The sequence below is a fragment of the Tachypleus tridentatus genome, chromosome 13 (assembly GCF_004210375.1).
Source record: "Tachypleus tridentatus isolate NWPU-2018 chromosome 13, ASM421037v1, whole genome shotgun sequence".
NCBI classification, from domain to species: Eukaryota; Metazoa; Arthropoda; class Merostomata; order Xiphosura; family Limulidae; genus Tachypleus; species Tachypleus tridentatus.
The window spans coordinates 115,112,881-115,257,059 of NC_134837.1; the positions used below are offsets into that span (position 1 = coordinate 115,112,881).

General features: G+C 33.0%; 1 protein-coding gene and 2 long non-coding RNA genes across 3 annotated transcripts; 1 reads left to right on the forward strand and 2 right to left on the reverse strand.

Moving 5' to 3' along the window:
• The first annotated feature begins 5,614 nt into the window (after positions 1–5,614).
• LOC143240616 (matrix metalloproteinase-2-like) lies at positions 5,615–102,844 on the forward strand. Its single transcript, XM_076483348.1, has 8 exons — positions 5,615–6,243; positions 27,355–27,614; positions 48,972–49,261; positions 87,937–88,098; positions 90,307–90,566; positions 92,660–92,804; positions 101,263–101,526; positions 102,059–102,844. Exons 1-8 carry the CDS (start codon positions 5,962–5,964, stop codon positions 102,286–102,288), a joined length of 1,893 nt encoding a protein of 630 aa, XP_076339463.1. The 5' UTR covers positions 5,615–5,961; the 3' UTR covers positions 102,289–102,844.
• On the reverse strand, positions 33,243–37,512 carry LOC143240618 (uncharacterized). Its single transcript, XR_013021862.1, has 2 exons — positions 36,886–37,512; positions 33,243–36,512 (listed from the first exon to the last, which is right to left on the reverse strand). It is a non-coding gene; the product is annotated as an uncharacterized LOC143240618 (long non-coding RNA).
• On the reverse strand, positions 102,083–119,871 carry LOC143240617 (uncharacterized). The gene is made up of 3 exons (XR_013021861.1): positions 119,747–119,871; positions 118,122–118,219; positions 102,083–102,211 (listed from the first exon to the last, which is right to left on the reverse strand). It is a non-coding gene; the product is annotated as an uncharacterized LOC143240617 (long non-coding RNA).
• Between the last annotated feature and the right edge of the window lie 24,308 nt (positions 119,872–144,179).

The window sequence follows — 144,179 nt, forward strand, 5'->3', positions numbered from 1 at the left end:
TGAAAAGAGGGTCATTCCTACCGGAATATATCAACCTAACTTGGTAAGCCTAGTAAATTCTTCCAAGTCAGGATTTTTTGTAAATGAGGCCAGAAAAGTCAGATTTTTTTATTTTGTTGTTTGATACCCTATACTTATATATTAACGGTAGGCAGACCACAGATAACCCATTGTGCAGCTTAGTGCTTTAGTACTAAAATCAAACTCACTATGATCTGTAAATATATTACTGCACAAAATATACTCCATGAATAAATGTTACAAATTTCGTTTTATATGTGATATATATTATTTCAGTATTACTACAGCAAAGAAATAGAAACGTTTTCCCTAGTGTATATGATAAATATTTCACAATAAATTTAATAGAAATCACCACAAACGGTATTTCAAATGCCACCTAACGAACACTAGCTTAAAGGTGAATTTTCAACAGATTTAATAATTTCCTTATAAACTGTACTTTTGTTAGGTATAATTCCTGTGTGGTTGCCATATTTTTAAACACTTTAGTTTTTGAGTAAAAAAGTGAAACAAAATATCCGGGTTCTCGAACTCAAGTTCCTCTCGGTTGTTCGGCTGTTTCCGTGACGTTTTACAACTATGACGTAATAGTTGCCAAACACGCTTCGTTGCGCGCCGACCATTTTGTTCCTTTCAGTGCTGGTGTTTTATGTAAACCTACTAATGCATTTTTCAGGTTACATACATTGTGAGACTATTTTTGTCTTGATATTGCTACTTTATGTTTGTTTTATGATAACATGGTTTATTGCGTTGCTTATGGTTGTAAAAACGGTTTGGCATCGGGCAAAAATTTCTTTTCGTTTCCGTGCAAGGGGAAGGAACCGGCAAGATGGCGACAGTGGGCGCGGATGATTAATAGGAAGAACTGGACTCCTTCACACCATGCAAAGCTTTGTCAAGATCACTTTGAACGCTTATGTTTTGTGTCGGATTCCACTGTTTTGGATTCCGTGGGTTTCAAGCCAGGCAGGTTGAGACTGAAAAAATCATCGGCGGTAGACAGGGTCGTCCCCACCATTTTGTTACGAGTCATAAATACCCGGTACAATGATTGTGGAAGGACTGAGTATTAGTTACCATAGTCGGCAAAGTATAAACAAATAAAATCCAGTCTGTGATAAATAATTTATAAACACCAGACAGGTTTCGAGATGCTTAAATTTGCACGTGAAATAATAGGGACCATATTTGTTGTCATGGCTCAGGCTTACCATTCTTCGACTCGCAACCAGCCTGGGCGCTATCAGTATCACTCACAGTTCCGCTCCTCTCGCTCGTGGAATTGCCCTCATCACTAGAACTTGTCAGATCTTTGTCAAAAGTAACTGTTCTAGGTTCGTTCAGAGTAGGTTCGAATTGATATGGTGCTACTGAACACTGTTCAGAACACAAAGTCAAAACAGAATCCGCCTCTGTTTCTCCATATGCACTGGCCATGTTTATTTACACTCAACGCGCTGGCGTTGGCGGTTTGTTTGGCAACTATTACGTCACAGTACGTTTCCTAGCGGCAAACATAAAACCTAAAACGTTCGGATTGCCGCTCGGAAAGGGCTCTTTCTGCACCAAGTTCTATGTTTCATTTATTAGCACATATTTTTTATAAAAAAATGTGAACCTACAAAATTAATCAGTATTAGTAGTTCTTTTGACTGCAAAGTTTTCTTTTTTTCTGTAAAATTCACCTTTAATACATGATAACATCGGAATAAGTTCAGGCAAATAATAAAAATACGGTGAGAAACAGTTTGCTCGAATTAACTCGGGCAATTGTTTTTGGAACATTGAGGGCACTCGAGTTTATTAAAAATGTTCATCAGTATTAAAGTGTAGTAATTTATGACAACGTATGACTAGCGCAAAATCCAATTCGACATATGCACAGCCACTTTCTCAGTTTATAAATCCTACACGAACGTTCAAACGCGTGTATGAGTTGGTTGGTTGGTTTAGTGTTTTATGGCACAAAGCAGCTAGGCTATCTGCACCAAACATCCAGTAAAAGGTTAAAGTAAATTTAGCAAAATTCATAAAAGGAAATTAAGGTAAAACGAGACAAAGTTTAAAAAAACATAAACGGCATAAAACCAATGTTCACGTCTAGTCTACAGCTGTAAGAGAAAAACTAAAGTAATACAAGTTGTAAAAGACTTTCTGTAGCATAACTGTGATAATCATAACTCGCCAGGAAGACTAACAGTTAAGTACAAAAACCACCGTCAGTCACCTGAAGTTGGACTTTCCAGTCCTGGTTTGAGAGAAATCATTCGAGACTATAGCGTAAAGTAAGATGCTTGCCTTTCTAAACTATAGGAACACACAATATTTTTTGCCATATTGCAAGTGATATATTAGTTAAATCCATTGTTTTTAACTGATTCTATAGGTTGGGGATACGCGGAAAGTTTATTTCAATGAAACTTCAAAGAATAACACATTTATGCTAATAATGTGCTAGTATTTTAAAATCCAACACACTTCAGTGTTGTGTTTGATAAACCTACATTTTGTCAGTAACATGTTCTTTATGTCAATTGTTTTTTGTTTGTTTTTGTTCTTAGTTTCATGTTATTGTTATCAGTACAGAACATGTTACATTTTTTAATCTTCAGAATTAGAACTCAGAATGAATAACAAATTAGCACTAACATGTAAATGTGTTTAAACATTCACCGGCTATAGGTTAACGATAGACAGATTTTCAAATAGTTGGACATTTTTGTTTTTTTCTACGATGATAATTTTGGAATAAAACCCATCGAAGCTTAATAAATGACTTGGCTAAACATTAATCAAGAAAAAGGTAAATTATGCTTCTCCAGCTTAAAGGATGTTTACTGTTTTATCATCTAGTCACATATAGATGATATCAAAGTACTGAAATATCTGATAAAAAATATAACCACTTAGCGAATATTAACAAAAATATTGGCTTTTTGTGACCAAACCGGGAATTCAAAATATTCTATCACACACAAACTTTATATAATAAAAAGATGGCAACATGTTTAACTGAAAAAGACTGTTTTATGGATCAACAATGAAGTTTCGGTTTTCAGAAGAAGAGTAGATATATGTTTTATAAAACTACGTTTCGGATGCACAGTAACTTAGATTTTTAATTTGTAAAGAGTTAAACCTGGAAATTAATTAAATTAATTTAGATTACGTTTCGAATGCGAATAAAGTAATTATTTAGAATAGAATGTTTTATTACGCCATGTAGTCGATGATTCAAATTAGTATTATAGTTTTTGAAATGTATTTGATTTCTGACATAAATATACTATATAATCTGACCCATAGCATAAACTTTAAACCTCGACGTATAAAATAGTGGTTTCAATTGGAAACCATTCTGTGACAATTTTCTTACTGATTTGTCACCCAGTTACTGTTCTGAACCATCGAGTTTGTCGAAAACTGAGGCCTACCGTTTGCTTTAAGCCCGTATTACCAAACAACTGTTCAGTACTTTAGCAAAGTTACAGTTTTACGTTATACTTATGTTTGACCATATTTTAACCAACTTAACGCCCTTAACATCAAGGAAACACTCAACTGTCTTTGTTGGAGTCCTGACATGGTTCTCCATTAACCAGGATAAACGAATCGGGGTTCAACTGATATTATTTGATAATACTAATAGTGTCTTATCACAAGTAGAACACAGAAAACTCTGATGATCCTCAGTTATTTCAGGTAATATGTTTATAAAATAACGTCACTTTATTATTATAGCACTGCTTTCAACATTGCTAATTATAAAAATAAATTGTGATTGTTTTCCAGGTTATTCATTGGTGATTATGAAAGGATTTTCGATATTTGTATAACTGATTATTATTATTATTATTTGTATCTGAGATATTTTATATAAAGCATAGTTTTCTTATCCGATCGGTGGTACAAGTTATTGCGAGAACTGGTTGAACCAATTTCAATGAATTTTGGTTGAGAACCCCAGGTGATCCCCCCCCCCTTCAGCATAAAATTTAAACTTAAGCAACTGAATAGACAAAAGGTTCGAGTTTGAAACCACTACAATTTTTACTGTATGATTAAAGCCGATCCCAGTCTCGTGTGACGTTTGTGCTGGTGTTGCCTTTGTTTAACTCCCTGTGTGGCGTATATAACAGCCGCACAATATATTACTATCCCTGTGAAGTTAAAATAAATTCGGTGAGACGATCAACTACATTTTCTAGTTTATATATAAGAAAATTACGTAAAGGAGCATGTTGGTTTCGATATAACCATTAATTAACGTAAATTAAATTACTTAGACTACATTTTAACAAAAATTAATATTAACATAATTATTATTATTTGCTTATTAGCGGGAGGCCCCCAGAGAATGGTTACTGTAGTTACTGTTAGGCAGTGTAATATTAGTATGTTACTTCCTCCCTCATGAGAAGACTAAAGACAAAAACGTAAAAAAATTAGAGCAACATGATCTTTGAGTTATTCACGCTGTCTTTGTTTGTGGTTAAGCACAATGGGTTATTTGTGCTCTACACAGCACGGGTATCATTACCCGGGTTTTCGCGTTGCAAGTTTACAAACATACGACTGTGTCACCACTCGTGGACTTCACGCTGTCAGTTTATTTGTATAAAACTGGGAATCTCGAACGCAATTTTCAACCCTTTGGAAGACTGTGTTTGATTATCTTCATTAAGTCACGCAAAAATGATAAATACTGATAAAACAAAGAATATTGTGTGTAATAACTACATGTGTGTAAATAATTATTATTTATAAAGTATTACATTTCTACTTTATTTGAAAGCCCAGCATGGCCAGGTGGGTTAAGGCGTGTAGCTTTACGTGATATTCAAAAAACAAACAAAAACATCCACTTTATTTGAGCCTTCCTTACTCTACACGTTTTTTATCTCTCTCACTAATTATTAAATCTATTCTGAAATAAATAAATATTTTATGTTTCACAGCATATAGCATATTTCCCTGTTCACAAATATGACTCACTCTTTTTTTTTCTTATTCTCTTACCCGTTTCTTCTATTTTAGTTGATGGCATAACTTATATATACACATATTTTATATATTAATTAAACAAAACAAATAATGGAAGTTCATAATATCACTGTAGCTAACTAAGATTGAAAATTGTCTAACAATTCTGACACGCTCTAAACATCGGTAACGTCGCTTTCATATTTTCTTCACACCATTTTAATTTAAGCACAAACCTATACAATAGATTATCTGTGCTCTGCCCAGCACAAGTATCGAAACCCGAGTTTTAGCGTTGTAAGGCATGACGCTGTGCCACTGGGGGCCCACACCATATTAAGACCTGTAAACAAGAAGAAAAACGATATATAGTATATACATATATAGTGTATATTTATATAGTATATACATATATAGTGTATATTTATATAGTATATACATATATAGTGTATATTTCATTTGCAGTATATGATGCTATTTCATCTTTAAAATGTTTAACTGCGCTTTTTTGTCCAGCTTGTTTTTTAAAGCAACTGATTAAAACAATTTTAAACTTAAAACAGTCCTAAACTGTTACAACTTTAGAAGTAATAAAGGCGGGACCAGAGCAAACGGACTGGTTATTGCTCGTGGCTTCCATGCGCACGGGATTTCTTGCAAACTGAGCTACTTAACAGCCTTTGTTGTGTGAATAGGAGCATATGAGCACAGTGCTCGCAGTTCATGCGTCTACTTCCTCGCCCAGCCATGACGTACGAATAGTCTCTCATAAACATCACATGCTCAGCCAGTGAGGCGCAACTACATCGCATGAAAGGGTCTAGTTTTCTACACTCTACTGTCGTTGCAGGCTCTCCTGCATAGCACCATCCCATGTGCTGCTGAGAGCATAACAGGACTGCCCACGAAAAAGTATAATTGAAGAAACTTGGGAATCATTCCGGTAATAATATGCAACTGAACATCGCCATGGTAGCACACTTCTTCAGTAGAGAAGATTTTGTCAAGCGGCAAATTTTGGATTTACACTGTGTAGAAAATCCTAGAGTTGGTAATTGCCGAATGCACCAGGGGTCGCTGTTTAGAATAAAAAATATTCACAGCGATAAAGTGATACGATTATGTATTTTTGAATGGCTAGTAACTCTATTTGTTTGTTTTACCTTGGTGTTCTCAGCCTGTGATGCTTGGCCCACCAAACAGCAGACATCTGTGTCAGAAGTTCAAGTTATAGTAAGTCACGAAGACCGAATTGCAGATAATTATTTTTATTCTAACTTGTAAAGTGTCTTTAATATAAGATTTTCATTCCCGTTTTTTGCCTCGTTCCTTTGTTTGTAATATTCTTTTTACTTGGAACTTAAAGTTACAAAGTTTTATGTATTTTATCAAATTAAGTAACGCATTTTAAATAAGACTTTATCTATTGTACCATGTTACTGGTGTTGTGTGGCAAAACTCATGGAAGTACGTTACTGTTGAATGTATAGTCACTACTAGGTATAAGTTTCAAATATTTTGTATTATAAACTGCACAAAATAATTCACACATGTAACAAAGTACCAAAATGTTCGAACTTAAAACACATATAAAGATTCAATGAAGCCTCAGTCAGTCTGGGCTCTAAGCCTATCGATTGTGGCGTTGCTAAGCGACGAGTAGGCATTAATTAACAAGACAGTCTTAGTCGCTTGCTTCGATATAGTTGGCCATTTTTACAATTTGTATTGATTAAAGGTCACAGATAATTTAAAAATATTTCGTTTTCATTAATTATGCCCCAATAATATTCTTATCGGCTACGACATATTTTAATTTAATTAATTTCATGCTTTTCTTTTAAATATTGAGATAATAATGGCGAAACAATACGTTATATTTACTATGCTCATGTGGAAGTTTGACGGTTTGATCTTTCGTGTATATCGTGACTCGTAACAACCAATCAAATAAAAAGGAGACGTTAAGGATTAAAATCTGATGAATTTTACAATTTGTTTTTAACATCCATGTGTAAATACGTTATAATTAGTACCAATTCTTTATACAATGCCTTTGTCCACTAAATGTCAGTTGTTAAAAGTTGTTGCAACTTTTTAGCTATTCAGCTTTTAAACTGACAGACCATGAAATTAAAAGATAAGATGACTTAAAGATCACACTTTTTGGACAAAATAATAGTAGTGTGTTACATCTAATCATAGGTTGTAATAAAATATATTACTTCTTGGCTAGTGGCTCAGTGGTATGTCTGCGGACTTATAACGCTAAAAACCAGGTTTCGATACCCGTGGTGGGCAGAGCACAGCTAGCCCATTGAGTAGCTTTGTGCTTAATTCAAAATAACAACAACTTCGTGGCTTGAAACGTTTATGTCAAATAATGAGGACAATGCTTACGGGGGAAAAAAATACATTATCATCCGTGAAGTCTGAAATGGGAACTTAACTTAGTTCGTATGAAACCACGTCAAATAATATTTAAAAAGTCAATCAAAATTTTGTATTGTAGATTCTAACAAGAAAATGTAAATTACTTATTATTTTTACTATATAACAAATACTAAATATTAGATTACTGAACGAGTAACTGGTTCAGTTATCCTTTCTTTTCTGTGTGAGGGTGAATGTATGTCACACTACAGACAGCATCAAGTTATTGTTAATTATTACTTACTATTAGATAGTTACAGTGTAATGCAACTTGATGTAGGCTTTTGCAACTTTTCATTTCCATTATTTAAGTGACTTTACATGGTTGGTAAGTCTTTTCAGTTCACACACCCCAAGCTGGAAGGACGCCATTGTTGTCAGCTGACTTATCTACCACTATAATGACCTAGGACAGCTAATTCAGGCAGTGGGTTGTTGTGATACTGATGTCTTGTTCAAGATGTGGGTTGAAGATTGTTATTGTGTTATCTAGTTCAAGACATGGGTTGAAGGCTGTAAAAATGATATCTAGTTCAGGTCGTAGATTGCAAGTTGTTATAGTGATACCTTGTGTATGCGGTAAACTGAAGGTTTTAACACTAGTATATAGTTCAAGACGTACGTTGCACATTGATATAGTAGTATCTTGTTCAAGGCATAGTTGGGGACTGTTATAGTGATGTCTTACTTAAGGCTTGGGTTGCAGGATGTTATAGCAATATCTAGTACGCGCCGTGTACTGCAGGTTTTAGTGACATTATGCTTTGAGCGTGGGTTGAAAAACGTCCCTGAAACACAATTTCGTCTTTGCGAACATACATATAACTGGGGAGAAACTTTTAAATAATTGTTATTCCTGGAGAAATAACAAAAGAATTGCATACACTGTAAATATCCGGTAGGGAAATTTAATTTTAGTGATTTTCGTTTTTAATGAATAATTACAGATTAGTTTTCCTTGGATAATTCGCTAATTCATTTGAAGCTGATGCTCGAAGTTCGTTCGTATAAAAGAAACGAAAAAAATCTTCAAAGAAGAGATAGAAGATTTATTTTAAAGGTATCAAAATTTATTCGAAACTTTATAATCAGTGGGCTCGAACGAAATTTACGCCATATTTAACAAGGCATGTACGTTTTGTTGTTGGTTTTCAGTTCATTTGTGGAATCGATACTAATGAATCTATTCCAATAACTATATGTATACGTATATTACTAGTCTTCAGGAATGTTTAGTGCTACTTATTGATAGTAGTGATCGTTTAATAATCGTAAAAACAGTGGTCATAATGAGGGACAACCGGAGGTTCCTACATGCTGAGGTCCGGGTTCCATGCTGGAGTTATGTGTAAGGAACTACATCCCCGTAGCTGTATTACTCTCCTAGTTACAATGTTATTTATGGTCTTCTACCACCTCGTTTCAAGGCCGAAATGGGACTACCCTTTTGAACTCTCTACACAGGCACCTAACGAATCAAGGCAACTGTACCCGTCATAGAGTCCCAGTTCGCCGCTCCCCGTACATCTTTCCAGACGGAAAACAAAAAAAATAGGCCTAAGTGTGACCGTTGTCATATTTAGTTTATCCTACACTCGTTGGCCAGTTCTCACTTCCCGACAGACATTCAGACCGGAAATAGTGGAGGTCACTTCAATGATAGGCCGACGACTTCAAACACAACACTAGCGCCATCTACACGGCGCCATTATGTCAACGCAAAAGTAATAGCAGAGTAAATAACCAAAGTTACACACATATCACTTATGGGAAAGTGTGTAATCCACATTCAAATATTCAACCCACCATAACGAGTTATACAAGTCGATAGTACAGATGTAGTACAAGATATTTATCATTCTATCAATCTCAGTTTTTTTTTATATTTTAAATCAGTATTGATTATTTGGCTAGCTTATATAAATAAACGGTTCAAAAATAGAAAATTAAAGTGTAAGAAACTATACACTTTAAATGTCAGTTTCTTTAATTTAAAAATGCCTAAAAATTGAAACCCCTTCTCTATCATGTATAACTCGAAGTCTCACATCAAACCAGTGTTACGCTATATTTTTACATAAAATAATTGCAGAAAGTTTTAATCCTACAGTTTCTTTTGAACTACTGAATGCGTTCAAAAATTTGGTACCATGTTTTAGTTTGTTTGTTAGTTTTTGAATTTCGCACAAAGCTACTCGAGGGCTATCTGCGCTAGCCGTTCCTAATATAGCAGTGTAAGACTAGAGGGAAGGGAGCTAGTCATCACCACCCACCGCCAACTCTTGGGTTACTCTTTTACCAACAAATAATGGGAATGACCATCACATTATAACATCTCCACGGCTGAAAGGGTGAGCATGTTTGATGCGAGTAGGATTCGACCCCACGACCCTCACATGAGGAGTCGCACGCCTTAACCCACCAGGCCATGCCGTGCCTCTGGTATTTTAGTAGTTTAAGAGATGTATTCTTCGAGAAAGGTAGGAAAGATAAATAAATCATACAAATGCTACAGCTTTTATTATGTAAAGTATCTGGAGTTCGCAAAACCGAATCCTACAAAATTATGCACTGAGATGACATTTACTAGTGCAGGTAATCTACAACAATAGGTTTTCGTCGCGTATTGCCTTATGTAACCTGGTGGTTAGGACGCTCGACTAGCGAATTACGAGTCGCGATCTCGAATTCGGTGGTGACGAGAATTCACGTTACCGAGCATGTGTGTCCGTTCAGTCGTGGGTTCGTTATAATTAACTGTCAATACCACGATTCGTTAGTAAAAAGAGAAGACTAGGAGTCGGCGCTGAGTGGTGTTGAGTAGCTACCTTTTCTCTAGTTTATCACTGGTAAATTAGGAACGGCTAGCGCAGATAGCCCTCATAATATACTTTAATATACTTGATAATTATACGGAATTACCAACTTTTTGGCTTAAGATATTTTCTGATAAATTCTGAATTTTGGTTATTCATAACTCATTTTCCAAAATTGTTTTAGTAAAAGTAATTGAAGTTCTGTTTCTTTTTAGTTTGTAAAATGAGCTGCGAAGTGTGACGAAATGACACATTCATTAATTTAACGATGCTTCGATTAAATGTTATAGCGGTTTCTGTTATTTGATGAGTTATTTTTTATTATACTGTAAAAATATTTACTGGTTAATATTTCTTTCATTTAGAAAGTGGACAAGTATGCTTCAGATGCGCTCACCAATACACCTTAACATATTTGTAACTTATTTCAGTCTGAATAATCATTATAGTTTCGCTGATAATAATTACACCTGCTTTTGTAACATTTGTCTTGTTACATTTTCCATACATATATTTATTTTACCCCAAAGATAATCTCAGTAACCGTTAGATGTTTACTGGTGTTCCAAGCAGAGCTATTTTTGTGCACGTTCCACATGAAGATGTATTTATAATGATCTTTAAGATGAACGAACTGCCAACCAAAATAAAAAACACTTTGTGTAATAAAGCGCAAGTTTAACATTCATACAAGAACTTTGTGTTTCTTTAATTAGCTAAATTCACAGTGTCTTAGACTTAACGGATTTCTCTTGTAAACTTTTAAACAGGCAATTCCGCTTCTTACCGTTAACCATGATAGTAGGATTAGTTGCGTCATCTTCATTCATTTCGACCATTCGTAAAAATAATCGTGAAACTTCTGGTGATACTTAGTTTTTCACCAGAACAACTATTACAGTGTTTCTGGTTACTTTTCACCAAACTTAAAACACGCATTTTAATGAATTTCTTAACTTAATAAAATATAAATTCTATTGTAAAATAGCATGACCAATTGAAAAATTTAAATTGAACTTTTTAACAAATAAAAAGCCAAAAATAGTGCAAATCTACTCATACAAAACACATATTTTAAACAACGACAACAAGATATCTATATACAATTAAACTTCCGTTAAAACAGTATTGGAATTTTCAACATAATCATTTTATGAACATGTTATGAAACTCTTAGCATTCAGATATCACTATCCCTAATTTTGAAGGGAGGAAAGACGGTTTGTTTGTTTCTTTTCTGAATTTCGGGCAAAGCTACACAAGGGCTATCTGCGCTAGCCATCCCTAATTTAGCAGTGTAAGACTAGAAGGAAAGCAACTAGTCGTCACTTGCTACCGCCAACTCTTGGGCTACTCTTTCACCAACGAATATTGGGATTGGCCATCACATTACAACGCCTCTACGGCTGAAAGGGCAAGCATGTTTGGTGTGACGGGGATTCGAACCCGTGACCCTTATATTACGAGTCAATTACCCTAAACAGTTGGCCATGCTGGGCCAAAAGGAATCAAATGGTTTTTTTGGGATCTTTGAGCTGAATAGCAGGATTGACTTTAATATTTATAAAGAACTCACAGCAATAAGTGTAATATATCTTGAATGGCATTACTTGTTGAACCTTCCGGTCATCAGTGCAATATGCTAACAGGAAGGCTATGTTCGGTCCAAGACTTTAATAACAGTTAAACAGTTTTCCAAACTCTGTATATGTAGATATGGTATTACTTAATTAATCATAAACATTAAACTTGGATAAAGTTATTATATGAAAACAAAAAATATCGAACAAAATCCAAACTTTCTGGCAGTATATATACATTTTGTGTCATATTTATAATAATAATAATACAATGTTAGTAATATATAACGGTGAAAACACATTTTCATGCTAACACAGCCAGAATGCTTATTTGCCGGTTCGCTGTCACATTTCGTCACCTCCCTCCTTATAAGACATTATAATATTATTAATAAAGGGCATGGCGTCGCCGCCAATATGTAATAAGTTAAAACACCCACTGCTTGTGTTTTGTTTACCAGAATAGCGTTCCACACGACAAATTTATTTTAACAACGCATTAAGAGGGAAGAGAGTTATTCAGCCAGCGTGTTATAAACTTCCCATCCTTTGTAAAAGTATTATTGTGTTTTTTTATTATTTTAATAAAGGCTTCTATACATAGTAACCATTATATCATATAGATAAAACACCTTCATTTTACAACCAACTTGAGCTAAGTTAATAGGAATTTTAAAAATTAGGGGGACGACTTATAGTAACTAGTTTTCTTCTTTCGTGCAAAATTAGATTTTTGGTTTTATTTTTGTCGTAATTTTTGAAAAGGTTAGACTGTACGCCAGTTTATTCTATGAGTCACTACATACCAAGATGATTAACTTATCTGTACTCGTTTTATTATAATTATATATTAAACATCGACGTTCGTGACCTTAGTTCTTAAAATTTCTAATGCCACCTGCTCCCCGCTGTACTAAGCGGAAAATCTAGGGATTTACAACACTAAAATCAGGGTTTCGATTCCCCTCGGTGGGCTTAGCAGATAGCCCGATGTGGCTTTGCTATAAGAACAACACACACTCTAATGCCATCAGTATACATTAAAGTAATTTCTAAAAAAGCCATACGCGCGCTATTAGTTGTCATTTATCCAGTAGTCTTGAAGCCAACAATAAATAAATACTGATAGCTATACGTTTACGTATGTGTGAAAATATAATAAACGGTCTACTTTCGTAGCATGGATTAAAATACGGGTAAATTTCAGCCAGCCTCTCGGTCAATTCGTCAGTTCATCCATCCCTTTGACTACCTATGTTACATACATCTGGAATATGTACTGAATTGAAGACAGAATTGAACCACAGAATTGAAGACTTCCCCTCACTATATACTTCCTTCTTTTTTTTATCAGTACGCGTGGGTGACAGAAGATATGGTGAAACTGCCGGCGCCTGTCGACCTGGAAGCAATTATACGTCTTTACAGTCATTAGATTTATATCAATAATATAAGACAAGAAAACGTTTCTAGAATTGAATCTTTTTTTTTTGTTAGAAACCATTATAGAGCACTAACCACATCTTACAGGGTGCATTTGAAAAAAACATGTTTCGACTAATTCTATATTTAATAAACAGTTTTTTGTTTACAAAAGACTCAAATTAAAGGAGGGGACATGTTTGTAGGAAGCTAGATTTCTGTTTGTTTTTGTTATTACTATGTGCGATTGTGGAGTATTATCCTTACACACAAATGTCCAATTGAGCTACATTTACATGTCCAAAGTGCACAATTGGGCACTATCTCAATGATTAAAAGGCTTTTAGTCATTATGTAGTTTTGATATTTGTACAAATTTAAGAAACTGCAATTATTATATCTAAAATGCATTTTTGTTGAATAATGCACTATCTAACACAAATTTTATTCCTCAACAGTTTGTGTTTTTTTTAATTCCTCGTGTCGTAAAAGTACAGAAAATGACCATTATTTCCTTCAAACCTTGCTTTTGTGACCTGGATAATGAAATTTAGAAATTAACCTATTTTCTATGTAGAAATGGGCAAATTTGCAACATTTTCATTTACATAAGGTCTGAATAAAACAACATATGAATCAAGATTTACATGTATTTATACTAAAGTTATACAAAAATCTTTAGAAGTGAGTAGTTTTTCGTGATTTGCAATTGTAATGTCAATCACGTTCACGTATCAAACCCCAAATATAGTCTCCCATCACAAAAGCAGAGTTTGAAGAGAAAAATAGATCTTTTCCATTTACTTTAGACATAAGAAAATGGGAAATAACACTTTCTGCCCAGGAACAAGAAAAACTATAAATTTTGTTACATAGTGGAATTGATTTTTTTCTGTCACAATAAATTACTTGACTAGTATGTCTTTGTATGAAAAAGCATAAATATTTGTTTCATTTTCCAACTGCTCCAAGTGTTCTACAGTTGAATTGATATGTCGTAGGAGCAAGTTGTATGCACGTGACTTATGTCACTTTTCTATGCGGAAATCCTTCTTTATTATGTTGCATACTGCTGCATGGGTCACGTGAATGGTTTTTTGCTACTAACATTTTTGTTTGTGTAATCTCACCTGTTACAAAACTCCTCATTTTAATTTCCCCGCCTCGGGTACGACTTGCCTCTTTCTGCGTGGTTCTGGACCACATTCTTTTCTTTTCTAATGCATTCAAGTGCCATAGATATCCCTATTTTAGACATTATAAATCCTCAGTCTAAATGCATCTTTATAATGTGAGTATATGAATATTTTGCGTTGGAAAGTGCTGTTACATACCTTTCCCAAAATTTTCAATAGCATCACACTACTTACATATATTATCCTATAGGGCTTTGGTCCGTCATTCTAATATTTGTAACTTGTTTTGCACGTTAAGCAAGTTACGAAATAACCTCGTGACAGAAACAACTAATACTGTGAGGCGAGGGCTGTTTTTGAAGTCACAACAAGAGGCTTTCACGCCAAAGTCATTGTTGATCATGCAAGTTTATAACATAAATAGCTTCTCAATTACTACAGATTTGTATTCTAGCTTGCTCGATGAGCTCTGGTACTGAACAAAAGGCTTCGTCGGCACTAAATATAGCACATATAGTTTGGTTGATATATCGTTCTGCATTCTTAATTACTTTCAATCACAAGTTCTGACGACTGAATCGAGTCAACAGAATCTTCATTATATGTTTTTAAACCATGACATAATTAACTTATAGTATCAGCAACAAGTTCCAAAATACCGCTTTTTTATTTATCAATGCATTTAATGCATTTGGTAACAATGGAACCTTACGACAGGTCACGTTCAACACAGACTTATAAAATGTAATGAAATTTATCCTATTTTAGTTGCTAATGGATAAAGAAATAAAGTTATTTTATTATGCGAATCAAATATACTAATAAAAGTCTCACGTAATAAATTGTTTAAGGAAATATTTGTATTAACAACCTGTAGTTCAAAGAGTAAATATATTTACTCTTATATTTTAATGAAATTCAGACTAACAGTCATCAGGTCTAACAATAAGCAGCAGCATACATGATAATAATTAGCTTCCAGTAAGTCTTCTTGTTACCCCTCTACTAAGGCCCCTCTGTATTTGTTGGTCTGTACCGTGAAAGATGCTAACTCGTTGGCTTTGTGTTTCCTAGAAGAAAATCTGAAGACCTCCGTCTTACCTTCAAACTCCATTAGTCCATCATATTTAGCTTAACCCTGTGACATTCACTTTAGAATAAAAGTATGATAGAGAATAAACATTTAAAGTATGTTCTCTTCTTGCCTTGAGATATACGTAGAGTATTTCATAAATGTGCAAGAAAGTGCGCTGTCCTCAAGTTGCTAAATAACTGACTCATTTCTCATACTCCTGTAGAATGTTCTGGATGGACTTTACATCTGAAAATCATCCACGACTCTTTAATAAACCGTTCGTTTTAGCACCAGCCCGTCCATCGTACTTTATAAATTATTTTCTTTTAATCTTTCTCAAAAATATAAAAACAGACAAAACATTATACACGAGTACGTTTGTTTCAATGTTGAGTATTCAAACCTTAGAAACTGGCAACGATATTTAATCACGAATACATGTATATAATTATTAAATGCTTTACGTTTCTACAAAGACAAATCTACAAATCTAAAAAGATGTACAATAATCCATGAATTATGATAAAGATTAAGTTTCTGGTCAGAAGAAAATTGATAAAAACTGAATCTTCATCACAGACAGTTTTGTAGCCTAGGATGCAAGGCTAATGCCCTACTCATGATTAACACGTGTTTTGTATCTACAGCAATTATGATTATTAGTCCTAGGCCTCATTTACTGTTTTTGTTTCTTTTTAATATGTAAGGAAGTTACTCAGATGTGAATGGATCTTTCGTTATTAAAATTTCATCTTTCAAACACACACTACAGGAGAAAGGGTGCCCAGCACTGTCATGTGGTTAGGGCGCTCAACTTGTAACCTGAGGGTTTCGAGTCCAAAATCTCGTCACATCAATTATTCTCGCCTTGCAGTTGTGAAGGCGTTATAATGTGACGGTCAATACCGCTATTCGTTGATAAAAGAGTAGTCCAAGAGTTGACGGTGGGTGCTGATGAATAGCTGCCTTCCCTCTAGTCTTTCTTTGCTAAATTAGGGACAGCTAGCGCATTTAGCCCTCGTGTATCATTGCGCGAAATTCACAAAACAAACAAATGGGAAAAAGAATTTCCCTTAAATAGATTTTGTGTTAACAGTTTAAGAAACATTAACTTTAATAGTATATATAATTTCGATGATTAAATATTTACTTGATGAAACGAAAATGTGTCTGGTGATGGTTTTTATTATTGATTTAAATTTTAAAGCGTAACTATAACGAAGGAAATATGATAACTCGTATTATAGATATTTATATAATATTGAAATCTGAATCATCTAACGGCATGATTCTTCAGATCACTCTCCTGTTCAATTACAAAATAACATGGTTAAGAAAGCAACATAAAAACATGATAATTTATGTTGTGAATTACTGTGGAAAAATAAATGTTAACTGCACAGTTTCTAGTTTGATTTTATAAAGTTGTTTCTAATTGAAACAGAAAAAATAACACATTGCTGATGTTTATTAGGAGAACTGTTTTAAATAGAAGAATAGTCAACTGTTTGAAAGCGCTCGACTATTGGATCTCGTTTGAAAAAATAGTAAAACTTTAATTGGGTCAAAAGGCAAATGTCCGTAATTATTAACAGCATGACGGATTTACTAATGTTAAGGTGTATTTTAAGGTCTGCTGAGACCTAGTTACAGTTCAAATATAACTTCATTTGTTAGAGGCCAAAGTGGATGAAGTTCGTGTCTTTTTAAGCTGCAAAGTGCGTGTGTGTTGAAGTATCATAATATATTGTAAATAATCCTAACACTTTGGTGTTTAACTTCAGATCAATGTTTGTACAATAACAGTTTTGTTTTTTTGCGTCAGTTTGAATAAAAAATAATTATATTTTCTGTATATTCACTTATTCATGTGTTTTCTGTACTAATATTATTAGTAAATAATAAATTAAATATTTAAAAAGGCCAGAAAAAAAAATAAGTTAGTATAGTTCATTTTGACGCTGATGTAATGTTCAATATGATGTTTGTTTCATTTTACATTTGGTTTGGCTTATAATAATTCATGTATTTCCAAACTATCGAGATGAATTTCTGGTTGAGTATATTTGAGTATTCATGGTTCTTCAAGTATAGACTGCTTTTAAGTCTTAATAGCATAACACAGTCACATTAACATTTTTATCTTATCAACCAATTAAATGAATATAAGTGGTCTTCGGATAAGATACCCAGTGGTTGATCTTTTAGATTTCCACCCTTTGCTAGAGAAAAGACGAGAAATAATAACGCTTATACAAAGAGTAAGATAGTAGCGTCACTGCTTTCTATCTTTCTATCCAAAGCACCTTTTTTATGGTGTCTCGTGTAACAACAGTTGAGAGAGAACAGTTACTAATTACTTGGCGTAAGAAGCATTTTGCGTCAGTGAATGGCGTACTATCATTACAGTTAAAGGTTTTGTTGGTGCTTGCATATATATATGTACACACACACACTTACCACTTATCAAAGTTTTTCTGGATCTTAATATAAACTAGATGGGAAAAGACACAAAGATAATATTTGAAGATGCAATTTCAGATGTTTTATTTTACGTAAAAACAGGTTCATGATTCAATTTATATATGAAGTTAACATTAAAATACAGTTGGTAGTTTGAGGTGAAAGAATCTTCTGGTTAATGGATATCAAGTTTATACTAGTACGTATTTTTATATTTTCATGTATAATTTTTATTTCCATTTTTATTTTACTGTTAATGCTAAATAACAAATAAATAAACCTTCACAATATTGTACTTGCACGTTTATGATTTGTTTTTCAACGGGTGTGATGAATAGTCACCCAATTAACAGTCAGATGAGTACTGTTTCTAGTTCATAGTGAATTGATTTTGAAGACGTTGGAGAAAAAAATTTTAAATTATTTAAATGTAGGCTTCATTTTTCTAAGTGGCAATTTAAAAGGAAATATTTGTGTTTATTAAAAAGAGAGCCTGTATGTACACAAAGGTAAGTTTGGTCAAAACATGACAAACATTACGTAAACACTAAATTTCTTATTGATAAATAGAGAAAACTAAAGTTATTTGAATACAGCAAGCCGTTGCTATACAAAGAACAACATAAAAACCTCTGCGTACAGGTTTACCGTAATACATGAGATGTAATCAAGTTAATATGTGACGTGTACAGATATTTAAGTGACGAGATTATAGCAAATTGGTCTATTAAAAGCAAGAGACTTGTCAAACATTATAACTGTCTTCACCAGCCTGTACCCTCTAGTTAAAAATATCTATTCGGGCCAATGACGTGTGATGAGTAATATGGTGAACATTTGTGAAAGAGAGTATTGTTGAATTAGTATATATTAGGAAATACAGATTATCACCTTACCAGTTAATGAACCATCTGGTCATAGCGGGAATGTTTGTTTTATACTTTTTAATATAAAAATGTATTTTTGTATCTGTTGTTTATGTTTTTTACTGCAGCATTTTTGTAAATATGTTATTAAGATTGAGCATTATTTAGTGCAAAGGTTCTCAATTTGTTGCGGGTGGAATGCAAATGTGTTTCAAAAAATCCCATCATAAGCTAAAATACGGGACGCTAAAAGCTAAGCTATACAGAGTTTGAGTACATTGCATTAAAACAATTTTAAAGTCATTCTTACAATCCATACTGCCCCGTCCAGTCGTATTTCATCTGAAGATTGTGCATCTCGACAATGATATCGCAGCGTAGTTTCCGTTGTTAAAAGGTTCTTTAAGAAATTAACTACAGACCAACAGTTCAGTGGATTGAAAAGACATTAACCAAAAGTAAATGACATTATTTGCTATCTAAGTTATTAAATGGTGGTTCAAAGTAAGATGTCTGAGAATGTTTAGTTGTAATTTCTTAGTTATTGCTAAGTTAGATTATTTGGTTGGCTCACAAATGAAGAGCTGAATATTATTGTGATATTTACATCCCGAGCTATTCGACAATATTTGCTACTGGAATCTTGATTTAATATGTTGAAATAATCGCTCAATCTAGTTAGTGAGTTGCAGTGGTATTTTCATAAACAGATTACGCTATTCTCACTAAGTATACATCTAGAAGAGATATGCTTGTCAGATAAGATAATGTTATTGATTATTACACTATAAAATGAATATATACTAGTTTTTATCTGTATTTTAACTTTCATGATATTCTAGTTATAATGATCCAACTCTTTAGATTGAACCCGAAGGTCATATGCACATTTTATCATGTGCAGAAACTGTACTACTGTTGATATTGAATGGTAAAGTTATATATTATAAGTGTGCATCAGTTAATAAATGTGTGTATTAATTATGTTCATACATACAACAGCCCCATTTTAAAGACTAATAAAAAATTTGCCTTGGAATAATGAGATATACAATTATTAATTTAGGTCACATGAATAAAAAACGTGATGTGTTCTGTGTTTTTCTTTTAATATTAGTAACTAATGATTCAGTTTGATAATGAATTCAAATATTTTTAAGATTGTGGTTTTACATTGAGGGAGAGCGAGATAATATAGTATAGGATAATCTATACGATACTAAACAAATAACAGCAGATTCATCGTTTTAATTGGTGTTACTTGACTATTGTCTTGTAGGTGAAGGAAATGGAACACTGGTATGCAAGAAAACATATTGCACCCATAGTTGTGAAACAGATCTGATTTTAAAGTATGTTTGATTTACACAAACAAACTATTCACAAACGTTGCTGATAATACTGAATATTTTTCTTGACATTATTTCTAAACAAACTTGTTGTTATAGATGAATTTTGTACTAACTGCATTTGTTTGTTATATAACGTTATGTTTTAGTGTATGATATATAAATATAACTTAGGTAATTTGTAAAATAAAGCATTATTTTACTTATCTCTTTGGACGTTTAACGTGTGTTAAAAGACTAGTCATTAAACTACTTACTTATTAAGTTATTCAGTTACTTATTAAAGTGTTGGTTTGCAATTTACTTCCCCTTCAACAAAGTAGCTAGTGCTCTGCTTCATGAATCACACAGTAATGAAATAACTCATGTGTATTTGAGTTTGGGGTACTCAGCGTTCCAGAGAAGCTAAGTGGATTGGATATTCATTAATGTATAGGACAAGTGCATTTTTGTAGTACACGGGGTAACTGCATTGATATTGTGTGATGAGGCACCTATGTTTCATCCCATCTTGATAACTATGCTAGATAATCGCTTAGGCTATCATAAAAGTAGAGGATATCGTGTTCCTGGTTATGGAACTTGGTAATCTGTCTGACCAATTATTTATTCTTTGATAAAGATATATAAGCTCGTGCATTATCATTTAGTCAAACTATCAAACTCAGGAGGGTATTGTGAAATTTAATTTTAACCATGACCAACAATCAAGAAAACTTGGTAAAATAACTGGCTATTTAAGTTGGTTCCTTGGTCGATATGGATCATTCAAGGTGCTCCAAGTTATGTTATTCATTGTTTAGCAAACGCATTTGCAATAGACTGCGTTAACGTGATGACCAATAAAAAACGCTTTGGTCCCTTTCGTGAAGTAACTGATAATACCAGCACATATATACTTATCACTTCTTTCAGTTTTGGGCAGATAAACAGATATATTTACAATAAATATTTGAAGAAATGAACCTAAACTCCTCTACCAGAGTTATTTCTGCTGTGACTATTTTTTTTCTAGGCAGTGCATGACACAGTGCTATACCACTACTCAAAATATTTACATAAACACTCCCAAAAAATTGCTTCTGCACTTCTACAGTATTGTGGGACGTTACATTCTCTTATACCTTCCAATACGTGTATAAAACAAAACTGTATTAAAACCTGCTTTAGAGCTATAGAACCAGCCACTAGCTGCATCACACAGTGGCTACCATATCTCACTGGCTCAGAAAGATAACATAAAAAATCAATATAAAATTTGGAACTGCCTATATAAATTCTATATATTACATATACCAATATTACATTTATGAGGTTGTGGTGATAATGCTTTACACTGCTGCAAATTATATCTGGTTTCTTCAGTTACTTCTCCCAAAGTTTCTAATTGGTCATTTGCAATGTCAGTATAAAATTAGATTTCTTAGTGCTCATGTTGTTTGTTTTTACTTCTGCTACTATTGATTTGACTGCTGCGTGATGTTGAATATCTCTTCCCTGCACAATAATCCATTGGTATTTCTGTACTGCTGATCTGACAATTTTATAACAAACGTATACTTTTGCAGCATAGTTATCAAATGCACAGTCAGACTTTCCAGACTTGTATAGTTCAGTAGTTATTTCAGTGATCATGTTCTGTTCCATTTGAATAATGAACTGCCTAACCTACAGGTAATAGTGTAAATGTTTAAAAATACTACAGTTACAGTGACTTTATTATAAGTGGCAGGTGCATTAAACAGACTAATTAGCAAGACACAGATTTTACATAGTGTTTATTAAGTACTAAAAATGGTTTTTGTTTACTTTTAATGTTTAATTCCATTTGTCAGCAACTGTAAACCATATCTTATGTACCGAACCAACATGCACCTTCTGACACATCTAGACATTTATTGGTTAATTTATTCAGAAAGGCATCAATGCATGTTTCTACGTATATCAACAAGACGCCCATAAGAAACAACAAAAACCTTGGAGTTCCTTTGTGACAATCACCACTAAAAGATACAGAACATTCTCCTAAAGTTGAATCGTATCCCCATTCTTTAATACATGTCCGATTTCAACAACATCAATATTAAGGTGTCTCAGAGAAGTTTGTCTGGAAGGTATTTTATACGATAGGCATCATTTGTATCTATATGATATGCGATTGTTATCTAAACACGGTGAATTATTTAAATATCAAATATATCAACAAACACTTTAAGCAATTATCTGAATTCATGTCTCGGAGTCCATTTATGTTAGCGCCTCCTTCTGGTAGAGTCCTTAAGTAATTAGAATTATGCTAGTTCCTTTGGTTGTTTGCTTTACTTCAGCCTCATTTACTGTCTAAATAACCATTACACCTCATAGATGAATAGGTAATGTCTATAATTAGAAACAAGCACAGGTACAACACCAGCACACAAAAGATAGATGTTCAATCATTAACAGCTTATTTTCCTCTCAAAAACGATATTCAGTGCCTCTGCTCTAGCAACAAGGCAGATATTAACAATTTACTGGATTGCACACACGGTACCTTATGGGACACTACTTACCTGTTTGGATGTTAACAGCAGATGTTATTTCTGTATAACTTCATTTGAAGACATTCCTCTTTTCTCACACGCTATTTGTCATCATTTTCCAGAATAAAGTTTTTGCTAAATGGTTAAACTTAGTGAACAAGAAAATGAGAAGTCCTTGAGACCCATGTGGTGCAACATGAGTTTGTTTAACAGTCTCTCGAAAAACTAATCAACGAGTATTTTATTATAGTCACCTTTAAATAATGTTTGAGACTGTCTTCCAATTCAAATTACTTAGATAATTCACATAGACGGTCCATTTTTAATGAGCTAGTTCCCTTCAAACATTAAATTTTGGATCATCACTCTGTTCTCTATAGCATCAGTTTGATGGTACAGCTCATTGACAACTGTATTCTAGTAACTGACTTGCTCTTCATTCAAGTTATCTAAAACTTTGAGTACCGTACCATCTAGACGCAGCATTACATACTGCACCACCTCTCCCTGCGTCAACCCATTCTAAAAAATAACTTGCTTTCCTGGATTGAGGCCATATTCCTTTCAAGAAATGGTGCAGAGACTTGTGCACTTAATATCAGTTTGAAGTTGATCTCCTTTGAATATATATATATAGTGGGAATGATTACTGGTCAAGATAGTCGAGGGTTGTGAGTTATCACACTAGGACTTTGACAGCTTCTGTTCTAATGAGAATCTGTTCATTTTTGTGGCGTGTCGTAGAAACATGAAAATATTACTCTTTTTATTTTATAAATCTGCTTTTTTATGCTTTCTTTCTCCGATATTGAGTACCAGAGAGACGGTGCTTTCCATTAGCCATCTTTTTATTGTTTAACAGGCCCGGGCTGTATGTTACAGGATTCAAGATCCGCAGTCAGTTGTTATAAATACGTGATATGTACATGGCGGTCGTGAATGTGTTATAAGAACGACGATAAAATCCAACTATTTAGTCAGACGATATAAGCCCAAGAGTCGATGGTGGGTGTTATTGAATTGCTTTATTTCTAGTTTATGAGTTCAAAATTAGGAACGGCTATGCAGGTAATCCCTGTGTGTTTTTGTGCAAACATTTTGAAATAAACAAATTGTCACTTTTTAGCTCACATGTTTTATCAATTAAATATTAAGTTCAAAAAGATTTTAACGAAATTTAACCTAGTTTAATTTCCGAGATTTTTTAGAAAGTTCTAGTTGAAATTTTGTTAGTATTTTATCTTGGGCCTTTCTTGAAAAAAATAGAAAGTTCAACTACATAGTGAGCTCTGAGTTCACATTCTTATTGGTTGCTAGCAGTAAGATTTTTAAAGTACGTCTCTGTTTTGTCTGATACCGTTGACCCTAGTTCTTGTTTAATGTCTGGAATTAATACACGTCTTAGTCATCACTATTGTAATCCTCAGACAAACCTTGAGGTTGATTTTCATGAGGTCGCTGCTCTAATACAGTTATAACATCACACCCCGCATGTATGCATTTATTTTCCACATAAAATTAAGTCTAACTCATAAATGAAATTAAGGCAATTTTATTTTCCCTTTCGGTATAATCTAAAACTAGTTTATGCAGTAAAAAACACATTTGTATATTATACACATACATTAATTAAAGCGCAAGAAAATAGTACATAAAATCTGAGGCTTTCTACCCTTCTTTACGCTTCACTTATAAGTAACTTTTAAAAGAGCATTTACCAAATATAATGTTGTGAAAAAATATTATGAGTAGATTAGATTAAATAAGATACCCACGTCACGATAAAGAAACTTTCGAAAAAGAATCATTACTGAAATTTCTCGTACCTTTCTCTTTGTTTATTATTATATATATCTCCCAGTCCTCAGGGAGAAGATTTGAGATATAACGGTTTTATCTGACATACGTAAATGCGCGTATACAAATATGGTTGTTTTATTGCAAAAGTATCACTCACAAATTGTAATATAGCTCCATAAAACTAAGAGCGTAGCTATAAAACTAAGCCCTCTTTTTTTCGTATACAGATGTTGGTAGATTTATCCGGTTTCGTCCGAAATGTATGATTATCTTCGTTTTCTAGGCTGTCGTTTGCACGTACGCTGTATTGCGCATACTCTGACGGTAAAAAAACACGCACTTGGCTAATAAGCATACATAATACTTACAAATAATTAGGAAGGCTATACCCTATATCAGTATTTCTCAAACGCTAGGTCGCGACCCCAGAAGGGTTGCAAGCATGTTTCCTGGGGTGATCATGTACTGTCTGCACTGAGTCAATAGTTTTCTTTTTTGATTCTTCTAAATCATTGAAAGGTGCACATATTACCTCTGTTATAAACTATGACGAACTTCACTGAGAAACATAAAGAATGTTTTCATTCTTATAGAAATGAAATAAAAACCCTATAACGCGAGCGCTTTCGAAAGGTGGACCTTTCTTCTTCAGGAGAAAATGAAATTTTGTACATATTAAATATGGAAAAATATGCATTTCTTTTTGTTGATGTTATTAGCTTTCGCTTACATAATTTCTTAAACTTTTACGTTTGTGCAGTGAAAATGATTTTGATTAAAACTAAAATAAGAATATCATAATATTATCTTAGGAATTTTCGGCTTTCGTTTTCGTCTTTTAAAATTTGTGAATTAAAATGCTTTGGTAGAATCTATTGTCAGGTTAGTTTATAAGGAGTTTTAAAATAGTTCGAAGTAACAATATTTAACAAATTCGTTCGGTAACATTGCACTGAACAACGAAGGAATGTCTGTTTTGTTAGTGTTAAGTTTATCACTCGATCTTACGTAACTGGTTTTTTTTTACATCTCTGTATATTTATATCTGTTCTTCTATGCTTTTCGCCCCCCAGTAACTCAGCGGTATATCTGCGGACTTACAACGCTATAAACCGGGTTTCGATACCCGCAGTGGGCAGAGCACAGATAGCCCATTGAGTAGCTTTGTGCTTAATTCAAAAACAACAATGACAATCTATGCTTTTCATCATTATTTCATGTGCGTTATCTAGAAAATAGGCAATATTACTTTAAATAGAAGACTGTTCTTGCACATTTTTCATAACAATAAGCGACTCGACTTCATAGAAGTCACCTGCCAGAATACTTTCTTGATGAGACGAAAACATCTTAAATGCCATGTTTCAAACATAAACTGTTCTAAATAAGCATAATAATTCCTTTACAAAATGAAATACAACAAAAGTAAAAGCCTTAGAAATGCTCCATAAAATGTTATTTCCTTCACTTCTTGATGAGCGCGACAATAATAATCTCTGTTATCTCCGACATCCCAGACTATGGATCTGAGGATTCGTGGTTGGTGTTATCTCCGACATTCCAGACTATGGATCTGAGGTTCCGTGGTCTGTGTTATCTCCGACTTCCTAGACTATGGATCTGAGGTTCCATAGTCCGTGTTATATCCGACATCCCAGACTATGGATCTGAGGTTCCGTGGTTCGTGTTACCTCCAACACCTCAGACTATGGATCTGAGGTTCCGTGGTTCGTGTTACCTCCAGCATCTCAGACTATGGATCTGAGGTTCCGTGGTTCGTGTTATCTCCGACATCCCAGACTATAGATCTGAGGTTCCATGGTCCGTGTTATCTCCGACATCCCAGACTATGGATCTGAGGTTCCGTGGTTCGTGTTATCTCCGAAAAGAAAAATCACACTCTGCACTTTGGGCCTGTGGGTGTGTTATAAGAATGATGGTCAAATCCCCCTATACGTTGTAACTGGAGAAGCTCAAGAGTTGGTAGTGATGCCTAGATCTCTTTTTCTCTAGTTTATCAGTTCAAAATTAGTGACGATTAGTGCATGAAGCCCTCGTGTAGCTTTGCACGAAACTAAACAAATCTACTCACACCCTCATACAGATATTTTTTATGAGCTTGACAGACGTTCTTGTCTGGAATCCCTGAGTATCTTAATGACATATAGTTCAGAAGGAATCGAATAAAAGTGTATGTATGACATACACATACACACAAAATTATTACATAATAAATAGTTTAAAGGTCACAGTAAAGAATAGAGACTGTCCGTGTACGAAAGAGAAAGACAAAGCACTTATATGTAAAAAGAACAATTTATATGGGTTACTGCTTCATTACCATCGGTCCTATCACGTGGATTAAAATTACCTGAAGTGATTACTTTGACTATATGTGTACTTGATTAGTTTGTATGTTCCTTTAATGATTTTCAAGTTTTAGCCCTGATAAAGCTGTAATGGTGAAACGACGGCTTAAATAAACTGCGTTTTTTATATAAAATATGATGTCATGTTTTTATTTCTCCTACAGCGTTATAGTAAAAGTTCGATATTATTAATGTGTATAAAATAAACACCTGAGTTATAAATTCATCTCAAATTATTATTTGACTGAACAAGTTAGTCCAGGGACTGACCTATTTAAAAGTCATTAGGCTACACCGTGCGACTGAGCCAAATGTGTTTAGCCGTCACTAATTATTTTAGGGTTATATCATACGGACAGGATTTTTCGCCTTTTATTTTTCGGCGGTTTTTAAACGTGACCGTGTACTGTTATCTGTATGATACTATCAGATATTCAAATTTTACATAACTTTTACGGTCTGTTTCTATCAGTTTCTCATTCTCGTTTTTATAATGTTCCCGAACTTTTCTAGGACTTTCTGGATAAATTTGGATACCTCACACCATCAAGTTTTCAAACAGGAAACTTGCGAACAGACGAACAGCTGAAAGAATCTATCAAGTTACTGCAAAGGTTTGGAGGAATCAATGAAACAGGAATAGTCGACCAAGCAACAATCAACCTGATGAATAGAAGAAGGTGTGGCATGCCTGACCTGATTGGATTGTCCGATAGAGTGAAACGATATGCAATACAAGGCCAGAAATGGGAAAGAACAGACCTCACATGGAGGTTAGTTTTGTTTTAAAAATACATATATCTGTATAACTTGTAAATATATATTTAAGTCCAAAAGAACATATCTAAATTTATGTAAATGCTAATTCAGTACGTGAGTAGTTATTATTGTTATTCATAATATTTTTCTAAGGTTAATATTAATCTTAAAAGCATTCCCACAAAGAATCCAAGTATCTGAATGACTGATTAGCGATGCATTCAGTTCTTACAGAGTAGCGTGTTATTTCTGCAGCTTTTTAGCGCATGATAATATAATACTTTCTCTGAACAAGGCCAGCTTATTTTGGCATGATTGGAAGATGAAAAATCAAGGAATAATGCACATTTTGGTGGCCCGGCATGGCCAAGTGGTTAAGGTATACGACTCGTAATCTGAGGGTTATAAGGGTTCGAATCCCGGTCGCACCAAACGTTTCAGTCGTGGGAGCGTTATAATGTTACGGTCAATCCCACTATTCGTTGGTAAAAGAGTAACTCAAGAGTTGACGGTGGACGGTGATGACTAGCTGCCTTCTCTCTAGTCTTACACTGCTAAATTAAGGACAGCTAGCGCAGATAGCCCTCGTGTAGCTTTGTAGGAAATTCAAAACAAACACACATTTTGGTTTTAGGACATTTTGTAATTTGTTAACTGTTTATTGATTAATAAATGTCATCATTTAGGAAATTTTGTTAAAAATAAATCACTTGTAATTTTTGTTAAGCAGTACAGTAATACAGAGCTACGGCCCAACCGTCGTAAAATATTCGAATTTAATTACAGCATAAAATATGTAAATATTAACTTGCTACTATGATTCAAATACTTTTAGTACTCAGTAAAGGTCATTTTAGGTCGAAAATTAGGTAATACTTTAATAATACCACTCAGTTTCGGCTTGTTTGTTTTGAAGCAGAGCCACATTCGATTACACTGGGGAACACTCATTTTGTTGCATTTAAAAAAAGACCTTTCTATAGTCAATTTGAGTGTGTTGATTTCAAATCTGAAGTCGGTTTTTGTCTGCAAGCTACAGATTTTATGCAATTTGATATTTTTATTTATTTTTTAAGGCAGACCATTGCGTTTTCCTTTGGTCCAGTCTCGAAGCATTTCCTCACAATTGTGGCACACAACATGAGGAGCTCATTGTTTGTCTTGATCACCAAGATGAACTTCAAAATATGCCTTGTAGGCACGCTTGACGAACGAGGATATGTTACGTCTCTGACGATTGAGTGTGTAGCATCCACATATGTAGCAGAAGGCATCAGGCTTGTTTCTGCAATGATATCTATTTTTGAAAGCCATGTTTGATCTGAAACAAAAGAAGAATGATCAAAATATTAGAAGCTATCTATATATATGGACGTGAAAATGCTTATACATGGTTTACGCAAGTTCACATTTGTACAATTTCATTAACCTCAAATTGCATACAAACTAGAACTTGTAGAGAAAAACTAATTTCAGATTTGAAATCAGCGCCTAAAACTCCTTCAGAATCAGTTAAAATATTCAATGCAACTCAAAGTTACTGAAAAAGTGTTCCCCAGTGTTATTTGATGTAGCCTCCGCAGGGACTCATAACCCAAATTTTACTGCTGTTAAGTTACCTAAGTTGCACGGGGGGACAAACATCACTTCCATATAAGAGCGTATTAAGGATCTTCAGAACTTTACTTGTTTAATATTTGTCTCTCATTTTACTGTTGAATGACTTTGCCATATGAACACTGCTTTAAGCATCAAAGTCAATATCCCAATTGAAAATATATGACCTGTGGAGTAAAAGAAATATTTATACTTTTTTGTATTGCAAAAGAATAATAACAAAAACTAACGATTCAGAAGACAAACTTAGCTCTTGTTATTGTTGTTTGGGGTGGGGTTTGCAATTACACTGGTTTTCTCTTTATCTGTATTTGGTGATGTAACTAGTAGTTGTGACCATTTTCTGTGTTTCACTAATCAAATAAATTTTAGTTTTAAAACTTATTGCGCAAAACAGTAAGCCAGCCCTCGAAACACAAGTTCTGTACAAACCATTCCTGGGCCAGATTTGATAAACTATAAGCTAATAGGTTTCTTTGTTTGAATTACGTACAAAGCGACTCGAGGGCTATCTGTGTTAGCCGTCCCTAATTTAGCAGTGTAAGACCAGAGGGAAGGCAGCAGGTCATCACCACTCACCGCCAACTCTTGGGCTTCTCTTTTACAAACGAATAGTGGAATTGACCGTCACATTATAACGTCCCCACGGTTGAAAGGGCGAGCATGTTTGGTGTGACCGGGATTCGAACCCGCGACCCTCGGATTACGAGTCGAACGCCTTACCCCCTTGGCCATGCCGGGCCTAAGCTAATAGGAAAGACAATGAATAAAAAAGTCTCAAAATGTTCACAAACTGTTCAAAGGAGTAGTTTGCACCACGTCTTAATAGTTCCAGGCTATGGATATGAAACTCCGTGGTTCGTGCTCTGCTGTTTGGGGATGTGGTGGTTTATAGGAGTAACAGACAAATCATACTTTTTCTTGAAGTAGCCCTCCAGTTAGTGGTGGGTAACGTTGACTATATACACCTGTAATTTACTACTACAAAAATAGAGAAGGCTATCGCAGAAAGCCCTCAATTAGCTTTGTGCAAAGTTCAACGAACAAGATTTCGACTGAAAAGTCGATTGTCATTACAGTCAATATTAATTAAAGTTATTTAAATACAGTTTTACACAGGGATCGTTCAAAACATCTTGGAAGACACTGATATGGTCTTATAAATGACTTGACCCATGGTCTTGCTCAAAACAAGAATAATTTAATGTTAAATTTTATTACGGAGTGAATATTTTATTTGCCACAATGTGATAACTTATGTGACATGACAGTATGACACTTGAAGAATACTACACATTTGAGTCATTTTAATTTTGAAGTGATATACAATGGGGAAGACGGCTGGTCATCACAACCCACTGCCAACTTTTGGGTTATTTTTCTCAAAACAAATAAACGATTAAAGGTTGAACATGTTTAGTTACGGTATTCAATCCCGCCACACGTGTGTTCAAACTAATGAACCATATTAGGCCTTTCATAAAAATGGAAGTATGGAAGAATAAGAGTTATAAGAAGGTATCAGCTCGAGTTTGTACAGGTACTTCAGTCGGTCAAAACTTCTCAGAGTGTATACTACATCATGATAAGGTTATAGAAGAAGGTGATTTGTGTGTTCGGCCAGAAAAACGAAGAAACCGGAAGTGTTGATGTAGTTTATACTTAGATATGAGATATTTATAGCATTTGTGTTAATTAGTAAGTGCTGCAAGAACCTTGATAAGGTTAGAGAGAATGATGACGTCTATGGTCAGTCATGAACCGTGAGGAAGGATAATGAATAATTTGTCTTTTTTGAGTTGTCAAAAAAAAACTAAGATTGTTAATGTTAACAACAGTTATATCAACCTTTATCAACCTTTTGGCAGCTACTCAGCTGAGAACATGACGAAAAACAGACACTCTTCCTTGTGGAAAGGATACACTTCATTATTACTATCTGTGTTTCGTGTAATTAGTAGTTGCGACCACTTTCTGTATCTCACTAGTCAAATAAATTTTAGTTTGAAACACTGATGTTATAGTGAAGGATGATAAGTCAACCCTCGAAACATGTAAAAACTATTCCTGGGTCAGCTTTATTTTGAAATTCTCTAAACTGTATACCACCGTCTTTTTCTGTAAACATGAAACTCGTGGACAAATCCTTCGCGATCAAATTAACGTATTGTTAAATTCATTAATCACTTTGTTTTTAAATCTTTATTATTCCATCCTTACTAGTTTCAGTTTCTCGCAAATTCGTGACTTTCAGTACTTATGAACACATGGAAAAGCATCATTTGTTGGTATAATTACTGTTTCAGAATGATGAATTCATAGCTGATGGTGTCACTGTGTGGTCTCATTCAGCACGATAATCATATAACTTCTAGTGTTACTTCAAGCCTTATAACGATCAAAAGTTGGCTGAAAGAGTCACTTTATGGTCTCAAAATGATAATCATTTAGTTTTTGATGATGGTAGATATTTTCATCACAATGGAAATATGACTTTTGATGTTAGTACATGTCCTCGCTATATAGTTGTGTCTTTACGCGTTCTTGATACGATGCCAATGTGATTTTTGGTATTGCTACTTGTTATCAGTATATACATAACAAAGGCTTTTGGTATTATTACATGTCCTTGCTACATGACAGGTTGTGCAACTATATGTTTTGGGTACAATGACATTGTAACTTATGGTGCTATACCATAATCTCTGTACCAAATGACAGGAGTACTAATGTCTACTTCTAGTACTATGACCGCATGGATTCTGGTGTTAGCTATTTATTATTATTAAGTAATGACACGTGGTGTTACTACATGTCCTCTACACGTGACTGTTTAGCAGATGATGTTACTTGTCTTCAGCATCATAATCACATGACTATTTGTGTTACTTCATACATTTCGTACTGTTATCACTTACTAAAGATTCAAACTTGCCACGTGAATAGGAAACAGACCAAAACAATGAAACAAATTCGCCACCTACTGACGGAGTTTGATTTATTCTTCTTATTGTTTTTGTGTTTTTCATCCTGTTTCTATAATAATTACATTATTATTATTACAAGAATGTTGACATAAGTTTTCGCCCCCCAGTGGCTCAGCGGTATGTCTGCGGACTTACAAAGCTAAAATCCGGGTTTCGATACTCGTGGTGGGCAGAGCACATATAGCCCTTTGTTTAGCTTTGTGCTTAATTAAAAACAACAACATAATTTTTCGATGTTTTACAAAGCTTTAATTAAAAGTAACATTAATATAGGTCTCTGGAATGATTACAAATATACCTAAGAATGTTATCGGTTTGGCTTACGTCCTTAATACAAAATTATACAAATGCTATCGATTATGTAATGTAACAACCTAGATGAACATTAGGCCTAGTTGAGTAATTTTTGCACTCGATTTTCGGAAGTATGACGTTTCGGAATATTGAACTGTAACTCTTGATTATAAGATTTCTTTGTTTAAAAGATCATTTTTACAGGAAATGTGATTTCCAATTTTTTAAAAGGCTGTGATAATTTGATTGCTGTCAAATAATAATTTAGTGATGTATTTTACAAATAACATTAGTTTTATATACTGTAACGTATTCTTCACAAAACGACATAATTTGGAAAACAAGTAGGGGAACATTATCAACATATGATGAGTGATGCGCTTTTAAAAGCTATAAACTTAAGAAAGTTTATGAAAAATTTAGGACAGTTTATAATTGAACAATACAGTATTATTCACAGTTCTCTTGCCTCAAACAAAATATACGTTTTTTAAAGCTTATATACATCTGTTTTCATTAGTTCTCACGTTCAAGAGCGTGATTCACAGATGACTCATAGCTTCATTTACAATTTAACGTAGTTAAAAAGTCTTCGACGGTTGTTTACGTCCTTTATTAGTGTTGCTATCTGAGACGTACCTTTCTAAATATTTCAATATATGTTTTCCGTGGTAACCATTAGTAAGTTAGTATGTTGAATTATTAAGCTGGTTTAATATGAAAATGAACATAAAACTACACATATTTATGGGATGTTTTAACAGTTTATTCAACCTGGTAGTTACAATTATATACGTCCCTTTTATTTAGATTATTACATTTAAGATTAAACCCAATTTGTTAAATACTTATTGTAGTTAGCTTAAAATCCTTAACTATATAATCAAGCTACAAATCTCTAAAAACCAATCAACAGCTAGCATTTTAAAGAACAGATATGATAATGAAATCCTAAGAATACGTTGTATTAAGATCACTTCGAAATTATTCCCTAAACTTTCATAGAAATATTGAGTTTTTAATAAACAGAACTAACAAGTTAAAACTAGATTCCTAAATGCTAAAATTAAACATAAACCTAAAAAGTATAATTACAGGAAGCCTTAAATAAAAATAATTTTGGAGATAAAAATAAAGCAAGCGGTTTCGGTTTTATTCATTTGAACAAATGACTGAAACATGAAATGTCAATTTTATTAATAAATTTTGATTGGCCCATTAAAAAAAACTTATTTGGAGAAACATCATAATAAATAGTGTAGTATATTTCCACTCAAATTTTAAGTTCAATGTATCCAAAAAGAAGATATTGAGTAATTGTTTTTAAATGACTTCACACCATTTCCTGTAATGCCAAGTCTGAGAGTTTATAAAGGAAAAAATCAGATTTCAGTGCTTGCGATAGGCAGACCATATATAGTTGGTCCATTGTGTAGTTTTGCGCTTAACAGAAAAAAAAAAAAACATTCCCTGCATTGAGAAATTATTAAGTAACTTCAAACAGTTAATGGATACGGATTAAGTACAATGTAAAGTTTAATTGAGTAACAACTGTATTAGTGGTAAGGTCTCGATTCATATAACAATATCTAGAACGTCTATATGTTTAACAAGAGGATATCTTCAATAACCACGCCGTTTGAAATACTTGTAGGAAGAATTAAAGTAACTTAACATCTGAGACGTACTGTTACTATTTTATTAAGTATATATTTGTACACCTGCAATACACAGCGTGGGGCACGTGTATAGCCGATTCCATCTTATTACTCTTCGGAATTCTTACCAGCATACCCTCTAACTGAAATCTTTCAGGCAGAATTAAAGTAAATTAATCTACGAGATTTTGGGCATGATCAACTATATCAATCAAAAGAGTTTAATAACCTTCAGGATCCAAAACTGTAATTATATCTCAAATCGGTCAAGAGATGACGGAGATACGAATTAAAAGTTTGTACTTGAAAAAAATACATAAAAAACATATTTATTTTACGAACCGCTATGTCACAGCTGAGAAACATGAATGGGGAGTTGTTGAGAAAAATAATTATATTTCGACGGATTCTCCCATTCTTCACAATAAAGCATATTTACAGAACTGATCAATGACAAAAATGAAGGAAGTGTCATTATAGACATACTTACAGAAACTAGAAAAATATATTAATTATCAGGTTTTCCAATAATATGTTGTAAACTAGGTATTTTACGTTGACTGTTAAATATTTATAAAGTAGTTTCCTTTGTGAGGCATAGTGTCTCGCCCCCCCCCCGTTAGTACAGCGGTATTCTCCGGATTTACAACGCTAAACTCAGGGGTTCGATTCCCCTTGGTGGGCTCCGCAGATAGCCTGATATGGGTTTGCTATAAGAAAAACAATAGTGTCTAATGTGAGATTGGTCTTTCTACTTAACTTCGTGACTACAGAAAAACAAAGTAGTATTTTATTAATGTCTGAAGTGTTAGCTTCTTGAATATTCAGTTTAACAACAGAAATGTGTATAATGTATGAAATGCCAGTTTGTAACGTTCAAATGTGCTGCAAAATATCATTAATCTAATCAGTATCTTGGTTACATTTGTATTTATGTGACATTGTAGAAAGAACTACGAGCTCCTTAATGACACAGTACGGACGTATACCGCTAGAATCCGGATTTCGATACCCATGGCAGGCAAAAGGCAGATAGCTCTTTTATGCAGCGTTGCGCTTAACTACAAACAAACTACGATACGAGTGGCCTGATTGATTCAGAGAGTGTAGAGATAGATATCTTAGAGCACCGCGTATTCACACGTGATGCGTCACATTACTGATTGTATGGAAACAAAACGGTCTAACAAGTTATAATTACGAGTGCTGTAATTTATTAGTGTCATGACTATTCTGAAGGTTGATATCTCGTTAACCAATGCAGTATTGTTGTTTGATTCACATTTAAGAGACGGGAAAGAAAAAAATAAAGAAAATCATCGCCGATACAGAAACATTGAGTCTTTGTCCAAATTAATAACAAATAACCAGCGTCCGAGTTCTTGTTTCAGATTACTTTCCCACTACTCATACATTCACACAAAGGAAGCAAGTGAAATAATTTTTTTATACTAGTTGTGTTTACGAAACGACAAAAATGCTCTTCCTGAAGCCCCATTTTTTCCAGTATTTGTTTCATTTAATAATATATTTCATCATACCTAAATTTGAGAAGTCACAAAAATAAGACAAAGACGTGAAATTTAACACAGAATATTTAACACAGACAATTTACTTGTTTACTTCTCTCGATTCTTAAAACAGAATATAAATGTTTCACCGAAATAAAGTAATAAATAGTCAATTTAAGAAAGCACAAGATAACTCTCTGCTCGTAGTTGTCCCTAATGTTGAAAAGTAGAGGTAAGAGGGCTAGTGAACAATGTCCTCAATCAACTCTGGGGTTACTCTTCTCTGACCGTCGTGACTAAATAGTGGGATTTGACTGTCACTCTTATAACGCACACGCGACCCCAAAGTGTGAATCTGTGCACTCTCAGACGAATAACCTTAGCAACCTAACAACTCAGACACGCCCGCCCTTCCCATCGTATTACAAAGATAGTTATATTGTCAAACAGTAAGTTTTCACTGAGTTTTTGTAAAATGGCTAAATAACTTTACTTTCTTCAAGACAAACTGTCGGTGATATTTTAGACACATTAAAACAGGAATAGTTTATCTTTCTCGTACAACAGTCTATAAATCCAACATAATTATTTACAGAAGTTCAACTGTCTGTAGAATAATAGAAACAAATAATCTCTCACAAAATAAAAACAGTTCTTCAGTTATCGTAATTTAGTTGTTGAAATGCCATATGCACGTCGTCAATCTGATCTATCCATTCGCTGGCGATTATAGAAACACACTAAATGAACTGTGGTATTGCAGTAAGCTTGTAGACTAACAACGCTAACATCCAGGTGCCTATTACCTGAGGTGAACAAACAGAAGACAAACCGATGTGGCTTTGCTGTAAAACAACACCAAAAAAAAGACATTTAAAAGAAACCATGCCTTATTAAGATTACAATCTTGTTTTTTAGCCTAACGTTTTCCAGTAACTTCTACTCAAAAGATATTTGTTAAAGTTCGAATTTTATCATATAACGAACAACACTTATCAACTGAAACTTGTAATACACATTTATAAAAATAATTTAATTAATATTTGTTTTGCAAAATAAATTTTTAACACCGTCACAAATAATTTAAATATAATTGTTTAATATTAGAAAAAGAGGTGTTAACTTGTTGTAAGATAAATTAAATGAAAAAAACCAATGTTAAATTTACAAAACACATTACACGAGAGGTCAATGATTCTTAAACTTTCAACTTCGTACCCTTCCTTCTTTAAAAACTCGTACTTTTTTGCTGAATAAACTAGATGTGTAGGGTTTAGCGGAAGTGAAGAACCCCTACTGTCTTCTTACATCCCTTGTTTATTTACGTTAGTAATAGCCTGTCTCGATCGTAGTCTGATAGAAGGAGAGGTCCCGTGTAGACTGATGCACGTTCTCAGAGAAATTCCGATTATTATATAAACAAAGTTTAATCCTATATATACAGGAGAGGTTTCGGAAATGATTCTTCATCGTAGCTTAAATTTAAAGACTAAGACATCACAAGCTATTATACATATACATATCGTAAAAGCCTGAAAACATTACGATTATCAGAAAAAGGAAATTTTTCTAAGAGAAATTACGTTGTACGCTGAACTAAAGATGCATTTTTTTTTCAATACTCAAATCTATGAATACAACACTAAAAAGTTCACGTACTTGAGTTACATAATATATCATAAAATTAGATACGTTGTTTCACAGCTTCTTAGAATTAATTATGCTACTCTGCACAGTAATGTAAAGCTAAAGGGCCTTATTTTTGTGTGCTGGTACAATAAAAATTAAGGAAGTTCTTAATCAAATACTCATTACAGGAAAGGAAGCAGGCCGATAACGCATGAAACGACATAAACCAAACGCTTTCTTATGCGTAGTTTGTCGAGACCTTCTCAAGGATCCAATAATAACACAAAACAACAACATAATACAGCTGCTCCTTGTCTCTATTTCTTATATTAACCATAATATTTTACACCACAATGTACTGATTAATTATTGAAAGCATAAATAAAAACTTCTGAGTGAAAGTGATGAAAAATGTTTTGCCTTTTTTTAAGTACAAGTAGGCTATCTGTGCTATTTTACCTGAAGTGTCAAAGCCTGATTTGTAGTGTTATAATCAACCGTTTTTAGAATAACAGAAATATATTCTTGTGATATCAATCACACACACATTTAAAGAAACGCACAGCGTACACATCTATTGACATTAATTGACAGAAGGGAAACTGTCATCAAGAGACTAAACAAAACTTCATTTCTTTGGATATATAAAAATTTTGAATCGAATGTTTCACATCAAACTATTAATGACGAATTAATTTAAAGTATAAAGAGGATCGGGGTTAAATTTTAAACCATATCAAAGGTCAATGACAACAGAAATGATTGTTATAAAACAACTCACGATTGGTCAAATGTATAACTGTGTTATTTGTAACTTTCGTTTTCTTCAGCCAAAATTTGGAAAATAATTAGCTAAAAACAAATTGTTTCTGATTGAAATTTATCAACTTTTTACTTTTACTGTATTCCTTTCTTCTTAATAAATTGTGGCATCCTTTGTAGAAGTAAGATGGAAATCGAAGACATACGAAATAAACAAAACTGTATTCCAAAACCAAATAGCTAACAAATTTATGCCTTGAGTTTTAGATTTAATTTAAGAACAGTGTATCACCCACACAAGACATAAAAAGGCTTCAGTTGGGGACTTAACGTAGGAAGTTTACAAAATTAAATTGTTAAAGGCGTATTTTTTTTTATGAAATTAAGCCTTATTTTAAAAAAGTTTGATATAACTTGGACATTGCATTTGTTATATTAGTAATATGAGAGTAAAATACAATTCGCTTTCGTAGCCAGTATAAACAAAATTTTAAAGTTTTGGTACTAAATAAACATTTTTGTATAGTACTGTACAATGTTCAACAAATAATGAAGTTAGATCCAAGAAAGTTTTCGAAAAATTCTAGAGCCTTTTTCGTTTGTTTCTTATCCCCCCTCCCCGCAAACGAAAACATCCCATTAAGTTTCATCTGTCTGAGAGTTCATGATTCACATCCGATTACTCCTAAATCTTGGTAAAGGTTCGTGAGAGCTATCTGCGCTAGCAGCGTCTAATTTTGAAGTGATAGACTATAGGTAATTCCTGATGACCAGAAACCCGTTTAAAGTAAATTACCTTAAAGTACAGAACAACGTTTTTACCTTCTTAGGTCATCTTCAGACTAACAGAGAGAGTTTACAACTGACCGTTGCTAGGCAAATATTTTAGGGACGAGAATGTAAACGGGTACAGGATTGTAGGGGGCGTTGCAGTTAGATGTTAAGTTGTTAATTAGTATAGGTATAAAGGTGCTCCTTCATATTAGTTTAATTTTGATTTGAGTTGTTATATAAGTAGGGCTTCTTTGATTTTGCGTTTTTTTATAGTTGTTTTCCTACTTAGTATCTAGGTGTTTTATATGGTTATGTTGTGTTTATTTCATTTGCGGTGTTCAAAAACGTGTGAAAATGTTGTTTTTTTCTTTGAATCTGGTTTTCATTTTTCTGCTTGTTTCTCCAATATACAAGTCGTGGCAGTTGTTGCATCGTATTTTATAAATTATGTTGGTTGTGCTTGTTAGAGTAGTTTTTACATATTGTGGACTTTAGTTTTGTACATGGGTTTTGAATAAATTTGGTGTTTACTGGAATGTTGTGTTTTATTACAAGTTTATTCAAAATGTTGGTTATTTTTTCGTTCATATCGCTGTTTTGTACTATATTGTAATTAAAAGTTTTAATACCCATACCAACCGTCCTGAGAATGCAGACTAGAGGGAAGATGACTAGTCAACCCTACACTGCAAACGTTCGGGCTACTTTTCTTCGGACAGAATAACTGAATTTGATTGCCACTCTTATAATACACCAACGGTGCCATACTGCGGAGCACGACGTTTTAGTAGAATACCAACCACGAAATCTCAGCTCCACAGTCAGACACACTAACTACCGTATCATGAGTGTGTTATAAGAGTAACAGTCAAATTTTATCATTTAGTCAGACAAGACTGGTCCAAGGGTTGACGGTGGATGATCTTGAGTAGCTGCTTTGCATTTAGTCTGTCAACTCAAGATTAGAGACAGCATGTGTTGTTTTGTGCGAAATTATAAACAAACAAAAATTACATATTTATATTAAATTTATTTGAAGGGTCTCGAAAGTGACACAGACGTTACAAATTATTAAAGAGTTGAATTTTGTTTAAAATGTTTCCTTAAAACCTTATATCACCTATTGGTACAAAACAAATTTTAAGAATTATGACATGAAGTGTATTTAGTCGTTCAGTCCGTTGTTCCACAAGAAACATCAAGTTGGAAAGATATACTGAAGACTGTACATTTTTTCTTGCACTGGCGTTTCAATGAACAAGATAGCACGTGACATCAGCTCATCTGGGTAAGGACAATACCCAACAGTCTCATTAAAGATAATTGTGGGTTTATGTAGAAGGTATCATTTACCTGTCTATTAAGAAAGGTATTATTTTACATTAAAAATGTAATATTTTTATTACATAAAAAATTATGTAATAAATTTGGTTAGGCTTTTAAAAAGTCGTCTCGATCAACTTGCATACAGACAAAGAATAACTTATTAAATGTCTATCTTTGTCTAGTTGTTCTTTCTTGGAGTTTTTAGACGGCTGTGATAATTGTAGAAGGCAAATGTTTCAATACAGAGAAACTGTATTTTTTACAGTTCGTGATACTACCACACTGTAATGCTCTAGAACCGTTGTGCGCAAATTATAGTGTGCACCCCCAAAGGGGAAGTGAAAAGTCGATAATTGATGTCCAACTATAATTATAAGAACATATCGATTATATCTGAAAGTACGAATTCAAAAATACTGTACAAATGTAATGAATATTACGTAATATACTGAAAAAATTAACATCTGAAAACGATATGTACAGTATATACACAAATACGTATACGGAATTTGGAGGGGCAAAAGAAAGCGCTTGTTTAGAAAGGAGACGCGTCATTAAAAGTTTGAGAGTCACTGGTCAGTAATACAAAAATACATTGATATCATTTGATAGTGCTAAAGCGTGATCAGAAGCTGGAGAAAGTCAAAACTAGGTTTATTGATGGACTTACTCATCAAGTCAGTTATACGAAACGATTATTAAAATTTCCGTAATAAACCATTATGTAAAAACGATTAGTTTGTGAAGAAAGTTTAGTATCGCAAATTCAATAAAATTAGATATAACTGTTTTAATGAGAACAAATGATAACTAGTACTTATAATGAAAAATCAATTGTTTTCAAAGAAAAAGGTTTTTTTCTATTTTGAGCAGTTCATTAGTTCATTAGTTCACTGAAGAAACCAGTGAGGGTCAAACGTCAGTGCTCAAGTAATAATAGATGGAGTGAGAAGTTGGACCAGATGTGATATCTTAACTAACTACAGAGCCAATCATTCAACATGTGTATCTTTCTGTTACTTGGCTGGAGACACAGAGGAAACTATCCGCCAGTAAACGCCCCTCACTCTACGCCCCTGAAGATTCCGCCCTTTACAACTAACATATTCTTCGAAAAGTGTACTCTAAGAAGACAAACTTAGCGGGTTGACGTATGACATACGGCCTCGGATTAGATGTTTTCACGATAACAGTCACAGTGGTATCGGGTCTTTCTTTCTCGAAAGAGACTACTGTGTACTGTTCTCATGTTACAACTTTGTCAGTAATGGTATTTTCTTGGGTAGTTTAAATAGCATATGTTGTTAGCCAAACTTCACTGATTATGTTACTCTGGACAATGCGTCGTAACAGTTTCATCGCAAAATTTTCTTTTTATTTGCACAAAATTGGACATTTGTAAACTAGTTAATATCTCAGTAATGTGTCATAGATGTCAAATGTTTCTTGTCTGCTGAATTTTCAGTGACATCTCAAAAATAGTCACCTTTACTCAGCTAGTACAGTCCCTAATAGAAGTGCTCAGTTCTTGTAGTTGTAAATATATTCAACCTTCTTTTTTCTCTACAACATCAAATAAAAAGTTGTTTAATGCAAACTTCTCAATCTTTGATATCTTTTTTTTTAATTACTCATAGATTAAAAGAATATTTCAGAGAGAACTAGTTTTCAATTTTATATAAATTAAGTAACTAATTGCGCAAGTGAGAACAGCCAACAGGGAAAATTATTATTTGTCTGTGAAGATTTTACAGTAACTACATCTATGTTCAGATGTCTAACTAACCATCAGGTTATCGTTTGAGGACTCAGTCAACAGAAAGGATTCCAACCGGCATGGAGAACTTATCTTTCTTAACAGGTCATCTCTGAATTAGGCTTTCAGTGATCCATATCCGTAGTACTTCCCTCACTCAACTTGGGTGTGATGTGGGGTCATTTTGCTCCATCACAACCTCCTTGAGTGAGTGAGGTCAACCGGAAAAAAACTCCAAAACAATAGTCATCATAGTATAAAGCATCAACGGTTGGTTTGTCCAAGGATTTCTTGTAAAGTATTTTGCTATCGACATAATGAAACTGTGTCTTGTAAACATCAAGATAAACAAACTGTTTGAGGCATGGTGATAAAGCGAACTGTTCCAAGCGGGATAAGCAACCAATAATTTTACAAGTATCATTTATTTTTTATATACTTACTAACCATAATCTATATACGTACTTAAAGATATTGTATTTAACATATTCAAAATGAAGTATAAATATATATGCATGCATATATATATTTTTTCACAGTGAAACAGAAACTTTACCAGCTGGCAATAAAACAAATCTGATAATAATTCATATTACTCATAATGCCTCCTCTTAGGGCAACAGGGTGTGCTGTTCAAAACAAAATTATTATATCAAGGTTATCTATTTTAACATCATGGCTAATTTTCGACTGTTCTATTTGGCGCGTCCAGTAGTTTAGTGGACGTCGAAAAAAGGTTAAAGAACCTTGTAAAGTAATAAGGTGATTACCTGGAATATGTTGTAGATACTAGAAGGGGTCAGATATTAATTACGTGAAAGCTGTTTAGCTTTAGTAGAGACTTTCTGAAGTAAATTTCAAAGTAAAGAAGTGATGTGGTACTTGGAAATTAACTATGTCTTTTTTTCTCTATTCCTTTGGAAATGTTTACCGAAATTCTCGACAAATTTCAAATACATACACTTTTGTCACAGTGCTTACCGACTTTCGCACATAAGAAATCTATCTTATACAATACCGGTTTATTTCCTGTGCTAGTTACACAGGATTAAAGTGAGTGTCCTACTTAAAGTATTTTTAGTCGTTTCTTACAAAAGATGGTGGAGATTTATTTTGGGATCTCATATATCTCTTTTTTTCTCTTACAACATCACTATTTTAAAATTTAGATGTGCCTGAAGGTTATAATTTTCGTGCTTTCTCCCAGGAAATCAATGACGTAGGAAATTCCTGTACTCTGAAAAGATGACGTTATTGTTTTGGTATACATAATGTCATATTCTTTCAGGCTGTAACAGAGACATCTACAAAAAAGGTGGAGAGTTCCAAAGTCTGTGATGTAGACGCACTTACCGATGTCTTGAGCATTTGTATTTTAACATGTTTCGTTCGAGTGTGTTTTCGTATAGCAAATCCACATCGAGCTATCTGCTGAGCCCACCGAGGGGAATCGAACCCCTGATTTCAACGTTGTAAATCCGTATACATACCGCTGTACAAGCGGTGGACTGTTTTGTTCGATAAATAAAGATCAATTTTAGTTTATTTAACAACGTTTATTCTTTTTCAACTTAATCAATCAATTTTTTAGATTTAACTGCCACATGTACATCTTGGAAGTTCTTTTGTTATTTGTAGTTACTACCCAAAAGGTAAATCCATGAACTGAATATATTACAGCTAAATGAGAAGACGTGGGGAATGTTTTCTTATTTAAATGGAATTTTAATGTATCTTTATTATCTAACAATTTAATGAGGAAATAACTGGTCTCATTTATAGAACAGTTCAGGAGGTTATTTTTGTGACCTATGCTTCTAGAGCTTTGCCAAAGCATCATCTTCTTGTTTTGTGGACAATATCCCTTAATTATCTGTCAAATCATGATAACGCTGTTACGAAAAATAGTTAGAGTTTGACGCATTGGCAGTTTTAAATATGAAAACTATAGATTAATCATGTTTAACGCTTTGTATGCTGCAACCAGGATTGGATTAACACAAATACTTTAGAGGTTGGAGACAGAAATCCCAGGTTAAGAGGGTTCCCCGCAAAAAAATAAATAAATTATATAGGCTATATAGTTTATCATACGATACATAAAAGGTAGCGTGTGACATTATGGATCAGGATAGAGCAGCTGTACGGCAGCCTTACCAACTTCTTTTATTTAGAAAAGCAACGACTGCCTGATAAACCGAAACGCAAACTTGTAGTCAAAAGGAACTTTCCCTCATGTATGATGGTTATAGTATTACTTTCTTAAATGCAAGTAAAATATTCAAAACGTTTAGGTCTGAAAGTAAGAAATCATACGTCTATTTCTTTCATTTCATTTCTGTCCAGCACTTGTTTATTTAGTGAAAGTGATTGTAGAACAAAAACCAAAATTATAAAAAATCGACTTGTCAAAACCAAAATTGTAGTTAAAGAGCGCTTACAAAAACAGTAGGGTATGGTTTGAATTTCGCGCAAAGCTACTCGAGGACTATCTGCGCTAGCCGTCCTTAGTTTAACAGTGTAAGACTAGAGAGAAATCAGCTAGTCATCACCAGTTTTTGGGCTACTTTTTACCAACGAATAGTGGGATTGACCGTCACATAATAGCACCCCCACGGCTGAAAGGACGATTATGTGTAGTACGATGGGGATTCAAATTCGTGACCCTAGGATTACGAGTCCAGTGTCTTAACGACCTGGCCATGCGGGGCCGAACAGTAAGGAAATAGTATAAATATTTCAGTAAAGTTAGTACCATTTTTCACTTCTTGTTGGTAGGCTGTGTTGTTGATCTGTTTAATTGAAATGGTCCCCTGCTGGGACAGCTGTAACTCTACGGAGTTGCAATGCAAAAATCAAGAGTTCGATTCCCCTCGGTAAACATAGCAGATAGCCCGATATGGGTATGCTATAAGAAAACACATACTTAATTGAAATGTCGAATATAAATATACATGTTTCTATTTCAAATTCCACGGTAGTTGTTATTAATTGTTTGAAACATTTTAGGATATTGTTGTGTATGTGCACACTGTCGAGTTATTACGTTGTTTCCAGCATGTGTGTGTGTGTGCTTTGTTTGTTTCTTTTTTTTTACAAAAAGCTACTTCAGGGCTATCTGCGGTAGTTATCGCAAATTTTGAATAGCACAGACTAGAGAGAGAACAGCGAGTCAAGCATCCCAAGCCAACTCTTGGGCTACTCTTTTCCAATCAAAAGTGAGATTGACTGTCATAACGTTTGTAAGACTGAAGTAGCTAGTATGCTCTGTGATGGGATTCGAGTCGAGCACTCTTAACCGATAGGCCATGCTAGTACATTTGAGGGGGAATTACTGCACGAAATGTTACACTACGATGTTATATATGTGTGGAGCATTGCGTTTGTGTGTGTTTTCTTATAGCAAAGCCACATCGGGCTGAACCCACCGAGGGGAATCGAACTCCTGATTTTAGCGTTGTCAATCCGTAGACTTACCACTGTACTAGCGTGGAGCAGCATTACGTTTTGATGCATGAAAACCCTGTAAATCACTCTATATAAAGACATCCTGAATGAACAAATAATAACAATTTTATTCATGAAACTAACGAAAATAAAAGACTCGTAGGTACATTAATACTTATAGTAGAAATGGTCCAGATGTATAGTATTTGAAATGCAAGTTAAAATTTCAAACACACTGTAAACTACTTGTAAGCAAAACTTTATAAGCACTTTACATACAGTGTTGAGTAGTAAACAAACCAACTGCAGAGTAACAAACCACCAAAGTCAGTAGAGTAAAAATGAAATTCCACAAAACGAAAAAAATTCCAATCTTACTGACAGATTAACATTGTTGGCAAGGTATTTCTCACTCCTGCCTTCACCTTATGCTAATCTAAATGCGCATGATTGAATTACGTTTTCCTTAGTTTTACTTTTAAACATAGTAAAATAAGTGATAACAATAGCCATTCTGCAACACTATTAACGAGCTAACAGCACACTAATAGTCAAATTCTATGATTATGACCACGCTCTGTAGCTTGCCAAGCAACAATCTATACACATATCACGTGCAGACGCGCGACTTCGTATGCGCACGTGCTACATCATCAGCCTACAGATATATCAGCTACATAAAAAAACAAAAAACGCGGACTACACAGATTCTCTAGATCAAGGTTTTAACTATGATATAATCTTTCAAAGTGAAGTTTTCAGTTCTATACGTTTGACTCAAAAGTTTTCTGTTGGACAAAGTAATCGGTGACTAAGATGTGAGTCTCTTACGTGAAGACGAATTCTATCACTGCAGAAGTTCAGTACGGCTTTGCTTGAGCTTATTTCTACCTTGTTTTTTTACTTTTTTGGTGTCCCCATTCCTAATTTTTAATCGTTTTATTTAGAAGTTGTTTTACACATGTAGTATATTTATAACGATAGGAGTTGTACAATAAAATAAAACACAATAGGAAATGTGTTTAACAATAACAGAAAAGAAATTATAACAATCAAGGAAACAATCTGTGGAACTGCAAAAAAACATCGCTAAAGGAATATTGATAGTAAGAGAAAGATATGATTCTTTAGAAGAGAAAAAAGTATAATAAGTGTTGATATAGGGTCGTGATTTGGGACAGAAGCTCATGAAGGTATATAGAGTACATGGGTCATTATTATTCACGTTCATTTTTTAGACATATTTTCGACTACTAACTACCGAAGGATAGGTAGTTCACCCAGGCTGCAACTGCATTTAGTACTGCACGTATACTATATAGGTGGTGATTAGTTATTATAACAGAATTCATTTCTGTTGTATGTGAAACAAATGTATTTTTATAGCATTTCGCGACCGGAAGTAAGCCGTTTGTAGTTGTTTCTTTTTTTACAACAACCATTGGACGCACCCGTCCGCTGACACGTGTAAAACATTCAAATATTAGATGAGCTGGTGAGAAATTGATGGGAAGAGAAAAAAATGAAAATGCGAGAGTTTTTAACAAATGTTTGGAGAGACTTGATAAAGTTGTTTGCCTCTTTTTAAAAAATGCTTGCAATTTACGTAAACTACTAATACCGACATATATATGTGTGTGTATACAGCTGTAGCCATCAGATGTTTTGCTTATTGAATCTAATATTAATAATATTTTTAATCTCTTTCATGTATGCTTAGATTATTTTGAAATATATCAGTAAAAAAATATAGATATGGACGAAACTAGCACTTACACATCAACAGTGATAATATAGTTGTTATAATGCGCACTTTTCTTCGCTGAAACAACGTGAACACACAACAAGAAAATACATTTATCACTGCACCTTCTCCCAAGAAAGATGAAAGTTCGCCGATGTATGAGACTAGTTACTTAAACGCGAAGATACATTGTTTACCAAGAGTGTTCAAGAACAACTCAATTCAGCTTGATTAAACGGAAGGTTAAATTAGTGACCCGAGTTTTAAATAACACGCTGTCACAGCAGACCTCTCCTTCCTTCCATAAATAAAGATGTATGCAACTGTAACACGAAAAGATAGATTAAAATAATAAATATCCCGAATGTATTCATATTTCTCAAGTAACTCATTATTCCCAGACGAAGATCTTACGAAGATCAAGTTCAAGTATAGCACAGAAAAAGAATATTTATTTTGCACATGTATATGAGGGGGAAATGTGTAAAATTTGTATATGAATAGAGGTGAGAAGAATGCTTGATTTTCGTGTATACAAAATGACTTGTTTATATGTAGAATGGATGACTTTTGTTTATATGTTGGATCCCGGTTTGCGGCAAAAATCAAGAACCATAGACTTTTAGACTTAAAATCTGACACTTTAACCATTGGACACACGTAGGTCTTTTTATCAAACGATTCTATTACTATAGTTTGTGACCATTGTTACGTTACACGTTTTAATATATATTTTATGATTGAATTTTCATTTGTTATAAATAAACGTAAATAATATTTGAGCTGTGTTTATACAATATCAACAGCCACATCTGGAAGTTGTTCTTCCAACAAACAAATGTAACACTTTACAGATTATGATGCTATAGACTTTGAAGTTGCTCTGTTTGGAGGTGGAAATGGTGGGGGTGGATATTAGATCTGGAAAACGTTTGCTTGAAGTATAATCATCTGAATGTAAACGTTTTGAAAATCTAGTGTTTTGATAGACACAGCTTTTTAGTTTGAATAGATCAAGAGACTGTTCAGTTAGCTCAATACATTCTCTTATTTTCGAAATATTTAATGGAGAGTTCATAATCAAATCTTCGAGAATTATTTTCGTTTTGTATTTACACTGTACGTAATGAGAAGAAATAGCTAAGGCCAACATTAGCGTTTCTCACATCCAACAGATTACACTTATGACTGTAATAAAGTGTTAGCTTTGTTATCTGGAACTATATACATCTGTGGAAAAAGTTAAATAAACATCAGTGTTATCCGACATTTTCGTAATATTCACTGGTGATGTGATAATTTAAAAGGAAGGCTCATTTCTGTCCCAGTTGCTTATTAACCTATATTTATACTATATACAACCACTTCAATAATTACTAATCTGGTGAGATTACACAAATTTTTATCAAATTAGATGTAAAGTCAACTCACTGTCAAATAGAAGTTACTAGTAATTGAAGATAACCCTCGAGTTACTTTGAGCGAAATTTAACAAATAAAGAATTAAAGAATATAAAATGGGAATAAGAATTTTATTGGTTAAAATTTTAATTACGTCATATTAAGTACATATATAATACTTTATACACACACGTATATATTTATACATGTTTTATGTGTTTTGTCACAAGCACTTTACAGGAGGAAACAGTTATGGTTCTGATAGTATTATAACTTTACTTCGTTTGTTCTTGCTACCACTGCCAACTATTTTAAATCCACTTAAATCTGTAACACGTATAATACTTTACAAACCTCCATTGAAGGTTCTCATTTAATCTGTGCATGTGTGTTATAAACAACATATATTAACGTGAAACGTTAGAATATTATAGTATTTACTATTTTATTTTTTGTTTACTGCAGTATCAAGGACTGGCCAAGAGGCATGGACCCACGGGAGGTTCATGACCAACTAGCCAAAGCATTGAAGGTATGGAGTGATGTTTCGAAACTTACTTTCACTTACATTAGGAGTGCAGGAGCTGATATAGTAGTCTCCTTTTTATCGGGTTACCATGGTGATGGGTATCCATTTGACGGACTGGGTCATATATTAGCACATGCATTTTTCCCAGGGAAAGGAGTTCAAGGTGATGTACATTTTGATGCAGAAGAAAAATGGTCTGCAAGACAACCTGACCAATATACTGGCGGTAAGTGTCTTTATCTCTCTCTGTATACACACATATACTAGTATTACCGAAAATATCAGAAAATTGTAGGATATAATCCTAAATTGTAAACCACGTAAATAACAATTCGTCAGCTTTCTACACTTGTCTGGCTTGAACAAAAGAATAAAAAAATATTTTATTACAATACACATAAAAACACACAAAGAAAAAACATTGATCACGTGCTAACACTACCCACTGGAGCTTGAAATTATTTTCGGTTTTGGTTTGGTTTATAAATATAATGCGCTTATTCAAAGAATTTGGGTATTACTAGCTAAAATAAACATGCATATGTGGTTTCAGCAAAATTTTGTCAGACTTTTCTTCGTTCCTGTTCATATTTCAAAAATCTTTAAAAAATAAACAATATTTTACATCGCTATGTTTTAATTGTGCTAAAACTACAGGAAAAAAAAAAGAGCTGATGTTCTTTACCGAGATTTGGTTTATCATATACAGGTTACTTGTGTTAATCGGTGAGTGCACTAGTACTCTTTATGTAGAGATGTTACAGACACCCGTATCAAAACAATACAAAATACATCTGTATTTTCTTCTTTACAAGTTCATCATAAGTTAGGTACGAAGAGCTTCCTGCATATTCGCTCTATCTTCGGTATATGCGCCGCTTTTCAAATACACAGAGCGTCCCAAAATCGAAAACAGGCGAAAAGTCAAAAATAATATTTCGCATTTTGTTTATCGTTATATTTCTTCAACAGGTCTAGCGCCAAGCTAATTATAACAGTAACTACAGCATTGTCATCATTTCATAGAACAAAACAGTCTTTACGATCTTGGATTACTTATTTTATTATTATTCTAAGCAAATTTAAAAAGAAATATGGAATGGTGGAATATTAAAGAAAAATAATTATAGTTTAAACAATTTTATTACTTCGTTACGTTAGATTTCTTGGAGAAATTTAGCGTTCCTTCAAAAACGATTATGTACATGGTGGAACAGGAATTACCAGCCAATAATAGATGAACATTATATGATTGTAGCGTGTAGAATACTCAATGTTTTGTACACTATACAATCTTTGTCTTTAGGGAGGCAACCTCTATATTATGTAAGACGAGAAGGCGTATAAAAATAGATAAACATATAGGTCATCACAAACCAAATATGAAGAACTACCAGGCCATATCTCCTGTGTATATACCGATTTTTAGCTATTCAGAGTATCCCAAAGTCAAAAACAGGCGAATAGTCAAAATCAAAATTTCTAATTTTCGTTTCGTCAACTTATTTATTCAAGAGGCTTAGCACCAACTTGGTTCTAGCAGTAACTATACTTTTATCGTCATCTGATAGGGCAAAACAGCCTTTTACTGTCCATTTTATTATTATTATTATACTATGAAATGAAAAACTTATATAAAGCTTTAGAATACACACTATAACATAATAATGCATGTACACCATCTCAGGAAAAGTAAACAAACAAATATTAAGAACACATTTTACAACTAAAAAAAAAAAACTATGTTGTACTAGCTACCGAAATTGAAAATGGGAATCAAACAAGATAAGGATGGAAATGAACATGCCATTTGATCTGGTTAATAATCCCATAGCAGACAATGTGGTTTTGATAGGTGGGTTAACGGTTTGTTTTATTAGCTTTGAATATAAAAAAAATCTGGGTGACTATCCCTCTCATACATTAAATAAAATACTTCTTTTCAGAAGCTAACTGAAAATGTGCAACACAGCTAAAAATACTTCTATTCTATGTTTATGCTATACGATGAATGACACTGTCTAATCATAACAGATTCTTTATATCCTATCGTGTTTAATACATTTTCAGTTAAAGGGACAGTTGAATGTTATCCATTGTATTATATTTAACACATTTTCTCAATAGAAAAGGCCCGGCATGGCCTGGTGGGTTAAGGCGTGCGAGTCGTAATCTGAGGGTCACGGGTTCGCATCTCCGTCGCGCCAAACGTGCTCGCCCTTTCAGCCGTGGGGCGTTATAATGTGACGGTCAATCCCACTATTCGTTGGTAAAAGAGTAGCCCAAGAGTTGATGGTGGATGGTGATAACTAGCTACCTTCCCTCTAGTCTTACACTGCTAAATTAGGGACGGCTAGTGCAGATAGCCCTCGAGTAGCTTTGCGCGAAATTCAAAAACAAACAAACTCAATAGAAATAGATTAAGGTTTATTATGTTACATTCAATAAATTTTTTCAGTTACTAGATAATACACTATGTTTTAACTAATTAATACCTTTAGCTATAATCAATCTAGAACATGAAAAGAAAATATAAAAAGCAAAAAGGAAAATCCTTATATAAAGTGTATCATTTTTAGCAAAAACGAAGTATTATTAATGTTTAAAAGATCTATATAAATACAATGAATAACAGCATAAATATATATGTATGCATATATATCAGATAGCACTAACTCACAGTAGTATCACAATTCTTTTTAATAGCATACAAAAATAATAAAATAAATCATACATCAACTAATAGTTTTCAAATTTAATTTACATTTTGCTTATATTATTAGGCATAGCTTTCAAAATTTTTATCCTTACCTAAGTTACTGAACGTTGACCAGTTTTTTTTTTTCTGTAATAGCATGTGTAAATTAGCATTAACTCTTGTCTCATGACTATGAATGACCTTGCTATTTCTTAAAAGATTTTGAAGATAGGTTGCATTAATTTATTAATTGCTTATAGTATGCATGAAATTACCTATTAAATAATAATGCATTTCATAAATATTTGGCCCTGCATGGACAGGTGGTTAAGGCACTCAACACACAACCTGAGGGTTGTTGGTTCGAATCCCCATCCTACCAAACATGTTCACCCTTTCAACAATGGGAGCATTATAATGTGACAGGCACTCCTATTATATCATAGTAAAAGAGTAACCCAAGAGTTGGAGGTGGGTGGTGGTGACAAACTGCCTTCCCTCTAGCCTTACACTGCTAAATTATAAAAGGTTAGCGCAGATAGCCCTCATATTGCTTTGCGTGAAATTCAGAATTAAACATAAATATTTTATTTTTATGAAACAATTGACATACAGAATCATGATATTTTAACTCAAAATTATAATATTAAACATTTCCTATTATCTAGCATTTTCCTTTTCTTTATCAAACCAATATAGCTTGCAACAACTTTTCTAAGAGTTCTTAAGCATATCAGTACAACCTGTCTAAGCCGGAAACAACATAGGGCGGAAACCTGTACAAGCCTAAAATATCAAAATTTTGTATTATTATCTGAGATTGCTCTTATAAAAGGCTCTCTATATGGCGGACCCTGCAAAACGCGGACGGAATAAACTTCATTTATTAAAAAGATTAGAACCTGAGTAAGACTGAAAAAATGTTTTTGATTAAATATTAATTTCTTAGTTAATTAATGGTTTCTTTAAATATTAATAAATTTTGTTTAATTAATAATTTATTTAAATATTAATAAATTCTCGGACACTTTGTTACAGTAAATAATGGTTAAATATACTCTGTTTTTTTTTTGCCGTCATTATTTTTGCAGTTAAATTAAACTCATGATTTGTAGAAATATATTTGTCTTTTAAGTGCAAAATTCAACTCATTAAATAATTCACAAGAAAAAATAAATTCCTATCTTCCATAATTTTAAAATCTAGGGAAAATTTACCATGGGAAATAAGTAAATGTGAAAACCAGCGCTGCTTCAAACATTTAAGGAAGAATAAACTTCCTGTAGAATGGAAAGTGAATAATAAAGCGTGTATGACATGTGCTATATTCGAGGAATTTTTGAACAAATTAAGCAAAAGAATGGAACAAGAAAATAGAAATATTCTACTTTTCCTAGATAATGTAACTTGTCACCCAAAAGTTCAACTTTCAAATGTTCGTTTAGTCTTTCTACCTGCATGTACAATATCAGTTCTACAGCCACTAGATAATGGAATTATACAATATATAAAATTGAAATACAGAAAATTGATGCTTTAGCATATTATTGTAAACATGAACGACTGTAAGAGAGCATCTGAAATGACCATGAAAATTGATGTGTTAGATGCGATTGTATTTTTAAGTCATTCAATCAAATGCGTAAAAGATGAATGCTTAATAAAATGCTTTCGAAACTGTGGATTTATTCTTGATAATGGCGGAGAATGTGTAGAAGTTGTTTGTTATAACGATTCTAGTGAAATCCAAACTCTGATTAAGCAGACTGAAGCAGATGATTCTGTGAACGCGGAAAGTTTTGTGAGCGTTAAAAAGAATGTTTTAACAGAAACTGATGAAACTGATTTAAAATCTACAACAGAATCGCAAGATGAGAGATTCAGAAGATGAACAAAATGGAAAAGATAGTGAGGAAACAGAAATTCCTACTTCATCGCAAGTGTTAAGTTATATTAACGCTATCAAATTGTATGCAAAAATAAAGAGGGAAAATGAACTTCATGAAAAGGCCGTAGAATTGGCTTTCTCTTTTAACCATATGACAAAGCCCATTAAAATAACGAAACAATCAAAATTGGACACTTTCTTCAAATAAATTTGATTAAGATTTTGTATACTTATGTATATTTTGAACGTATATTTTAGTTCTTATTCTAATAAATATAGCATGAACAGTGTAATAGCTTTATTCAAAAACATTTTACTTCCCTCGAATCAAGTAAGTATAACGTTCAGCTTAAAAATTATATATAATTAAGAAAACGCATGTTCACTATATCTAAGGGAGAAAACCTGCTTAAGCCGAAAATTTTACTCAGTCCCGTGTGATTCCACCATAGACAGATTTTACTTTATGTATATACATATTTGCTGTTATTATTGTTTATTATGAAAAAGTACAAATTAAGTCTTTTCTAGGTTTACAATAAATTACTATTATTAAGTCAATAATTTGACCTCTATGCAATGACAAATTAACCACTTCAATTAAAGTTCCAAAATTCTTATAATGAGCTGAAATTGAAATATCATCAGGAAATAGAATATGTTTTATATCAAATAATTAATCTGTTATATCATTAATGTGCAAGGTAATCAACAGTCATACCCCAGCTTAATACTGAGAAATACTTGTATTTATTAATTTATTAGAATATCAACTTCTGAAATTCTTGATGACGAGAAACCCACTTGAAATCAAAATGTATTTCAAAACGGCTGATATGGGTATTATCACTTTTATTGATAAGCAGAGAATGTTTCGACTTTCCGAGGTCATCTTCAGGCGAAGAAAGAGAGAGTTTGAATGTGATCGTTCACGGACACACGTTTTAGGGACGAGAGTATAAACGGGTACGGAATTGAAGTTTTGTACCTGGTTTTTGACAAAATTTAGTGTTTACTGGAATGTTGTGTTTTATTATAAGTTTTTTTCCAAACGTTGGTTATTTTTTTGCTGATGTCGGGAACATATGGTATGCAGCAGTATAAAGTTTTGTAGTTTGTTGGGCTAGGTGTGTGCCTATAATTTTTCCTACGTTTTTTTGAGGAAATTTGTTGATGTTGATGAAGTGTTGATTTATTTTGTTGATTTCATCGTTAATTTTATCAGGTGAACATAGTTTTGTGGCTGTGTTTATTTGGTTTCTTAATATGTTGAGTTTTTGTTTTGTTTCATGTGCTGAGTCCCAGAGAATGTATAATCCAGTAAGGGTGATTTTTTTCTGTGGATTTCCGTTTTGAATTGTGTATCAATTCTAGTGATCTTGAGGTTAATAAATGCTATATGATTATTTTTTTCTTCTTCACAGGTGAACTTAATGTTGGGGTGTATCGAGTTAACGTGATTGAAAAAAACTAAGTTTGTGTTCTGTAGATGTGAATCCAGCAATTGTATCATCAACATACCTGTACCAGTATAGTGGTGGGTGTAAGGCTGAATTTATCGCTTGTGATTCAGTCTGCGTCATAAAAATGTTGGCTAGAAAAATGTTGCAGTTAAATGATTCGTAGGTCGACATTATAGGTCGTAGTGGACAATCAGGTCTGTGAGGTTTGTTGGCTGCCGTATAGTTGTGAAGTACGTGAGTACGTCTTTCGTAGGTAAGAATAAATATTTTCTGAGATTGTGTTGGTTTTTTTCATTTGTAGTAGCATTTTGTTTAACTGGTTTTCACGTGTTTTTGTTGGATTTGTGTTTAGTAGTTTAAATTTGTTTGTATCTGACAAGGCAGGCTTTCATTTCGATGGATGGAATATTTCTAGGTGTTACTGTAAAGTTCAGTCCTTTGTTGAGTAGATATATTTCTTCATTGCTTAGTTTTCGGTCGGATCTGTTAATTACAAGGTTTGTTGGTGGTTCGTCATGTATGTCTTTTTTGTTGTTGGTGCCTTAAGTTATCTAGTTTCTTGCTGTGGCGGACCTTCTTTTCCTTGTTGTCCTCACTGTTGAGTTGATTGATGTTGCGTTGTATGAGTCCATAAACGTCTGGTTGAACGCAGCAGGCCAGTTGATAGTCTATGTTAATTTTTTTGTTTCAGTAGGTCATTTAGTTCTTTATATTTCGAACTTGACGTGGCTTTTAGTAGGTTTTTTTGTACGTTATGGATAATGTTTGTACACTGGATGAAATTCTTGGATAGTTTTATCGTCACAAAATTAGGGATTAGTTTTCCTTTCTTCACTGTTGGATGAAATAAACGTCACTTCTTCTTGATGATTTTTTTTTTATTTAAGTTTCTTAGTTTCGTTAGGACTCCACAAGCGTGTACGGTTAACAATGGCATAATATAAGTTCGAGGATAATGGAGTTTAAACATATAACACAGTACACAAAGAAACACAAAAGACTCACACTTCTTGTATAATCGCCGTGGTGAAGTAATTCTTGCTGACGAGAAACCCACTTGAAAACAAAATGTATCTCAGAACGGCTGGTATGGGTACTATCACTTTTATTGATAAGCAGGGAACAACGTTTCGACCTTTCTAGGTCATCTTCGCTTCTCCTTTGTGGGTATTTGGGTATGTTGAATTTTAAATACCCAGGAGGATCAGGTGTACAAGACCTAAGGCCATATTTAGGTTAAGAAAGAGAGAGTTTGAATGTGACCGTTAACAGACACATGTCTTAGGGACGAGAGTAGAAACGGGTACGAGATTGTAGGTGGCGTTGCAGGTGGATGTTAGGTTATCAATTAATGTAGCTTTGAAGGTGTTCTTTGAGAGTGATTTAATTTTGGTTTTAGTTGCTGTATAAGTAGGACTTCTTTGATTTTGCGTTTGTTTATATTTGTTTTCTTACTTAATATCTGGGTGTTTTTTGTGGTTGTATTTATTTGATTTGCAGTGTTCAAAGTGTTAAGGTGTTTCTTTGTGTTCTTTGAATGTAGTTTCCATTTCTCTGCTTGTTTCTCCAATGTAGATGTCGTGGCAGCTGTTGCATTGTATTTTATAAATTATGTTGGTGTTGTGTTTGACAGTGTAGTTTTTACATAATATGGACGTTAGTTTTGTACCTGGTTTTTGAATAAATTTGGTGTTTACCTGAATGTTGTGTTTTCTTAAAACAACAACTTATAACAAAACACTCTCGTCCGTAAGACATGTGTCCGTCAAACTCTCCCTTTCTTAACCTGAAGATGACCTAGGACGGTTAAAACGTTGCCCTCTGCTTATCAATAAAAGTGTTAATACTCATACCAGCTGTTATGAGATACAACTTCTGAAGCGTTGCTTTTATCAATCAGTTATACATTTTACTTCTCATTCAGGTTTGTATTATTTTAACAATAATGTACAATTTACACAATATTTTGTTAGTTTGTTACAGCATACAGTCACAGTAAATTACCACAGTGTCCACTGTGGGGAATCAGGCCCTGCATTTGAGCACAGTAAGTCAGTAAACTTACCACTGTTACACTGATGGACTTACCCAATTTAATATTTTAGATAAGTCCAATAACACTGCTTTGAAAAATTCATTTTTCTTCATATTGTCAACAATAACATAGACCTGCAGATTTTAACTTCTTAAAAGTTGTTTTGGTTTTGATATCAGATTTTTCGTAATTCAGCTATGCGGATTTTGAAAAGAATATCCATAATAATAATAAAATATTCAATGTGGTAAACAAAATAATCTGATCTCAGTAAGTGTTTGGGTTCTAGAATGACTGATAAGACTATCACATTATGACTGGTCTAGGGTTTTTCAAAGTTTTAAGTGTAAAATGTAACCTGATTTCAATGAAAATGATTCACTTACATCAAAGCACATGTGATGTTTTCTGAAAACTCTGTAAATGATGGAAAGAAATAGACATCATTTTCAGATTCAGTGTACACGAACTACTGTAGAACGTATAAAAAAATTAAAGAAAATTAAACCATCACAAGTTGAGTATACTTGCTCTTATGAAATGCATATTTATATTCAGAAAAAAAAATCAAATTTATAAACATAATTCCAAAATCTAATGTAAGTTTACTTATCTAATAGTTTTGGCAACGTGCTCAATACAGTTACCATCAGTCTATAATTACTCATGTGTCTTTTACATCCCCCCAGTGGTACGGTAGTAATCTGTGGGTTTACACCATTATAAACCAGGTTTTAATACCCATCGTGGGCAGAGCACAGATAGCCTATTGTGTAGCTTTGTGTTTAACTCAAAAACAAACAAACAATCTCTTTTACAATACTGGCTTCATTTTGCCAGTATTTATTTTTCAAAGAATGGAGAACAATTTGTTTTCAATACTTAATTTCAATTATAACCAAACTGGACTATATTTGTTTTTCAACTGCTAAATAAATTTTGTTAAATTCAACTGCTTCAATGTTCTTTAAATTTTACTACATCAGTTATATCACTAGTTGTTATTCGCTTCACAAATAAAATTAAATTATCTTTTTGGTTATCAAACCTACATATATTACTTTTGTAATTAATACGTTTCACAAATTGCTATGCTCATTAACAAACAAAGAAAAACAAAATAAATATATTAATTTTGCTTAGTGGATCTGTTATTATAAATTACCATTAATAATATCCCAAATAGGCTGTTTTTCTGATGTTTTATTCAGTCGTAATTATCAGTGTAGTTTCACCTACTTTTTGTATCACTCTGTGAAGGTAAGATACTATCGTAGTATGTTTTCTTGATATTTGTGATATAAGCTGATAGTTTATTTTGAAACACGTTGTACTTATTTCTATTTGTCGTCGTTAACACATTTTTCATCTCCAGAGACAGGTGAAAGTTCTCATTATGAGCACTTAGTTAGACAAGAAGAAAGAGAAATTAAATATAAATAAGCAAGTTTAGCTTGGAAGAGTATACAGTATAATATAGAAAATGTGTTCTCAGCTGGGAAAACAAATGTAGTATGGTACAGATTAGCGGGAAGACAGATATAGTCTTATATATGTTACGTGCTTTTAACTGGGTAGTCAGATTTAATATTGTATAGACTACATGTTCTTATCTGGTTAGATAGATGTAGAATCAAATAGACCAAAAGTCACCACATGTTTTTGGCTGGATGGACAAATGTGGTGTTACATAGATTACATTCTCTCAACTCGGAACTCAGTTTTCAGTTAAAGACCTACAGAATTATCGCTGTGCTATTAGGAAGCCTTTTATATCAAATCAATAAACAATGTATATGCCTAGTGTAGTTTACAACAGATTGTTCGATAAGACACCTAATGAGTGTGATGTATCACGTTAGGTTGTTCGATAACATACCTAATGAGTCTGATATATTATATTAGACTGCATGATACGACACCTAACGAGTCTGGTATATTATGTAGATGGAGTCGAGACAGATGCAAAGAGGTGATTAAAAAGCGAAATTCATTCTCCCTTTTAATTCACCGTTTTTCAGGCATCGGCCCTATAAAGTTTCTTCCACTGACATGTACTCGAACCATATTTATATGTATAAAACATAGAGAAATTTTTTGTTGTTGTTCTCACAGATACCAAAAGGACTGAGAGGTTTGGCTTTATGAGCATAAATAAACTAAACAAATTGATTGAAAACTCAAATCTTTTCATGTCTATAACGATCAGTTTGGTTCAATACGAATGAATTTTATACTTTCTGTGTGTGTGATTAGAAGACAACGATGATGAAACCACACAACCTAATACATTTACAGACATTGACTAAGAGAAACTTAACATGCTCTCTGGTAGTTTAACAATCAGTAGAACACCACCCAAATTAAATAATAATGTTCATCGGATGAACGTTTTCACGAACCACAAACATACACAGAAAAAAAAAAAAAATTGCTCCCTTCGCCATCGTTATCAGAATCAGAGACTGGCTGGTGACTCATTTGGAACTTTTCTAACTGCCTCGTGGGAAAAACGATGAGCACTAGGGCTTAATTATTATATACTTTTTAATTCCAGTTTAGTAAATTAAGACAAAAGTGATTAATGGTATTTTCTTTGTAAGCACCAGACAGCTTCGGGGAAGACTCCAACTTAAGAGAAATATTGTTTTAATTCTTCATAATAACAACCGCTTTGAATATGGCATCATCATCATTCATAATTCTGAGAAAATTAGCCGGTTACTTCACCCCTCTAATTGGAACACTGTATGCTAGTAGTGATGTCATGAATGGTCAACGACATGCGCAAGTTTACTAAACATTTTCCAGGAAAACAGTATCGTTTTCATGCTTTACAAAAGCAACCAGTTGGAAAAGCTCTTGAGATTATAAACTTTTATTACGTAAAAAATCTATTAAAGCTTGAACAGAATTTCATAAACTAAGAACATGTTTATATGCTTACTGGCATATATGAATTAAACGGAAGAATAGACGGACAGAAAATAAATAAAAGGTATTGTAAATAACACACTATATAAACACAACGTAATATAGGAACAAGTAAATGATGAATGGAAAACGAACATACACGGTTAAGAAATTATATTAATGACTTCTAATAAAAGCACAAGAGGCTTTATCTCCATTTACATCTTGTGTAACAAGTTCGAACTTGCAATAAATAAGTATCAGCAGGGGAACTGGAAACTATATATTTCAATATTAAACCGACTTGTTACTTTTAAACATACAAAGTAATAGTTAAAATGTTTTTATAGAAATCATGTGTAAGGCTTCTATCTAATTTTACGGTGTATAGCGTCTAAATTGAAAAAATGTGGTCATTGTTATGCTGATAGATGTGACATTACAGTGAGACTGGTAATAATTTAATCTTTTTTTTTAGTAAAATCAGTAGGTGTTTTTGCTTGGAAGAGATATATCCTTTCAACTACACGTTACTTAGGAGTAGTAAACAGAAATATGCAATATAAACATGTAATTTCACAAAATAAATCAATGTTTACGAAGTTCAGCAATTAGTCCGTGCTACTCAAGTGATGAAAATACCGGACAAGTTCAGTTATATGAAGTTTGGCTGTTTTTCTCGAGCTAATCGAATAGTGAAAACAGCAGAAAAGTCCAGATTTACGAAGTTCAACGAGTGGTTCGTGCTACTCGAGTAACAAACATGCCAAACAACTCTAGTTGTACCAACTGTGCGAGCTTAGTCATTAATATACCAAAGAATTGCAGGTTTACTAGTATCGCAAAATGAATTGTCATTGCTAAGAAGTACAAACAATTGTTTGTTTGTTTTTTGCTAGCTCTTCGTAAGAGTTGGTTACTACGTGATTCAGTAAATACGACCTGATCCATTGTAAAGGTATAAAGTAACCAGCTGGTAAATGAATACTACGAGCGTACAGTTTGTTTATTCACATATTCAAATATCGTTAAACTCACAAATATGAATATTTCATCTTTCATAAAAAAAAAAAAAAACACTACTAGCATCAGAAGAACTTAAAAACAAGACTGCGCATTTTTATTAGTTTTAGCTTCGAATTTCAAATGCGACTTGGCTTTGGTGCTTGTGGTGTGAATAGCCGTTGGCTTGTTAGTTGCAAACAGCTATTTATGGCTTCTGAATGCGAGAAAAGCTATCAACAGCTGCCTGTATTTAAGTGATGACGTCGAGCGATGACTCACAAGGTTCTTCGCTTCTCAAAAGGAGCTAGCGCGCTCTGAGCAAGAGATCTTGTTTCTCAATACGAACTCACCAACAAGCAAAAGATTATTCAGCATGATGAAGCTTATATAATTTTTCAGTACCCTGGTAATTAGTTTAAATAAAATAAAGTAGACATATAACATTTAACAGCGCTTTAGGAAAAGAAGATTTTACTAAAGTTCAGATTGCTTGAAAACCGGAAATGATATCATGAAGCATTACAAAACACTAAGTTAATTTCTAATCGCAATAGCTTTCCACATTACTAATTCAAGTTAGAATAAAAAAGTACGATTTTTTGACACTTTTCTTCTAGATGTTTTTGTTATATACATAAATACGTTGTTCTATACACTACATAAGTACATTGCGAGTTAATTAATCAGAAGTTTTGTTGCCACGTTTTTACAGAAATCTTTTTCACGTGACTTATTTAAGCGAGAAAATATAATATTTGTTTTGAATGTATAAAGTTTTAATTTAACCGTATATTCCAACGTATTTTTGTCGCATTGAATTTTAATCTTATAAATTCTTAGTTTGTCTCAAAAATTGGCATTTGTAATTTCTGCCATCATAGTTTTATTAAATGAAACAATTCTACTAAAAAACGAGAAAGAAGATATAAATAACACATTTATTATAACTTATTTGTGTATTAATAAAACTTCAAAACGTTTCCGAAGGATTTACTAATTTTAAAAACGACAAAAAGAAATAAATAAAACAATAATATCGGATATTATAAGATCTATCTGTGTTAAATGGTACCAGGTGTTGTCACGTGTGCACGCTCAAGAATGATTATTCGCATAATATTTCGGTTTCTTGTTTGCATTATCCATTATGCAAACTGTTGTTCGCATTTATCTCAAATAAATTATAGTGTACAGGGTTATTTTTAATAGTTGATAGAAGGTTAGAGCTGCATCAGCGTGCTGATTACAATTATCATAATTATATCGTGTTGAGAAATCATTCTATGGTAGTTATACAGTTTCATTGCCCTGCTGAGCACCGTCGTTCCAATGTAGATTTGTAAACCTGTTGAGTACTGCTATATTTTTTTCTTACGGAATTAACTGTGGATATGTTTATTATGGCTGTTCTAGAATACATATAAGGGTTTTGTTTGTTTGTGAATTTTGCGCCAAGTTACTCGAGGGCTATCTGCGCTAGCCGTCCCTAATTTAGAGTGTAAGACTAGAGGGAAGGCATCTAGTCATCAACCCCCATCGCCAACTCTTGGGCTACTCTTTTACCAACGAATAGTAGGATTTACAGTAACATTATAACGGCTTCACGGCTGAAAGAGCAAGCATGTTTGGTGGAATAGGTATTCGAATCGACGACCCTCGAGCGCCCGAACCACCTGACAATGCTGGGCCGCCTGAGTAGTAGTTATACAGTTTGGTGAAGCTGCTGGTTATAGTTAGGATAATTATACAGTTTGACTAGCCTGCTATTATCAGGTTCCATTTTACTGTTATCTGTGCACACTAATTAGCATATTCTAGGTAGAACAGTAATGTCTATAACTATAATTAACTTAGAATTATTACAGCTTTTAATATATGGATGACCTAGAAAAGTCTTAAAAGCTATTAACCTGTTACAGTAACGAGTTTACTTGCACCACTTGGTGGGAAGCACGGCATTTATTACAGTATATTATTGGTCGCACCTACAGTTAAGATTCCTGAGATAGTTTTATCATCTTAGTAACTGTTGCTATTGTGTTGTGTGAAGTGATTGTGGTTATTTACACCCACACGCTGAATACATTAACTACTGTAGGTTTTACCAAATCAGAAAAACAACACAATAGAAAAATGCTTGAAATATTTTTTTCATGTAGTATTTTAACTTTTCGAGAGTCCTTCCCCGTGGAATAGGGGTAAGTTTACGGATTTGCAATGTTAAAATCCAGGGTTCGATTATGTGCTGTAAATACAGCAGATAGCCCAGAGTGTCTTTACTCTAAAATAAACACAACTCGTCCTGTTACCTTATGTACTCACTCGTTTGTTATTATTAAAACTTATAAGTTCACTGATTTTGATTACCTCTAAAACACAGAGGAAAACTAAATCTTAAAGATTGTACACCTCTTATCGGGAAACATTATTTATCAATCTACAGTCACGAGTTCTTTTGTTCATATACTTAGGTGCTTAATATATTACCTATTAAATAAAAAAAAACAGCATTAACTCCTTCCAGGTTAACTTAAAACTTTGTCAGTGTTATTTTTTTTTCTTTTGCCCCTAAGTGGCACAGCGGCATGTCTGCGGACTCACGTAGCTATAAACTGGGTTTCATACCCATGGTAGGAACATCACACATACCCCATTCTGTAGCTTTGTGCTTAATTTCAAAGAAACCAAAACTTTTTTCTTTTATTTGTAACACGCTCATTCAACACTTTGTCAGTGCTCGACCTTAAATTTCATAACTTTCTAGTGACTTGTATTTTAAGATCAAGATATTACTGTTAAGCAGGATATTAAAATTTCACCAAAATAGAACTTACGTTTCCTGGTTGGATAGCAGCAAGTCTATGGACTTGCATCGCTAAAATTGGGAAGTCCTATTCACTACGGTGAACACTGCATATAGCCCAATATGTCTCTTGATCTCAAAGAAATTATAAAACCTGCTTGTTTTATTCAGTGAAGTGGTTAGATATGATTAGTGTGCCTAACCTGATTTTAATTAATTATGTTGTCACTAGTATAAGCTTTCTGGCTATTATGATCGAAATTTAAAACCCCAACGTGCAAAAAGTCAATATTTTGTGCTTTTTTTAATTTCGCGCAAATCTACAAGAGGGCTATCTGTACTAGCCGACCCCAATTTTGCAGTGTAAGACTACAGAAAAGGCAGCTAGTCATCATCACCCACCGCCAACTCTTGGGCTACTCTTTAACCAACGAAAAGTGGGATTGACCGTCACATTATAACGCCCCCACGGCTGAAAGAGCTAGCATGTTTGGTGTGACGGGGATTCGAACCCGCGACCTTCGGATTACGAGTAGAGTACCTTAACCATCTGGCCGTGTGTAAGTAAGCGACTTATTGTTAACACTTGCGTCAGGCTCACAATAGTTACTTTTTACAGACTTAGGTTAAAGTTTCATTTCTGAGACTCAGCAGGGTGATTGTTTGTTTTTTTTTAATTTCGCGCAAAACTACACGAGGGCAATCTGTGTTACCGTCCCTGATTTAGGAGTGTAAAACGAGATGGACGGCAGCTAGTCATCACAACCCACCGCCAACTCGTGCACGCACAGCTGAAAGGACAAGCATGTGTAGTGTAATGGGGGTTCGAACCCGTGATCCTCAGATTACGAGTCAAGCACCCTAACTACCTGACCACACCGGGTTCGAGTTGTTGATAACATAATGTCATTGTGTAGAAGTGATAAACTCATACATTAGAAAGGATTGTGAACAAAATTTTGAGAAAAATATCTAAGGCTTAAAAATGATAATTTACTAAAATTATAATATGAGCAAATAAGGAGTTTTTTATAATGCAAAACAAACTTTAAAATGTCGTATTGTGTAAAATTATCACAAAGATTTCAAGGATAAATTTGTAAGAGGTTTATCAGAAATGTAATTTTCACAAATTTTAAAGAGGGTTTTTATTTAATCCAGAATTAATATATATTTAAAGCTGGAATAAATTTATTTGAAAACGTAAATTAACAAAAGTGAAAGATTTGGGAACTTTGAATAGAAATAGATATTTTCGAAAGACCCAGTAAGGTGAAATCAAAGATATAATTTCTCAGAAACATTAAGGGAATATTAATGAAAATATATTTTTTGTATTTTTGAAAAGCTTACACCTCGACTATTTTTGTTCGAAAAAAAACATAAACGTTGCACCTACATACGTCATACATCTGTACATTTTCGCTTAGCATCTACAAATTTGAAAAGAAAGCAGAAAAAAATAAAACAGAAAAAAAAACACCACCATGTTAATTAACTCAATGCATTCAATATTACACTATTTGGATATATTTAGGGATTGTATAGATTGTTGCTGAAGAAGCAAAGTAGACGAAATATTTACCATTAACATTCGTATTGGTTAATATCTTTTAGCTTTGTTTATGCCTTATCAGAAGTTTAGTTAAAGGTGTCAAAGATGTATTTTGTTTTCGAAGCGATAAATCACAACGATTTAAGAAATGATCTGGAAACGTATTATTTTTATTTCAGTAATTAACGCAATCGGTAAGTTACATTTTAGAATTACTGGAGAAGAATCATCACAAAGTTATGGCTACTACTAAACACACGAAACAATCGAGAGTTCGAAAGATTTAGTTAGCATGAGCGAAATGAAAGATGTAAGACACAACCTGAAAAGACTGTACTAGAGGTACAACATACGAGTTTTTATCATGCAGAATATTAATGGTAAAATATTCATCTATGACGTAAAATTGTAAAGTGAAATAAAAATTTAAAGTTGGTAATTCCAACTTTACTTTACTTGATTAAAGTAAAAGAGAGCTTAAATATCTAAGACTTAAAGCATGCACACTGGTCAGCTGGGTTTAATGAGAAGATAACCACGTGGATACGAAACAAAAGAAAACCGCAGAATTCACTAGTAAAAAAATATACAGCTCTTCAGTGTAATAACGTTATTCGAAGAAATGACTAGTTATATCACCCGCTCATTCCCCTTTTGAGACTGCAACAAATGCATTTCGCCTTCTACAACCAAATCAAACGGCGGTAGAGATAGATATTGTTCCTGTAAAGAAGGGACATAGTCAACGGTTAAGAACGGGTAGAATTATCTTTCTAACAAACAAAATGTGGACCTCTTCTTCTATACAACGAATTTGAGCGATTTATATGAAAGTCAATTGTTTATTTTAAATAATCAGAAGACCTTGTAGACTTTTTAAATTATCGGGGTAATCTTTTGATCCCCTCCTCTTGACTACGCCCTGTAAAGTAGCACGTGTCGATAACACTTATTTTCGCAAAACAAATACAGAAACTTAGAATCTAAAATTTAAAATATGAACATGCTACATAAGTTATTAAATTACGAACATGCTATATGAGTTATTCAAATATGAACATGTTATATGAGTTATTAAAATATGAACAAGTTATATGAGCTATTAAAATATGAACATGCTGTTTAAATAAGCTATTGAGTTTTACATGTTTTGATAATCGGTCGTCGTAATGATAAGTCAGTTTATTACAAAACTGAACATAATTATTTTAAACCTTTCTTAATGTAAGGGGTTACTTATGTTTACAATAACGATTTAATGATTTTTTTTACATAATTTATTAAACAGAATATAGAACAATATGTAGTAGTATTTTTATTGCTAAAATCTAACACTAAAGTGTGTATAATGGCATCAAAACAGTTTTGTTAAATTTTAAACGCATTAATATTGAAGTTATGCATATGCTAACTATATGTTTAGTTAAAAAGTTTTTAAAAAGTACAATTAGCAAAGTGTTTGGTACACAGTCTTCATATATTCCTTCTCACCAAGCTAATACTATTTTGTGTGTTTGAGTCTTTTGTTTTTTGTATATGCTCATTTTATTCTTCCAAAAGAAAGTCTTTCAAAACTTCCCGTAATGCGAATATAATATTCACCTAAGAATATAGCAGCTCCATTAGCCTTCTCTTTAAATGTTATGAAATTTTATATTCCCATCTTTCATACATTTTCACCAATAGCTAATTGACGGAGCAATAAGTAACGTCGCCCATGATGTCTAATTTTTCTTAATGTCCCACACGAGCCAGACTAGTATCTTGATAAGGATAAAAAAAAAAACAGAAAAGAATCATTCCCATAAAGCTCGAGTTGTTTTGATTAAACAAAAACAAGAAGTTTGGCAGTATTTTCAAATCGCTGGACCAGACTTGTCACCATGAGAACGAACATGAAGAAGTTAACTTGTAAATTTAAGATAAAACGAAGCAGCAATGAAACATACTTGAAATGTTCTAGATGTGGCTGTGAATGTGATGGTTTAAGTGTAGCATTTAAGCTAAACCATGGATCACGGTCGGATGAGTGGAGAACTTATTAGAATGTATCCCAATCGATTTGAAATATCAGCTGAATCGGAGATTTGTCAATTGATTACTGCATTGACAGCGAAACAAAAAATAGTGGGCACAATAAATATTTTTAAAAGGGAGGTTAGTATAACAAATAAAAACCAAAGGCACAATATAGCCCACAGATGCAATTTTAAAGTTGAAGCAGATGCACGATGCATTACAAAATGACTTCGCTGGTGATTCTCAAATGAAAAATGCCATTTCTTCAATGAAAAGTAAAGAGAAGGATGGTATAATACCCAGTATAGTACCACCATTGTATAATCCGTACAGATTTCATCAGTTGCTCGTTTGCTCTGCGTAAAACACTATCTGTCTGAACACTGCCAGAAACTGGTAATTATTTATATATTAGTAGAATTAGTAAAAAATAATAAAAAATATCTAGTCTTCAATGAAACAAGAAAAACAATCTCTCCATTCTTTTACTGAAACAAAAGAATATTTACACAATCGTTGAATGAAACCAGAAAAATGAACTTACTGTAAGAGTGAAAACCACAGAAAATCTAACCAGCCTGTTTGTGAAGAACTACCTAATATGCCAGTGAAACCTAGAGGCGTCACTAGGGACTAGCGCAGTTAATGTTGTGAAGTTTCAGAATAGACCTTATACAGTCGCGTGACATAAGTAAACAAAGTAACACTTTGCGGTCATATGGACGTAAACGTTATTCGTGAAAACAACTGTCTTCGCTATATAATCATTTAGTTCTCCGTTCACCTTTTACGAATTTACTAACAAATTAGAAAATTTGTGCAAGTCACACTATGGAGAAAAATGTAGAAAAGTCATTCTTAACACGACAGATTCATATTCCATTCTGTCAGCAATGACACTCGCACTAGATGCCAGTAAATTAGTCGACATTGCACTGGGAGGACCCTAGTTCGGCCTAGAAACCAACGTTAAAGTCACGCAGACTGAGAATACAAATATTGTAAGGTATTTAGAGCTCACAACATCTTTTTTTACACAGGAAAGAATTTCAAGGCCAATAAAAACTTTGATGCTGACAAGTATTTTGTGGATGGCTGGGTGCACGATAATAGACTGTAGAAAGTGTACAAGATGTCCAACTAAAATAGTCGAAGTTTTCAGTGACTAATTTTTTTTCTAGCAGTAGTAAATTTACAATCTAGATATACTACATTTTAAGTTCTGTCTTGTTAGACTACTTTCTTCACTACATATTACCACATATTTTACACAAAAGATCACCTGTCTTGACAAGCCCGATATCTGATAAAACTTTATTAACGCCCACTGAGCCCTTCCACCTAGCACTGTTTGTGTGAGCCTCTATCATGATATTTAGATTACGTGAATAACAAAATATATTTACAAACTATGAATTTCATCAAGATCTGTGCAAGAAAATAGTGACACGTTGGACTGTTTATAAAAGTATTACTAACCAAATATAAAATGGAAACTGCATAATCTATGGTACGACAATAGTTTCCAAGCTGTATCAGTATTGTTCGGGTCGTCTGCACATTTTATTGCCACAATCTCATTAAGCCTACGTACTGCATCTTTAGGAAACCTATAACACGACATTCCCGATTCTTTGTCTGGTTGTTTGTACACGAAATGCCACACAGCTGATTGTTATTTCATATTTTGGATCTCAAATTTCAATACCAGCAAAATGGCGATGTTTACTTATGTGTTTGCCTATGACATCACGTGCAGACGGTCTATAGAAAACCATGATCGATATCATACTGAAACGCTGAAAATTTCTTCGCCTATGGACTGAGGCCCAAATTTGTTAAGCACCTAGCGACACCTCTTGTGTAACCACAGACAACCTACGCAGTATGTGTAACAAAAAAATAAAAAAACAAACTACTCTATATAATGATACCACAGAAAGCCTATCCTGTCTGTTGGTGAAATCAGAAGAAAGGAAGAAAGAATACTAGCCTATAAATGAAATCCGGAAAAAACCTACCCTATTTACTAGTTAAATCCAAGAAAATATATCTATCAATAAAACCACGATAGCTTACCAAAAGTTTTAGTGAAACCAGGGGAAATTACTCAATCGAATATAAAAAAGAAATAAAAGAGAAATGGCAAATAACTTCCCTAAGTTTGATATATTTTACTTGCCATAATTTTATGAAGACTGGCCGTTTTTAAATTTTTTAAAGCATCTTGTTGTTTCGTGTGTATAATATCACAACCGAAGTAAATCTTATTTAATCAAAAACGCCACATGTGTGAAAAATGGCGGCCAAAAAAAGATTGAGCGTGCTACTTAAAGGAATAAAATCAAAACTGGCGGCCACACTAATAACTACACTTTTAACTTTGATAATAATTTTACAGCAAATATTCGTTCATTAGTTAACCAGGCCATACTTTTTTCCACTTAGAGTATGATGGAGGTTAAAACTTTACTGCGGTACTTTTATACTGTTGTTTGAGTCAAGCTAATATAAAATACACGTTTTAACCAACAGTAAGTATTTTTATGTGTTTTGTTTAAAATTGTTTTTTATTTACTGTCATAAAAAATTGACACTTTTTCCTGCCCAAATTGCACCCACTCTTTCCAGTGAGTCAGAAGATTTATAAAATTAAAAATAGAGCTTCAGTAACTGCGGTGAAAAGAACAAAGATAACCCACAGTGTAGCTTTGTTTTGGCAACAAACAAATCCATAAAAATTTATATTGTGCTACCAAATAAAGGAAACAAGAAAGCAGTGAAATTATCTTCCCTTTCACTTACGGCTTTTCAGAATTAACTTACTCTTGTTAATATAATTTGTTTTATAATATCTATGAGGAAACGCAGCAGAGACATTTTTTTATTTAACATGATGTTAAAAGGAAATGCTTTATTATTTCACCAATATTGCGTTCATTAATAGTATTGGATAGAATGTTTAAAATATATAGTTTTATTATTTTTAATTATTTATCGTTATACTTTTATTAGAGAGACTGTTTTACATTAATATCTTACAAGTGGTGTTACGTATTATAATTTTTCTCGGAAGAGTCTCCGATATACATTTCAAATAAATTGAAATTTTAATATTAATTTAGAAATTAATTAAATGTTAATATGTATTAAATGTATAATATTTGCCTAGAAGATTGATACATACTTTTCTTTCTTAACACAAATATATTTTAATAAACAAACAACAATTTATAATAACGGTTATTAGAAATAGTGATTTGTGTACAACAGTTTAACAAACTTGCAAACAATATTGGGCCTCGTGTCAGTTCTAGAATTGAATATTTTATCCACAATCAATGTCCACAAAGAGAAAACTAATTTTGAATCGATATTGTCCACCTCGCTTAAGCTAGCTGGTTCGGTTGGCTGAACGCCGCTTATAAACTGAACACTCCAGTGTTTTCGTAAAATAAATATTGTTGATTCTTACTCTCAAGAATCTTTTGCAAATTTAGATAACAGGCGGGGTTTGTGCAATAAGCACCCAACAATACACGTCACATACATAAAAATAGATATGATAAAACAACCAGTAAATGTACAACAAATCTACAACAGTAAATCTGTTACAGTGGACTTATCATTAACCTAAATCTCTTAGGCTGGCCGAACCTGACAGGATATTATTGGATTTACGACTGAAAGTATCTTTAACAATCAGAAGACACCTCATGAAAAAAAGGCATTCTAATATTCATAAACAGGAACCTAAGGAAAGTATATGTATAGTGAGTTTATATTTATATTTACTCTGAAGTGTACATCTCAATATAATGGGTGTGTTTTTAAAGATTACTCCTAAAACGTTCACATATTTTTGTAACGTTCGATGTTTTTTTAATAATTATTTGAACGTTGTCTTTTTGTTAAGTTTGTTGCGTCTTGTTTGCGTTTCATCTACTCGTCCACGCATTCTCGACAAGTCTAAGGGGATATAACTCTAAAAACCTACGGTCAGTAGAACACAAACAGTTCTTTGTGCAGCTTTTCGCTTAATAAACAACAAAAACAAAACTACATTTCAACCATGCAAATTTAATCGCTTGCTGTCAAACAACAGAATGATATTTTAGTAATTACTGTCTAACCTGTTGCATATCACAAAATTGATGGAAACGTGATAAAAAATCACTTACAACGGAAACATGAAACTTTACGTCAAACATTTCTTTCGACGTTAATGTAACTTCTAGTGCCTACAATTAGTGTGACAATCTATAGAACTTTTGTTCAACTTTGTTTTTACTAGTAATACAGATCTTTGGAGGTTTTTCTAATGATATGTGATACATATATGGCTATCTTTGAAACGTACACATAAACAAATCGTTTTCTTTCTTCACACCCGAGTCATTTATGGAAATATTCTAACTTACAACCAACACAAAAAAACAAAACGTGATTTAAATGATAGGTGTGAAGTACTGGCACAAGTGCTACACCCCAAGAAAAATGTGAATATACGCTCTCCATCAGCAAAATGTATTTCACATTCATAACTGAATTATAAAATACTACTATTTATACTTCCGCGGGATCTCAGAAGGTTTCAAGTTTAAATAACACAAAAATTAAGAGTAATAGTTATTGTTATTTCCTGCTTTTAAAGTCCATATCTCATGTTGTGTTGTAGCTTACAAAGGGTATATTTCATCTCGTGATTCATGGCATGCGCATGTCTTATTGACGTCACAACATTACAAATTGCAACACTGAACGGCCCTTATGTGATGTCATATTAGTGTTTACTGACTGACTAACTAACAGACAACACAGTGGTGCGATTGATTAAAAAGGTGACCTCGAGCGGTGGCCGAAGACATTATGTTATAGAAGTTATACATCACATGGGCGTCTTTAGGACAGGATTTTTTTTTGGGGGGGGGGAGGAGCTATTGCAGTTCATATTCCATCTTTTTTTACATAAGTATATATGTATACAGATAGTATTGTAGTGTCGGAAACATGGCAGAATTTATCAGGCGCAGGCGTGTGACGCCACAATCACGGTGAAGATCTCATATTCCAAAGCTAATCTATATTTTTGTGACTCCATTTGTAAATAAAGAAAATACATGTAGCACTAACAATTTGAAACTACATTAATTCTAAATTGAATGCAAATATATTATCAAGAAAAAAATGAGCAACTGAACTTCTTTAAAAGTAAACAGGAAGCAAAAAAGTGGGTAATAAATAGAAGTCAGTAACATAACAAGTTGTAAAAACACACATCTTATTAATTTATTCTACTGCACTACAGTATTAACAACTTTTGTAATGCCTTGCACACCTTATGTCCTGCCAATATGAATAATTACTAAACTACCTTTGTTGTATATTATGTAAATAATAAGCCTTTTATACGTGTATACGTTCAAATAACATAGTATAACTGTATAACATAGTATAAGTGTATTTTGTTGTGTTGTAATACTATATTCATCTGTTTTAATAAAACTTTACGTACGACAATAAAAACATTTTAACAATCTGATGCCCGTCCTCGAGCAGGAGCGGTTGTTTCATGCCTGACGCCAGCACTTTAGGAAGTTATATATTAAGTGTGTGAAAGGTAGCCTGAGAGAGTTTTACTAGTGAACACAAGGAACCACAAACAGCAAAATGTACTCCGAGAGTTAGGTTACGAAAGACACTTAATTTCGGTTATAAGCTGAATAACTTATTATTTATATTCACATTTTTTAATTGTCTGGACTCAAATTCAATTTTAGGGGTGCGCTCCCACATCAATTTACCCCTTTATTTACACCCGCAAAACTGTGCAATATCATGACGAGAATTCGGTGATGAACAAGTAATGATATAAACATTCGTGCAAGTTTAAAAATAAACTGAATACGATATACTCATGATCGATTTATTTTTAAATGGAGTGCCTCACAGTGGTTACATTTTCTAAAAACAATAGCGTAGTTTAAATCTCCTAGCTTTTCTTGTGATAAAGTAATCGTTGAAATGAAGGCTGAGGTTTGCAAAATTTGTAATCTAATAGCATACTTAAGTCGTTTTCTCAATAAACAATGACAAAGGTTCTAACCCTCTTCGGTTTCAAATTTCATTTATAAAGAAAGCTTACATATTTACAAAGCACAGTGTGTCATTCATTGTTTGCTGTTTTTTCACAAGTAGCCAGTATACTAAGTTGTGTTATCTGCTGTATTCAATGAACAATTTAACCCCCTCATTAATAACCCCTTTTCCTTGTCTTTAACAGGAAGAGAGTTGTTGGTGGGTAAAGAATTAACTTTTCTTTATTGTAGCAATGATAAAAAGAATATATAAATGAGATCCCGAAAGAGCATTATCAACACTTAACCTGTACTCTTACTGTTATGTTAACTTATGATCAAACTAAGCAACTTCCACTTCTAGGTCAGACTGGTTACTAATTGTTTCTTAATTCCTGATCACATCAATTAGTGGAACCTTGCCCATTAAGGCCTTAGAAGAATGAGTCAGTGTGACGTTCACACTCAATATCTGTTCGTAAGTATATCATAAGTAAAAACTTACACCATGTGTTATATCGCAATAATAACAAGTATTATCAATTTACCTTACTACAAGTGAATTACCAAATTTCGTATTATTTTCGCGAACATTTGGTTGACACTAAGCTTTTAACTTTAAAAGTGATGACTGGAAATCAAACCCATGTTCCTAAAGCTCTAACCAAACGACGTAAATGTATCTTGAGAGCACTGTTGTAGAAACTGAAGTGCAAAGTGTTTGAAAGATGGTTAAACGGTCCATATATTTAAAACATGGACACTGGTTGACTTACACTTAAGTTCTGCTAGCTAAATTTCTCACAAAAATAAAATAAAGACACTTTCTCAATTAAATAGAAACGTAGGTTCGATCTCGCTCGAGAGACGCTTGTTAACATTCTGACGTAACATACATACATCGTACTGTGAGGCTTGTTACGTTACTATAGAGTCACGAATGATCCCTTGTTTTGTATTTTATGTGATATCTCAAACAGGAAATCTGTAAATTACAGTTCACGTAACAGCAACCGAAACGCTAAGTTGTTTGTAAACGTCCAAGAAATACTATGGAAAAGTGTGTAGCTGTAATTTAGTTAGTAGTGACATACAAGAATTAAACTGACGTTATTACAGAGTGAAAAACAGAAAATATACAAAAAGAATTTTGGTTTACAGCATATGTATAAGTGTAGTTAAGAAAACAGAAGCTAACTCTATTATAAGCCCAGTGCGTAATAAAATTTAGATATTCTTGCTTGAGGGAAGGTTAAGACAAAAGAGGGTATACTTGAAAGACGTTGTTAATGAGCTACACCTGTCGTCGATGAAGTTTTTGGACAACGTTTTGAATTGATAAAGATCTGCACAAACATGTCGAAACGTCGTTCAAAAGCTTCCTAGATAAAGGCAGTCCATTAACAATGACTTTGAAGTTTCAATCATTTTATTTTTGTATATCAAATTATAAGCTATTCGATTGTTAACAACGTCGTGGTAGGTCAACATGGGTTCTGTTTCACAGGGACGGTTTTAGAAAGAAATGAAGTAAACAAAGACCTTAACACATACACTGTGAATTAACGAACGTCCACTAATTGGTATGTAATTATGTAGATTATTTAGTGGTTTTAATGGTCACTTAAATGATATTTTAATGTGCTCGAAGTCGCATAAATATTTAAAGTTAACTGAAGCACTAAAAATCTGTAATTCAGTGTAAAACCTTATTTTGTATATATTGTTATGAGTGTATGTAATTCAATCACATAGGAACTTATATTATAGTCTTCTTATAGGTGGCTTTGTATAGATAATAGTTTATAATTTTCGTGAAATTAAAGATACGTTAATATATAAAAACTTACATACTCATAACCACAGACATATCTGTAACGCATAAGAAGAGAATTCCTTAAGCACCTACATACATGTACATCCATTCGTAATACATAAAGAGTGGATCCCTAAAACACCTACACACACAGGTATATCTACTCAAAACAATCGAGTTCCTTACACACGCACAGACAAGACAGATACAAATAAGTAAGGCCCTTATACCCTACATAGAAACACGAAAATGATGCGGTTTCTATAGGGTATCAAAACTTAATTTATGTTCAAACACTAAAAAAATTAACTCTGATCTTCTCGTTTCTTTCGTAGATTTTTTCAATAGTGTTACTGAGCATTGATAAATGTGTGTAAATATTATGCACTGACCTTTACGATGCCGTCTATAGTAATATGTTTAAAATCATCTTATTTATCTTAATTAACTCGTAGGTACATGACAGTTTGCGTATCATTACAAAAGAGTTAGTTTAGAAGATGACATACAATTCTTTGGCTCGGCATGGCCAGGTGGTTAGGGTTTTTGACTCCTCATCTGAGGAGCGTAGGTTCGAATACCAGTCAGTCGTAGGGAGTTATAACTTAAGGTCAATCTCAGTATACGTTGGTAAAAGAGAAGCCCAAAAGTTGGCAGTGGGTGATCTAATCCTGGTAACTTAGGAATAGATAGCACAGATAACCCTCGTGCATCTTTGCTCGAAATTCAAAAACAGACAAACAACTCCGTGAGTTTTACCTGTAACGCGAATTACATTTTTGCATACGTTATATCTAAGGTTATCAACCGTCCTATATTTATCATAAATATCCTGTAACCCCTAATGTGCTATGTAATATAAATCATCTTTTATGTTTTACTAAGATTAACCAAGAACATGTATATATCTTTATCCACTATTCTTACAATTGTCATCTAGTGTCAACATTTGCAAATTAAGTAGATCAGAATGTTACACAAGCGCTTCCCGCGATGACGAGAAACTCACTTGAAGTAAAAATGTATTCTCAAGATGACAGGTATGGATATTAAAATTTTAATTAAAATAAAATACAGAACAACCTTTCGAGCTTTTTAGGTCATCTTCAGGTTAACTCATCAGGTTTTAATACCCATACCAGCAGTCTTGAGAACACACTAGCGCATTGTCTCTCAACAGAGCAAATCTTTTAAAAGTCGTTTTATAACACGTTCCTCTAATGACGGAGATGGTACTAGATTACCTACCATTAGATGTTAAACACCTGAGGGTTTTATAATCTGAAGGTAGTTAGTTACGTGCATACAATAAAAGTAAGTATGCAAGTCAAAATGTCACCCCTATATCCTAACTGTGGCATATTCTTATATTGCTATAAATACTGCCTTACGATAACGTGCAAATATTATGTTTTATCTTATGAATTGTAAATAGACACAAGTTTTATTTTATGTATAATGCACGTGAGAAATGCACGTGGTTTTGAAAGTGGAAATTAAACCAAAACCTAACTTTAAAACAACACAGTGACTATAAATTTAAACAGGTTATTGGTGTTTTAAGTAAATTAAAATAAATTTTAAATATAGGCATTCATAATTGCCAGCAGTATACTAGGTATATCTTTTTTTTTTCTCTTTCCTTTTTCCTTTTTAAACCTCACGATCATTACACAGTGTCTGAAATCTGAAACATCTTGGAAGTGTTACCTTACTCTACTTTTATCAAACTCAATACACAGTATATCTGAATCGTGTTGTATTACCTAATCCTGCATTTATCAAACACTAAAAACATCGTTTGAAACACGATGGAATTGTGACCTTACCCTGTATTGAAAATTTATCTTCTGAACCCGTCTGTATAACACAAATTTTATTGAAAATGTCCTGACATATTCCTTTTTATCTTTCGGGGATTTCAATCCAAGTCATCAGGCACCTGGATCAAAATGAGATAAACTTTCAAGTCAGTGACCACTCTGACGTTAACAGGAACATTGGCATCAAATAAATGTAATAAATGTCGTCCTCAGACACCTTCCTCATCATAATCTCTATTATATACCATAATAAACGCCCCAACTTTCCTACATGACATTTATGATGGTTAGTTCAATGTATACACGTACTTAGTATACTGTAGGAGATAAAATTCGCATGTACTTTGAATCGCCATGAGATCACAAGTTAGAGAATCTTTTCAGTTACAAATATTACATGTACTTGGACGATAAAATAAACTGTATCCAATTACTGCTTTGTTTCATCTAATTACATTAGTACATGCTACACAATACGAATCTGCGTACTACATTTAGTTGTCCTGATTCGTAAAGAGTTTTGTAAACTCGATTACTGCCATTTATCTTCCTAAAAAACTCAGTGATGACAGCAAACTTATAACGTTTCGTTATCCGCCCATGTTAGTGTTATGAAGCGTCATTATTGTCGCTGTTAAGGGGTTTGTTTTGTTTTTACCAATGTAAACCTGTCAAATATTGAAGAATCCCTTTTTATCCCAATCATCCAGTATTTTTGTTGAAAGTTGTCCAAATGTTTAGCGAAATTGTTGTTTACTTGTGTTTTTGAAAAATCTGAGAGTATGTTTAATATATCAACATTCTTGAAAGTACCCCTCTGTTCAACGTCTGGTTATTTATTGACTCTAAGTAGGGGGTTGGTGAAGAACATGTTTATAACAGTACCGATACTTTGGCAGTTCAATGGCTGTCGTCGAGAAGATGAAATTGATATAAAATTTATGTTTCCAAAATGAAAATTAATCTAAGTCAGAACTATTTCTGCTGTACCCTCATAAGTCAGTATGAAATTTTTCATAAAATCCTACAGGACCTTTGGACCATTTCTACGCAACCATTATAAATTTGTCACTTTGTTTATCTAAAAAACTACTTGGAAGAGAAATTAATTTCCATAGTATTTCTTACTTGAATACTTACACTTTCACACTTTGTATTGCCACCAAGTGGCTCAGCGGTATGTCTGCGGACTTACAATGCTAAAAACCGGGTTTCGATACCTGTGATGGGCAGAGCACAGATAGCCCATTGTGTAATTCAAAAAACAACAACAACAATGTAGAAAGTAGTGTAGCGCCATCTGTTTATGAAAGTTCCTAAGAATAAGTCTAAAAGACCAATAGCATTTTTAAAAGGATTGTTGATACACCAATTACAGGTATTGGATCTTTATTCAATAGTATTGTCTATACTTAAGTACTAATTACAAAACACTTTAAATTCTCTAACACGAGAACTATCTCGTCATAATACGTGTATTAACAGATAAAAGTAAGGTCAAAGGCAAGAGGGGCGTTGCGTGGTTATTGACACAGAAAGTGAGGTTAAGGGCGACCACCGATCTCTATTACAGAAGGCGGTCATCAATTAAGTGTCACTCAACTCCAAAGTGAGAGCAACAGCAACTCTGAACCAAGTGCGTGCGTTCAAATTACCACAATTGGAAACCAACTTTATAAAAAATAAATACTATTAAACCTGACACCAGCTTCTAGGTTTCAGTTATTCTATACGTAGTACGTTTAAAAAGTCATCGTCATGACGATGAAGATTTGTCTTTAATACTCGTGTACTAGAAACATCCTCATGCATATACGATGATTTGTTGACGTCCAATGTAGCAATTTTGTAATAAAAATAATTAAAATGGTTACAGTTAATAACACCATTTTCAATTTTACACACTTATCATGTCAACTGTCTTTTTGTATATCTGTTTGTCTTTGTAATGAAAGTTTTTTTTCCCCTCAGGAATTTCATGAAATCCTATTGGTTATAATATTTAATAATATTAACCAATTTTAATAAAATGATGTTTTGGATTCTTGGCATGTAGGTTTAGAACTAACCTATAACAAAACTAATTCAAAACATAATTCATGTTTATGTTTTCAGTAAATAGAATATGGGTCACATGTCACAGTTTGCAATTAGATAGTTCATGACTAAAATATTCAAGTTAGAAAATTATTAGTATTGCCACCAACCATGGTAAGTAACTATTTTTCTATTTACGTACATTTCGGTGACTTTGTAAATGAAGGTATCAAAGCAACTGACGACAATAGTTGATATTGAATATATGGCTCGAATCACAAAGAAACCGTTGTCCTGTATAACACCGGTGTCCAAGGACATATAACAGTAACTCTTCCATGGGTTACAGGAGGGAGACATTTTGTTCAATGTTAATAACATAAAAAAGATGAATTATTTTATTCTGTCATCCAATTTCATACACCCAGTATTTCACTAAATATGATTTATAGACGAAAGAAATTAACAATTAATAATAAAAACCTCTGAGTGAAAGTAAAGAAGAATTTATAGTAATACATACACCACACTTTATCTATTTATCTACTATATCAAGAGCCAACAAGGCTATTGACCTCATACCAACATGGCTATTGCCGGCTAAGATAGTAACGGCTAATAACAACTCTTAGATGGGTTGAAGTGGTCAAACATAATTCTTTGTCAATTTTAGACATGTCAACATACATCAGAATAAAGGTAAGGTCTATTTAATAATATGCTATTTACCTGTTTTAGCACCATATGCAATTTTTGTCATGAATTAATCTGTTCATTATTCAGAAGAACTGGTGAAGCAATAGTTCTGTAATTTAATACATAAGAGAAATGCCTTATCTTGCCTTGTATTTAGTATTAAATGTAATTTTCTAGCACTTTTCTTATGTTTTAAATAACTAGTCTAACTGCTGTCCTTTATTAGTTACGTTGTTAAATACGATCATGTTGTAATTTTCTGATGTGAATGAACTAGATAGTTACCGATTTGTTTGTTTTTGAATTTCGAGCAAAGCTACACAGAGGTTATCTGTGCTAGTCGTCCTTAATTTAGCAGTATAAGACTAACGGTTAGTCAGTTAGTCATCACCACCCACCGCCAACTCTTGGGATACTCTTTTATCAACGAATAGTGGGATTGACCGTCACATTATAACATCTCCACGGCTAATAGGACGAGCATGTTTTGTGTGACAGGGATTGGAACCGTAGACTTTCAGACTGCGAGTCGGGCACCCTAACCACATGGCCATACTGGGCCGAATAGTTAATGAAACACTACTAAATAATAATAAAAAAAGGTACCTACATGTTGTGTCAATTTAAATAATTATATTTACAATGCCCGACAGATTAATATTTATAAGAACGACATTCGAAAATATATTGTGGCACACGCCCTCTTATTAAAGTCATAATATATAAATTATTATATATGTATGATTTACAGCATTGGCCTCTAGTTCCGACGAATAGCGTTATTTCTAGTCCACAGTGTTCTCTTATTAAAGTCCCACGCTGGGACAGCAGCAAGTCTTCGGATTTACAACGCTAAAATAAAGGGTTCAATTTCCCTCGGTGGACACAGCAGATACCCTGATGTGGCTTTACTAAAAAAATAACACACACACACCCTTTGTTAAAAGTTTATTCAGCACAGTTTAGAACAGATCTTGAACTTGTATTCGGTAATTTACTATGTGTAATGAGCTAGCTATTGATAAACGTAAATTTTCTTCTCGCAACTGTGTTTTGAAACAAAACTATCCACCTCTGTGACTAATTGTTTTGTTTTTTTTACTTTCGCACAAAGCTACTCGAGGGCTATCTGTGCTAGCCGTCCCTAATTTAGTAGTGTAAGACTAGAGGGAAGGCAGCTACAACTCTTGGGCTACTCTTTTACCAACGAATAGTGGGATTGATCGTCACATTATAACGCCCCCACGGCTGAAAGGGCGAGCATGTTTGGCGCGACGGGGATGCGAACCCGCGACCCTCGGATTACGAGTCGCACGCCTTAACACGCTTGGCCATGCCGGGCCTCTGTGACTAATACACATCGCGCATGGTGACCAGTGTTATATGTTGATATGGTAAGGACAAGTAGGCGGATTACATCAGCATCCAACCATTTTCATATGTAAAAAAATGAAGGAATATTTTTAATGAGGAGATATAAGAGTATTCAAAAACTTTAAAAAGTCAAACTTTTTATAGAAGTTCCGCAAAAGATTAGAGCAAAGGATCGAAAGAACAAACTGCACGGGGTATTATAGCTTTTAAATCTCGGATAACAACCTTTAACCTCTGCTCTACAGGTCATCATGGAGTTGTCGGTTGTTTGTATCATTTTAAGTCTCGAGGGAGTTTGAAATAAAGTGACAAGCGTGGCTTTAACCACTAAAACATTCATTCGTAACAATTTGAGTCTTATAGAAAGCGAATTAGGATGTATTAAATATGATTATTCAGTTTGCGAATTTGTTAATCGGGTGTCTACTATTTCAGTTTGTGCTTCGACAAAGTACAAAAAACATACGAGAAAATGTTGTACATGTGAGAGAAAATATTTTAATCAATCGGTCTTGATACTTGTTTATTATTTTGAATAAACACATGAAAACTCGTAATATATATAACAGCCTTGTTATATTTCACGTTTTCGTGTTTCTTTTAACACACACAAATTACATGTGTTTGTATGTCATAAACCTAAACACATTAACATGAAATTTTACCCAAATTTCTTTTAGAATTTTTTTTTTAATACACCGTACATTTTTTAAAAAAGGGATCCTATGGTAGAAGCTACAACGTGGGATTATAAAATGTATCTTAGGTTTTGGAAGTGACTCTAGAAGTAGGACCCACATTGCAGTGGGGATACACCATCTAGTAGTCTTAACCTCCAATTCGCTATTCTCACATAAGAAAATTAGAAATTAGGAGGGCGAGATGTGGGTGCTCAAGCCCACAACGTCCCACATCTACTGCAGACAGTTGTAAGAAGGTAACTGGTTTCCCAAATTAGAATAAGAAAAATATGGAAAAAAAAAGAGAGAAAGAAAATATAAATAAATAAAAATAAGGTACTGCTATTTGGGGACAAGTAAGATAAAACTTTCCTCTTGAAATTAGCATTCCTGTCCCTAGTATGGTAGAAGCACTAATTAACACGACATCAGCAAAGTGGTAGTGTACTGTGACTGTTGTGCCTTTATATGCAGCTTAAGGTATACATCCGCATAAAGTAGTGCCAAGTTCTTAGATGGCCTCATTTTAACTAAAAAAAATAGTAATTTTTAATAGAATTTCTCTGATTTTATTTTCTTAGTACTTTATTAGTACATTTTTTGTATTTATTACAGAATAATTTAAGAATTTTATCTAATATTATTTTATTAAATCTATTAGCTATTAATTTTCGTATCAGTATATGAACATTATTAATAAAATATTGTAATTTATTACAAGTTTTATAATATCTGAATAACTGCGAAGTTATAATGTTCATAATAGATGGATATAGCGCATTAATATGTAAGGAGAGTTAACCATAAATTGGAAAATCAAAATCCTTTGTTTTATCAAAGGTTTGGATTTGCTGTTTTTAACGCAGTCCTACCTCATGATTTTGTTTATTCATTTAACTTCATTTAGATATAATTATTTAATATCACTAAAATATATATATCGTAAGTTTACTTTGCTGAAACTAGTAAGTTGTATATATAAACAATGTATAACATACCCCTTAAATACACAATATTTGATCATACGAATATAAAGACAGGAATTATTAAGTTATAGTTATTAGCCCCAATAATACTTCAACATCACTTTATATTGTTGAAACCCACACGTTTTAACGACGTTTGTATAGGCAGTGCTGGTGTTTCCTTACCAATATGGTGTTTCACAGTATCCTAGTTATTCTGTTTACAATATGAAATATGCGGGCAACAACCCCTAGTTATTAATCTATCTATATAAAAATATCGCATGCATGTTGTTTTTTTTTCCCTATATGGGTTCGCGCTTTCCTGATGGGAATGAGTTAGGCTGACAACCTCAATGTTTCATCTCGTAGCTTTTGTTAATTTCCTTGTTTTGCTCGAGTAACAGAAATACAACATTCATGCTGAGAAGTGTTGGAAAAAATTCGAATTTTGGTTGAGAAAATGGACACGCTCTGCCTCCACAAATTCAGAGATTAGCTTTTTTTTTTTTCTAGAAGATTGTGCGAATTATTGAAGAGATAAGAACTACTCAAACAAAGTACAAATAAGTAAAGAGTCAATCAGCGGATGTACTAATAAACTATGAGAAAAACAAAAAAAAAGATATGGACCTTTATATTTACTGTCTGATAAAACTAATAAAACATTCTGAAGGAACTACATCTCTACTGCTGAAAGTGGTGTTTACGTTAAACAATGGTCGTATAATACAAGATTGATGCGTTTAACGTAAGCACAAAGCGGCTGGTAACATTTTAAGTAACTTTAAAGACAAGACGAAAAGCAATGGTAATTTTTTAGCACTAACAACAATAAAAAGTATCTGAGGAAACAAATGTTCGTTAAATGTTCGTATTTCTACACTCTATAAACATTTCTTCTACCGTAAAAACCATTTCACACATTATATATGTACACCTATATTCCTACTTATAATCAATGTTTTTAAAGATACATGCAAGAAATAAAATGAAATACTTGTGGTGACAATCTGATATATAGTTGTTACGTCCTTTATCTGAACAATACGGAGAAATTATCACACAAAAACGAGATATTAATGATGCCAAACTTCACAGAATGTCCGTGGTGAGGCTTTATGCTAAACAACAAACAGTACACTTTGAACAGTCGGTTCGATTTGTTTTCTTCCTTTTCGTGTTCAGTTAAATATTACTTATTTAACTGAACACGAATCTTTTATTCTTTATAAGTCTATTTTTTCTCTAGAATTTTAGAGTGAATTTCTACCTTCTTTACATTGTTGTTTACCCTCTATATTGCCCGTAAGTTTTGTGGTTAGAATTCTATATGTTAAAATGATTTTGAATTGCTGTAAGTCACGTAACATGGCAACCGATACGAAATCGCGAGGAAATAGCGTGTATCAGAACTATATTTTCACATTGCTTGACGTTTTATAGGTAGCTTGGCGCCATCAGAAACTGATCGCTTTTTAAAAATGGGATACAACCCTTTCTGACCCCAAATATTCATGCATTCACATAATAAAAAAATGTTATCAGACAGTGGGCTTTACAACTTCTAAATACCCTTCTACTTATTGTTATTGGCATTGGTAAGCTAAGTAATGGAATTAGAAAGACATTTCGTACGTTATCCGTGGTAAACAAAGTGAAGCATCTCGTAACAGATTAGAATTTGCGAAAACAAAGTGAAGCATCTCGTAACAGATTAGAATTTGCGAAAACAAAGTTCAGTGGTAAGCTCCATCTACATGCTCCAAGACATAATACGCAACTGAATAAAAAAGGCTGTCCATCTGGAAACGAGGCTAACAAAGTATAGGTTCATCAAGATAAGATATACAATCATATTATACCTCTTGTTCGGTCTTATCATACCTTAAGTAGCTGCAGAATAAAACAGATATTAATGTTGTTCTATACTGGCCAACTTGACGAACTTTTAAAACGGGCGTTGGATAGCCGTTGTCATGACCTCCTTATTAGGACACTCCACTCTTAATCTGCGAGTTGCAAACATGCTCGCCCTTTCAGCTCTGGGACGTTATCAACTAATGGTCAATCCTACTATTCATTGGGGAAGAGTAGTCTAAGAGTTGGCGATGAGTGATGTTGACATGTGTCTTCCATTTGGTATATTTCTTCAATAGTAGGGACATCTAACATATGAAAACCTTGGGTACGCGACTTTTTCGAAACTCTCACAGAATTAATTTTGGCACGTAAGTATGTATAATTTTTTATGTAACGTAACACAGAATTTTTTAGAAAAATTATATTAACATGATTACACAGAAAACGATAAGCAATTTTGGTGTACGTAAGTTATTATGCAGGATATAAAATGTACCCTAGGTTTTGGAGGTGACTGAAAATGTAGGATCCATATTGCAGTGAGGATACACCATTTATTAGTCTTAACCTCCATTCACAAGTTTCACATGAAGAATAATTAAATAATAAAATAATAAAAAGAAATAGAAATTAGGAGAGCGAGATGTGAGTGCTCAAGCCCACAACGTCCTACATCTATATCATACATGATGGAAATGAGCCTTAAGTAACTCTCACCCCTAAATATGTACTATAAGTGTTGCAGTCAGCCACATAATTTCACTTTATTTACAACATGCTGGAGTTTATAATTATAATATTAAAAAATAAATTTAAAAAAATTAAAACGGCTATCTTAAAGGCAAAAGTATAGTCTGAACTATAAGGTTTCTTTAGTAGTTGTCAATGCTTAAACAAAAACAAGCTGCTTCTAACAGCAACCATTAAGTGAAGGTTTAATACATTTTCCGCTAATGTTTTGTAACATTTTAAATATTGTAACTGTAAAGTTTAATATAATTCTTTCAGAACTATAAGTTTCTTATAACGCAACTTTTGTTGCAATAATCTAATACTTGAAACACTTCTTATCAGTAACAAGCTTACAGATTTACAACGCTAATATCAGAGGTTCGATCACCTTGGTGAAATGAGTACAAATAGCCCATTGTATAGATACACACTAAGGAGACCACCAATAACATATGTGTAACGTTACATATTCAGCCAGTGTTCTGCTGTAAAAATACGTTTAAAATGTGCAAGGTTAAAGAAGGATCCGGTAAAAGCTTAAGGTCGTTGCAATGTAAGAGAGCGTTGATATCTGTACTTATTATCTAATATATTAATATTTCTCCTAAGCCTTTATCAACGTGGCAGTTATTATTCTTCTCGTATTCAGAATCAAGCCCTCACAAGCAGGCATGCTGAGAGTTTTATTTTGGGAAATTCATAACGATGTTCTGGCCTGCATCTAGTTTCAACAAAACAGACATAGCATCATTTCGGTCAATGTGTCTTGGAATGGTAAGGAACATTTAGTCAAGACTTTATCAATATCTCGTATACACCTATTATTTAAACCCCAACAGAGTGGCTTCAAAAGCCGCTTTCAACTCAACAAAAATGTAAATAAAAAAAGGTTAGGCTTAATGAGGGCATAAGTCAAATTTTCTATATTGAGGATGGCCAGTGTTACGTAATCAAATTGACACTTGATCTTCAGTTTAAAATCTATTTCAGTAATGAAAACTGAGACCGGTGGTTGGTTGGTTTTGAATTTCTCGCAAAGCTACACTAGAGCTACCTACGCTAGCCGTCCCAAAGTTAGCAGTGAAAGACTAGAGGGAAGGCAGCTAGTCATCACCACCCACCACTAACTCATGGGCTACTCTTTATCAACGAATATTGGGATTAACTGTCATGTTGTAATGCCCCACAACTGAAAGAGTGGGCATGTTTGGTGGGACGAAGATTTGAAACTACGACCTGCAGATTGAGAGTCAAGCTCTCTAGCCGGTTATCTGGTAATACCTAGCCATTGGAATTGAACCTACGACTGCTCCTTGGAAAACACACGTAGTTACGAGTTTAGATCACATCTGCTCTTACTATTCGCTTATTTAACTTAATTTTAACATCATAAGACGGTTTGCTAACCCTTAACATTTCCATAATTGGGCCTTCAGTTATTGGCTGATTTCTATCTTACTATAGTGTATATATGTATCTATGATTGTGACATAAATAATAAAAATACTGGCGCTATCTATTAAATGGTACCACAAGCAAAAAACCATAAAATATTTCACACTTTGGGTATTCATGAATGAAGCAATTAGAAAAATAAGTACAGTGTATTCAACGATCGTTTGTTTGTCACACATTTAAGGCACTCGACTTGTAATCCGAGGGTCGCGAGTTCGAATCCCCGTCACACCAAACATGCTCGCCCTTTCAGTCATGGGTCGTTATAATTTACAGTCAATCCCACTATTCGTCAGCAAAAGAGTAGCACAAGAGTTGGGGGTGGGTGGTGATAACTAGCTGCCTCCCCTCTAGCCTTACACTGTTAAATTAGGGACGGCTAGCGGAGATAGCCCTCGTGTAGCTTTGTGCAAAATTCAAAATAAACCAAACCAATCACATAACATAATTTCAATTAAAAGTGTTCCCCTATGTAACAAGAACACGACTTTCAGTAGGACTGTGCGTGATGGTTTGTTTATACCTTTATTGAAGCACTTTGTAAAAATAGTACTAAAAAACAGGAGTTTTTAAAAACTGCCATTTACTCAATAAAGGATTTGTTTGATAATGTGAAAATAAGCACAAAGCTGCACTATGGGCTACTTGTGCTCTGCCCACTACGGGTATTGAAACCCGGATTCTAGCGAAGTGAGTCTACAGACATGTTGCTGTGCCACTAGGGGTCGTTAATAAAGATAAAAACATTACAGTTTATAACAGTGGACACAGCAAATAACCCGATGTGGCTTTGCTATAAAAAAAAACACACACGCACACACTCAAAACACTGTTCGTGTTAATGTTTTTTAAACAAATTGAGATATATTTATATTATTTTACGCCAAGCTATAATTTTTGTGAAACTCGTACTAACATAAACACTGGCAGATATAAATGAAAACAGACTCATAGTTTTATGATAGTGACATTTTGTGATAATAGAGTTCTTCATTCTCTTTTAGATGAAGTAAACCTTTTTGGAGTAGCAGCCCATGAATTTGGCCATTCTCTTGGTTTATCTCACAGTTCGGTACAAGGATCTCTTATGTTCCCTTACTACCAAGAAATAAAAGAACATTTCCAGCTACCTTACGATGATATGATTGGTATTCAGCAGCTATATGGTAGGTGCTGGTGTTTGAAATACAATATATATATCTTTGTTATACATATATGAGACTTCTACAACTAAATATATTAATATTATTGCTGTCAGAACTAGTGTGTTGCTTTGACAAAAGAAACATTTGTTACAAGAAAACTCAAAAATAATTAAAAACAAGCGTCAAAATTAGAATAAACACTGTTACCTTTATTTTATGGAAGTCCCTTGTCCTAACGTGTTAAATAAGCACTATGGTTTTTCGGTTTATAACTTGAAAACACTTGTAATTTTCTAATGTCTGTCATGTGTTAAGCTTACTGTCACATAACTTTTAAAAACATTTATAAAACTGCACAAAGAAAATCTACCTGTTATTGTTATCATTTATTACACTCGTCATTGTTGTTTTACAGGATCTGCAGTTGGAATCCCCATTGCGTCAGCGGATGATTTAAAACCTAAAAATCAGGTTTTGATACCTATGGTGGGAATAGGGCCTTGCGCTTAACAATAAACACGCAAATCTTGGTGAGGCTCGAAGTAATACACCCTTCGAATAATGCAAGTTTTAAAAGTTAGTTAAGAGAGATACAGAGAGTTGTGAGTTTATCTAAATGTATTAATTGGATGAATTACAGCATTGTTAATTGCAATTCAAGAAATATATATGGAGAGGGCCCGGCATGGTCAAGTGTGTTAATGCGTGCGACTCGTAATCTGAGGGTCGCGGGTTCGCATCCCGGTCGCGTCAAACATGCTCGCCCTTTCAGCCGTGGAGGCGTTATAATGTGACGGTCAATCCCACTATTCGTTGGTGAAAGAGTAGCCCAAGAGTTGGCGGTGGGTGGTGATGACTAGCTGCCTTCCCTCTAGTCTTACACTACTAAATTAGGGACGGCAGCACAGATAGCCCTCGAGTAGCTTTGTGCGAAATTCCAAAACAAACAAATATATGGTGAGGCGGGAATAAGTTGAAGGTACTGTTTATAAACCGAAATTTGTGAAAGTACGTTATAGTTATATATTATATTTTTGTGAAAGAGTAGAAATGTACACATGCTGTAATTTTTAAAAATATAGACCTATTTAGAGATTTGTATAAGCTTTATTTGTAAAAGTTTAATTTTTGTGACATTAGAACTGCATATATTTGTTAGTTTCTGAGCGTGCAGAGTTCCATGTCATGTTAGTGATCCTAATTAATAGTTTATAGCCTGTCTAGAGCACGTGCGCCAAAATTTTTAAAATAGTAGAGGCACGTATACAGAAGAACTGGCGAATTGAATGGGGCGAGAAAATTTTTAGCTGAAAAGATATTCAAAGTGGAATGGCACGTGCACCTTCTACCTCTTCGGTTATACGCCTGTGGCACAGACGTGTCATGTTTGAAAAGTACGGTGACACACACGTTATATCTACAATTATATTGACTTACACATTGATTTTGTGTTTGTAAAAGTTCAGAAGTCCACATCAAATGGTGTTTTTTTAAATTAAATATTTTATGTGTTACTTTTTGTAAAATTTAGAAAATTTGCAGCTATTATCAAGCTGCATGATCATTATGCTTTTATTGTAGAGCTGCAGATACATTTTTTTTGCGTGGGAAAGTATTAAGTTTATACTTTATTTGTAAAAATGATAGGTTTTGTGTGTGCATGTTTATGTATAGATATATAAAGTTTGCTAAAAATATATATGTATAAACGGCTGGTATGGATAGAGAAAACACTATGTAGAAAAGCGAACAACGTTTAGACCTTCTTCGGTCATCATCAGGTTCACAAAGAAAGAGGTAACTGACCGATAGCTGACCACATTCTTTCTCTGTGAACCTTACGATGACCGAAGAAGGTCGGAACGTTGTTCGCTCTTCTGCATAAAGCTTTCTCTACTCGTACCAGCCGTTTTTACAAATATATTTTTCTCTACAAGTGAGTTTTCTCGTCATCACTGAAAGTTTGTGAAAGCGTAAGCTGTGCAGTTTTTCTGTTCCTGAAAAGACCCGGGTTGCACACGACTGGTTATATGTTGAAAAAAACAAACATATGGAAGTTTGTGTTTTTAAAGGTAGAATTGCATACATCATGTGCTTGTGAACGTACAAAATAGTACACCTGTTAAGCGTTTACATACGCTTTAATTTATTAAAGTTTAGATCTTTGTTATAAACTTTAAGTATATTAAAATTTTTGAAACCACTAACTATCAAAACCATTTCTTTCAGGTTCTAAGAATCCTAAAACTTGGGCTCCTATACCACCACTGACACAGCCTCCTAAAGTCCGTCCGCCAAAACCTATAACAACAAAGAAGCCAGTTTGGAACCCAAAAACCCAACGACCTCTTCATCCACCTCCTTATACCGCTGTACCAGAGGAACCCAAGCCAACACCTCCTCCTCAACCCAAGAAACCCAATGCTTGTGACATGCATATAGATGCTATTTCAATTATTCGCAACGAAATATTTTTCTTTAAAGATGAAGTGAGTTCTGTGAAGTGTTATTAAACCAATAATTTCCAGTAGGTTTAAATTATACTAGAATTTTTAAGTATGTAGAAATTGTACAAAATAATTTTAACTGTTGTACAAAATACTAGTAATTGAAATCAAAACTTGATCTGATTAACTAAACACAATTTAATGTTAGTAACATTTCAGGCCTTTGCCTTTATGTCTTTATAAAGTGTAACTAAATACGCTTTTTCTATAACCATAAGCATGTGTTTCTTAAATATGTTAATAAAAATAATTTTTAATTGAAAATTTTATTTTGAAAACAGGAAAGTAAACATCTTTAAGAAAATAAGTATTCATTTCATTCCCCAATTTTTAGTGTGATTCTACAATTACAACAAAAAGGTAAAAACAACTACTGGCTGTAAAAAGTTTTAAAATGTGTGTGGAATTTTGAAGAATTTACCAAATGTACCTTTACAGAAACCGTATACTGTTCATATTCTTTGTTTTATTTACTTTAAGTTTACTTGAAATCAATCTCTTATTTATGATGCAATGTATTAAAGCACAATGGGTCTGATCTGGAGGTGTGTTACTAATACTTCTCATTTCTCCATTAACTCACAAATTCTTTCTTTATTATCATTGTTCTTCTATTCATAGAAGATCGTATTGTTAAATTTTATTCTGTAATAATAATAATAATATGAACTTGCACATCTGTAAAATAAGAAAAGAACATACCCTTCTCATATATTATGTATATCATGTTGTTTCAATTTTTTTCTCAGAAATCCAGCATTTGTAGACCATCACTGCCAATATTATACAGTTTTATGCTTGCCCTAACTGTCTGCAATAACTTACTTTCCTTCCTTTTTTTTAAACTTTTCCTTGTTTTGATTGATGAACCTGGTGAAATAATAAATATATTAATATATACAAATGTCTGAGGAACTGTCTTAACATTATTCTAGGTCAGATTAAGGAAGGACACAACACCCCTACAAGTTACTAGCTTCTGACAAACATTTCCACATTCCAGTGTACAAGAATGAAATTAATTACCATAGTTTTTATAATCTGATCTGTCTTGGCTTTAATAACATCCAGTTGATAAGGTGCCAACAAGTTATCTGCATCTTTGAATCATACATATTACAGAAGAACCTTCAATAATTACCTTAATAAATCACTATTAAACTGTATTAATTATTTTTTATGAGTGTGTCTGGATCATCCTAAAATGTAAAAACTATTTAAACATCTTTCATATACACTATTTGGTTCAAGTAGTGGCATTGAGTGTATTCTTTCTCTATATATATTTTATGTATTTCACTTTCTTCTAAGGTTTATAAAAAATTTTTCAATGCATAATATATTACAACAGTATTTGATTATGAGGTTCATATTAAAATTCATCAGCTCTGAGTAAAAGGTGTAAAATATCTTGAATGAAATTTGTGAGATTTAATTGGTTTGTATGTTAATTCACTTAAGTTTTGTTGGTTAATAAATAGAGTAGAAACACTATGTCATTTGGGAAAGGCAAATATAACATGATATATAACTGTGAAGTTTGTTTTTGCCAAATAATTTCTCATTTGAGTCATTACAACAAACTTCACATGTTTAGGTCAAATTATGCTTAGTTTGTGGATTTTCGGAAGCTTGAAATAGTTCTGAAGAGTTCTTCAATATAATCGATGTTGCTAGATTAATATAAAAAATAAATAAATAAAATACTAGACATCAAGAGAGTACAAAGTTTTTTTATTTCCAAATAGTATTGCATTTGATAAACTCCTTACTACTCAATAAAAGTTTAAGCTTGCTTCTCAGTTCCTAATGTATTTGCAAAATTCTCAACTGCAAATAATAAAAGAGCACTCAGAAAAATTTTGGGAAATACAAGGAAATGACAAATAACAATCCATTGAGAAAATTCTTGTTACCAAATTTTTTTGCATGTGATGAAATTCATTTCTTGATTCTTGTTAAATTTCCAAGACTAAAGACCAGATGTTACTAAATGACCATTTAATTGTTGAGAGTGAAAACTGTTTTGCTTACTTCATTCCTTCACTAAAAGTTGGTGTTATTTTCGTTTATAGTACTTTTGGCGTCTGGATAAAAAAGGTTCCATACAATGGGCTAATTACTATCCGACAGAAATTGATAAGTTTTGGTATGGTGGTTTGAAAAAAGTTGATGCAGTATACGAGAGGACCAATGATGGAAAAATTGTTTTCTTTAGTGGTAAGCTGAACCAAATCTTCTGTAAAATTTTTGCTGAGAAATTTTGAGTTGGTGTTATTGTTATTTCATATTTTATGTATTAATAATTTTCTAAAAGTCTATGCTTTAAAGATAAAACAGAAACATAAAATAAAAGAAAATAACTTAAAATTTTAAACTACACTGATTCTTTATTGAAGTAAGTCTATTTTTCTTCCATCAGAATATAGATATTCTTTTGCCATCTGTTCTAAATATTTATTTGAACTCATTATAGTACTGTTAATCCTGTGAAGGTATTTTGGTTTCTTTAACTTTTGTAATTTTTGACTTATATTAATGTGAAAATAGTTTTAGTTGAAGATAAAGATGGTGAGGTTTAATGCATAGCTAAAGTTTTTGGCACTTTGTTAGAATCTCTGACTGTAATTTTCATTCAAAATAGGAATGTTCCTAAACAATAAGAAAATCATAACAGCAAATATCAAATCTAATTAGTTGACCAACCATTTAAAAGAAAGTGTCAAGAATATACATATGCCATATGTTTAAAGTTTAAATTAGCAGACAGATTTCAAGACTTGCAAAACTATTATAGGAAGCTATGGGTGTGGCAAAAATAAAAATTAGGAAATTCAGAAGAGTATACAAGAACAGTTCTCTGATAATGTTAAAACTAATGCCAATAATTTCTTAGAGCACATTAAAAGAAGTAAAATATAAAATAAAGATTGGGCTTTTAAAGAATTTTGTTGATAAGATTTTCTTGAAGACTGTGATAGTTGAGTTTTTAAATATTTTCATTTGTTTTTATTTTCTTTTACAAGAGAGGATGTTAGTAGTATTTCTGACCCTAAGAATTCTATGGGAAACATTGGGATTTATCTGCATCATGTAGAAATCAATACACTGAGAATAATATCAATAAAAGATTGAGAGATTAAAAGTATATAAAGATCCATGAATGTTAAAGAAGATGAAAACTCAGATATACAAACCTCTTTCATTCATTTTTGGTAGGTCAATAAATAGTGGATAGGTAGTTGAGGATTTGAAAATTGCTAATATGTTACTCCTATTTTCAAAAGGGTTAATAAGAGTATAATAAGAGTAGTCTTGACAATTATTGATCAGTCTTGTTCCTGTAGTAGGAAAAGCTCTAGACAAATGAAGCTTTACAAAAATCATCTAGTTAAATAAGATATTATAAAAATTGTATCAGTATACTAAAGGGAAATCCTTCCTTATTAATTTGTTGTTTTCCTCCATTAGTACAGCAGTAAGTGTATAGATATACAATGCTAAAATCAGGGGTTTGATTCCCCTCACTGGACTCAGCAAATAGCCCAATAAAAACACACACACATTAATTTGCTGACTTTTAAAAATTTGTTTTGTTATCTGAATGTTAAAAAAAGTACAGATATGTGTACTTTGATTTTCAAAAATTTCTTCGTATGGTGTTACACAAAACATCATTGGTATTTGGGGGAGATTAGTAAATTAGTTTGTTGCAGGATGGTTGAATGAGAGAAAGCAAAATGTTGCTAACTGTGAAGTCAAGTCAGATGGACCTTTGTAACTATTACTACTGTTAGTGGAGTATCTCAAGAGGTCATGCCTTTGCCTTTTTTTTGTCTACATTAGAGATATTATAGGGCATAATTATTAAATTTGTCAAGTTTGTGGATAAAATTATACTCTTGGCTATTTCTAGCTGTATAAGGCAATGTTGAAGTATTACAGAATGATTTTGATCAAGCATTTAGGTAAACATATATTTGGTAAACAACCTAGGTTATAGTAAGTACAGAACTGTGCATTTGGATAATCATAATTTTTATCACATTTGCTATTTATGTATATTAGAAGCCACTCAACAACATGACTGAAGAAAAGAATTTAGGGCAGTGGTGGATAAATCACTCAACCCATCAAATCAGTGTCTTTTGCTAGTACTAGTAAAAATGTTAGCAGAAATTTCATGGTTTATTTGTATACGTACTGATTTTTATTATTATATTTTAGATAAATACATGTTTATGGGAATTACTAGTTTAGCTTAATTTCAAATACATTGTAGTTTTTGGTACATTATTTTAGAAAAAATATTGAATTACTGGAAATAATTTATAAAAGGGAAATTAGAATGATGCTGAGAAAAGAAAAATTGTTATAGGGATGAACTGAGAACGTTAAGTGTAGTTTATTTAGAGAAAAGAAGGCTAAGAAGTAACTTTATTGAAGTTTACAAAATTATCTGGATGATCAGTAGGATAAAAACCTCCGATTCCTCTGTGCTATATTCTAAAGACAATAGGATGAAAAGACACAAGTAATGTTTGTGAATGACACACTTGACAGTAGTGGAGACTACTTTGTGACACAAGTTTAAAGTAGAAATTGATTATTTCCTGAGAAGTAAAAGGTGGATTGAAGATTCTACTTTTCTCAAGGGTAGGCATGTAGGAACAGCTTTAAAGAACCATTTGAACCCTTCTTGACCTTATGTGATGTTGCATTATCTGTTATATAAAAAAATAATTTCTGCAATTTACTAATTAAAAAAACTGAACATTTTTAACTGTTATTTAGATAAAAGCATTTGTTTAATACTAAGTAGTTAAATTTTGATTAATACAAATATAACAGCAGTCAGCTAGAAAATGTTATTGTATCCATTTGGGCTTACTGGAAGAGTATTCAACTAATATATTGTTGATATAATAGTGAAATATCCCTTTAGTTTTTAAATAATTCTATGTCAACTCATCTAGTGGCCCATGGTATACACTCTTAAGTTTTACTTACATACTTGTTCTTTGTTATTAATAGCAACTGTGCAAAACTTAAGCATTCTAAACCTATTGCTACAAATGTATGGGCTTTTTAAATTAAATAATATGTTAATTTTATATTATCCAAAAACAGTGAATATTAAAAAGAAATATTTGTTCTACAAACTTTAATTTTTACTAAAATGTATAACATTCAATATTTTAAAAATAAAATCAACTTATTCGAGTAATTCTCCATGCATGCATTCATTACATGTCCAGGATAATTTTAAAAATTTGTTTTCAAGAATAAATGGCTACAATTTGGTACTGATGAATTTTCAGCTTTATTTTGTAATTTCACTCTTTTTGGATTTTACTTTGTTCTTGTACTCTTGCATTTGTATTTCATGTAAAAACCCATGAATACATCAAGTTAGAGTTCTATGATATTTCACACCAGTAAGTACCAAAAAACTCAAAATTAGTCATATATTAGCTAATGTTGGATGATTGGTGCCTTAGAAACATTGCTTGTTCTATTTGCTGCTTAAAGTGGCATTCTAACTCTGGGGCTAGTTATGTAGCCTGGTAGTTATCTTGATGTAGTACACAACAGAAATTAACATTAGGGTTATTCTTGAAAATTTAGGCAAATCTCATAATTAATTTGTCAAATATATGAGATCAAGATGAATCTCATTTATTTTTCCATGACACAGAAGTTATGAAGCTTGTTATTTACTAAAACCTGTTTTGTGCAAAGCCCTAGGACCATCAACTGCCAATATTGGGATACAGTACAAATTCAAATCATTAAGTTTACAGGCCATTGAAACTTCATTCAGACGGTTTCCAGAAAATATTTTATCAGAACCTTGTAAGTGTTACATTATTCAATTTTTGTTCTTCTTCACAAACCACTCGAGATCAATTAAGATCATGCCACAAAAGCTCTTTTTAAATTGAATAATATAGATTTATGAGTACTTATTACTTTTTTTCATACACACACACAAATTGAGTACTTTTATATTAAAACTACTTTGGAGTCTCACTTTGTTGTTACAGTTCATATACCAATTTATGTGTGTTCCATCTAATAACCATCTATCATGACAGTAGCCCTGCAGCATAGTTTACATGTCTAAAACACACCTTTAATCCATTTAGTGTACAAGAACAATAGTTTCCAAGTGTCCATTTTAACAACTAGGTTGTATAGAAATCTCTAGGTGCTGCATACAGAGGTATGTTTCTGTTTTAAATAGCATCAATACTCATTTCATTCTCCAATAGATTAAGGTATGCAACAATTAACAGATACATAGTGGAAGTAACTTGTGCTGCTTTTCCATATGGAGATCCTTCTTTATTATGTTGTGTTCTGTTGCCTAGGGTATGTGAATGATTTTCCTCACTGACTATTGCCTATTTTGATTTTCACCTGTTACAAAGACATCACCCTTTGCTTACCATGGCTGAGATATGGCTTGTTGCAGGGGTCTTTCTTGATATTCTTTTGTTTTCCAATATCATTAAATACAAGAGATGTCCCCATCTTGGAAATTCTAAATCTCTGACTTGGACACATCTTTATGATCTAAATATTTCAATATTTTACCATGGAAATAGCAATTACATGCCCTTCTCAAAAGCAATCAGTTTTTGGTGGCATCACACTACCTATGACATAACAAACAATGTCAAAATCTAGTTGTGATACGTATCCTTCCACCATGACATTAAACTGGCTCTGATTGTTGCATGACTTGCTAAGTGGCTTATTCAAAAATGATTTTTATACATCATAATCAATCATCTGTATACAGGAAGTTAACCAATTTTTATTTTGATCAGAATTTTAAAGTCATATTATTATTCTACAGATGTCTAATAACACAGAAACACAAACTTGAACTTCATAAAAGTTATTATGGTTTTAAAAGCAGATTTTTCCATAATTCAGCTACACAGACCTTGAAAGTAATATTATTTTGTTTGTGTTATGTAAGGATATTTTACAACTAAAGAAGAAAACAACTCTTACTTAGATCAAATTATTTATTCATTTATCACAATTAATATTTTTCATTATTTTCTTTCTTAACAAAAATATAAACAATCTGAAGAAAAAGATCATTGATGTCAAACAAATATGCATCCTCATTCATTCTGATATTTTGTGAAACCTATATCTTTTAGTCTTAAAACTATATATTGTGGATTTCTTTTAAGTATTGCATCTGAAGCATTTTGTTTGAATGGCCAACAGTAACTGCTCATCATGCTGATGCTCCACCTTCCCTGATACCTTTTCTCCATTTCCCTGATGTCTTGATGAAACCTTTTCCCTTGTTCTTTGCTGACAATACCAAAATTTTCAGAGTAATCCCTGTCATTATTTTTATTGACATCAGGTTCAGAATTAGGTGAACTGTATCAAAAGTCTCTACTGGAAGGGTTCCTGAGCAACTGGTGTTATAGCAGACTGAAGGTTTGGAAAGGAAATTTTATTTTTATTTCAAATGCTGTAGCTTTGGATGTTACATGAGCAAAAATAGCAGTCATCTATGTGGTGTTTAAGGTAACAACAAACTGCTGTAATTCCAAAAGGCAAAGACTTTGTTTTTACCTTTAGTCTATTATCTCAACTGTTTGATACAAACAGTACAAACTTTGTGCAGAGCCCATGATTTGTCTTGCTCCTTAAATGTTATTCCAAAATATGTTTAATATGTTTTTGATAAATTCTGTAATGTTTTGCCTCTGTTTCTTTACAATAAATATACCACAAATAGAACATATTTGGGTCATTTACACAACATCTTTTTGCTATAGTAACAAACAAATAGTATTGAATAGAAAAAATAACATCAAAGTGCATGCATAAATAAATACAATCCAGAAATGACACATAATGGAACCTAGAATGATTGATAACACTCTCCTGTCACAATTGGTCTAGAGAATTCTCTAGCCAGTGGTTGTCAACATTTTAAGCTTAACAAAATGTGACAAAATGATTTATGTATGTTAAAGTACATATGATATTTGGTAAAAAAAAACACTATAAGTTATGGAGAGAAATGGATATTGTTTTGGATTCAGCATATAGACATTACTGTAGAACATGTAAATATTTCAAGACATTAAAACCATCACAGGCCTTCTTAAGTTTCAATTTGTTGAATGAGTTTGTTACTGAGATATTGGACTTTGAATTCCTTATATTATTTATAAAAAAAATTCCTCCTCCTCAAAAAAAAACAGCTTGTTTTCTGGCCTTGTTATCTATGTATTTTTCCTAAAAATGTGTAGTGAAAGTTGTTCTCTCAGCTTGAATTTGAACTTAAGTAAGATTAACATTCAAACTTATAATTTTCATAATTGTGAGATTGGAATGCTGAAATTTCTTACACAGGTGTTTCTAATAAAACAAAGTATATAAGCAAAAAATTGAGAAAATCTAAGACTAACATGAATGATGTTTTTTTTTTCTTTTTAGTTTTTCAAACTAAGATGCATGTAATTCTATAGTCTAACAATAGGTATTTACTTTTATTTTTATTTCATTTTTTGTTTACTTCACAGTAAGCTTGATATTAGTTTTAACCAGCATTTAGTTAATCTATTGTGTATTCTGTAGTCTACATTAGTTTTGTTGTGTAAATTGTCAGTGCTCCAAACCAAAAACAACTAACATGTTTAATTTTTTTTTTGCATCTGAATACTATCTAAATGAAATTTAAATCCATTTAAAACTAATAGCAACACACAGTATTTCCATACTTCTTCGCAAGACTAATAATTTTTCTAATAAGTCAAAACAAAATTTTACACTCATTACCTTTTAATATTTAAGTATGCACTTCCAGCTTTAATCACCACATCTAAACAGAGTGAATACAGTACTGTGCAGAAGTAGAGGGTAAAAGTAAAAAGTTAGATTTCAGGCTACTTTCAAAGAACAGTGGAAGGTAAGTTAAAGGTACATTAAATGTAAAACATCAAATGTTATAAAGTTCAGCATATTTAGTAGAACAGAAATTCAACTGAAGTGTTTGCCATTAGCAAATAGTTAATATTTTATGTGTCCCCCCATTTGCTTTAATAACTGCAAACAGTCTTTCAGGCATTATTGTTACACATTTAATCAAAGTGTCTCCTTTGGATTTTTATTCTAAATGTTTCTAATATCATCCCTTAAAGTTTCTTTGTAAGTAACTTTTGATTGTCGAATTTTGATCTATTAAATTCCAGATCTGCTCAGTTTGGTTGAGAGTAGGGCTATGTGAGGACCATTGCTTCAGTTGAATGATTCCAGCATCTTCTTTCTTAGCTAAGTAATAGTTGCAGAGGTTGGATGAGTGTTTGGGATCATTATCTTCTTGATAGTAGTATTCTTTACTAACAATATGTAAACCACTGGGCATACCATGGTAGATCAGTGTTTGATGGTACTTGCAAATACTCTCTGTCACCTCAGCAGAAATACACCCCCAAACCATTACACTGCTTCCCCAGTGCTTCACGGTAGGTAATATGCATTGAGATAAGCATCCTTCTCCTTTTTCTGCTGGACATACAACCTACACTTTGAACCATATATTTCAAACTTGGACTCATCCATCCATAATAACCTTTTTTAATCATCAACAGTCCAGTTTTTGTACCTTTCAGCAAATTTCAGTTTCTTGACAGTATGTGAAAATTGAAGTTTTTTTAACTACTTTCTGACCAAATATTCCATTCTCTCTGAGTCTTTTTGATATTTTAGATCTGGACACGTTTTTGTTATTCGATAGATGGTAATTTGTCTCATGCTTTATATCAGTGGCAGTCTTCCATCTGTCCCGAAGGCTGCATAAACAAAGATAATGAACATCAGTATCACTGAGTTTAGGTGTTCTGTCTCTTCCTTTTATATTTTTAAATTCATCTGTCTCATGATCAAGGATGTACTTGATAGTGTTTGGGGAACATTTCAAGTCTGCAGTAATTTGTTGAAGACCAACCAGCATCACATAAAGCTTTTATGTAAACTCTCTGCTTTACTGACAATTCTTTACACTTTTTGGCCACAGCAATATAGTGTTAATATATAGTGTTAAATAATGCTTATATCAAGGCTTATTTGTGAAGTGCTATTAAATTGATTTCTTATTGCAAGTACCAATACCATGCAATACCTCCTTATTAGCTTCTTTCTATATAGTTAAGACACTGCATGGAGTACCATGACAATTATTTCAGACCCTAAATTTGATCACTGTGTTCATTCAAGCAGAATGTATGACATGCCCTTGTTACAAGTATATGGAAATTCTAAAGAATGATAGGTATTCTCACTTACCCTCATTCAGTTGTCAATATGGATCAATGAAGCATTACTATAATGTTAAAGTTTACATTATGTAATGGTCTGGAAGAATTAGTACCATTAAATAGAAAGAATGTCAAAATACTCTCCTGTCCTAACACTCTTCCATAGTATTGTATATTATATCGTTTTTGCACAGTGATTAAAAATTTTACTTTTTTTTAACAAAAATGTAATTATTGGTGCACATGTATATGTTTTTAATGAAGCACTGTTAATATGGAAACAAGTATTTTATTTGTACATTTCATTTTCACTTAGGGTTAAGATAATTTCTTAACCATGAGCTCTAAATGTTCAACTAACTTTTCCTCCATAGGAAATCAGTACTGGCTATATAATGGAAACAAACCAGAGGCAGGATATCCTCGACCATTAACGGATCTTGGTCTGCCAACAAGTTTGCAGAAGATTGATGGAGCCATGGTGTGGGGGCACAATGGAAAAACATATCTGTTCAGTGGGGAACAATACTGGCGTTACAGTGAAACTGAAGGAGTAGTAGAACTAGATTATCCCAGAGATATTAAAACATGGAGGGGCATCCCCTATAATATTGATGCAACCTTTCAATATAGTGATGGTAAACAACAAACTTATTTGAAAAATTTTAAAGATCAAAACTAGTTACATTTAAGTCCTTAAAATAAATATATTTCACAAGATTTCAATTCCTACACCAGAAGTGGGGGTCACAAACACACAGTTGCAGATAAAAATGTAAATCACATAGGATGAAAACTTTTTCAATTATTTAATTTCAGTCTTGAATATTTGCTTATATTTTATTAGTTGATAAATATGCTTACAAATATTTCTATTCCAAATATTGCTGTTTTCTGTCTCTCAGTTTTTCCAAAGATGCACAAGCAACAAAAGAACTGCTTTAATCACATTTTAATCTTCAATCAAATATACAGAATACAAATATATGTAAAACTTGTAAGAAGATACTTTATAGCCACAGGTATATATACTGAAGTGTTCATAAATAACCCATATACATATAATTAAAATAGATTATTTGAAAAATGTTTTAATACAAAGCACTGAATTTTAGAAAATAGACTTTATCTTATTATTTATCTAATTTATTGTTCATTTGATTTTTTCAGGTAAAACTTACTTTTTTAAAAGTAAGTTCTTTTGGACTTTTAATGATCAAAAGATGAATGTTGCTGATCCACAGCAGCAACAAATCTCTGAAGCTTGGTTTGGTTGTCCTAGAACTAATCCACAGTTGTCTCTTGATGGAAATTCAGTTGTTCCTGTGTTATTGAAAAATAATAATTTGGTTTGGTGGTTGTTTACTGTTACATTGTTTTTACAGTTTTTATTGTGTTAAGGAATCAAGAACAAAGAGTACATGATGCTTGAGTATTTATGCAATTTATACTTTTTACTGATAGTTATATTTGAAGCACTGTGATTATGTTCTCATTATATGTGACTGAAGAAGAAGAGGATGAAGAAGATAAAGATCCTATCCAACAGTAAGAGAAACAGGCTAGTAGTGATGAAATTACATCCTATAAAAGTGTGACTTTGAGCATGAGAATGGAAAGAAATTGTCCTATATTTCTCATAAACTACCTGCAAAACTCAAATTATTATATTCAATACATATTAATTTTTGTTTATTTTTAAAGTTATAAATTATTGCACCAGAAAACGTTCTGTCTTGGCTTGCATTAATTATAAATATGACTCTCTTTTTTTTTTCACTGTAATTACCATTGTAGCCACTACAGTTGTGAATCTAATAACTCTTACCAATAATGTAGTCATTTAAAGGATACCAACTCTAATTTCTTTAATCTACATACTAAACTGATTGTAAAGATATTTATATAGAAAGACAGATATACTGAAGTGAATAAAAAATTATTGTCCAAGTTGAATAATAGTAAATTATTTAATGAACTAAAGGTGGTAATATCAGTCAGAATCATTGAAACCATAATCAAAAGCCATCATGATATTAATTTTTGTAAAGGGAAAGGATATGTATATTTTAAACATTTAGTTTTGTGATAAAAGAAATTGATCAGCCAAAGTGTTTATAAAGTCACAAACACAATCCAACTAAAATTCTTAAAATATTAACAATTTAAAAACTTTCTAGTGGCCTTCATTATCCAGCATCTCCTGCTTACCTATTTTATGGTCAGTGACCCAAAATAAATGGACTAAAATATAAAGGATTGCTTCTATCCTCAAATCAAAATAATTTTGTCAAGCTTTTATCCATCTCTTTAAAGATGTGCCATTGGTACTAAAATATTTATCTATTGCTTAAAAAAAGGGTGATAAAAAATTGGATTTCATGTACTACCAGTTTATCTGTCAAAGACAAGCAGTCTTAGTTACAAGTATAAGTACTTGTAAAAAATTGGATTTCATGTACTACCAGTTTATCTGTCAAAGACAAGCAGTCTTAGTTACAAGTATAAGTACTTGCCATTTGTTCAGAAGACTTGATCACCATTGAAAGTTACATTTTAACTGGAAAAGCTAACTTTGTGGTTAGGATTATAAACAAGGCTTTTGTGAGTTTTTATTTTAAAAATAAAAACTCAATTTGTATTCCATCTTAACAATATTAAAAATACAAGAGAACAAGATATGCCATATTTAATGGTGTGTTATTTTGTTGCTAATTGTTAAGGGTTTTTATTGCACTCTAAATAGTTTTAGGTTTTATCAGAATATTACAAGCTTCAAATATTAGGCAAAAAAAATCATATTTTAATAAACTTCCATTTCAAAATAATATTTCTCATGTAAATTTACATCTGTAATGCACATGTAAATTATTAGGTTGTCCAGAATTAAATGTTGTTTTTTAACTGTGACGTTTGTAAAAGTATAAGCCAGTGTTGTAAAATAAGCTTTAATCAAAGTAAACACCATTTGCTTCAATACACTTTTGCCAATGTGTAATGATGCTGTTTATGCCCCTGCTGTAGAAGTCAGAGCTTCTATGGTCAGTGAACTCCCTTAAAGCTTTTTCTGCAACTGCCTCGTTTCAAAAGCATTTATTGTTCAAAAAGTTATCAAAATGCTTGAAAAAATGAAATTATGTAAGGGAAATATCTGGGGAATAAGGTGGATGAGGCAGAACCTCAATTCCCAATTCATTCAAATTTTGGAGCATCATCCTTGACACATAGGGGCAAGTATTGTCATGAAGAAGAATATGACTCCTTCAGTTGACCAGAGCTGGTTGTTTCTTGTGCAACTTCTGATGCATTTCAGTCAATTCTTGACAGTATTTGTCTGCTGTGACTGTTTCCTCTGGATCCAAAAAGTTGTAGTGAATGATGCCAGTTACTGTCCACCATGACCTTTCTATGATGAAACTTGGGCTTTGGAAAATGCTTTGGGGCTGTTTAGCAATTGAGTCATTGTACAGGTAATTTCCGATTGTCTACAGAATCACTTTTCATCGTATATCACTATCTGTTCAAGAAATGGATCACTTTGGTTCCACAATAGCAGCACAGAGCAGGTTTCATTATGCCAATTTTGTTGATCTTCAGTCAGCTCATGCAGAACCCACTTATCTAATTTTTTCGTCTTTCCAATCACACTCAGGTGATTTACAATGTTTGATTTGCTTGTGTCTAGCTTTTCTACAAGCTCATGTACTGTTGTGCTAGGGCCTATCTCAACTGCTTCCTTTAATGTGTTTTAATCTAAGGATGGCTTTCTTCCATAACCTTCATGGTCTTCAAGACTTTCACCTCCATGTCAAAACCCGTATATTCAGTGACAGATCCATGGCAAAATGGCTGGTTGATGTTCCATGTAGTTTTCTTAACTTTTCGTCCAAGTTTGAAGTGATAGAGAAAAATTAGATGAAAGTCCTTCTTGTCCATGCTACCTTGGGGTTGCAAAACTTACCCTGAGTAGAATTGAAACAGCAGACAATTAAGAAACCTTGCAAGCAACACACATTGGGTTAAACCAACCAGCCAACGATAAGTTACTCAATATTTAAGTTCTAAATGTCATTGTGAGAACTCCAACATTTATTTCTGGACAACCTAATATGTTTTTAATCTAAAAATCTAGAACTTGTGGGTTTTCTTTGGATACTTTTAGTATTATCTTTTTGTAATGTTTCAGATAACTCAAAAGTCAAAAGTGAAATGTATGTAAAACTTACAAGAGAAGTACTTGATGTGCTCACAGTATGAGGCTGTAACAGTACTTCTTGTTTATTTTATGTTTACCATGTGTACAATATTTTAAACACATAATTTTAAACACTACTTGGTTTAATACTTAATCTCTCCGAGTTACAGTATGAGGAATCTTCAATCAATATATTCAGAATTCCAGAATTCATAATTATTTCAGTATTCCCTAAGATGAAAATAAAATCTGTTCTGATTTTCTTGGGATGTAACACTGATGGTTTCATCTTTGGCATATTGTTATAAACAGGGGACTTCAATGATGTCAACCGAACAAGAAATCATTTAAGTAAAAGCTTATATTTCTTATAACAGAATTACAGAAAACAAAACTATCAGATGTAAGGTTGAGATATCATCGACTAATTTGTTCTTATTTGGTAAAGAAAATTTAAGATTTTGGTATGGTAAAGGGCCAGGGTCAACTTATTGGTTAGGTGCTTGGACTGTGAGATTTTAAAGATTTATATTTGTGGCCTATTGCCACAAAAACACACTCCTAACTTTATGGCTATAACCACTGCTGACTAGTTGCCTCCCATCTAGTCTTTCAGTTTAAAATTAGAAATGACTTTGTGCAGATAGCCTTTGTGCAGCTTTGTACAAACAATCTGAAACAAATTATATAATAAGCACATTTTAAAAACCTTGATGGTTACTAACAAGCACCTTAAAATATCATTATTGATATTATGTCAGCAACTTTGTTGAACTGAGCATTTACCCTAATTTTTTTAATCATTTGTAACTTTTAACTTAAATAGCATTATGTTGCCCCTAAAAATTTTTTACTCAAAAGTTTGTTATAGCAAAAATATTTAATAACAAAAAACTGTTTGTGATGTAATAACAAAAAATATCATTTTGTAAGGTAATACTATGAAACACAAAATAGCAATTATTAATTCCAAAACATGGCTCAAAATCTATAGTCCTTTGATAATTGGTTTGCTTAGAACCATTCAGAATGTAAAGCACTTTCAACAAGTGAACTCTGTGAAATGATCCAAAAGATAAAGCACTTTTTTAAAAATTTCTCTGGAAAATGACACAAAAGTTATAGCACTTTCAAAGAAATAACCAAAAAGTATGAAAATAAACCCATAAGCTCAAACAACTTTTTGAAAACTGATTTATAACCAAAGACATTAGTGCTTTCAAAGAAAGCTTGAGAAAACTCAAGTTTTTTGGGTGTTTTTCTGAATATATTGAAAAACTATACCAGTAAGTGATACATGTGAGCAAGAAGGAACATTATATGTAGATGTATTAAAAAGTGTTTGGGAACAATAATAACTATTGTTAAAGAAACTCTTAAACTCATACCATAGCGTAATTGATTAAAAGTATTATCTGACTTATTCACTTATTTTGCTTGAGCTAAGTTAAATTACTCTTATTTTATTTAAAAGGTTTAGTGTGTATGCCTCAGAACCTAATAAAACTTCTACATTATTTTTTCTATCAAGTTGAATTGATATATGTGGTAGTGCAATGAAAATTTTTTTCTTTTTCATGAAGTATTATTTTTTCATACAAAAGAGCTTGATGTCTTAGTCCTGCATAAAAATTCAACTTTTATTAAATTATTTATAAAGTTATAAGCATTGCATATATAATTTTTTTTCAATAAAACTTAATCTATCCATAAAAGAATCTTTCATATTATTTGGATTATCATGTATATAATGTTTTTGTTTTTCATGTGTGCATGCTTTCATTTTTCTTAAGCTGTCTTTGGACATGGCAGGTGAAGATGTGTACTTCAATGTAATTGGACTACTACTACTACATTTGTTTAATCAACTTCTGCAAACCTCAATTATTAAGAAAATAACATTAATATGAATGATTGACCTGTTTTATATGCACGTTGTTTAAAATTTCAATCCCATGTTATGAGCTTACAATGTACATCAACAATTTGGAATTCTACCATTGTTTTAATAACCTTCTTTATCCTTAAAAATGTTAACAGATTGTGGTATTTATATTTTTTAAAAGATTCTTCATCTCTTGTTATTAATATCACAAATAGTAAAGTCTGTTCATAAAATAACATTACTGATTTCACATTACATAACTTGCAAATAACTTGAAAAAGAGAAAAAAACTTTTCTTTTAAACAACAAGGAACTTACAAAACTTTTGTTTAACTATATGACTAAGAAATGCGATACGAGTAATCATAAAAGTAATTAAAAATTATTATATTCTGTTATTTGTTTCATTAACAGTAAGCAGTAGTTTTACTAATGTCCATAATAGCTATGTTAAAGTCAACATTTTAAAAATAAGTTCTTTGAGTCCTATACAGGCAACCATGTTTCTTCTTCTGTTGTTCTATGTATATTACCAACACAAAAGTAAGAAACAGTCACAATATATGTCTAAAATTGCAATAACATTATCTTTCTATAACTCTTGAATACTTTTATTGTTGTGATACTGACACAAACACTGTACATATATCTGTATGATTTTCTTTTCAACAAAGCAAATTTAAATAATATTTAGTGCATAATATTTTAATGAATTATTTCAGGTAATTAGGAATGTTTGTTTTGTTTTAATTTTTAACTTGAAAACAACTGAAAATTTTAGAATTAGTTAGTTTATAAGAATTTAAAGTGTGTGTGTGTTTATGTGTGACTTGTGGTAATGGTATTACCTTGTTTTAGTGGTGCTTAGTGTTTTTAATTTTTTTATGTTATTGTACATGTATCAGAAAAAACTTAAACTTGTAGAATTATAAATGGTGATCTTATTTTAGCCTCTTTTCATCACTGCCTGAGTATGTTAAATGTATAACCTAATGTTTTTACACATTATCTTTGTTTATATTTAACATATTTATTGCCAAACATTTGACCACATCTGCTCTAAAACAATAGGGTATCTGGGAGGTTTATGTGTAGCAATGTTTTATACACAGATGTTATTCATTTTCTTGAAGATGTGGATGTTATGTTTTAGAATTTAGCTCAAAGTTTCAGTAAGAAGATTATGTTGGAATTATGTTTTTATTGTCATACTTAATCGTATTTTTCATAATGGATAATTTAACATTAGGTTTCTCTGGGCTGCATAACTTATGCAATGCTATGTAATTTTTTACATTACATTACATTATTTATGTAATGCTAAAGATATTCTAGCACAGTGATAGCTAGCAAAATTTATATGTGGTATGTAGGTTGTGTTTTAGCAGCTTGCTATTACTGGGTCAGCTTTTGTCATATATGACTTTGTTAGTTACAGCCATTGAAAACAAAATGATGAAACAGGATACACTTTATACTGATAAAGTTTATGGTGTAAAGCTCTTTATTATAAATATTAGTAATTTCAAATATGTATAATCTCATAATTTACAAGAAATACTAAAACAATACTTCTATTTATGTTGCATTTCATGAAAACTACAAACATGTGCTTTCATGTACACCAGGCTTGAAACCTATGCATACCTAATACTAATTATAATCTAATAATTCTCTTGACCAACTAATTCTAATTGTAAGATCTATCCCTGTTTAATTGTTTCCTTATGTGCAAAAATGTGTATATTTGAAGATTCCTGGAGTAAAAATAGTTTATTACATCTGCACACATATAAACAGAGGTGGATTGAGCTGCTTGGGCACCAGACAAAAATTCTATTGGATTTGTGACCCCTGAGCCAATGGGATGATAACCTGGTTATACTCTCCCAGTGCTACTGACTAGCTTACTATAACCATGTACATATATATACATCAACCTGATAGAGTATTCTTCTAGGCAAGGGCGTAGATTTTTTACACCCGATGGGGGGGATGATTTTTGCAACCACTTATGTGGGCTGTTCAATTTGCAAACTGGCAATCTCTGATTACATAAACCTGAAAGCTGTAAACATGCAGTCACAGAGTAATCTTGTTGCCACGATACTTGCATGTATACTTAGGCCTACTAACTGATACTTACAAACTATTGCTTAGATCGAAAAACTTAGCACGCCTATATTAAAGATGTACATTTCAGTTACTGAAAAAGCCTACATCTAGGCTTAATATGTAATTCGATTGGTAAGAACATGAGAATCAGAAGTACAAACACACAATTTGTAGGCCTGTGATGCAATAAAATAATTCAACAGACCAAACTGTAGGGGAGATGATTGTATGCACCATACCCACCACCTAAAATGAGGGGGGATGTATCCCCCATCCCCCCAGGATCTACGCCCATGCTTCTAGGCCATTTTAGGCTCCCAATCTGCCCAGCATATAAACCTCAAAGACGTAATGTATTTTTCCTGTTTTATCGTATTAATGTTTAGAAGGTTTTTATTTCTCTGTAAATGTCAAATATGGTATGAATCAATAAATTCTAAAAGAAGTTGATGTGCTCAAAATATGAGTCTTATAACAAGTCTTTGTTTGTCTTATGTTTACTGTTTTATGTATTATTTTAAATATGAAACATTTTAATAAGTAAATGGTTTAATACTTAGTATTTCTTATACATCATTATGAGAAATCTTCAGTCAATATCTATGGAGCAATACATTACTCAACACCACAGGTGGAAGTGTGATACATTATGTAATACAACATGTAGTTGCCTGTTGAAGTGTACATTAAACCTTATTATATATATATATATGTATAATGAAATAAATTACTTCAATATTATTAATCATATTAATTGTTAGCAGACAATTAAAATTAGCACTATAAAACAATAATGAATTTAACATAAAATAAGAATTTAGAATATTTTAGTAAAGAATCCATTGTCAATCCTAGTTGTCATCTTAAAGTCATAACAAATAATGTTTATGATTGTATCTCCTGTATACATTAGACATATCTCATCTATTGGACAAAATTCAAATGCTAATGTTAAACTAGGCAGCTGTCATGGAAAATCAATTATGGGTATGGAGTCAAGAGAGTGGAAATTGAAGAACATCTGGGTGAAAGTTATCATTGCTCTATTAGTTTTGATGTTTTGCTGCACATGGAGATAAGAAATAATGATATTTTAAGTTACAAATTTCAAAAACGCAAATTTTAAAGGAATGCAAAAGGAATTATCTGTTGTCATTTGGGCAGCTGAGTTATTTGGAGACACTGATGAGGTGTGAGACATTTTTAAGGATAACTTTATACATAGTAAAGATTAACATATTCCTTATAGAACAGAAAAGAGTTGCTGCAAGTAAAAGACCAGGTTGGCTAACAAAGGGTATAAGGAATAAAAATAAATAAAGGCATAAGAAATTTAAATTGACTAGTATGATGGGAGATTATAGAAGGTTAAGAAAGTTGGTCAAACACTAAATTAAAATGGATGTATAAAAAGTTGGCTAAAAATGTAAAAATCAACTGTAAGAATTTTTTTAAGTAATTAAAAGAAAACAAAGTGTTAGTATTGGTATAGGACGATTGAGGGATGGTAAAGGAAGGCTTGTAACTGACGATTATAAGATAGTTGGGTTTTTAAATTATACTTTTTCTTCAGTTTTCAACAATGAATATTTAAACATTGTCAATGCCTTTGTATCTTGAACAGTTGATAGATGGCAATAGGGTCAGAAAATATTATTCTATTAACTCAAAGTTAAAAAAATGGAAATTTTACAAAATAATAAAGCTCCTGGGCCAGATAATGTTTCCCCAAGGATTTTGAAGGAGTTTAAAGATTGGATATATATTAGCTACTTGCTTCTATTTTTTTGTAGTTCCTTGAATAGTGGGCAAGTATTAGAGGATTGAAAGTTAGTTAATGTATGTATGTGCATGTGTTTTCTTATAGCAAAGCCACATTGGGCTATTTGCTGAGTCCACCAAGGGAAATCGAACCCTTAATTTTAGCATTGTAAAACTGAAGACATACTGCTGTACAAGCAAGGGACATTAGCTAATATCACTTCTCTTTTTAAAGAAGGTAAAAAAAATTGTCCCAATAATTATAGGCCTATTAGTCTTACATGAATTGTGGGAAAAGTTTTGGAAGGTCTAATAAAAGATGCCTTGCAAAGTTATTTAATAAAATTTAGAATTTTACTAAATAGTTAACATGGTTTCACTAAGGGAAAATCTTGCCTTACAAATATTTTGATATTCTTTGAAAAGGTTACTGCTTATGCAGATAATGGTGAGAGTGTACATTTAATGTATCTGGATTTTCAAGAAGCCTTTGACAAAGTGCCACATAAAATGCTTATAAAAATATCTTTTTATGTGTAGGAAATAAATTATCTATTTGGATAAAAGAGTGGATGGATGGAAGAAAACACTGGACTGTTAAAACTGGAGTTCAGTCAAACTGAAATATTGTCACAAATGGGATACCTTAGGGCTCTGTGTTAGGACCTTTGCAAATTTTAATTTACATCAATGACATAAATAAGAAATGGTCAATAAATCACTTAAATTTGCTGATGGTATTAAGGTCTTGGATGTTGCTAACTGTAAAGAGATGCTACTGCTTTACAAAAAGATTTAGATCATTTAGTAAGTTGAGAAAATAAATGGCAGATGGGTTTTAATTATAATATATTCAAGATAATACATGTAGGTTATCACAGTTTATAATATAAGTGTAATTTTGACAAGAATAACCTTAACAGTGTCATTAAAGAAAAAGATCTTTGAGTGATGATTGATCTCTCTCTTAATCCATGCAAGCAGTTTGCTTTTGCTAGTGGTAGAATAAATAGGTTTTTAGGCTGTATCTACAGAAATATTGAATATCAGCCTAAAGAGGTTATAATTTCATTGTAAAGGTCACTGGTTAGGCAACATTTTAAGTATTATGTTCAGTTTTCAAAGGACATTTAATTGATGGAAACGATTCAGAAGAGAGTTACTAGAATGGTGTATGGGATGTAGGGATTATCATATGAGGAGAGATTAAGATTTACAAAATTGTTTTTTATATTGGAAATTAATGGAGAGTTAGAATGTCTGATTAAGGTATTTAAGATTTTAAAGATAATGTCAATGTATAATTTTTTTTTCACACTTCATGGTAACAATAGTAGGACTAGGTGACACATAAATTTTGGCAAGGTAAGAGACATCTTTAGCAAAAACAATTTTATTTTTATAACAGAATAGCCGACCTTTAGAATGGATTGCTTTCAAATTTTGTGGAAGAAGTAAATTAAGTGCGTTCAAAAGAAAGCTTGATACCACATAAATGATAAGGACTGTCTTTAAGATTTTCTTACGTTAAATTATTTGAGAATTTTAGCTGAGTTTAGGAGATAAGATAATCGAGATATCTCTAAACATTATGTTAGGTTAATCCAGTCATAAAAAAATGCTCGTCTTTTCGCCTTGCGAGTGTTATAAGGTACGATTAAATCCACTAATATGCCACTATTCAATGGTGAAGAGTAACTCAAGTGTTGGTGGTGATAGCGTGTTGATTAGTTTCTTTCCCCTAATTCTATCACTTCAAAATTAGTGATGGGTAGCGCTGATAGCTTTCGAATAGCTTTGGACAAAATTCGACAAAAAAAAAAAAAACATTATTCGAATTCGTTTTCTAGAATAACGTATTTAGAATCAACAAATAGCGAACATTTAATGTGTTCTGAAGATGAAAACTGAACAACGAAAAACATTTTCTTGTATTCGTGATCTCACTTGTAACAATAAAGCTTTTAGAAATCATATTGGAAACTAGTGAATGTGACCTACAGTATTTCTGTAAGCTTTGGCTAAACGGTTAGAAATTACAATCTTTGGGGCTTATAACGCCAAAAATCATATTCATACTTAGGTTTGTAACAACGAAAAAAACAAACAAAATATTTTATACCATTTAAAAACCTATGAAAAATATTTTTGTAATCAAACAAATTTCAAAAACATCATATGAAAATTACTTAAGCACACATTTTGCCGCGCTTACAACTAAGATCACTTAACTGACGACAAGTTTGAAATGTAATAATGATTGTTTGTTTGTTTTCTTATAGAAAAGCCACATAGGGCTATCTACTCAGCCCACCGAGGGGAATCGAACCCCTGATTTTAGCGTTGTAAATCCGGAGACATACCGCTGTACCAGCGGGGGGCTTAATAATGATTACAATAACATTTACACTACTATTGTAAACTTTATAACAACCAAAAAGTACCTACTAAGTATAGTTATAATAGGGATTTATAATACAGACTGCAATGTTTTATTTTTATAACTTCATTATTACTTTTATATTTTGAACATAAAGTTGTTAAATAATAATAAAAATACTAAAAGTAATTTACCTCTTACATATCCATGTTAGTTATACCTCTATGATACACGGTGAAGCAATACGTATTTTACAGCTTGTTACAATCGAGTTCGGAATGATGAGGTGGTTAAGGCACAGGACTTGAGATCCTAGGGTCACGGGTTTGAATCCCCGTCACAGCAAACATGCTCGCCTTTTCAGCCATGGGAGCATTATAATGTGACAGTCAATCCCACTATTCGTTGATAAAAGAGTAGCCCGAGAGTTGGCGGTGGGTGGTGATGACTAGCTGCCTCCCCTCTATTCTTGCACTGCTAAACTAAGGACGGCTAGCGCAGATAGCCCTCGTGTAGCTTTGCATGAAATTCAAAACAAACCAAACCAAACCAACTAAAGCATTCGGGATTGGCGCTAATTAGTTAGAAGTTCACAGTGATAATACTGTATGAAAGTATAATTCTAGTGTATAATCCTCAGTTAGTCTTTACAAATATGTATTTATTACAGGTGTCTGCTTTTGCCAGTCACTTATATTATACATGTATGTTGAGTATTCAGACATATTGAGCTATGTGTTCTATTTATCTACATAACTATGATTATTAATTACATTCATTTAAAACTAATTTTAAGTTGTATCTGTGTTTTAGATAGACATGTCGTGTTTCCTCAAGAGCTCATTATAATTTATTTACCTGGAAATTGAATCGAAACAGTGAGTATTTTTTATTCATTTTTAATTTGTATAGAAGTTGTACTGCAAAGCTATTTCATTCACTGTTAATCAAAAACTGCTGAGTAACTTTTTAACACTAATGTAACTCTCTGTACCTGTAGACATTGCAAAATTATTTCTTCGTTTATTTTATAATGATATATGTGCATTTAGTAAGTAGCACGTGACAAGCTGTCACTGCACTGAGATTATTTCAAGATAGTGTTTTGTTACTTTATTTTGTTTGTTTGTTGATAAGCGCAAATTGCTCAATGGGTTATCTGTGCTGTTCCCACCACGGTAATCGAAACCTGATTTTTACCATTATAAGTCTTCATTCTTACCAAGACGCCACCCAGGGCAAAATACGTCGTAAAACGAAGAAATTCCCAGCTATGTTTTAACATATTTATGGCGAATACAGTCCATTAAAGCCTACACATATAAATACTTAATTTCGTATGTCAAGATCTAAAATGATTTACACTCTGTTTAGAATATTTTTTGCACACTATAAAACAGGATTTCATGCATATTGTCGATTCCGTAAGTTCCTGTTTGTCGCATAAATTGATTTTACACAAGATTTTCCTGACATTCAATTGTCAATGTTTCTTATGAAATAAAAATCCACCACAATTGTTTTAATAAAAGTCAACTTGTCTTTTTTCTAAAAACAGCCTCCCTTACTTGTTATTAAACGTAACATTCCATTCTTACCCTTTCTGAATATGACCTTCTCATTATGATTACTGTAACGTTTCCTAGGGTTGAACTCTTGATGTTAAGTAGTTATTCTTTGATTATTTCAACAAACTTTAGATGTGCATCCCGTAATGACATCAAAATTGCCTAACGTCTCTGGTCCTTTGTTTGTATTGTTAAATACAGTTGAAACAATAAATGTTTCGTAAAGAGATTTTTGTGCAGACATTTCCTCATGGACCATATACAATGGTTCTTCGTAGGATTATTCCAGTAAATATTTGCAGGATAAGCTTTTCGAATTCGCTATTTTATTAATTGCTTAGCATCAACTTTTATGCTTCCAAGTTATTTTCTAATTTCTAGAATCTCTATATTCAATTCATCACATTTGCAGCTTTAAGGTAATTCTGCAGAAAGTGTGGATGTTGATGCCCTGTTTTTTGTTGGCTTTACGATATTAGTATTTTCAGACTAACTGGAAACAGCTTGAATTCCCTTGGATGAAAATCTCTGTATACCATCGAGTTCCGAAAGTGATCGGAATATTTGAGTTGAATTTGATATTACTGTAGGTCACTAATTACAATGTACCTTTAACTCAATATATAGGATGTCTCGTCGTGTTAACATGTACAGTATAGGATTATTTGGTTGATTTAAAAGTTTCTCTTTACCCTGCCATATTTACTCTATTTTGTAGTATATTTTTATTGTTTAACTGTGAACGCGCGAGAAGTACAATCACTGTATGGCACAGGTAAACTATTTCTCCTAAATTGCTTACATTCGAATTAAAGTTGCCTTTTCTTTTTTTAGGTGATCTAACTCAACAAGCAACAACACAAAATTGGTCAGGAAATTATTAACTCTTCATTTCCTTTTAAATTATATATTACTAATTGTTTTGTTTTTAATTTTGCGCAAAGCTACTCGAGGGCTATCTGCGCTAGCCGTCCCTAATTTAGTACTGTAATACTAGAGGGAAGGCAACTAGTCTTCACCACCCACAGCCAACTCTTGGGCTACTCTTTTATCAACGAATAGTGGAATTGACAGTTACATTATAACGCACCCATGGCTTAAAGGACGAGTATCTTTGGTGCGACCGGGATTCGAACACGCGACCCTCGGATTACGAGTCGAACGCCTTAACACGCTTGGCCATGCCGGGCCCATTACTCATTATTTATTAAGAAGAAATTAGATGTTTGAATTGCGGCATTCCACCAAGTTAACACAAATAATGAAACAGGTTAACATGAATGATTTACTACTGACGACACACAAACTAGCAAACAGTTATTTTATACGAGCTAATCAACTTCCAGAGATTATAAATAAACTTATACTTATATGAATAATATAAATATCAAGGTATCTTATAAAATATACAAATATTTTAACATTTGTTTTTTTAATATCACAAGGGAGAAATGGTATTAGAGGGCAAGTTGTACTTCATTCTGTAAGGATAATAAGTTGAATAAAAATTTAGTAATTTAAGAACAATCTACAAATAGGGATCGTAAAAAACGAAAGGAAACAAGACTGGAGATACTGTATACCAAGAATTACACTGCATTTTAAGTCTTATTTACTTACTTTTCTATGATCCTTATTTGCAGGTTTTAAATTTCCAGTTTTTTATTTATTTTGCTTATTGCCTGTTTTTATACTCAACTATAGGACTACTTCATATGATAGTTATTTTTATAAATTGTAATGATAATAAACATAGTAATAGTTAACTAATATGGTGCATAATTATTTACTGTAGCTATTGACTGCTTGTTTGCATTAATTCCAGATGTGCAATGATAAACTGCAGCTGGAGATTGTCATGGAGATTTGTATGAGAATATAGCGAACGTTTATAGTTTCTGTATGCCTAAATTCTTTATATAATGCATAGCAATGAGCAATGAGATGCATAGACCAAGACACAACCACTACCAAGCGCGTATAAAATGTTACCAGTGGAAAAGCAGCCTTTCTAAAGAAAACATGTGTCCACAACATCTCTCTAAATTACTTTTGAAGCAATATTTTACAAATGTTAGTGATATAATTTAATATTATATGTATTTTGGTTCAATTAATAGATAATTTAGGGGATGACTCCCTTAAGACATCATTATATAACATACAAAGCATTGAGTGTTCTAGATATTACAGTCATCTAACGTTCACCTATTATTGGAAGGAAATTCCTGTTTCACCATGTACTTAAGCTTTTTGATTAAAGGAACATCAGATATTTATAAAAACTAATTTCAAGGGGCAATGACAACACCAATTACACAAGAAACAAACGTAAAAAGACCGTTTTGAGCGGATTTTCGTTTCCTTGTAAATCTTTTTTTTTTTTAATTTTACGCAAAGCTACCCAAGGGCTGTCTGGGCTAGCCGTGCTTAATATAACAGTGTAAGACTAGAGGGAAGGCAGATATTCATCAACACCCACCACCAACGAATAGTGGGATTGACCGTAACCTTATAACGCCCCCACGACTGAAAGGGCGAACATATTTGGTGCGCCGGAGATTTGAACCCGCGATCCTCGGATTACGAGTCGAACGCCTTAACTCACCTGGCCATGCCAGGCCTTTTGTAAATCTAACATGTGGGAATTTTTGTGTACAGCCTCAAAAGTCAATAGTATGGGTTTTAAAGTACTGTTTGAACTACATCGTTATGTTTAAGGCGATTTTTGCTTGCGCATTTCATTAGTTTTGTTCAATTATTTTCGATTCCTATTATGAATCATTGCCATGTTTCATGATATAAACTGCTTAAGGGCACAAACTGTTACGTATTATACTTTATTAGGCCTGGCATGGCCAAGCGCGTAAGGCGTGCGACTCGTAATCCGAGGGTCGCGGGTTCGCGCCCGCGTCGCGCTAAACATGCTCGCCCTCCCAGCCGTGGGGGTGTATAATGTGACGGTCAATCCCACTATTCGTTGGTAAAAGAGTAGCCCAAGAGATGGCGATGGGTGGTGATGACTAGCTGCCTTCCCTCTAGTCTTACACTGCTAAATTAGGGACGGCTAGCACAGATAGCCCTCGAGTAGCTTTGTGCGAAATTCCCAAACAAACAAACAAACAATATACTTTATTTCTAATGAATCTCCAATTTACTAAGTAACCGGAAATTTGAATTCAATAGTTAACTAACTGTTAATATGTATCAAATTTATGTTATTTGTCCACTATATTGATACACATAATTTCCCTTTTTTACCACAAATATATTTTAATATGCAAATAAAAATAATACAATTTATAATAACGGTTATTACTAATAGTTACCCCCTGGTAGTACATCAGTAAGTCTACGGATTTGCAACGTTAAAATCAGGGGTTCGATTCCTCTCGGTGGGCTCAGCAGATAGCCTGATGTGGCTTTGCTATAAGAAAAACAAACAAACAATACTAATAGTTATTACAAATAATGATTTACATACAACAGTTTTACAAACTTACAGACAATGCTGAGTCATATCATGTTTAGAACTGACTATTTTATCAACGAACCAGATCCACAAAGAGCACATCAATTCTGAGTTGATACTGTCATGCCTCGCTTAAGCAAGCTTGCTTGATTGGCCTCACACCGCTGTCTTTTACCGATAATGATATTTAATGTTTTTTACAGGAATCACGTGAATTTGTAGACATTTCAACAATTTTCTAACGCGTTTTCGTAAAACAAATAGTGTTGCTTTTTTACTTTCAAGAATCCTCTACAAATTTCGAGAACAGGTGGGACTTGCACAATACATAGGTAGCAATATTCGTCATATGCAAAAAAGGAAACTGTACCGAAGCAAATGTAGGCACTATAAAATTGTATAGCGATAAATCCATTAGAAAACTCAAACACGATATCACCAACAGCTCTTGCTCTAGTCAGTGGCCAAGGTGACTAATATTATTCAATGGTGAGAAACACCTGTGACTGGATTTTGTTAAGTAATTCAATCAGTAACATTTAGTTTGTAAGTTTTAAAGTGCTTTGAATTTGATCATATTTGTTGTCACAATTGAGAAATACCTTTAAAATTAATTGATTCAGTAGTTTAACCAATTTGTTACTATTTGAATATTTTATTTAAAACTCAACACTTGGTATGCGTTCTACAGTCACTTTATGCAACAACACTCATGAAAAACTAAGAACATTTCTTAGTTAAAGGATCTTTGCTATAATTTCTTAGATATAGAGAATAAGGCAATAGTGGTTTCAAAGATGTCATCAAGATGGAAAATTAAATCCTAATTCTTGTTATGTATTGTTATAACGTATTTAATAATTGGGTATGTTATTTTGAATTTTTCAGACAAAATAATGCCAGTTACACTACTAAAGGAATTAAGGTTTTCTTTCAAGATGCTTGTTGTAAACTATATTCACTTGGACACAAGTTGTAGGTCTAATTCCACGACCAACGTTTCAGTAGATATTCTACACTTAAGTTGCTTCTAAAATTCCCTCGCTATGCTAACATCTGTCAATAAACAACGTTCTAATTCACCAACTGAATTAGTCGTGACAACTCATTACTAACAGTGAAATCAGTAAGTTAAAAAAACTTTATTGTGAGCATAAGAAAACGGTATTTTAGTGTATTATGATTTTTGTCTTTACTTTCTTCTTTTATAAATGGTATTTCGCATTACTAAGGTATTCGGAACTGGCGTTAAATAGTTAGAAATTCACAATGATAATACTGTATGAAAGTATAATTCCAGTGTATAATCCTCAGTTAGGCTTTATAAATACATGTATGTATCTATTACGGATGTTTGGTTTTGTCCGTCACATATATTTTACATGTATGTTGAGTTTTTAAGCATATTGAGTTATGTGTTCGATTTATCTACATAACTACGATTATTAATTACATTAATTTAAACCTAATTTTATTTTGTACCTGTGTTTTTAATATCACAGGGGGTACCCTGCTGGCACAGCAGCAAGTCTTCGGATTTGCAGCGCTGCAATCAGGCGTTCGCTTCCCCTCGGTGGACACAGCAGATAGCCCAATGTGGTTTTGCTGTAAGAAAAGACAAACACACATTATCACAGGGGTGAAATGGTACTAGATAGCAAGTTTTACTTGAATACATAAGCGTAGGAAGTTACATAGGGTGGCCATAGTTTGTTTAGAATTATTTCATAAAGGTTTAAGTTGACTCTAGTGTAAGACTAGAAGGTAGGCAACTAGTTATCACCACCAACTTATGGGCTATCGTCTACCAACGAATAGTATAATTGACTATCACATTATAATGCTGTACTTTAGTGGAACAAGGATTTGAGCCCGAGACCCGCAACCTGACCAGCTAGATTGCAAGAGATTCACTGCTTTATCGAATCTCATATTTATAATCTATCCTTGGTTCTATATACCAGAAGAAATTCCTATATTCTACGTTAATTTACTTTTATGATATTTTTTTTAGAAACATGTTGTTCTGTGACGATGATTAACTCCCTGTAGCAAATGAAAATTTAAATTAATACATTAAAAATATAGCTTTCAACATCATGTCCTTGACATTTCCTATCTGAATATCATGGAAGATATTTACAAAAAAACAAAAACTTCTGACTATCTAAAAGAACGCTTAAAGCAACTGCTATCTATTTACGAAAAGTATAATCTAATAGTGCTATGCCTCAATGTGTTGGGAAGATAAAAGTATCAATGAGTGTAAATCAAGACAATGATGGGATAAAGGGAAAATAGTGCAAGAGTTATTGCAAAACTTTTTTGAAATGGCCTAAAAATAACTTTAAAGTATTTAAGGAAAGGGCAACATCATTAATTATGAAATTATCAACTCTTCAGAACAGAAGCTTAAACAAAGAGAAAATTAAAAAAGATCCTTTTCGAGACACTAAAAGAAAGATAGAAACTTCATGTTTAGTTATAGAATTACGAGACCATCCAACGACCAAGCGAGCTTAATATCTAGCAAATGAAGAGAGTAATCCAGAATATGTGGAAAAAGTGTCCGCTTAATGGTAACATTTTGTACAAAAACTAAGTGGATATCTTGTTGGTAGAAACGTTTAATTGACTCTTTGATGTTAAGCCTAAAGTTACTCATTGGTCTATCTGTACTCTGCCCACAACTGAAGTAATTAATAAATAGTTATAGTATTTACATGTATCCTACATTACTTGAGGAAAATAAGTTACATTTACTTGCGAATGAAACTTCATTTTCATTGACGTGTTTCTCAATGTTATATTCTTTGGCTAGTGTAAAATAGGGTATACTTTCTGATGTTGCATAGAAATTAAGATAAATAGTTTTAACGTTGGATAAGTGAAAAAATGTACTTCAAATCGACCACATAAAGACGAAGAAATAGTATGAATAGAATGTTCAAGCAGGTCAAGTAATAGGCCATTTCTAATATGTATGGTCGCAATGTCAAGGCAAAAAAGGCTAAATAGTGTGTAAGGCAGGAAATATTAGTTCAATGATCTAAAGGGCAAGATTCGCCAGATCTATTGTTATGCTTCTGACTCACATCACCTTAAATTCATAAATAGCTGTTAAACATAGGGTCTCAGTTAACTTTTGGATCTGTTGTCAATGTAAAGCCTTTGGAAACTCTTTTAAAACTGGATAATAATGAGATCAAAACATGTCACAAACTGAGTAAAATGTATATATGTCATGCAACGTTCTTCATCAAAATACTACATCTACTGTACAATTGCTGTCTCATACTTTTGCAATTCTTCTTCGACAATGTAAACTGGATCAAATCTTAACTCATTTTATCTAAATCATCAATGGCTCAAAGTGTCAGTGGTATATTTATTTATTATTACAACAAACTCGTAAAGAAAACGTATGATCTAATTAAATCAGTGAGCTGCTATTGAAGAAAAAAAAATGTAACTTTGAGATCACCGTGCAATTCCTATGAGATGCAACCATGCTATCGCAGGTAATTTTTACAACTTCGCTTAATGCATTGCAGAAGCTAAGAATTGTGATGATGGTTATGTTATGAATTTTGCATAAAGCTACACGAGGACTATTTGTGCTAGCCATCCCTAATTTAACAGTGTAAAACTGTTAGTTTAGGCGAGCATGTTTAGTGGGACGGAGATTTCAGCCCGCGACCCGCAGTCTGACCAGCTAAATTGCCCAAGACTTTTTTGAACAAAAGTCTTTTTAGTATGTATTCTTCGACCTCTTACGCAGATTAACATATCAAACAGAACTACTGAAAGGAAGTGTTCCCAAATAAAAACGTGAAACAAGGTTCCAACTCGGATTTAATCATTACAATATTATTGAAAATTTTAATTTAACACAAAGTTCACTTCCAAACGAATTTACATCACTACTATCTCACCCTCGTGGCGTACTTCTAATGTCGGCGCAATTCAAAACGAAAGTTAACTCTACAATTACAATAATCCCTATGGAGTTTTCTATTAGCAAAAGTATACAGAAACAATATACTGATCTATGAGTACAGTGGAGGGAAAGAATGTTATGATTTCTTTTAAATACAATAAAATATTAAATTTAAATTTAAATAAAATCTATGTAAGGAAACTGCATTATGCTATGTCGAATTATGTTTACAGTCTGGTGGAACCCTAAGTAAAGACCGTTGCAAGATCTGTTAAAATCAACAAAGGTCAAAATCCTTCTAAAATCTGTGCAAAATAAAATAAAATATCTGTAAAATACACTACTAAATCTTAATATTAACTCTGACATAATAAAAGAGTAACTGATATTGCTAGATCAGTTGGCTAATGAGTACTGAAAATAATAGGGAAGTCCACCTGAAACTATTTTTTGATAAACTGAAGAGAAAAATTCGAAATTGCTAATTAAAAAATATATTATTATCCGTGCAAGAAAATCGGACAAGAAAGCACCTAATCTCCACTTGATACAATTAGCCCCTAGAGAAAGTTATAGCTAGAAACTTGCTTGAGCAATTCTATGGTTCAACTACATAAAAAACAGCAACATTTTGTAAAGTTAACTTTTAAAGTAAGAGGAAAATAAAACGTTGTACAGCGTAGTACTTCGTTGTCTTCAAACAAGATCAAATACAAGTATGGGTGAAGTGTTAAGTTAGTTTCCCGTTAGTAGAGTATCAGCCAAATTGAAATATTAAGATCAATGTTGGTTAGTGTGAATATTCAATTAAGAACTAGGCCAGGTGGTTAAGGCACTAGACTTGTCATCTGAGGGTGGCAGGTTCGAATCCCTGTGGCACCAAACATGCTCACCCTTTCAACCATGGGGGCATTATAATGTGATGGCCAATCATACTATTCGTTGGTAAAAGAGTAGCCAAAGAGTTAGCAGTGGGTGGTGATGACTAGCTGCTTTCCCTTTAGTCTTACACTCCTAAATTAGGGACCGCTAGCGCAGATAGCCCACGAGTAGCTTTGCGCGAAATTCAAAACAAACCAAACCCATAAAACATTTCTGTTAAATTATTTTTAAAAGCAATGTCTGCTATTAATTTGTACTTAATGTACTTTTGGAGAAAAATTGCTGTCCTTTCACCTTTTTGTTACATTTATGTTTCATTATGGGCACACAGTCATACAGAATTGCTTTGTAATGTATTATGTAAGTACGATTCTGTAAATGTTAACGATTAAAATTAGTTTTACCATAAAAAAACCATTAAAAAAGACTTCGTATTCTGATTTGTTTTTTTAAGGCTTCATAAATATGGCCCGGCATGGCCAAGCGCGTAAGGCGCACGACTCGTAATCCGAGGGTCGCGGGTTCGTGCCCGCGTCGCGCCAAACATGCTCGCCCTCCCAGCCGTGGGGGCGTTATAATGTGACGATCCATCCCACTTTTCGTTGGTAAAAGAGTACCCCAAGAGTTGGCGGTGGGTGGTGATAACTAGCTGCCTTCCCTCTAGTCTTACACTACTAAATTAGGGACGGCTAGCACAGATAGCCCTCGAGTAGCTTTGTGCGAAATTCAAAACAAACAAACAAAGCTTCATAAATTTATATAATCAGTCACCTCAATTTGTTTGATGATGTTTTAGACTTATCTGTTTCAAAATATTTTGATGGTACCACTAAAGAAGCATTAAGAAAGTGATCGTTTTCAAAAGCCTGGAATGACCAGATGGTTACGGCGCTTGCCTCGCAATCTGAGATTCGCGGGTTCGAATTTTCGTCACACCAAACATGCTCGTCCGCTATTCAGTGGTAAAAGAGTAGCCCAATAGTTGGCAGGGGGTGGTAATAACTTACTGCCCTTCCTCTATTCTTACACTGCTAAATTAGGGACAACTAGCACTGATAGCCCTTGTGTAACTTTGCGTGAATTTCAAAAAAAAAAAAAAAAATCGTCATCAAAACTGGTATCATGCTGCGCAGCCATGTATCGTGTAGAATTATTTCATAAAGGTCTTAGTTGTAGTTTGGCATAGTTGAAGTCTGAAGGTGAACAAGGTGCAATTGAATATGATGGAAAACGTTTGATAAATTTGGTTTTATGTCTAAGCTAAATGAAAGGTAACACGATATTATTCTGCAAAGATGGCATTTTACTAAATTTTTTATTGTGATAGAAAATTAAGCTATAACTTTTATACAAAATTATTTTTTGCATACTATAAACTGTATTATGAACATTATTATTGTAATACGTACCAAAGACTTCTGACGTTTCGAAAACTTTGCAAAATACGTCGATGACAGTCTCTTATTTATATGACGTCACAATGTATGTTGACACAGAAAAGTAACTGAAATGTACGTTAAGTAGGTTTGTAATGAGGCAGGTCTGCATAAACGAAATGAACCGGTACTAGTTCCATAATTTATCCTTAAATTTATGTATGACCTTGGACATTCTAAAACAGGAAAAGTTTCATAAAAATTTCTTACAACACGAACGGTTGTGCTTCGGTACGCTTCTGTCAACTCAAGATATGTTTCGTAGTCGTGTTTGGCACAACACAGGTAGTTTATTGTGTGGTTGCGTGCTAATCGACAGCAAAACTGATTCAGAGAGGGATCCTATCTTTAAAATGTAACACACAGTTTTAAAAGTAATTTCATCTATTAAATAAAACAGCATGATATTCTGGTTCTTAATGTGGCCTGCTTTTCTAAAGAGCTACCACCCGAGCACCTAGTGCTACTTTCTACATTACATTTAGTGAACATTTGGTCTCTCAGTGACACAGCGGCACATTTTCTAGTAATTCTAGCGTAACAGTTAGTAACTATGCAATAAACTAAGCATAGATTTTATTCGTTCTTGTAACCTTGCTTTAACCGAAACAGTGTAAACATATAGTTAGAACTTAAACTTTTAACATCAGTTTAGTTTTGTTGATAATATTAGGTTGAGGAATAATTCGTGAGCGTTTTTTAAACAATTTCCTTCAAGCATTACATGCAAGACTATACAATACTTCAATGCATGAACACATTACACCCAAAACATTTATTATGATACTTTATTTCATGTAATACCTAGGTATATAGTATGCATTGTTTTAAATGAAATTGCAAGAAATTAAATGCGAAAAGCAGATGGTGTCGAAAATGCTCGATTTTGTCCACTTGACATTCCATTTAATGAGCTGAAAATGAAAGCAAAAATTAAAGACATATGAAAATCAAACACACCATCTATTAGAGCAAAAAAGTATCTACCAAATGACATGAAAGCGAAAGCGTTTCATTTATGAATATATTTTTTAACTTGAAAAAACGCTCACGAATTATTCCTCAACCCAATAAATTACTTTATCATGATTCATGTAACTCATTAGTTTATTACTGTGCATAATATTATTGAAACTCATTAACACCAACATTAGCAGTCAGGTTATTCCTAATAAATAAAATATAAGATAGTCAGTCTATAGACTAGTACTTTGTTGGGCCAGCCGTGGGGGGCGTATAATGTTACGGTCAATCCCACTATTCGTTGGTAAAAGAGTAGCCCAAGAGTTGGCGGTGGGTGGTGATGACTAGCTGCCTTCCCTCTAGTCTTACACTGCTAAATTAGGGACGGCTAGCACAGATAGCCCTTGAGTAGCTTTGTGCGAAATTCCAAAACAAAACAAAAGTACTTTGTTGTGCCCTAGCAGTAGTAACACTAGTACTAAGAATGTTTTGACAATGTTTTAGTAGTTGTAGTGTAAATAAAAGGTTTAATCAATATGTAATCCACAGAGGTGAAATAAACTGATTGTGAATAAGCATAATAATATTATTATTAATGCCTACAAGTTGGTATTATTGGTTTGCAAAAACTCAATGAAAATTAAACTACTTTGAGTGGGAAAGGCATAAATATTATTGCAACTTAATTTTTAAATACACTCAACATATTGAATACCAAATTAAGCTTTTTGGACTCATTATTTATTGCCATTGGCAATGTGTGTTAACTAGCAACGAATCTAGAAATAATGCCAAGTGTTGAGTAGTAGTTACAAACTTTAAGTAATATATATATATTAATAAATAAATATCTAATACCATTAGTTACATCAATTGTTAATAAGTGATTAAATTACCACTATAAAACAGTAATGAACTTAATATAAAATAAGCATTACAGTTGAATTTCCATTGTCAGCTTTAATTGTCAACTTAACGTCATAACAAATAAGGTCTGTGGTAATAGTACTCAATTGTGTTGAGGATATCCTGTCTATCAGCAAAAATCCAAATGCTGATATTAAACCAGTTGTCTATCATATTTGACAAAAGTCTGTATGTTTGTCCACTTAATAAGTATTGAAACGTTTAACCAATCATCACCAAACCTATCATGCATTCTTAGGCCCCATGAAGAGTAACACAGAGGAGGTAGCTCAACTCTTACTGTCTTTCACTGTCTGCAGCCATTTGTGGGAAGGCAGTTGGCCTTATAGTTCTTAAAGCTCTTTAATTGATAACATGCAACTAATCAATTAGTTTTACATAAGACTTTTATAGTTGAAATTTAAAAAAAATTTGTAATAATCAGAAATACTAATGTTGGTTTGTTTATTTTTGTGAGTTTTGAAAGTAATTAGGTTAAACAGCATTAAATTAATTAAAAATAATGAGCAATCATAAGGGCAGTATCCCTATTGCTTGTATAGTTGGAGAATTATCAGAAACTAATTTTGATAAGTTTATTATTTTCATGATTAATCACTTTGATCGTAACATTAATTAATTATTTTTGGGACTGCTTGATTATATCAGTGTGAGAGAGCAAATTCTGCTCTTGTTTTGTTGTACTTGTCATTATTACTCCTTTTATTAGTAATTTCAACTGTGAGGTTTTAGTTATACTAAAGTACTAACTCCCCTTCTTGCTAGAATATATTGAATTTTAATATGTGTATATAATGAAGCTGACACAAGTTTTCCCTAGTAGTAATATATATATTAATGCTGTGAAATATTATGTAAATTAGCTAGTCACTAAATACCATCACTGCCATAAGCTAAAACAAGTTACTTCATGAGATATTGTTATTGACCTTGAAGTTGTTTAACTTTGGAATATTGTGTTATTTTGAAATTAAGTTTTACTTCTTCTGGTTCATTTTTTTAAATTTATTTATTTATTGTCTGTTCACTTTGATATTTGGGCTCATTAATTCATTGCATTCTGCTTATTACTTACTCTTAAGTGAGACTTGAATAGTTGGAATAATCAAGAGTAGTGATATAAATGCTAATTTTGATAAGTTGACTATTTTCAGAAATTTCAACACTCAGTGATTAAGCCAAACAATTGTGAATTAATCCAAAGTAATACTGAGAAATCATAATGACAATATCTTGTTTGCATGGATAGTTGTAATAATTGAAAATAGTAATAATTGGAAAACTAAATTAATTTAATTGATAATTTTTATCACAGTAATCAATTTAATTGTAATTTTGATAGTTCATCATTTTATATGCTCATAAGTAATAGATTATATTGAGTTAATCACTCAATTAATGCAAACATAGCATGGTAATTATAGTAACTTGAAGTATGTTGTTAGGGGTAATGGATCTTTTTTACTTAAAAGTGAAGTACTTTAGAACTTAATGCCAATAATTATTGTATCTAGAGTGCATAAAACCATATACACCTTAGAACAGGCCTCAACAGGTATTTTCAGATCTAGAAGCCAGTCCAAAAACTGAAGAACCAGGTATGCCTTACCTAACTTCACTACTGTTTGTACTGGAAAATGGGGACTAAATATAATTACTTACCTTCACAGCAACGAGTGCATGCTAATGATTACACAGTATTAACAACCGCTTGATAGTTTTGCCTGAACAAACTGCTTTTAGTCCCATCTGAGTTTGGTTTGTTGAACTGAGTGAAAGAAGAAAAATAAAATTGTGCAAAATTAGTGACATGTTGTATAATTACAATGCTTTATTCCTGAAAAACATGAAAAAGTGCTGAATCCATCATTAAAATCCTAGAAACAAAGCTCTATATAGGACTCAAAGAGCATAAAACAGTTCCAGACTTCTAAGAGTCCAGAAAAGTTCCAGTTTCAAGTTCTTTTTGCACAGCCCTCTGAACAAACAAAATGAAAGAAAATACTCAGCTCCATGAGAAATTTGTAGTCACCATGGTAACCAGGAGCTCAGGATTTGTTGAGGCCTGCCTTAAAAATACATGCATTACATTTTGTATTGACCATCTGATAAGATTGGTAACCATACAAGATCAGCATCTTCCATCATAATATAAAGTTTGTTTGTTTTGTCATATACATTTTTGTAAGATTCCTTTCTTTCTGTTTGGGGTACTAGGCTTGATGCCACTTGAACTAACTCAGCTTTCTTGGATTCATTTGTTCCTAAAAAGAGTTTTGCATTTTTTAATCTTTATTTTTCTGTCATTTGAGGCCTATCACAGGTCTCTTGCTCAGTTTGCAGAAGATTGTAGCTGTTTATTAACTTTTACTTTGGTAAAGTTTTTAACTTCTGCTCTTTCTTTGGTTTCTTGTTGGTAGCTTTTGATGAGAGTTGCTTTGCTTGAGGGTGTTCAGTTTCATTCTTCAGCTCTTATATATCACAAAGAGGCTCTTTTTCTCAGACATTTGATTTTTTTGTAGGTATTCCAGATTCCATGAAACAGTGGATTGATGTGATCTATCTCCACTACTCTTTTGACCCTGGCATCGTGCCTTTCCCAGTCTTCTACCAGACAGTTTACTGCATCTCCAGTTCAAGTTTTCAGACCTCTTGCATCAGCTTCACATTCTGTTGGATCACAAGGGAGATTCCACCAATACCAGCAGACATCCTTCGCTTGCACAGAGTGTCAACAACAGCATTGGTGAGTACCTTATGGGGGCTCAACTCAGTTTGTGTCTGTATGAGAGATCTTTGCTATTGATCAGTGAATCATGCAGGTTCTTATGAGAGGGTTGGTCCTTAATTTTACAGATTCTCCTCCATTGTTTGTCATACTGATCTCCTTTCCCCTCCCAAGTACTGTGTTGCATCCAGTCATCAGGCACAAACAATTCAGTGTTTTCTTCTCAAAGAGCCCATAAAATCAATTGACTACTCCCACAAGGATTTTTATTCCCTTTGTATGTACTACCAAAAAGGGTGATTGGTAACCTGTTATTAACCTTTTTCATCTCATTTATTTCATTCAGTCTCTTTGGTTTACCATGGGGTCATTTCTTTCCTTCTGGTAGTGCTTTGAACCTGGTCTATGGATGACAAAGTTTGATGTTGCCAATGCCTACCTTCATATTCTGATCATGGATTCTTCACATCAGTATCTCCATTTTATGCACAAGAAGAATGTTATTCAGTTTCATGCTCTACCATTCAGCCTTCCTACTGCCTCTTTTAGAGATGTGGGCATCCCTAGAATTAGTTATTTACTTGCATTAAGCTCTCTGCATTCCTTTCAGTGGGCATTACAGAACCAAAAGAGCATTTACATGGATGTGCTGGGTTGGCCTGTGACCCTATTGACTTTCACCTTTCTTGATCTTAGCTAGTGGCTGAACAAGGACAATGTGACAGTGGATGTCTCTCTCCCACTCCAATGTCCAGAGATACTTTTCACAGATTCCCCTCTGCAGGGAGGGGGAGCCTGTTTAGGGAATGTGGAATTTAAGGGCCTTTGGACAGAAGAGGAATCTTCATATGAGTCTTTTTGAGCTTCTAGTAGTTCAATGAACTTTGTCTTGGGCTCTCAAACTGTTGCAAGGAAAGTTGGTAATGCTTCACTTAAATAATTCCACCATGGTCTTCTGCATTTCCAAACAAGTGAGTATTCATTCCAAGTCTCTTTGTTTTCAGACATTGGATCTTCTGTTTTGGGCCCACAATCATCAGATTGTTTCCTTGGTTATCGTGTTCCAGGGGTTATTAATTTAGTAGCTGATCAGTTATCTTGTCTCAACAGAGTTCTTCCCACAGAATGGATGATTTATTCATGAGTTTTTCACTGGATTTGCTCTCATCTTGAGATGCCTCACATTGATGCTTTCACTACTCACTGGAATACCTAGATCTCATCTTTCAGGTATCCTGTCCTTGATCCTATGGCTTTGGGAATAGTTGATCTCAGCCATGATTTGAGTCTTTTTCTTTACATGTTTCCTACAAGTAATCTGTTATTTAGGGTTCTTTCACTAATTCACTCTTTGTCATGTTGAATTTTCCTGGTGGCCAGATCATCCTTGGTTTCCATCCTTCCGTATCATCATGAGTGCCAATATCTTCTTCTGCTCTTTTCTGGTCATCTGTCTTACATCAGCCTTGGTTAAACATTCTTATCTGGGGATTATTGTTTTTCAGCTTCACACCTGGCTTTTATGAGGTCCATTGCTCAACATCAGGAATTGATCTCTCAGGTAGCATCTTTATTAACATAGTTCATTCAGCATTATTTACTAAATATTTATCAACAGAAATGATTTACTTATTATAACTGATTTTCTAAATATGGTTTTAATCCCTCTCATCCCACTGTTCCATGTTTCTCATTGGTGAATGGGAGGTGACACTGTTGTAAAGGATGCAACAAAGTCCACATGAATATTTTTCTGCTTCTTAATTTCTATAGAAATTGTACAGTTCTCTTTCTAAGGCAGTTTTGTCTGCTATTTTTCCTCCTTTTGAACATTTGGCATCGTGTTTCCTATATCACCTTTTAATTAAGACTTATTTTCTGCTATTATTGGCTAATGGACATCGAAGTTCAGATGTGTTTGCAGTTCATGTTCACAGGACTTTTTGCCATTCTACTTATGTTTTGTTGTATTCTAATATACCCTTTCTTCCCAAAGTGGCTAGAGAAGGGGATAAAGCTTTCTCTCATATTCATTTTTCCTCCATTTCACATTTTTTATGACTGCTTAGATCCAGGTTGTCTTTTATGCCCTGTTCAGGCTCTGCAGTGTTATTTTGCACAAATGAAAGAGCTTCAGGGCTCATGCCACTCTTTGTTAATCCATTTGAATTCTATAGTGTCACATGACTTATCCCCTGTCACTTTTTCATGCCACATCTCATCGACTCCACCATATATTGATGTTTGTGAGAGTTCTGTTGCACTGCCCACTGGAAGGAATTGTACAGGCTGGTATGTGTATCACGTCTAGTATATTTATAACTTATTATTTACATGATTTGGTTGTTGCCTCCTTGGAAGGTTTAAGGCTACCCCCATGGTTATTCTCTATGCTTCAGCTTATTTGTAAAAGAGATTAGTGATTACTTTTCCTTTGTGTTTATTTCAATTCTTTTTCAGAATTTCTCTCTTCCTTTTCATCTGGATTCAACTCTGTGGCAGGTGTTGCCAGGCCATCTATGCTTATTTTAAAATCCACACTAGTTACCAGTCAATCAGTCTCAAACTATCATGGTAGCAATGAGCCCTATTGAGATGTAGTGTTCCATAAAGATCACTTTGTGCACTTTCCATATGGTACACAATTACAGCACAAAGGCAAATATACAACTGGACTGGCATTCATGGACTATCGTGAGTAAAGCTTAAGGGGTTTTGCCCATCCCTACTTATCCTTAGAATGAATAAATAATGGTCAATTTGTTTTCAAAATAAGGATTATGGTTCATCAGCTGTTGCACTGTGTTTAGAGTATTGTTCCTCAGAGCTCCCCAACATAAGTATTCCCATGTTTTTCCTAGTGGACTATGGAAGTCCTTATGACTCCCAGTTTCCAATCACTGGAGTAGTAGACAAAGGCTTATTCCTTCTCAGTGGTGCTTGTGCTTATTATTTCGTTCAAAGAGATGAGAGTGAAGCTGGGTGCCCTCCTACCAATAATCCTAGACAGTTTCCCCCCAGAAGAATAGTAAGAGGAGGACTAGCCTGTATATATCTGGGAGCCTCCTTGTAATTCTGGTTCAGAGGTTACTCTTTGCTATCCAGGTGAGTTGAGCATGACCCTTATTTTTAATCATTCTCTTTACTTCAGTAATTATAGAAGAGAATTCTTTACTCCCTTTAAGTCTGCACATGAAGCATCACTCCATGTTCCATTGGTTGAGCTTTGTTTGTTCCACATTTTCCTCCTGTAGTGTTGTCTTGTCTCATAGGTTAGGAAGTAATCTATGTTTCTTCATGTTGAATGAAGCATGATAGGCCCCATAATTTCAGATTCAGTTGTTGCATCTTGTTCTTCTTCTGGCTGGAGTGATGATTTGTCCATTTTTATGTTGTTTGTCTTTCCTTTGTAATTCCAGTGGCTTGATGTTAACATTCTGTAACTCTCAGGTAGGGTTTCAGTAGTATCACATTACTAAACATGACCAAAACTAAAACATTTCTCATGCCGTAGCCACTACACATTAACCTCATTTTGGACCACAATCCTAAATTCCATAATACACAATCATCTTGTTTTAAAATAATATATTCAAAACAAGTCAATCATATATACAAAAATTTTTTATATTATGGGATGTCACAGTTGTATCTAAAACTGTAAATATTTCTCTTTTATTGTCAAAAGTCCACACACAGACTGATTCAATTTCTTTAGAATCCAGTTGACAAGACAAAATTTTCTCTACTGTGTTTACGACTATATGATCTGCAGTAAATTCACTTAAGTTACCTGGTGGTTTACCATAGGTGTGTCTTGAATTTTCTATAATTGTCTTCTTTTCATCAAAGTCAAAACTAACAGGTTCAGTTAGTTTAGAACACCCTTTGACAAGACAAATTATTTTTCTTATTTCTGTTAAACTATGAAACTCACATTAACCTTATCTCTAAGGGTCATGGGCTAAAGGCTATATCACACTTCATTTGCTGACTTGCATTCAACATTTTATTGAACTACTATTTATGAATGTATATCAATAAGGTCGGTAACAAATTATGGATGATAATTCAAATTTTAGTATGATCTATTAATTAATTTCTTAGTTTAAAAATAAACATTAAAAAATAGATCCTAAGTATTGAATTTTGTGTGTCGCATAGTATACTGAATGTAGCATTGATTCATATTAGATGTTTATGTCCAAATACAAATTCTATAGTTTCTTATGAATTAGGAACTCAAATCACTGATATCAACAAGTTTCTGAGAACCTCTTATATCTTCCTTTTCCTGAGATATTGCTAAATGTACTGAAGGAAACATAGTGGCCATGCCTACTTCTGTCTCCAATATATGAGTAACCAATCAAAAGCTCAGAACATTCCCCTTGGTTTTCTTAGCCTTTGCAAAGTATTTATATGGCAAACTTGTTCTTTTCATGGTGGATTTCAAACAATAAAGGTAGGTCTTTAGTGAGCTCAAAATTTTATATTTTTTTAGACCCAAATACAGAAGTGTTACAAAGCATGGCAAATTTAGTAGAAATCTATGATATTGGTATAGTAATTTATGTTTTTTTGGTTATTTCAAAAATTATATATAAAACATAAAAATATTATTTAGTTTCACATTCTTTGCGTGTGAACTTTAATTAGGTTTAACCACTTAATCAAGCAGCAAATGAGTTCAAAGTTTGTAAATAGAAATGATAATTATTTTCTGTAATTCATTATTTACTATTTTATGTTTTAAGAAAAGTAAGTGAAGTGAAGAATGTATTTTAAATAGTAATACTGTGTATACATATATAATATATTAGAACTGAAATGTGACTGTATTTCACAAAATACTAATCTACTAGAACACATCCAATACAGGTTACTTTGTAAAGGCTACTTTTATATTCTTTGATACAGTAAGATCAGCACACATATGCTGCATCATTGCAATTTCTATAACATTAGTCAGGTACTGCTGAAAGGTCAATATAATAAATATGTACGTTATGAAATTGAGGCTATTTGGACTAAACGTTTAGGTTCTCGTGTTATAATTTGTAGCCATTCTAGAATGTGAAAGCATAATTTATATTTATTTCCTGTGGTTACAAGGACAGTCAAATTGGCAGATCCTGTATGGAGTTAGGGTAGACAAAATAACAGATGAAATATAGTCTTACTGAAAAACAAAGGTTTGAAATAGATTTAGGAGGCTTTAGTTATTACAGAAATGATATTTGAGGTTTTTTGGATGAAAAATAGTTTTTAATCATAACATGAAAATCATTTTGCACTGAGATTAGTAATGAAACAAACTCTGTAGATTCACAAATAAAGTCTTTGATGAAAATACTCCATTAAAATATTTGATGTTTCATGTACATCTACCAAAGTTTTGGAAGATACGCATAATGGATTGAAAGTTATAATATAATTACTTAAAGTGTGCAAATTTGTATAAAAACCTGTGTATTTTATCTCAAGCCCATTGTGAAATGGTTAAAATACTTCCTGTTACGACTAAACTAGCAAGCACACATTCTAACTTCAATTTCCTTAGCCTTTTCTGACTTCCTTATTTTTTTGTGCTCACTTGGTTACCCATATATATTGCCCAACTGAGGCCTTTAACTTATCTGCAAACTACTATTATGTAACAATACTTGCAGAGAGAAAAACTTTCAAGAAAGATTATGTCAACAATACTACAATAGTTGAACTTCACACAGAGTCTCAATTCTTACCATGTTATGTAATGAAATTTATCATAACTATTACCTTTAAAATAATTACAATTTAAAACCGTGTTGTTATAAAAACTGAATAATCATTTAATATTAAATTGCTAAATAGATAAATCATGTATATCCAACAATAAGCTCATTTTCAAAAAAGTGTTTCCAATATATTTTTTCTACACAATATTACAAATACTTTTCTTAGTTCATACATAAGGTCTATTCATACAATCTACAGCAACATATGCAGTCTCCTTGAGGGCTTCAATATAGAATCTGTAGTTTTGGAGGTGCAATGTCTACCTCGTGATCATTAAATTGTTGATTTTGCACCTGATGATTGATTATCTATCTGGATGATGAAATCCTTCCTATACAGGTAGTTTTGAAACTTCCAGTTGGCAAATATGATGGCCAGACACTCTCTTGTGATCACAGAATAGTTCTACTCAATATTCAATAGCTTTTTCTTACACATTACTGGAAACATTCTATCTTCATGTTCTTGTAGAAGTACTGCTCCAATTCCACCTGATGATTGATTATCTGTCTGGATGATGAAATCCTTCCTATACAGGTAGTTTTGAAACTTCCAGTTGGCAAATATGATGGCCAGACACTCTCTTGTGATCACAGAATAGTTCTACTCACTATTCAATAGCTTTTTCTTACACATTACTGGAAATATTCTATCTTCATGTTCTTGTAGAAGTACTGCTCCAATTCCAGTGTCTGAAGCATTGGCCTGAATTATAAATTGTTTATTGAAATCTGGCATTCTAAAGTATTGGGAAACTTCTTAACATTTTTTTTTTTAATTTACAGAATTCCATCAGCTGTGGTTGGGTAGGCCTTTCTTGATCAACTCAATCAGTGGTGCAACAACTTCATCATAGTTTGGGATGAACTCACAGTGGTATTCCACTAATACCCAGGAAGGATCTGACTTGCTTCTTGGTTATTGAAACTAGTGCATTTTGTATACAGGTTACTTTCTTCTTTTCCATGGCTGTCTATGATTCGCTCACCTTGTGTCCAACTAATTTCAGCATAAGAAAGCCAAAATACCAATAAGAGAGTCTGATTGTCAGCATCAGATTTGCTTCCTTCACTCATATGAAAAGTTCTCTGAGTTTCCTCAAATGGTCTTTTCATCTGGTTGTGTGTATCAGAATGCCATCCAAATAATGCCCAGTGTTTGTGATTTTGTTCACAATCTTACTTATTATGCAGTTGAATGTTACTGCTGAGTTGATTAACCCAAGCTTCATCTTCTTAAATTGGTAACATCCATCTGGTGTCACATACACAGATTTCGTTTTAGGTTCTGTCTTCATCAGATCTTCCAATAACCTTTACTGAGGTTTATATTGGAAATTAACCTGGCCCTATTTAAATTTGCCATGATAACCTCGAGGTTGCCTATAGGTTTGAGTTGAACCTTTCATGAGGTTCAGCTTCCAGGAGTCTATACTTAGACAGTTTGAGCTATCCCTCTTCTTCACAATAACCATTGGTGAATAACAAATCCAATTTTAAAGATTCATTGATTTCAGCTTCATGTCTTTCATTATATAGAGCATCTGATAGAGTTTCACCTTGAATGAGGTCTTGTGGTCCTGATTTTTTGTTGCACATGGTCTAGACTGATTTTCACTGCTGCACCACTGCACCTAGTATCTCAAAGGATCTTCACTTTCTTGTTCCTGATATAGCCTTGACTTATTGGAAGTTGTGATTTGTTCTCACCTCTTGATGTTTGTTATCTGCTCCAGTCTCTAGTGCCACTGTTGATCTATTTGCTTACTTCAACTGGCCATTAACTCATACACTAGAATTATCAGACATTGATAACTGATCAGTCAAGGAAATGGGCTCTTCTTTCTTGTAATGAATTTGATGTGTTTTTTCTAACAGCCTCATCTATGGTATCTGTCACTCTTTTCTTGTTACTTACCAGCACTATCTTTGTAGGTAGCTCCAGCTGCTTTATGCTGATAATTCTGCTGTTTCTTGTTGGTGATGAAGTTCCACTCCTATGCATTGTGCGTTGTTTTATAACAAATAGAGCATCTTGTCTCCAATTTGTCTGTCAACCTACTGTCACCTTTGGTACACTCCTGCTTTTTGTCAGCCACCACTGGTTTTGACTTTAACTGGATATTCTTGGACTTGCCCATGACATGGGCTTCCATGTATTGTTCTGTCAACTTGATTATTTCTTCCATGTCTTTTGGTGCTTTCTATATCAGGAACAGTGATATGTCAGTTGAGCACATGATTATGAACTGTTTGTGTGTTAGTAGATCAACCAGTCTCTCAAAACTACTCATACACTTGACCATGTCAGTCCATCTTATGAATAACTGCTATAGACATGCCACAAACTGAAATGCAATTTTTCCAGTGCCAGGTTTGACTTCTCTGAACTTCAACAAAAACTTTCTTTGGTAAATTCATAGAGTTTAAGGAAGGCAGCTTTTTGTAGTCAATGGCATTATCTGACATCATGCCTCTACAGACTTGTAGGCCTTTTTCTGATAGAATTGTGCTAAGACAAACTGTTCTGTCATTTTTATTCCAGTTCTGACTTTAGCAAATCTTTCATATCTTTCTAGGAAAGCATTCATGTCATCTTTCTGTTCATCAGATTTAGACAGCATAGGTCAGCTGGCCATGACACCATTGTCATTTTTGAGTCCTTCCTTTTTTTTTGGTTGAGTTAAGCATTCTTTATTTATGCTCTTATTCTTTCTATTTCCAGTTTCTTATTTCTCTTATTTTCTTCTGTTTCCTCTCCTTTTTTTTTTTCAGACTTCCTTCATTCCTTCTTAGTATCTCTCATCTTTCTCTTCTGTTACCATTCATCTTTCTTTACTTCTTGTTATTGTTTAACAATCTCTCATAAAACTCCATCTTTAAGCCCAAAATAGTCACCTTTTTCTACATATCCATCAAAACCAACTGACATAGAAGTTTAGAGAAAGATTACCAATAGTACTACAACAATTGAACTATGTGCAATGTATGAATCTCACCAAGTTATGTAACAAAATTTATCATAACTATTACCTTTAAAATAATTATTTTTAATGGTATGTTATTAAAAAGACTAAATAATCATTAAATATTAAATCATTGAATAAACTAAGTAATAACTCTTATACTAAAGAATCTTGTATATCCAACATGCTAGTATATAATACTTTCCTTTGCTGACCTGATGTACAAATCCAAATGCTGCCAGGTTTTTAATATAGTGCTATGCCATATTTCTGTCTATTTATCTGACTGATAGTTATTGGGCTTTTTTCTACCATGGCATTCCTCCTATCTATCATTATCCATATACATACATTCATGGCGGGTCAGGTTTTGATTGGAGATGGCCCAGTCATGATTAGTATCATGTGCAGATGACACCCTTCCTACTATGGTTTCAGATATTGCCACGTTTTGGTTGAGGCACTCTGACATGTTACAAATATGTATGTTGCAATTTGTTCCTCATGTTGAGACATTCCTCCTCCCTACCATCTTTCAGATTACATTCCCAGTTGGTCAGATGTTGATTGGAGATGGTCTAGTTAAGTAATTCTTCACAGGTTTGCTGATCAGTATTCTTCTTATATTGCAGACTGAATGAAAAATTCCTATTGCCACCAGGTTTTGGAGTGGAGATACCCCACAGATTTGGGGTTTCTTTTTCTATCACTTGCTGGATTTCAGTTCCCAAAGAATCTGGTGTTGGTTGTGGCTGGATGCTACATGTTTTTCCCACTCGTATATGGCCTGATATCTTCATGCTGTGGATGGGCTGAGAGTACTAGGCCCATTGCCATCAAGTTTTGGACCAGAAATGTTATACCACCATATCCACTTTCCTGCCATCTGTTGGATGTCACTTCCTGGCAAATCTAATGTTGAAAATGTGTGCAACTGGTGATGGGTCTTGGTAAGGAAGCTTGTCTTCCCTAATAATTCCTATATCCAGGTGAAGAGAAAGATTATCCTCTGCCTATTGTAGATCTGTTATACAATTTCAAATATCACCTGGTAATCAATGAGGTTGAACCACCACTACAGTTTGTAATACCTTGGCCGCTCTAAAGTACCATTCATTGTTTATACATATTCTGGGATTTCATCATGTTTTTCTGCCTTTTATATTCAAGAAACTGTCATGAAAGAGTGAACAGGATGACAAGATCATATGTGGTTCAATCTCCCACTGAGGTGTCATATTTTCTCTTTTAGTTCCACACCTTCTGGTTTCTCTTTGGGTACCTCCTAAAGAGGGTACTTTTTTAATACTCTTTCACCAGTTCAATGTGAGATTCTAGCTATTTTAAAAGAGGAAGTAAGATATTTTATCAGAAGTTAGCATTTTCCTACACTGTGAATATATTTCCAGTAAGTAACTCTTCTCACATTTTCCATCCAGCCTCCCTACTTTCAATGGTATATGGTGGATGTTTTCAGAACAATCTCAAAGTGATTAATGATTGTAAAGGACGCTGTTAATGATAGAAGTAGTGTATTGCTTTTCTTTGTGGATAGCTGCTACATGCTATTATGTAGATATGCAGAAATGTGAAATGTAAGACTAGAGGCATGTGTTAAAAATTTGTGATGATGGAAGTCAGTGCTAGTTAAGAAAAGCTATTTTGTGAAAGGAGGTAAGATATTATATCAGAAATACATTCTCAGTATAGGAAAATGTTAACTCTTGAAACAGTAACCTTTACTTACACTTTTGCTACAATCCCAGATTGACAAGGTGGAGAGACATGTAAGTTCACATAGAAAGTGTATGTGCAGAAAAATGTGTGTGAAAATGAGATATAGTTTGAAAATACAGATTCTCGTAAAAAGTGATGAAGAAGTCATAATGGAGAGTTTAAATACAGATGTGGTGTAGGGGTTGCACTGACAAAGTGGAGAGAATCACAAAATTATAAGCAGCATAGATGGGTATAAAAGCTGAGGCAAGTAAGGTAAGATTCATACCAATACTTAGATGGGTAGAGAATAGAAACATTTATAATTATTATTATTATTATCAGAAATACATTTTTGGTGTAGAAAAATGTTAACTTTCTAATTGAATATTTTAATAGAGATTTGTTCATGAATATATGGATTCAGAGTGTTGACTGCTCACTGCAAAGTTATTTTCATGTTGAGGCAAACAATATTTTTCTTCATCTGAACATTTTCAAATATCTTTTTTGCATCTTTAAAACAGCCTAAATAAATGTCATGTTTTTTCACAAGAATTTTGTATTTTATCTATTATTTTCTTTATCCTAACTATACAGATTTGGTAAATTTTACTGACCTTCTAACTACTAAAAGAAGTACAAAATAAATCTGAATATCCCTTTTTTCTTCCTAGAATTAGTACAGATTGTAACAGAAAAATAAATTAATTTATTTTAAATAGCATTAAAAAACTAATAAAAATATATATTTGTCTATAGTTTATTGTTTTATTGTTCTCTAAATTGTGTCTAGCTAATAATCCCACCACACAAGTTGGAATTAATTTTTGAATTTGTAACTTATTTTATTATATTGCATGATATGACACACAAGTTACTTGCAAGCACCCTCTTGAAGAGCTTTTATTATATTTTATTTAAAATCATATTAAATTTAATATTTGATTATTGATTTAAGCTTTATCTAACCTAGAATGTTTTTAATTTTTACATTTTAGTTACTTGTATAATTATAACAAGTATACATGAAAAACAACATGAATTATATTACTTGCCTTTTACTCTTTTTTATTGTCAGCTTACAATGAAATTTAAGCCTATCTTTTTTGTGTTGATGGTATTAGTACACTAAATACATTTTATTTACATAAATAATGAATTTAGGAACCCAGAATAATAGCATGTACAAAGCAGACAATGTCCTCTAACTATCATAATTTAACTGGTTTTCTAACTGTGGTATAACAACCTTAAAATAATTTCCAAGGCTTCTTGATTTGAACACTATTAGAAAAACTTTCAAAATGAAAACAAAGTAGACAATACTCTGTACTTAATGTAATATAAAATGTCAGTAAGAACTGTTGGTAAATTGTGAAAGAAAGTATGTGATAGGTGCATGTGGCAAGTGGGTTTATAAAAATTAAACTTTGTTTTAGTAATTTATATTAAATTCTATACTTTACAGGAGGTGGTAAGTAAATTAAAGAAAGGAGAAGACCTAGAGAGCAAATATCACATTTCTTATGTTAGGGGAGATTAAGGATTTTTTTTAAGAACATTTCCTTATAAAATTAAGAACTTCAAGCTTAAATTAAAATGTGATTTATTAGCTACAATGTAATGCCAAGTTTATTCATATATATTGATAATAAAGTAGATTAATTAAGTTTTGAATGTAACTTTCTAAATGATCATAACATGCACACTTTGACCTATCCAATCTTATGGATTTGAGACTAACCTAAATCTCTTAAGGCAGACAAACCTTATGAGACTTTATTAGGATTATGGCTAAAAATGTTGATAACAGTGAGGCTACTCAAATCATAAAACAATCCATTTTTCTCTTTATAAATAAGAATATAATAATAATATCTTTAAAATTAACTGTATTCATTCTGAGGACAATATTTTAGTTAGTTCTATGTAGGAAGATGCCTTTGAGTAGAATTTAATATTAATTATAAGTCACTATGGTTTTACATAATCTTGAGTGACATCTCATTATATCTATTCCCTCTTATTTTGACAATGTGGAAGCTACAGTATCATCCTAACAGTGTAAAGTCACTGTAAGCCCATATGGAAGCTAAATAAAATCATGAAGTATCCAGTTGCTATAAAATCTTAGAAAGCTATATCTTCCAAAATATCCATCTTATTAAAGTTATAACATTTTCCCAATAGTAACTGTTTGAGGTATGGCTTTATGTATATTTCAAAATGTTAGGCCATTATAGTGTATTATTAACAATCACTTCAGTACCCATGCTTTGCTATGATGGCACAGCTCCATTTCTTTTCACTACCTTTCTGAAGTTTGAGGTGGTCATCTATGAAGAGACAGCATTTTTGTGAGCAGCTTAGCATATTCCTGTGTATCCAACTATTTGTGTCCATCTATCCTTCTAACTGTGTGTGTAGATGTTTTAATGTATTCAAGTAGCAACAAACTAAAGATGGGAGAGCTTTTCTTGTTCTACAAGACAGTGAATGTTATCATGCCTAAGAAATACTAAAAATACAAAGAAATGTTTAAAATTGTTGTAAGAAACAAATAATTATGTGACCAATGTTTCAGCCAAGTATTTTTCTTCTTCATTTGACTGAAATATTGACCATTCAACACTTCCTTACTACAGTTTTAATATTTTGTATTTTCAGAAGTCCCCAAACTGTGCCTTTATTTGTTTATTTTTCATATTTAATAATAATTAATCACATCCTCTGAGTAATGTAAATAAAATAAGAAAACGTATAAATTTGTTATTAATGTTTTTGAACTTGCTTTTGTTTTCAGGTTCATTTTTTGATATTGAATCAATATAAATAAGTTGGTGGTAACTTTTAAAATAAATATTGATTAACAGAACCAGTTGGGAGCAAGGTTATTTATTGATAGTGATTAGTGTTGTTGTTTTTTTACCATGATTATTGATGTAGTATGAATTTTAGTAATGGAAGTTTAAATATTGTTTGTGAAAGAAGATAAACTGTTAAAGAAATAAAAGAATAAATCCCTTAGATTACATATTAAAAAAAATTATAAGTTAAATTTAAATGCCATTATTACACAATGTTTTATTTGCATTCTGCTACTCATTTTTGTGAAATTGATCTTTTTGTTGTATATTAATGATGTTTGCATGCAAATGCAAAGAAAAGTTTGAAAATATGCATAGATTTGATGCAAAGAAATATTCAAACTTATAATTGGATTCTATATACAGGCTTGAGTAACTTTTCATTGTTTTAATAAATATCTAAAGTTAGATTTTTGTTTGCTAAGATATTAATCTTTGTTTCATTTTTAGTCTCTAGACAGCAGAATATATTATTCCAAAACATACTTTCCATCCACTGACACTATTGCTGTTTCTTAGTCTCCAGGGTTTTCACTCTTTACCCATCTAAACACTGAGAACACTTGCTCCAATCTGTTATACCTCATTCAAGTGCCTTAGTTGTACAGTGTCCAGAGCACTATCTCTCAGAACTCTCCAATGCATTTTACCACTCCAGACTCTATTAGTGGAACATAGAAGTTCTTACCACCCCTAGTTTCGAGTTACTGGGATGGTGAACAGAGGCTTTTCAGTCAGAATATTTAAGTGTGTTCCTCCATTCTTGGAGAAGAGGATGAAGTTGAGGGCCCTCCTGGTTAGGTTCCTGAATGTTTCCCCAGATGTAAGTTGGAGTGCTCATAATTCTGGTTCATATTTGAGAAGAAGTTATTTGTTTGAAGATTGCATGACCCTTCTCTTTGATCAGTATCAGTTTCATATATTATTCATGGAAGGTGATCCACTATTTCCTCATAATTTCAAATATGAAGTGGTCTCATCTTGGGTATTTGGTTGAGCACAGATTCCACATCCTCTCCATAATTTCAGGGACATGAAGAATATTCCTTGTTCACTTGGTTGAGGAGTGAGAATGAATGTTTATAATTCCAAACCAGATGAGTTCTGTTCCTTTGGTTGAGTATAGCATATATAATCCCATAATTCTGAGCCTAGGGCATTGCCTTTTGAATTTCTTCAGGTGGAGGAAAATGTTTTTCCACTTAGGTGTTGCTTACTTTATCACTGTGATTTTGGTAGTGGGAAACACATCACTCTATGGCTACAGGTTATGATCCAACCAAAAGTGTATATATATATATATATCACATTGCAGTCCAATAGCCCTAGCCACCAGTGTGGGATATAGGTACCACAACCCCTTAATTCCTACCCTGAGTTGTGGAACTTCAGCCATCTGGTTTTGATTAGCCTATACTGACAATTACTCATATTCTGTTCCACCTCTAATACATTAACTCAGTTCCAGATGAAGACCATACCTGTTCTGGGTGTTGCATGTCTCCCATCATTCTTGTATCATTTTTTTCTGTTGGTACACTCCTGTTCTACACAGATACTTTCTGTATTGGTCATGCTTACACCAGCCCCTCCACCTTCTTAATTTGGGATTCTTGTTGTAGTGTAAGCAGATGTTGTGGAAATTAACATTTTCCTAAACTAAAACTATATTTTCAATAATACTTACCTCTAGTTACACTCTCCTCT

What these genes read in the sequence shown, in the direction of transcription:
- LOC143240616 (XM_076483348.1), top strand. Translation starts at nt 5,962, where the DNA reads ATGCAACTGAACATCGCCATGGTAGCACACTTCTTCAGTAGAGAAGAT. An exon ending in ACCTGACCAATATACTGGCG is followed by an intron (nt 49,262 to 87,936) that starts GTAAGTGTCTTT and finishes ATTCTCTTTTAG; the next exon opens with ATGAAGTAAACCTTTTTGGA. An exon ending in TGGTATTCAGCAGCTATATG is followed by an intron (nt 88,099 to 90,306) that starts GTAGGTGCTGGT and finishes CATTTCTTTCAG; the next exon opens with GTTCTAAGAATCCTAAAACT.